This window comes from Channa argus, chromosome 1 (assembly GCF_033026475.1).
Source record: "Channa argus isolate prfri chromosome 1, Channa argus male v1.0, whole genome shotgun sequence".
NCBI lineage: Eukaryota > Metazoa > Chordata > Actinopteri > Anabantiformes > Channidae > Channa > Channa argus.
The window spans coordinates 36,316,050-36,460,228 of NC_090197.1; the positions used below are offsets into that span (position 1 = coordinate 36,316,050).

The 144,179-nt window shown below is 38.6% G+C and overlaps 4 protein-coding genes across 11 annotated transcripts in view; 2 read left to right on the forward strand and 2 right to left on the reverse strand.

Annotated features, from left to right (window-relative positions):
* Positions 1-685: 685 nt before the first annotated feature.
* Positions 686-81,253, forward strand: chrm3a (cholinergic receptor, muscarinic 3a). 2 transcript variants are annotated; one of them, XM_067516771.1, is made up of 3 exons: positions 686-1,077; positions 28,643-28,757; positions 77,660-81,253. In XM_067516771.1, exon 3 carries the CDS (start codon positions 77,679-77,681, stop codon positions 79,632-79,634), a length of 1,956 nt encoding a protein of 651 aa, XP_067372872.1. In that variant the 5' UTR covers positions 686-1,077; positions 28,643-28,757; positions 77,660-77,678; the 3' UTR covers positions 79,635-81,253. The 2 variants fall into 2 exon arrangements, with proteins under 2 accessions (XP_067372872.1, XP_067372864.1); XM_067516763.1 differs by lacking the exon at positions 28,643-28,757.
* A 2,990-nt stretch (positions 81,254-84,243) lies between these two features.
* fmn2a (formin 2a) lies at positions 84,244-118,907 on the forward strand. 4 transcript variants are annotated; one of them, XM_067516781.1, is made up of 17 exons: positions 84,244-86,460; positions 88,978-89,129; positions 92,495-92,644; positions 94,178-94,998; positions 95,491-95,632; positions 99,716-99,803; positions 102,739-102,800; positions 106,450-106,541; positions 106,623-106,752; positions 106,863-107,009; positions 107,704-107,763; positions 108,377-108,497; positions 110,549-110,641; positions 114,944-114,995; positions 115,906-116,055; positions 117,647-117,728; positions 117,950-118,907. In XM_067516781.1, exons 1-17 carry the CDS (start codon positions 84,285-84,287, stop codon positions 117,974-117,976), a joined length of 4,545 nt encoding a protein of 1,514 aa, XP_067372882.1. In that variant the 5' UTR covers positions 84,244-84,284; the 3' UTR covers positions 117,977-118,907. The 4 variants fall into 4 exon arrangements, with proteins under 4 accessions (XP_067372882.1, XP_067372892.1, XP_067372909.1 ...); XM_067516791.1 differs by lacking the exons at positions 114,944-114,995; positions 115,906-116,055; positions 117,647-117,728; positions 117,950-118,907 and adding an exon at positions 111,642-111,906; XM_067516808.1 differs by lacking the exons at positions 107,704-107,763; positions 108,377-108,497; positions 117,647-117,728; positions 117,950-118,907 and having other exon boundaries at positions 115,906-116,045.
* A 122-nt stretch (positions 118,908-119,029) lies between these two features.
* Positions 119,030-125,773, reverse strand: grem2a (gremlin 2, DAN family BMP antagonist a). The gene is made up of 2 exons (XM_067516861.1): positions 125,302-125,773; positions 119,030-120,288 (listed from the first exon to the last, which is right to left on the reverse strand). Exon 2 carries the CDS (start codon positions 120,285-120,287, stop codon positions 119,709-119,711), a length of 579 nt encoding a protein of 192 aa, XP_067372962.1. The 5' UTR covers position 120,288; positions 125,302-125,773; the 3' UTR covers positions 119,030-119,708.
* A 781-nt stretch (positions 125,774-126,554) lies between these two features.
* rgs7a (regulator of G protein signaling 7a) overlaps positions 126,555-144,179 on the reverse strand; it is a 49,954-nt gene continuing 32,329 nt past the window's right edge. For 2 of the 4 annotated variants that reach the window (XM_067516820.1, XM_067516829.1), the window contains exons 4-16: positions 140,565-140,615; positions 134,931-135,037; positions 134,109-134,160; positions 133,087-133,151; positions 132,684-132,760; positions 132,382-132,463; positions 131,410-131,484; positions 131,227-131,325; positions 130,971-131,032; positions 130,460-130,570; positions 130,208-130,333; positions 128,662-128,848; positions 127,614-128,422 (exon numbers count right to left, since the gene is read on the reverse strand). In XM_067516820.1, coding sequence (XP_067372921.1) covers positions 128,297-128,422; positions 128,662-128,848; positions 130,208-130,333; positions 130,460-130,570; positions 130,971-131,032; positions 131,227-131,325; positions 131,410-131,484; positions 132,382-132,463; positions 132,684-132,760; positions 133,087-133,151; positions 134,109-134,160; positions 134,931-135,037; positions 140,565-140,615 — 1,220 coding nt within the window. In that variant the 3' untranslated portion in view covers positions 127,614-128,296. The other 2 variants (XM_067516848.1, XM_067516838.1) reach the window with 2 other exon arrangements.

Sequence of the window (144,179 nt, forward strand, 5' to 3'; positions counted from 1 at the left end):
TGAACAGAGGAAATGTAGTCTGAGGGTCTGCAGTGAGTCTAAGCAGGAAGCTCTAATGCTCCATTCCACAAGTCTCTGCAGCCAGCCATAATTGGCTTACACATTCCTCTAAGGATTACCACTCAGTTCTTATTTGTATTTATATAAAAAAAATTAAAACATTTGCTTTGGCTCCCACAATTACTCCCAGACAAGTGTCAAAACATACACAGTTTCCACTGTACCTATTTTTTTCTCAACTGGATGCAATTATGATTTTTCAGTTCTGATTAAACACCTTTGTACATTTTCTGTATTTTATGTCTCTGCAGTTCCCAGACTTTGTTTGCTGCTGTTTCCTTTTTGCATTTTGAGAACTCATAAGCCCCAGCACTAGGGGAAAAAAGCCCAATTTGTAAAAACAGCGTTGGACGTATTTTACCTACTATATTGTGCATAAAATATATTATTTGGAAAAAAATAGATGCAGTCTTTTTTTAATAAAAATTCTGCAGAGTCATTTGTTGAAATAGACCGCAATTACAAAACAAAGACAGGACATTTCTTGTGCCAAATGAAATGGCTCAGTTTGTGCCAAATTAAACAGCTTGAAGCTTTGGTTGATGAGCCTGTCCCATAATTAAAACCAGGGAACAGCATAGAGTCATCTTATGGAGAGACATCATCCTGACAGTTGTGGATCTTGTGTAACACTTGTAGTCACTTTGTCGGTTGTATCTGCCAGCGTGTGTCTGAGCTTCTATAGCTTCTCAAAGCTATTATCTATGAATGAATCTGGACTTTTTTATTCGCCTGGTGTGCCACCTGCCGGTGCGTCACGGCTGCTCTGGCCAATCCTGACGCAGTAACTCTTCGTGCGCCCTTGGAGATCCCGCGGGGCTCTCCGCATCACCGTCCAATATACGGCTCGGTGACGGCGAAAGGTGGCGAGCCTCTTTAGCTGCGCCCCGTTAGCGCTTCAGATGTGACTACACAGGACTGTCGTACTGCTGCGGAGCCAAACATGGACCCGTGACAACTTTGACTGGATTGCCATTTTTTGCCATCTACTTATGCTGCATTGCTGCCTGTTATGAGGTAGGTGCAAAGGGGCAGAAAACAGAAAGTTTTGAGAATATTCAGTTAGAACAAAGTGGCCTATTCGGTGTCCTACTCCTGAGACGGTTACAGCAGCTTTACTGTGCCACATTTACGCTTCACAACACTGCACTTTGAAGTTGCATAGGCAAAGCAGAATAATACAGAAAACCAAAGTGCACGTACCAACACGTTCACGATCGTGTTCGATGCTCGCATTAGATGTGCTTTTGGTTCAATACGTAAGTTGGGCAAACAGTGGCTGCCGCTGTTCCCTTGCTGCCCGGCTCAGCATCCCTGCCCAGCCCTCTGCGCTGTGCACTCTTAAGATGCTTCTTCTCCAAAAGGAAAAAAAAAAAGCCATGGGGCTTCTTACGCGAACATGTTTAAAACATGTTCAATTGTATGTTTAAGATGGGGTCAATGAAACACAAGCGCTTTTTTTATTGTCATTGTTTAAGTTATTATTAAGTTATTTAAAAAGAAGAAAAACATTATCACCGTATGGAGTAGGCTTTCATGCGTATTCTCCCTCTTGTGGCACATTTATTACTCTCTCACGATCCCATATGAAGTACTTAAAACTGAACTCTTGTGGACAAAAGAGATTATTCATTTTGTCCATACATGGCAAGTGAGAGCCTTTCATCATTTGGGGTAACTCTTTATTTATGATGCCCATAGATGGTACTGTGAAGGAATGTTCCCTCTCAGTGGCCTGGGGGTACTTTGACATTGTGCTGGATAATGAGTAAAAGCAGAGGGAATGGCGTCTGTGCCATGGTCCAAATATTTTCCTTTTCATTCCAGGCTGCAGTTATTCATCACAGAACACATAGTGTGAGTTTGAGAATACAGTAGGTGTATACACTGATCCACCACAACATTAAAATGGGTCGGTGAAGTGAATAACATGCATTATTATGTTACAGTGGCATCTTTCAAAGGGTGGGATATTCATCTATAAGGCAGCAATTGAACAGTTCTTGAAGTTGACTTCTTGGATCCAGGAAAAATGGGCAAGCCAAAGATCTGTGACTAAGACATGGGACAAAATGTGATTGCAAGATCTAATCTCCCAAATCACTGGCCTTGTGGGGTCTTCCCAGTAACCAGGGGTCAGTGCCTTTGAAAGGTGATACTGTGAAAGGTCATGGATGCTGAAGTTCAGGAATGGTTTGAGACATATGACAAAGTGTCTGGGGTGTTGCTTTGGACTCCAAATTCCCCTTTTGAGCATCTGTGGGATGAGCTGGAAAAACAAGACTCATCCATGGAGTTCCCACCTGGCAGCTTACAAGACCTAAAGGATATGTTTCTGAGGACTTGGTGCCAGAGGACATCTTAAGAGGTGGATACACCTTGACTGGTCAAAGCTGTTTGAGGAGGTAGTTTTATTGTTGTGGCTGGTTGGTGTGTGTATCACAAACATTAGTAGATCAAGGCTTCGACATGCTGCAAACACAACAAAACCAGACAATTTTTGTATTAACATATCGACAGAACCAATTGTCAGTGAACAGCGAAGTCATTTTCTGTGTCATGGTGAATGCACAGTCTCTAGCAGATTTGGTAAAAGTAGAGGATAAATGTGTTTGGATGATTATGACTTTGTATTGCCTGCTGTGGGGAGACACATTTAAGGACATTTAGAAAGAGACGCATGAAGGAGAAGATGTGAGGAAGGTGAATGGCAATAGAGCTTTCTCAGCTTGATATATTGTTTGAGCCCCGGTCAATAGTGCCTGACTAATATTTTTTTCTGGCTTTCCTCTCTTGATAGATGGTTTTGTTGTGCACAGTGCTACTACCATATTGATCATCATTATGACTTTTGCTCATAGGCTGTGAGTAGAGGATAGTACATTGATAATATTGGCCCTGGTGACAGAAGTGAGAATGGCTTCAAGCGAGATGAAAATGTCTTTGCTTTTACTTTCTGCTGTACCTGTTGTTCTGCGTGGGTGCTGCTATGTGCACAGGTGCTAATGCTTTTGTTTTATTATTCCCAAGGTTGTGAATATGTAGCTTTCAGATGGTGTTAAAAAAACAATACGCACTGTTGAAAAGTGCACGATTATCCTCCCTTATGTAAGTTATTCCTGACTCCTACAGTTGAGCTAAAATATTTGCATCCCTTTAATGCTGAAAAGACAAAAAGAGTAAAACAAATTTATTTCATTAGCAAGATATACTACACATTCAGCTATAACAAGTGTTCCCTCATCATCAGAGGCAGCAAAAATAGTCAAGGAGTGTGTAAAGCAAAAGTTATAGTAAAATAATGAAAATTATATTCATGTAAAAGTTTGCATCCCCATCGATAAACGCTTGAGGTAATTAATTCTAATATGTTAAATCAGGTGTCTGAACCTTAACAAAAACAACTGTCAACATAAATGGTTAATGAGTGACACCAGGTCGCTGTAAATAATATAGGTTTTGCACTCTAAACTTAAAGTCTCCATGGGCAGTCTCAACCAGTTTGTTGAGAGCAACTAAACAATGGGATCAGGTAATCAGCTTTCAGAGTACCTCAAAATAAAACACATTTTAAAGGGTTTAGGGATACTTGTACCAACCGTCAGGACTATAATCCAGAAATAGAAGAAATGTGGACACACTAATACTCTTCCTAAAAGCGGAAGACCAAGAATGATAGGTGAAAGAAGCACTGGGAAATTTGCTCTAGAACTACTTAAGAATCCAAATCATGGACCTGAAGCATGTGAACAAACTAGATGACTTTTGAAGTAATATTAACTTGTCTGATGAGACCAAAGTTGAATTAATTGATTGTAATTCCAACAGATATTTGGAGACAGAAAAACAAACCCATCATTCTAGCTGTGAAACATGGTGGAGGCTCGTTCATGTGCTGGGGGGAGTAAATCTACATCAGACACTGGAGCACTGCAGAAAGTGAAAGGAAGAATCATTGCAGGCCAATATCAGAAGATTTTAAAGTAAAGCCTCCTGCCATCATTGCAAAAAGCTAAAACTAAAGAGGCACTTGATCCTTCAACAAGACAGCAATCCAAAGCATAAAGCAAAGTCAGCTCAGGAAGGGTTTGAGAAGAATAGGGTGAATGTTTTATGATGACCTTCCTTAGATTTAAAGAAGGCTGTAAATGGCAGATGAGCATGTCTGGTTGACTTTGAACACGTAAGAAATTAGCTAAAATTCCATATGAAAGGATATAAATGCTCACAGGGTACCCAAAGAAATTGCAGGAGGATATAAAGGCAAAGAAGGAGAAATTCAAAGTCTTAGAAAACATTTGGTCACTTTTACACTGATATAATTTGCATTATTTTATTCTTTCTTTTTTAAACCGTTGATGACACCGAAACTGATTTGACATAATTAGCTACTCTTCAGTAAATGTTCATCAAAATTGTATCATACGCATAGAAATAGAGGCTCTACAGCTTATCCGAACAAACCTTACTTTTCGTACTTCATTTCAACACTGGAGGAAGTTTAAAGAATGTAATTATTGACTTGAAAAATGTGGGAGAGTGGGATTTCCTTAACTGATATGTTGTTAATGTTGTTGTTATTGTTGTTGTTGTTGTCTTGTGGTTTTACAAAGTCTTTTGTAGCACTGTACAAATGCTGACAGTTTAACCATCAAGTTGTTGGGCAAGTCAAAGGATGCAGTTGAGATGTTTTCATTTTAACCAGTAAGTGCAGTGGTTCAGTACTGGCTAAAAATAAGAAGCCGCTAGTTGAATGTAAAAGTACTCTGCCATTTTCTAATGATAAGCTATATTCAAAGTTTAGCGATTCCATTGTTGGCAAAGTCAAATTTTTTGGTTCCATTTTGCATTGCAATGCTGCACAGTACAGCCTGCTGTGAAGGAGAGCAGCTGCAAAACTAGCTGGTTGAGATGGGCAAAACACATGGAGCAAAGTAAGTGAGGATCAGATTTGGGTCTGCTTTTTTTTTTTCACCCATACAAGTATTGTAAAATTCTGCAGATTGGTGCCAATAGCTGTCCTAAGGAGCAGAGCAGTATATTAACATGGTTGTTTAATTTGTACACAAACTGAGATGTAGGTTCAAAACCCCACAGTCACAATCAGCCAGCCAAGCAAACCCCCATGCAATTATAGCTTACTAATTAATTATTGAGCTTTACGGCTGCATTTAGGCAATTTCTTCTACCAAGTCCCGTGAGCTGTTTCCCAGTTTTCAGTCTCTGGGCTGCAGCTGTGGATTTCTATTTACATACAGAAATAAGAGCAGTGACCACGTTCTCTTCTATGTAACTCATAGCAAAAAACACAATTTGGGCATTTACCCTCATCTTAAACAATCAATATACTACATATCATTCTTCTTTGACTAAATAATTGATTTTATTTTCAATAAGAGAGGGGCATATATCTTATGCAGAGATAGACAGACACTGGTGGCATTTTTTATTTATTTTTTTAGCCTCACCTTAAAAGAGAAAGGAAATGACATGAGTATGGATTAAACATTGGAAAAAACATGCTTTGAGGTGAAATTGAGATTTTCAGCTGTTGTATGATCCACACAAAAGCATCAAACACTGTAAGCCTCAGGCTGCAGTGTACACTAACTGGCACCACCAGGCTACTTATAGAGCAGGCAATAGGAGACAGTGATGGGTATTTTACGGGAGTCAGCTGGCCAAACAGACGGGCTAACTCCCCCTTTGGGTTTCATTAGAGCTCATCTTGATGTTAAAGCCTGTTTAATCCACTTTCATAGCCATGCAGACCACAACAGAGCAAAGCACACTGTCTATCTTTAGAAGGCACAGGGGCAGAATTTGATTTTATTTTATCTCATTTCAATTATTAAAACAGTGAGACAAATTCTATGAAGCTGGAATTTTAATATCTCAGTCTTTGTCTGTGCAAACTTTGTGCAGCTGCAAATGTCCAGAGCTGATGAGTGTTTTCACCATCAGATAGAAAGCTGTCAATCAGTGCCTGTTCAATTAATTTGTCCATAAACAGATTTGTTTATGCAGCCCAAAACCCCTTCTGCTATCAACTCTAGTTTCTCCGTGAGCTACTGTATTTCGAGTGGGTCCTTCGCTTCAGGGATACAGTGCTGGTTAGGAGCTCACAGGCGTCAGTGGCCTTAAAGCAGCTTGAAATCATGGAGGTTTTAAGAAGAAGTAGCCTTTAAACAACCATTCATTTAGATATGCACAGTGCAGTACAAAAGGTGTTTAATCATAATTTATTAAATGTACCCTTCTGATGCAACTGAAGCTTTTATAGCCAACATAACGTGTATTAAAAATGATAATCATCGCTCTCTGACCTTTACTAGTTGTCATAAGCTAAGCTGGATCTGCCTGTTATTGGTGGCAATAAGGGGCTATTAACTGCGCTGCTCCATGTTTACATTAGGATATTGTGTATGTTCAGCACACAGCAATCCACACAGACAAATCAAGATAATGCAGGTGAGTTATAGTTCAAAGGTCAGGTATTGGGCAGGAAAGGAAAGGTGATTTATAGAGGCACCTTGCAGGTCAACGGTATTATTTACATAGGTCATTTGTGTATAGAAACCCCCTAGTGGGTAAAAATGTGAACGTGGCAGCTGTAACTGTAAATGATGCATAAGAAATAGCCTGCAGTGCTGCCATCCATACCAATATATCCATAGTTTAAAAATGTCTTGCAAGCCCAACTGCACTCCATTGCACTACTAGGCTAATCTGTGTATTGTTTTTTTTTTGTTTTCTTGCTTCTGTTTTGCTCTCTATAATTTGGTCCTTTATTTTTTTACTTTTTCACTCTGTCTCTCAAACCTTCTCCTTATTGTACTTCTGCTCCACTTGAGGGAATTCATATTTTTGTCTAATGTATGGTTGTTCTTTCACGTGTGCTCCCTGTCTGTTATTAGCAGATAAATCAATAACAAGATGCCCATCATCATTTTCAGTTCAAAGTGTTGGATTCAAGGTAGAGAGAGCCATGCTGTACACATCAAGAGTGAGACAAAGAGACCGTGAGCAATAAAACAGAGAATGATAGATCACCAGTGAGATGTAATTACAGTGAGTCAAAAAAAACAGACTAACATAGTCCAAATCTGCACCGGGTCCAGCTTGAGTGCAGGAGAGTAATGAGATGAGAAATGATGATGATGATGTTGATGATGATGATGTTGATGGATGTCTGACATACCCTGGAGCTGACCCAAACTCTCAATATTCAGTCATATCATCTTTGATGGCTTATTTGTTATTCTAAGGTAATGTGGTTTCACACAATATTGATTACGTTAAAGATTGCTTTTGTAAATTAAACTCTATAACACACAATATCATATCTCAACGTAGCCCACTGAATTAACAAAGTATCCATCAGTGTTTGTATAAAACTAACAGAATTCTAACAAAAAGTGCTTTTCATAAACACTTTGTGGTGATGTTATCTCAATGTTTAGTCCACTAGATAAACTCTGTGCCTGAGCCGCTGCTTTAATCTTATTTAGGAACTGGTGGCTGCAAGTTTCAAGAGTTAATAAGATAACAGTTAGCCTCTGTTGACACATTTATATTGGCTTCAGTTTCATAGTGCTCTACCAGTAATAATCCTTGAAATAGCTTGTACAAGATTATGTTTAGACATGTCTAAGTATGGGTGAACTGCTACCGTGGGTGAAGGGAGCAAAGAAATAGAAGAACAGAAAACTTGGTGTAGCTACCAGGAGAAAACGGACAAATTGAAACAAAGACATAATAAGTTCCTTTAATAAGATTTGAATCGTAATGACGCCAAGCTATAGTGCATCTTCTCACTTCTAAGTTAACAGTTGATAGTCCTTACATTATCAACAGTGTAACATCTGTTGTTCTTTTTTCATAGGTTTGGTATCTAGAGCATGTTCTGTTAAAGCGAACTAAAATGCTTTAGTGCTCAAGAAGCCTCTTTCTTAACATTAAGGCAGAACTAGGCAATGCAGTTTGCAGCTAGACGTTATCCCTGCGATGCAATGATGTTTGTCAGTGGGAAATTCAACTTTTTTTAAACAGCATGAATCTAAACATTTCACATGTAGTGGCTAGATGCAGCATTTACATGTGAGGAAAATATATAAAATGTAATTCATGATGGTTGTATCAAGTTATATATATTGACCTAGTAGTCTAGCATCTGTTCTTAGTTTTTAAAAAAATGCTTGTTACATCCAAAAAGCTGTACACCCTGAGTCTGTTAATGTGCTCGGGCACATACTGTATATGTCTGGGATCAGTGAGGAAACCTATTCAAAACTAGTATGAAATGATGACTGATGAGTCATATTTCACCAATGTCACAACAAGAACCCCCCCAGTTTAAAGGTAAATTGAAAGTGATTAGATGTTGTTGTGTGATTAGGTTCTTGTCAGAATGTATCAGTCAGTAGGTATTTTTTTAATAAGATTCTTTCATGAAATGTTTGGCACCTTGCAAATGAATAAATGTCTGCTACACTTTTTTTTTAACTTTTGTTTTTTTCCAGTTGTTTGTTTCTGCCTGACTCCCTCTTGCTTTTGTAATACAGCTCATCACGCACATCTCAAGTGAGATAAATTGTGTCAAGCATTTGATTTTAATGCTGAGAGGTTGGAGTGAGTTGAAGAACTTAATAACATAAAAGATTTATCATTTATTTCAGATGGTTTTGTTTGTTGATTTCCACTAAAGGAAATACAGCCATGATGACTTGTTGAACCATATCAGATGGCCCAGAGGTGTAGCAGCTGTGACTGAAATATGTAAAATACTGCCGGGAGGGGGGTGACACAGATTGCATACATTTGGTCTATAGGGCATGTTTAAAAGTTGAAATGACGTCAATTGCCTGTCTTTTGTGGTTGATTTATTCTACAACATCTCTGATAAAACACAGTTGTTTTGTCGTTATCTCTGTAATTGGGTCTCTTTAATTTAGAGCAAAGTATAGACATTTTCGCCTCTCTTTCATTTAACACCTGTCACAAAATTAAAGCAGCACTAGTGATCTTTTTCCAAAACACAACTAATCAAAAAGTACTTGTGGAGCAGCATATGGCACAAGAGAGACTAAATGGGTGGACCATTTTGTTGACTGAGAGGATCACAGCTCTGGATGTAGATAAAGGACACCAGAGGATATTACACAATGGTAGGCTCATGGGATGCAGTTTTAAAAAGGTGAGGGAGTACTTTTTCACGGGGATTTGGAGTTGGTGACTGGCCGCTGTGCCAACCTGTTAAAGCTCCGCTTAGTCACTGCCAACTGTGTTTTTGATAAGATTTGGGCGGAGGTGCTGTGCAAATCAGCAACATTTCTATAAGCTTGCCACATACAGTGTGATTTTCATTTAGTCCTGCACCTGTTTAGTGCTTTTCTACTGCACTTGAGGCCTGAGGAATGTTTAAAATGCAATACATCGACATCCAATTGTTGATTTGTTACAGTAAGCTGCTGATTTAGTATTTAGTGGGAATTGTTGGGGCATGGTTTTAAAGATTGTTCATTTATACTAAATCCAGAACATAAGCTATAACAGTGCATCAAAAGAACTTTGTGTTTGGATGCATGTCTATAGTAGAAAAACATCTTTATTTTGAATAGTACTATTTGAGCAGATGTAGCAGTCTTGCTTTGTGGATCAAATATTAGTCTTTCTTTTAATGTTACAGTTATGAAAGAAGTCCCTGTAAGTTTACGCAGCTGTTTTAGATGTTTTCAACATATTCACTGGATTAATCTGTAATACAAGTGTTTGTTTGCTATATATTACCTGCACTCCTATTGAAGCTTGAAGGATGCCTTTTCTCCAGCCTAAATTCTTGAAGTAGTTCCCCCCAACTGTCAAAGTGAGAAGGGAGAAAGTAAAGTCAAATGAACAACTTCACTTGAAATTTCAATTTCCTCATTTTTTTCCCCCGAAGCAGGTGTAAGACTGACAGTATGCCCCATTCTGTAAAGAAGTTCAAACCAGTACCTGATTCTTCCTCCTTCTTCAGTTTGATTGATATTTCCAAAAGAGACAAGGACTGTAAAACCCGAACCAGACTAGCTACCAGATCAAGCCCTCTGGCTAAATTCTGTAGAGGAAAATTAATCCAAGCCAACAAGACCCACAGCCCCCAGGCCAGTGAATCAAATCCTCAGTTGACATTTACAAGAGTCTAAAGCAACAAAAGGGTATGGAAATTATTTTAGTCCAATTTGCTATCTTGTCAGTGTGTGTCTAAACAAGTGTTTGGTTCAATACTTTATCGTGACTGTTTTACTGCACAGTGGGATGCTCTTATTGGACAGGTTGAAAGCTGACACAGAATTAGACAAGAGGAAAGCAGATGTACAGTTTTCCTACGGGGATTTATAAGGGTCTCATAACAGTAACAGGCAGCCTGATTACAACAGGTAGAGAAGTGAAACCCTGCTACTCCATCAACCAGACTGAAAAATTTCCCTTTAGGCTGTGCTAGCCAATATATATGTTAGTGCTGCTACACTGATAAAATACGCCTTTTTAAAACATAATAAAAAAATCATGTGACATTGCAAGGTCATAACGCAATACGCAGGGGAGGTTGAATGGCTTTGAACCCATATTTAAAGCTACAGTATACAGTATATCTTTTTTCAATTAATTCATAAATGTAATTGTAAAAACATCTTAAGGTGGAGAGATTCTATTTGTGCCCCTTGTAAAGTCAGACTCATTTGAACAGCAGTGCAGCAGTGGAGAGATTTTTTCTTCTAAAAGTTTTTTTATCCTGATTTATTTTTTTGTAACTCGATAATATCCTAAGATTCGGGCAGAGCATGAGCGTAGCAGATGGTAGAGGAGCATAGCAAAGCAGGAATAGGGAGGTCTGGGCAGAGCAGAGTAGGTTTGTTTGTAGCCTTACAGTATGTACAAGTACTCTAGCAATACAACTGTGTAAATATACTCGATTACAAGTCCAGCATTATGTAAAAGTAGTGAAAACCAAGAGCTACATTTAAGTAAAAGTACTGGCCACTGTGCTTCATGTATTATTCAGTATCAGATATCATAATGATGAATCTGTATTAAAATCACATATTACTGTAACAGCTGGTTAGAAGGTGGAAGTATTTTTAACTGCTTTATATACATTTATGTCATTGAGTGTAGTAGATCCTGGGGGTCCACAGCCTGCTCCAGAGTGTCCCATTAAAAATTCCTTGGTTGTGAGATGATTAATGTGGTTCCAATATTTTTAGTCTTTTTTTGGCCCACATTTCTTATGTTATTTTATTTTTGTAAAATAACAATTTACAATGTTTTTATTTACTTCTTTGTTTAAAAAACAATTTATATAAACGGAAGAGTCCCTCAAAATAGTATTTGAGTAAATATACTTCCCCTGTGAATAATTTGATGTAATTTTTCTGGTCTCACATTTATATAATGAAAATAAACTGCCTTGATCACAGTAACATCACCACCCAGCAACATAAAATCAGCAGAATGATATGGTGATTGCCATTCCCCAAAAGTAGAATGAAGGAAATGAGGATTAAAGCATGCCGGTGGATTTTAGGTTACGTGAAGTCAGAGCTTTCCCACATTGGTCACAGCTTTCAGAGTGTACAGTAACATTATAGATTTAGTCTCTGGAGTCAACCTGTCAGGATCAGGCAGTTTTTTCCTTGCTGGTATTTTCACTCCATGTTTTGTAGAAGGAGCAGTGTAAAACTTTGACACCTCTTCAGGGATTACTTCCACTTAGCAAAGTGATAAGAATCTCGAGCTCATCACAGGAATGTGTGTAACTTGGCATAGCATGAAAGCTTTGTGGGAGAAGTGCAGCGACATTAATCACTAAAGCAGGTTCTAGGATTGGTCATCTGTTTGGTGTTCATTCTCATCACCTACGCAAACCTTCAGGCAGTAACTAACGTCGGGCTCAGGACTTATTCAACAACTTTGTGATAGAAGTGTTTTTATAGTCTACAATTCAGTTTCAGATCAATGTAGAACAAGATTCTGGGAACAACAGATTCAGGGTTATTGCAGAAATTTTGAGATTTGGTGGAGGACTAGAAAGACAGAATGCATTTGCTTAACTGGTGTCTTTCAGATGAAGAGCAGGCCAGAAGCAGGAGATGGTGGATGGAATTACCTGGCAGGTCTCCATACAAATGTTTTGGCAGGGTTATGTTGGTAGAAAAAAAAGAAACTGTTTATTGGATTGGTACCCTCTGTGTTTCTTTGAAATGTAATCATAACCCAAGCTGAACATATTTATTGCATATACAGGCAACACACTGGAGGTGCGTGAGCTTATTATTTATCAATATTTGGTCAGCTAAATGTATGGTGTAAATATAAAGTGCAATGGTTAGATCATCGTGATTTATCAAGTCTGAGCACAGAGCTCAGTTTAAATCTCTTCTAATGAAAGTGGAAAACAAGGAACACAGAGGACACCGTGGGCTCTTAATCTCGAGCAGAAGCAAAGCTGAAAGAAATAAAGCATTTTAGTTTGTTTGTTTTATTTTAGTTTGGAAATTGTGCTCCTTCAAACAAACCTGTCTTTATGTATCATCAAGTAGCACAGCTGATATCGTGTTCATATAGATCAGGAGGCACAATGCAGATGTTTTAGTCTTTCTGGCATGAAATTGTGCCTGCGTTTATGTCCACTGAGAATACTTCATATTACAGCTGTATGTGTAGTCGGAGAAAATTATAGGTCATATGTTAAATCCATTGAAATTATCAAGTGATTTAAGCAGATTTGAGGATGTATTTGTTTATTAAGAGGGATTGTTTTATACTAAAGATATAATTCCGATAGCTTTTAGAAAAAAGGAATTGAAAAACTGTAAGGTGTTAGTGCCTTTAAAAAGAGGAACTCGATACCAAGGTGCATCTATTTTACTCCTATTAAAGTTGCTCTGTAGAATTTTTTTTTCTGGATTCCTGTCAAATACCCTAGATCAAAACTTTCATGTTTAAAATGATATTGGACTAAATCATGATTCATCAGTGTCAATTATGGAACTGTTACTCATTTTGCAATATTTCTCTACGGAAAAAGTACTTTTTGGACCCGTGTATGCATCATTTAGTCTCTGACTTCCAAGTGACAAAAGCAGATGAGACGGAGTTCTTCTAGAGAGATAGAGTGAGTACAAGGTCTTCTCTAGAGTGAGAGGATAAGTTAGGAGTGAAGCTACCAAACCCAGCATTTTCCAAAATCAGAGGTAGAATAGGAGCATTTGTACAGACTGCTGAATAGATGCCAGTGAGGAAGGAGCACAGCCAACAGGTGAGAACTTCAGCAGAGTGTGTGAAGACTAATGTCATGGAGCACCAGAGTAGGTCCGATAGGAAAGTAGCAAGCGTTTACGAGAAATAGGGTAAAAGCTTGAATCCAGAGCAAACATGTGGCCGTTAGGTTTGAGAGAAGCAGGGAAAAACTAAGCAAACAGGGTAGAGACAGAATCCAATATCTAATTACGAGCTCAGGTCAAATATCAGGCTGTCAGGTTTTTCCAGGCACACAAAGCAGACAGGACAGAGACTGATTCAATTAAGTAAATCAGGCAGAGGTCATTGTTGGAGAGGCAGTTTAACTGAGCAGACCAGGCAGAGAGGGCAAAGACTGAATCAGAAAAAAAAAAAATCTGACAAACAGAAACTCAGTGAAACCACACAGACAGACTTGGGGCAGGCAGAAATCAGGCCCAAAACAGGCAGGTTCAGGCACAAACAGATGGCTGGAGCAACTCCACAGTGTGTGGCAAGACAATCTGGCACAGAGTGAACTGTGGCTGAGGCTTAAATAGAGGAGAGAGGAACTGTAATTGACAACAGGTGAAACTGATGGGGACAGGCAGGTGGAACAAACCAACTGGTGGAGGGTCATCTGCTACTCAGAGGATAGAAGTGAGTGAGTGGAAAAAAACAGGAACTGGACCGTGACAAAAACTTATCTTGACCACTATGCCAGCACAGCTTCACAGTGTAGCTCTGTTTCTGGAGGCTTGAGTTTGTACTGTATCCAGTATCTTTGTTTCGTATGGTCATATTTGCTATTTAGCACAGCTGACACTGATGGCTAAAACCATTCATTTAGTAGTCAATTGGCCATAAACACTAAATACTTTTTTAACATGATGAGCAAAATCACAGGATCATCAAAGTGATTACAAATCATCCTGATGTTGTCCAACCAATATTTTAACCTCATATGGAGACTGGAGCCTATCCCAGCTGTCATTAGGTGGGAGGAAGGGTTAACAGGGATTACAACGTAAATTCAAAACTTATGCTGCCATCCTAATGTCACATTTATAGGCAGTGAAGTAGTTCATATACATACATCAGTCTCTCAAGGAATTTGTAAAGTTGAGATCACAACAATTAATTCAACCAGTCGCCCATTTAAGTATTATAAAAACACTGCAACTTGCAGCACAATTGTTTAAGAAAAGCTGTTGTGAAATCAGGCATTTTAGGCTGTAACTATCACAAAAAGATCCACAAAATTAACTTTTAGTGTATAACAGCACCTCTATCATGAATTAAGTTTTTAAGCCACTCTATTTAAATTGAATAAGAGGATCATCTACAATAAAGCTAACTGCAGAACTGCGGTTTTGGATCCCATTAGATTGAACAGGTCAATACACCACAGGCCGACCTCATGGTAACTTCAGAAAAGTACCACAATAGTCAATATTCTCTGAGGACCATGATTGTCTTTCCTTGCAACAATCAGTCCAGAGGCTGTTGCGATATTAGGTTGGATGCCAATGTGGTGGCAGACTGACTAACTATCATCCAGCAGAACAAAGCAACAGATACTATGATACACTTGTACGTAGTAGCTTTAACTTCCTACACTGGGGTCTAGCAAATCTAATAAATACAGAGATTACAGAAGACTTTGAGCTGCTGGGATAAATTGCTGCAGAGCTTCTCTGCTCACACACTCATGCTCCCAGTGATATTTCATTAGAAAGGCTACATGTTGTCGATGACCCTGAGTATCCTGAAGTTTTCTCCCAGGCTGTGCCACCTCTTTGTTCAGTCCTCTTTGCCGTCCATGTTTATTTAACCGCTCTCTTTTATCCAGATTAGTCTCACTAAAGCTCTTTAAATTAATCTCATTAAATCTCTTTTTCAACACAGCCATGGAGGGGCAGTTAGAGAGCGTAGTCATCTGCCTCATTTTCTTTAAGCTCCTATCATTACATCAGTCACATCGCGCTTAATCCTTAGCCGCTGAGAACCACCAGGGGAGCGGGATAACCCTGTCACCTCTTTGCCGCCTCTCTGTTTTTTATTTGTACATTAGATATCAGGATCCGAGGTGACGGGATCTTTGGAAAGCAAGTGAAACAGAGTCTGAGTCATTTCCCTGGTTTGGCAATGACCTCTTTTATTGTATCTCAGCTTTGGCAGCATGTTTGAGTACAGCACTTTGCTCTCCATATATCATAATCAGGATGTAGCAGAGGTTATTTACATTGTTAACAATCCAGTGTTGGGGCTCCTTCTTAATTCCATGTTTTTTTTCCAAAGCACTTCTGCTAATGTGAAGAAAGTTAATCACATTCCTGCCAAATATCTGTGTTTTAATTGCTAGTGGCTTGGTGGAGTTGGGGTTGAGAGAGTTTGGCTCCTGTTTGAAATGCTTTGTCACTGAACAGTAACATTAACAAGGCAAGAATACTGATGAGAGCTAGAGACTCCAGACAGCTGAAATTCCACAACGCACATGTTTTGACTCTTTTCGGTCTTTGCAAGCGCCAGGTGTCTAAACCAAAATGTATTAGTCTGCCTGCTGAATATGTCTAAGAGCCGCTCAAGGGTAAAATGAGAAATCTGTCAAAATCCGTAAAACATAGTTGTGTTTTAATCAGGTTATTTAATTGAAACAAATTGTCTGGACAGATGTTTCATATACACCTGTTTACCGGATAATTCTTAAAGCACAGCATGACATGCATCCTTGCGGCTTTGACAGCATACACTGATTTAAGCACTATTATACCTTAACGCTTTCTGTATAAGCCTGTCAGAGAGGCTATGCAGCATACTTGTTTGACAGTTTACAGCATCTGATCATCCTCAAATTTTCTTGTAAAATTGGATTGGGCTCTGGAAACACTTACAGGTATAGCACAAGTGGTGCTAAATCTCTTTCCTGTATTTGTGCTGACAACAATACAAGTACCGCAGCTCTCTAAAATGCCCCAAACCAAACAAATGCAGTGAATTTTACTTTAACTTGGCATGAAACAGATTGGGAGCTTGAATAAGAATGAGTTTGTCTCTTTGTGAAATGGTTCAAAGAGCCATGAAAAAACAAAAAGAATGTTGCAAACGGTTGCATCCAAGGCAAGCATTTTTCCACATGGAGCTACAGTCCCTTTTTAAGCTTTACAGATCAAATTCAAAACATCACAATTGCCAAAGCATAAACATTTTCAGTTGAAGTTATGTAAGTTTGTTATCATTACCTCCCCACCATTTGAGCAGCAATAACACAATAATTACTGTCTCCGTCACTGTATGGATGTTATTTTACTTTTCATCCTTGTAATATCAATATGCCATGAATAATAGAATATAAAATGTTTTAATTCTGCCACATTGTTTCTAAATCAGTCCTGAAAGTGTGTCCCTATTAGGAGATTTTTTTGCGGTGTTTTTAATAAATCCCTCGCATCCTTATTTGATTAACTGTTGTTGTGACTTCTGCAGACTTTGGAGCTCTGGAAGTCGGAGAGAAAATCAATTCCTTCATAGTAACATAATTCTGCGGTGGAATGAAATGAGAAATCCCTCATATCTTAATATGCACTGTATTTATTTACTCTCAGAGTGCTGCTGGGGGATCATTGTTACACGGTTTTTAAATTCAGCCTGGTGCACAAACTGACAGCGTTTTTCCTTTCTACTATTCAACCCACAAACACTATAGATATACTAAAAAAATCCATGTACACTACTCATTGATTAGCCACCCCTCCCCCTCACTGCCATTACCAGAGCATTGTCTTTGTAATTGTGTGGCCCTGTTTGGGTTTAATGCAACCATCAGTCAGTGAAAGTGACAGGATGGAACCCAATCTAACACAAGTCTTGTCTAAACAGCGATGGGCATTTGATCTTTGCTCCTGCCTCATCCATCAGAATGACATGCAGATGGTTCTCTGTACATAAGACCTCTAAACATTAGTGGCTCCATGTTTAACTTGTTCATCAGTCCTGTCTGAATAAGGCCAGTCATTTTCAACTTCATGTATCTGGAGAGGAGGACGAATAAGAAAAGGGTGGGAGGAAGGGATGATATAACATCTGTGAACTTGAACAACACTCTCCCTAAAATAGGAAGTATGGAGAAGCTAGACTCTAATTTGTGATGCCTGGCTGAATTTGCAGCATTGAGGTGGTCCATGGACACAGGAGATTAAGAGTGTCGCAGACTTGCATGTGTGAATTTTACAAATGCATTCGCATTGTAGCTATACCACAAGTCGTAAAGAAAAAATTTAACAAGATGTGTGTGAGCTCTCCCCGAGCACATCTTTGATAATACCCGTATTATGTTTCTTAATTGAATATGCATGTACAATAACTTCTCTGCTTTAATATTACCAAACTGGAGAAAAATTTGACATGATCAGATTTTTAAAATGTTTTCTCCGACATCATGTATCTATCAGATTCAACAGTATTCCAACATTTTGCAGTTATACTTCATCTTGTACCTCTGAACATGTGGTGAGGCTACAGTGGACTCAAGTGACTGGCCTGAATGACAAGAAAATGGAAAATTCATTTAGAACAAAGCTCTAGGCTGAACAAGTAATACATCACATTTATAATGAATGATTATGAACACAGAAGTTTTTGGGTTTCAGATTCCTTAACAACTAACTTTCAAAAAACGTCAGTGTAGATCTGAAGCACACTTTTTAAACCCTGTGCTTTCACAAACCAGCACTGTTTTGTAATGCTTCTACAGGGCTATCTGAATATTTTTAATAGCTGGAAAGATGCCATGGTTGGCTCTGGGTGTGTGTAAATCCATTTTCCTCCATCACCAGCTCACTATTTGCTTACACTGGGCATAATGAATCATTAATTCACTGCTGTCACTTGCAGCCCGCAGTCACTCTGAGCAGAATTAACTCTTGATCCAGCAGAGCAGAGAAGGAACAGGCAAGTAGAGCCTATCTGTGTTTGTTTTCACAACAATCACTAAACTAGGAATTCATTTATGTGTTGAGAGGATGGGTGTTACTTTTTTAATAAGACCGTTACAATGCACTCTCTGATGCGTGTTGTTTTGATTGTGTTTTGCATTTTTATAATTTTACCCTCTCGTTATTCCCCGACCCCTCATCTTTCCTGCAGGTATCTACAGACTTTGAACAACAGATGATTTTCTATTCTACAGTGGGCAATAGAATAATGCTGTAGGTGCTTGCTTATTTATTTATTTATTTATTTCCTCTCGATCCCTAAATAGGCAATATATTATACAACAGTGGTTACACCCAAGGGAATATGTGGAAAGATTATGGGGCTGCTTAGCTTTTTAAAAAAAATACATGTTCATATTTGAAATGCATGAAAACTAGTTAGCATGCAGGCAGAAATTCAAAACACTTAGCTAAGAGTAATTACTAGATGCAACAGTAGTGCATACAGTGATGAAGTGGTTAGCAGTAAGGAACAGTTTAAATAGTGGCACATAATTGGTAACAATTCATGTCTAAAAGTAAAGCAACAGTCAGTTTAAAGTGACGGATAATTGTTAAAAATAGCTACTGCCACGATAAGTACTCAGGGTAGACATGCAAAGTTGACCTAAACACTGACAGTTTAATCGTCTGAAAAAGAACTAGGAACATCATGCGTAACACTTAGGTTAAAATCTGTTCAATTAAGGGTGCCGACAGGATGGCGGGGTGTATGTCTGACAAAAAGCAGGCCACTATTTCAGAAGGTGGATTTTAGTCAAAAGAAAAATTTAGGTAAAAGTGTTTCTAATGATGATGTAGACTGTTGTTAATTAGCTTGGATTGCTATCCCAAAATCTCTCATTAATTCCGAGACATTAGCAGTGTACCTCTGCATCATTATCTCTTCATAAAGACTCCACAGATAAGGTCATTGGTGTCCCACTGGACAATTAGACAGCTGCAAAATGAAATAAATCTAGCACTGACATATACACTTTGTAATTTGTTTAAGCACTAAAAGTTTCCCACTGTACCATTGGACTCCGCTGAGTGAATCCTCAATGTTAATGTCGCTTTTGTTGTGGTGACATGTTTCAGAAACAGAGAAAATTAACCCCGAAAGATGACTTCTCTATTTAACACAAGTCAGCTGGTTGCCTGTTATCCTAGAAATCATAGTGTTTTTCTTATTTGCAATAGCTGAAAAGCTCCATTTCCACATTTTCTACTCTTCTATTTTGAGTTCTACCTTCTGTGGATTATTTTTTCCCAATAAAATTCTGCTTATTGTCTGTAGCAGAGCCTCAGCTGTTCTGTCACCCCAACCCCGAGTCACAGACATAGAGACGCAGCTAATAACATTTCAGCTGTCATAACTGCGGTGCTCCGCTGCTTTTCGAAGAAAAGGGAATCATACCTGTTTGCTGTTTTATCACTTGTCGCGAGTTAGCATACAGCCCCAGCATGCAGCTAGATTGGCATTACCGTGCTATAATATGTTATAGTTTTTTTAGGATTAAGGCAAAGTCATGTCTTTACAGTTCAGTATTTCTCATGTTGTCTCTCTACACAATTATCTTAAATTGTGTGCTTTCCCTTTAGAAATACTGCAAAGACACAGTTCAGATCTTTTGTTTGTTACTGCTCGTCTTTCTAAATATTTTCTCAGCGACGATCCCCGGTCTGTCCCTCACTGTTTTGGAAAAACTGTTTGTGCAATATTAAAAGATCACAGTGCACAAATAAATTTACGGAAATGCAAACAAATGGCCCAAATATGTTGTTCCCATGAATTTGAAAGGCACAATTTCACAACACTGGTAAACTTCGCTAATTTTCTCTGAAGTAATTCCTTGAAAACACAAACACTTCTTAGCAATAAGCATGTCGAATTATGTTCACAACATATAAAAAAATGCCCCAGTGAGTCTCAGTGATGTGTGAGAAAAGACTTTGTTTGTTTGAATGAAACCTACCGCTTTTATTTTAAGAAAGACAGGAGCTATATTTTATCATAAGCTTGTCCGCCTAGTGTTCTTACTGTCGCCCTTTAGCCTAGATTTTTCACTTCTTTTTTGCACTTCCACAGTCTACAGGAAGTATTTCATGGTTTTTAGGGGTCTTACAAGATGAAGGATAGAAATAGCTTTCACCTGATTGAAGGCCATCTTTGTTTGAAAAACAAGAATATTCTTCTGTTGGTGCTGGCACTGGGGCAATGTAGTTAAATTCTTCTGTGCATGAATAATTCTTTTTGCTCCTTTTGGGACATTGTAATTTAGCCTTCTTTATTTTCTCATTCTTTCATGTCTCAATCACTCCTGAGCTAAATGGAATTGGAACGGAGTGCAGTGGTTGAAAGTTGGTGTTCTCCCATTTCCAATGACCGATGGCAGGAGAAAGATGAAAGGCCTAATGTAAAAAGCCATGCCTCTGCTCCTTTTCCTCGCCTCCTCCTCTCCTCCTTTCCCCCTCCTTACCTAAGCTATGGTGCATGTTTTCACAGTCATGAAATAATGCGGGGGGGGGGGGGGGGGGGGGTCTGCCAGTCTTGTTTATTTACACGGCACAAAGATGCTCTACCACCATATTCCACCTCTTCTTCCTGTCATCTCTTCCATCCTCCTACTACTTCCCATTCCTCTTTTTCTCTCCTTGTTTCTAGGGTGCAAAACACTTCATGGGGGAAGCAAACAACCCACACAGTTATGGCTGAAGGAACACACTAAGAGCTTTGAGCTTTTGGGATTCTGAATTCTTTTATGCTACTTTGTGGTATTTGTAGTGATGAGGCCCTGGATGCTGGCTGGCTTAATGGGCTGAGGTATTTCACTCCGAGCAGCAAGGATACTAATCATTTCTGGAGCTGCTTTCAATTATCCATCCAATACAATACTCACCATTAACATGAACTTCAATGAGAAGCTTATTTGTACACCAGCTGGATATCACACATTCAGAGCAACTCATAAAGGGGAGTTTGGGTGTCCTTTGGTCATCTTGCTACTAGAGCAGGGGCTGCTGCAGCACATTCCATGTTTAAGAATTCATCTTTTTGTTTTTGTTACTCAGTTTGTGGTCTCATTTGTCCTAATAGTTGCCTTTATTTTTTCCCTGTCTCGTTCACACCTCCGTTCCTCACGCCTCCTCTTATGCTGTCGGCTCACTTTCACTATAGCTCTAATTGAGTTTTTGGACAGCCGGCCCGGACTCAAACGCTCCACAAGAGATAAAAGAAATTTTGCATTACAACATCAAAGAGCCCCCCCCTCCCCCCCTCACCCTATTCCACTTCTACACTCACCAAAACATGATGAGATCAAATGAACATCTAAGGTCAGTGTAGCTCCGAAGGTTTAATGATGTGACGACCACACTCAGATTTTTTAATTCACACTCCTCCACCTGTTCAAGTCCTTCCACTGATGACACATGCACTTTCTACTTTTGCAAACAACCTCTTTATTTAAAGCACTTTATATGAATATATTTGCGTGAAATTTCATGTGGCTCAGCTTAGATCTGACATTATCTGACACTGTCTACTTCACCAGGATCAATGGGCTGTTAATGGCAGCAGACAAGATGGCACATCTACATTCAGCAATGGCATGAAGTATCCTATCGTACTGACACTTTTATGAAGTTAGAGGTAATTCACAGTGAAGTGGCACACTCCTGAGATATAATTTTAACAAGGTTCCAATTCTGTTATATTCTTTTCATGAGTTCTCATACTGCTCTCTCAATGCAATACAATAACAGCAAATAATCCAACTATACTACACCCTGACTCCTCAGGCTCCATATTTGTGCTTCTCCTCTTGTGGAAGTGAGCTGGGGGTATTTTGAGTTGAGCTGCTGAACACGCAGGCAGTATATAGAGATTTATATGATGCTCTCATATCTGGCCCAACAAGATAGTTTGTAATCCATTGACCTCAACTGAGTTAAGTCAGCTAGATAAACACAGGAAGGTGCGTGGCTGTGTGTGTGTTTGCCCACCCCATTCAGCACAGGACATTCATTAATATGACCATGAGTCATTTGTACAAACGACAAAAGGGTTTTGGTTTTTTATCTAAGGGGCCATTCAGTGTAGATGTATCAACCCAGAACAGGTATTACAGACCATTTCAAGAGCCGTTGACTGTGCACACAATCTATTAGCTATTATTTTGTAATTGGTATTACCTGCACCACAGGCTCATTGTTGCCAAAACCATAATCATGATATGGTTCCCTCCAAAAGTATTAGAATGAATACTCTTCCGTCACATCTCTAGTAAGAGACGACCAGGCAGAAATAACAGAAAGACCCAAGGGCAGAAAAACCCAATAGACTGGCAGGTGGAGTTAACAGTTTATTAATGAACTACAAGCGTACTATGCAATGGAGCAGTTGCTGATGGGCAGGCACAATCAGAGACCATGCAGGGAAAAATAAACTAGTAATCAGTCCAAGCAGCAGATTTTCCAGGGCCATAGTGTAGAAACAGAGCCTATAAACCAGGCAAGCAGTCCATCACAGGGGAACTACACAAGAAAATGGCTAGACTGTTATATATATGTTATTATACTGGGAGGACTAATTACAAAGAGAAATCAGGTGTGTAAGGTTTGGAAGAAAGTAGAAGTAATTATGGTGAGGGGGCGAAGCTGGGACAGAGTATTTGTGGCCTAGAGCAAGTAACTGTGTGTGTGAGAGGCAGATGAATAGTTACAGAAAATCCAAAATCAAGAGAAAAAGGGTCCAACATAAATAAAAACTAAATATAAAACTAAATCAAGATCCCGTCATCCTAAGCAGGTGAAATGTATGATAATGAGGCTCCCTCCAGTTAGTTTAGATGCATTTCTCTGTAAGTTGCAAAGTGTTTGTGTACACCTCTGAATTATAATCGTGACTAAAATCATCAATGAAGAATGAGTCTGTTTCCGAAGCAGCCATGCAAGCATAAGACATATTGAGGTGTAAATACCATCAAAATGTAGTCTGAACTTCTGAACTGTAGTCTGGGATCCATCTTTTGATCCTAAATCCAAATAGCCTTGCTGCTCCAATACTTTTGGAGATGCAAAGTTAGGTTTCCTTGTAAACAAACAAATGTATTACATTTTTCCAGCCTTAAAAAAGAAAGAAAGCATTGTTTATGTTCATGTTTGCTAGTTTGGAATCTAACTTGGAATCTGGGAATTTTCATCTGTGAGGTCACGAAGACCCACTGCCATTAGTACTGATATGTCTGAAAACAAAGATTAAATTAATCTTGAATCTGTCTTGAAATTGGCGGTGACACCGGAACTGTGCAGAACTCTTTAGATGTGAAACGCCAAGAATTCTTTGCTTTTTGGCAAATTTTCAAGGCCTCGCTGTTTTTCTCCTGTGTCTCCCTTCTTTTTAACCATGAGAATACACAGCCAATAGCAGTGAGACATATCTGACTGTTTTATCTTCCTGAGACAGAGGCAATAAAATCGGCCTGTGTTTAAATAAGTTCCTGACAGACATCTGAGTTTCACAGTTGTACTTTGTTTTTAAAGTTTCCACTTTCACTGCAGGGAAATGTAAATCTCGATTCATTGATTTAGTTTTTTTTTTTTAAGAGAAAATTGATTGATGCTCTCGAGGCTTTTAAAAGTCATGTCCCATGGTTCATTTTATGAGGTCGTTATTTCATGCTATCTCGTCTCTCATTTTCATCTTCACCATTCCTTTGTTTACAGCCTCATGGGGTTTATAATAGCGGCTTTTGATCCATCCGTTTCCCAACAAATTCACTCTCTTCCTGCCAATTGGTCCACCTCCTTGGGCTAATGCTCATTTAACAGGACACCTCACATGTTGAGATCATCAGCTGTAGTTATGGTGAACAGTCCATGAACCTCCCATCTTCGCAGTGGCTCGCCTAGAGATTGGCCATTTGTTTAACATTTTGGATTTATCCTTTTTGTAAAACCACTGAGCGTGTAGAAAAGGTAGTTTTAGCAGACATCACAAAAGCTGACTTGGTTTAGTAGTGTTAATAGTTTAAAAATGAAAGCAGTGCCTGTGGTCACTTTGATGTCAACGTCTGTGATTTTACAATGTAATTAATTGTTTTGATATAGTAACTAAAGGCCGTGTTCTGTCACACATTTTGTAGTGTATATTTAATTGGAGCAGGACTCAAAAAGAGGAGATGGCAGAGGAAGGTGTTATGGTTAATTAAGGTTTATTTTAAAAAAAGGCAAACAAAAATCAATCCATAAGGAGGGCGGGAAAAACACATGTAGTGCAAACAACACAAACTGGGTTAAACAGACTGAAAACTTAAACACGCTGGAGAAGGGGAGTAAACTTAATTATAACCATACCGGGAAAGCAAGGGAACTAACTAAGAAACTAGGGAGAGGAAAACAGGGACAACCAGACAAACACAAAACCTGGACCTAACAAGCGGACAGAACAAAAACCTACACTGAAACTGAGTGAAACAAATAGAAAACCAAACTGAGCACTGGGGAAACGCACAACGGGGAGACCGGGTCAAAACGTATTGACAGTCCATGGAAGGATTTAGGGACGAGGAGAGACAATCTGGCAGCACCAGCGGTGGGGAGAGCTGGGTATAAGTACAAGAGGGCACAGGTGAAGAAACAGAAGCTAAAGAAACTAACAGGGAAGTGGTGCTGAGGGATAACAAAATAAAAGCCAGGAGCAGGAAGTAAAAGTAAAGAAAACCGTGACATGTGCAGTAGACACACGTGACTCTAATCTGCAGAGCGCTGCTAGAACATTATAATTGTTTGCAAAAACAAACCATCCTCCCTGTACAGCAAATATGAGTCCTCATTACTTTATTGCCACTTTGTTAAACAATGCGTAATATTATCATCACGCATTTGTCTAAGACTGGCACCAACTTGCTGCCTATCTTATCTCTTTTAATGTGTCACCCAAGCAGTTTTTTTTATTTAGAATGGACTTCCTTAACCACGCCTTTATTTCAAATTCCCGTGGCTCTCTTACACAACAGTAGCTTTAAAGACAAATCCTGACTGTAACATCACTGACCAGCCAGAAATTTCTATTATTTTCTCTCTATAATAATAGTTTTGAAACAATTAGTTAGTTTCCCAGCAATCACTGCCCCCCTATTACAATGCACTACAGCTGGAAATGACATAAATATGCATTAGAGAAGTCTTAACTTTAGACATGAACAGTGGTAGATATCTCTGAACTAAAAATTGAAGCCCTTCTTTAGATTCTTTTTAATGACATACAGTATATTGTACTGTCTGGTGCGTTGCAATCCAAGAGAATCTGAATGTGTTTTAATCACACTATATCCACACAATACAGAGCTGCTCTGTCTGTCTGCTGCACACAAAGTAGCCAGTCTTATCAGTGGGAGCAGATGGAGAGCGTCCAAGTGAGAGGCTCGGTCTGGCTCCATGTGTGTCATAAGTAAGAGGATGACCTTGGCTGAATCTCAACTGTGGTTCAACCATAAGAAAAACACACTGTCTGTCCTTTTCTGTCTGTCTTTTTTGTCTGTATGTCCATCTCTTTATTTTGCTTCTATCTATCTATCGCACACATACACACAAACTGAGTTCCTCCTACACATTCCTGTATGCTCCGTTGAAGCTGGAGACAATATACACTCTTCCACACAATCACCTCATCAAAAAAAGCCACTGTAAGACACTCGATCAAACAAAAAGACAGGTGATGTCCATTTGTTATTTGTAACATTCGCATCAACTTTAGACACAATCTTAAACTTGCTGCAAGTTTAACATGTTGACATCAGAAATACTACAGTTTTACTACACATATCTTGCCTTTTGCTGAAGCTTTTAAAAAGTTGTTACCTTGTTTTTTATCCTGCCCCATAAGTAACCACATCTCCTAAATCAACCTGAGAATAGACAGTTGACTTGTGTAACATCAATCCCTTTACACATAAATCAACGACTGATTTTAGGGCCTGTGTGGTTGCTCTTGCCGTGTTGGACTCAATGTAAAGGATATACAGTCAGTGAGACGAGATATCAATGTACTTTTGGCCAATCCATGTGGAACTTTGATAGTAGATCTCTACTGTAATGGACCATACAGTAGTTAGGCGATATAAGGAGAAACATTTAGGAGGGAAAAATTTGCCCACGTATTGCAATTGTCACTCCCCTCTGTTGTTCTGAGGCAACTGCCCTGTTTATATATGTACAAAGTCATCCGCCGGTTTTACACTTGATTAATGTGTGCAGAGGTTCAAATCTCCTCCAAGAGCCAGTTGTGCTTTATAAGTTTACATTTTGCAGAGTTTACAATAGTTATTTTGCATGTCATGATAAAACTTGTTGCACTAAAACTAACTATTACAATGGTTAGTTAACTGCTTTGTATTAGTTACTACTTTGTAATATTTACTTGCTAATAATAATCAAAATGGTCTCTAACAGGTGATACAATTAAGGAGCAACAACTGGTGCAACCTAAATTTATTAAATACAATTTTGAAACAAGGTACTAGTTTACAAATAGCTTGTGCAAAATAGCTGAAATTTCCACATTATCACAAATCTGAAAATATACCTTAATACCTTAATACCTTACCTTAATGCTATTAGCTTGCTAATTTGCTGCTTTGAAACAAAATTATGATTTAGGAAAATTGTAGTTTAATTGTAGTTTCTTCTCTAAAATAAAAAAAAGGCAACACAAAATTAAACATTATATTGCTCATGAATTAAAGGATTAATTGCAGGTCTGCCATATTATACTATACTACGTTATCTAAATATTGTTAATATGTTGGGACTAAATTCTCCACTATTACTTATTTTTTTTCTCCAAAAGAGAAAAAAAAACATCTCCCTTTTCTCTTCTTTAAGTCTGAAAAATTAGACACAATAGAAACTAGAGTGAGGCTAAAATGAGAATCAACTGTCTTAGAGTGGTAGAGTTTTTTGAAATAATAATCTTTTCACTTTTCTCACTCACAGTTGCCTTTTATAAAAGAGTCTTTTAAGATTTTCTCCTCCTGACTAAATTGCAGTGAGACTGAAAACCCAAGCTTATATAATTAGTTGACCATTTATCTGTTGGAGTGGCCCTCACATGTACAGTATGATACAATTCTGTTTTGGATTGGTAATAAGCTATTGTGCATTCACATTGTCTCTCAGGATAATTACCAATTCATAACACTGTGCCCCCTCCCATTTAGATTTAAAGTGGAAACTTGACAATGGTATTTGTCTTGTTCAGTCTTCTCAATGGCTCACTTCAGAATGCCCCTGCAGACTGAGCTAAATCAGAGCAGATAGGCCAAATGAAGTTGTCAGTATTAGGCTGAAGTACTCCACCTTGTTACAATGCAAATTAAAAATAAATAATTGTGGACTTTTGTTTAAATGTATGTGCTCTTCTTCATGCAGCCAGTGAAAATGTCAGTGTTACTAAGATGAGATGCCAACAGAATATTCCTCCTCTATAAATGACATGCAACTTCCCATTAGAGGAGACATGTTGCTTCGATTGACCTTTGATGTGTAATTTGTAAATGTAACAGGAAAAGCAGAGCAGCGCCATCATTTATGCTAGAATTGGAAAGGTGTTTATGAATTGTTTAAATATTACACTGCTGTGACCATCCTCCACTGGCCTTTTCATTTACCTATCCAGGCCAGTTATGACTTCTGTTGTTAATGTTTTTTTCAGTCTGGGAATTGCTCCATTACTTCAGATTATTTTTAATGGCAAGCTCTTTTTTTTTTTTTTTGGATTGCATTCACATTTGTCTCTTAAGACATGAAGACTGTTTTAATGAGCTCTCATAAGGTCTGCTTCCTTAGCCCCTGGCTAGATCCAGCTATGTGCAACAGGCAACTCTACTACACCAGGACTATATAAGGCATGAACACTTCCCTAGACATGAAGACATGCCATTCTTCCGTTTGACAGATATTATCCAGTGGGGAATAGTAGCTTCACTTCTCGAGTAGTTCCTTGATTAAAACATATAAAACATACGATTTTACCACTGTTGCACATTACTGACAAAAATATAGTCTATTTGTAAGTGACACTCATGAAATTAAATTAAATTAATTTGTTAAATAAAGATGTTTGATTTGCTTAGAGTGGAAAGACATTCTGGAGAGAGAGAGAGCAGTCATTTTGGCTGATTTTGTATTAATAGTCTTTGCCAGCTGAAGCTCACCCTCCAATTAAAATACTGCCTGAAAAAGTCAATGTGTTAATACGCATTCCACTTCCTAATTCAGACAGGTCCTCTTTAATTCACTCTCTTTTGCTCTCCTTCTACTCTTGCTCCATGTCTGCCTCTCAGACGTCATGATCCGGCCGGAGGAGGATAATCTTGCGCCCCAAGTCGACAGAATGAACACCAAAAGGCACTCTGCCAAAAGGTGACCTTGAGAAGCTCCACCTCCCCAAAACATTTGGTGAGTTAAGAGTCAGACAATCTCTCTTATTTACAAATGAGACCATAACCCATCCTCTCATTTTCTGTCTGCGGTTGGCAGGATGTACACCCCTAAGCCACTTCACGTTAGACATTTTAAATTAAGTACTATAAGACAGAACACATTATCTAATGTACTACTTTTCCCTGCTATTGTTTCTGCTGCATTTGTGATTATTTTTTTATGTCTTTCTGAAGGATTAATTGACTTAAGAATTGCCATTTCTCCTTTGGACTTGAAGGAGATAACCTTTCAAGTGAAAAAATCTTTCTTTTTTAATTAGAGATATAGGTTTCTCTTTAATGACCAAAGTATAAATTGGTATTTTGTTTAAAATATCCTTCAATAGGATCAATAAGCCTCAGCACAAAATACTCCAAGTTGTGCTGCATGTGTGTGTGTGTGTTTGTGTGAATGAACATGTGTATGAAATAGATATGGTGATGGGTATTGATTAGTAATCAAACACTTTAATTGTCTATTTGCCTTTTACATTGACACATCCTACCCACTGCTTTTCTGATGGTGTGTACACAAGGGACTGATAACATGCTCTTGCTGTTAAGCCTGATACTGTATATGACCTCATTCAGATATGAGGCTGAAGCTGTTAATAAAAAGCAAAGAGTAAATGGTAACTTAAAGTCTTATAGATCTACATAGTTGTAATAGTTCTAGTAATGAAATCACTTGCAGCAGGATGGGTTACGTGAGATTGACTTAACACAGACTCCTTCCTGATGAAAATCATAGTGAGGGAACATGGTAGCCAGGGCTAGTTGTAGCGGATGGATTTATTTTAAATTGTTTATAGTTTTTGGGCAACATTGGATGTCAACATCAAAGTACAGAAGCATAAGATATGTCAGGCAGTATACGTACTTTTTCAAATTTAATTCATTAAGTAACCAAAAGTAACACAGCGAGCCCTCCTCTCTTTTTTCTTTTGTCTTTTTATGGTGTTTTTTGACAATAAGACAAATATAGGGAAAAAAATGTCTCACATCCAGGGCAGTTAGTTATTAACATAAGTCCGATATAGGGCAGCAGTCCTCAGCAGTGCATGCAAACCATATCTAAGTTATTTCCTGTGCAAACTAAATATCAGCGCATACAAGAACAGAAAAATAAACAAACATAGTAATTATCCCTGACAACAACAGCCACAATACCATAACGCCAACAATAATACCACTGCTCTGCTTCTAATAATATGTCTGATGTGTAATAACGTGTAATATGATTAGGGGCCTAGAGAAATAAAGTGCTTGAGAAAATGTCAGCTGTGCTGCACGAACACAGCATATGTGTGGTCTGATTGAAACAAGTGGTTCGATTTTAAAATAAGAAATGTCATTGAAGGCAAAGTATTAGCACCACAGGAGGGGGACAGGCAGTTCCTAGGCAACTGAAATGGTAACGCACAAAAACTGTAGCATCCTAGTAGCTGGGATTTTGGTTGAACGTCCTGGGTTTGCACCTGTGACCTACCGGCAGATGTTACTTTCTGGTGTGTGAAAAATGCTACACTTAATGCCTTTGCTGTAAAGTAACTACCTACATTTACTTTGTTTAATTACTGTGCCACCTTATTTAAGTATTTACATTTTCTGCTACATACAACTACATTTCAGAGGCACCACTACATTTATTTGACAGCAGTACTTACTAGTTAATTCTCAGATTCAGATAATTACAGAACAATTGGCAAACTCACAACCTACTTGGTCATGTGTAAAGTGAAACATGTAATCATCAAAACAGCATTAGAACACAATATTCAAAGTGACGTTTTAATCTAATAATATAATATTCATTGATTTGAAATGAACCAATCTGCACAAAGAGTACTTTTAACATATGAAGTATTTTGTTACTTAAATAACATTTGGAAAGCAAGAATTTTACTTGCAACTGAGTATTTCCACACTGTGGTATGATACTTTTGATACTTTTACTTGAAATCATCTAAGTAGCACAGTGGTCGAGTTGTTAGCGCTGCCGCCTCACAGCCAGAAAGTCTCCGGTTTGAATTCCTTGCTGGCTGTGGCCTTTCTGTGTGGAGTTTGCATGTCCTCCCGGTGCTTGTGTGGGTTTCCTCCGGGTCCTCTGGTTTCCTCTCACAGTCCAAAGACATGCATGCTATTTTAACTGGTAACTCTAAATTGCGTGTACGTGTGAATGGTTGTCTGTCTGTGTGGGTGGACCCCACCTCTCACCCAAAGACAGGTTGTATAGGCTCCAGCCCCCCCACGACCCTGTTTAGGATAAGCAGTCACAGATAAGTAGAGGTATGCTCTGAATACTTATCTTCCTGCTTACTGCACATGCAAAGGGCTGACCAAACACTTGCTGTGAAATATTGAGATTTATTAGTCATCTGGACAATGCATAAACAGCTTTTGAAATCCTATTATTTTTTGTTTTCTGAATAAAAACAAATGGAAGGATTTATGGAACTATAAACTTGTTTGAAAGTAATAAAATCCAACTCCTGAGTGTAACTGACATCTGGCTAATAATATAAAATGGAATTATTTTCTGTGATAAAATATTACCCTCAACTCTCCTGAAAAATTAGTAGTAAGTGAAATAGCCTTTGGCATTAGTGCCTCTTTATGGAAATCAGTTCTTGCATTGAGGTGATGATTGATAGCATACTTGCTTTCATTTGAAAGTAGAGGACCTCAGGCTATAATCAGTGCAATTTCTGTAAGTGAAACTGACACAAAAAAACATTACAAACAAGCAAACATGAATGAAAAAAAAATGATCTGGCCAACAGCCGGTGTCATTTGTCATGGAGGAAACACTGCATATGCACAGTACAAATGCTGCTATTCTGCTCAGAGTTCATTGAGTTTAAGTCTGTCGCCTGGTGTATCAGTGAGTGAGGGCACAACGGCAGAAGAGGTTAAGAGCACCAGAGCATTGGATAGAATTCAGTCAGCATGCATTTAATTTGGGTTCGTGGTAACAGGAGGCACCAACAGTGTTATACAAGCGATATGGATGAGCACATTTGGGCGAGAGTGTAGGAAGCCACAAATAAACAATTTTTGTCAGCTCATTTCTTAGAATATGATTACCTGTCTAAAGTAATCTGTTTCCCTATGTTTGCTCTGTCTTATCTGTTTCAGATATTTGTTTCATTGCTAGATTTCTATTGGACATTCATAGTTTTTACTTGCAGATTGTAATCATTGATTTTGACTTTGATATTCTCTTTTTAGAACTTAGTTTATCCAGAATTCACAAAGAGGTCTCAGGAAAATTTCTGTCTGTACAGGAGTGTAGTGACATTCTGGAAACTACAGAATGTTCATTGTATAATGTATAAATAACTGAAGAAAGTTTAGTAATGTGTTAGCAAATAAAGTAATAACATGAAATCCCTGCATCAACATTTTTTTTTCCTTTCTGGTTTTACTGTAAAATCACACTGCACAGAGTATCTAGCTCAAACTGTAAATTCCTGCATAGGTGCATAGTTTATCATCAGTCCAAAAAGGCTTATCCCGTGCAGAATTAAATCAAGTGGCTCTTATATGTGCTGAGACCTGAACTTCAGCAGTAGCAATTTCTCCTGGACTCTGCTGGCACACTATAAAAAATCCTCAAGTTGTGCAAGAGGGAAAAACTGTGTTTTTTGCTCATTGCTGTAGTATAGATTTACTGCACAGATTATATTTAAGTTACTTAACTACTTAGGCCTACAGTATATTTGGCATTTGATCTACTTACGAGTAATGTAGCAAGCTGTAGTATTCTGACAATCTGTGCCGTAATCTGTCTTTGTGTCTCTCGCTGGATATCCCAACCATGTAAAAGTTGAACTGATGGAGTATTTGTGAGAACAAAGGGTGAGTTACAGTGAGGAAAACCAGTCCAGTGGGACTTCATTATGCAGCAGGATTATAATACTTCAAACATTATGAAAAAAAAAACTAGTTGGTATTCAGCTGCAGTTCTCAGGGGCTCATACTTGCAATTACAGAATAATCTTTGACTCAGTCAGGAAATCTCTAATCTAACAAGTGTATTAACATGCACATGGATACAAACACACATTTAACTGTAAAAGGATTACGAATTTTATAGAACATGTAATGTCTATTTTGAATGCCCTTGAAAACTCTTCAACTGTGCCAAGATGACACGGTCACTTTCTTAATAGTTTTTCGGGTTCAAGTGTTACCAGCAAAGTGTGTTTTCTAGGAATGTACTTGTTGTCTTTTTTGGCCCAATCCTGTAATTTAATATTTACCACATGCTGATTCCTGAGTTCCACGTGTAAGCTATAATTAGTAGAACACTTTACACTTGTTTGACAGAACAATTTGTTCTAAAGGGAATTTCTACATTCTAGGCTTCCACCAACAACTACTAAACTAATCATTAGCAATTCCAGCAGTCGTAAAATTAAAAACAATTACAAAGAGAATAACTTTAAATACATGTCAGTGTACCACGAATATCAAGTCTAACCCCAACACACTGTAAAAAAAGCATTTGACTTGTTATCTATGAGTGTCATCTGTAGCCAGAAAATTCCCACATTCATCGAGTTTGCTGTCTTTCCCAGTATATTCTGTTTCGTGCTGTTTATGTATGTGTCATATGTCACGGTTGCTTCAGGGGACAGTGATGAACTTTGTAATCGTAGGGGTACCGATACGAATCGACCGTGGGGTATGAGCTCGAGCCTCTGGGGACACACTGAAGGAGTCGTGGGTGTTAAGGGAAGGAAAAGTACCATCTTGCAGCTCTGCAGACCCAAAGCTGTGACATTGTTTCTGACGACTCTTTATTCTGAGTCAGAGCCCAGATCAAGACTGAATACTATCATTCCTACCAAAGTACACAAGACAAATACTCAGACATTTATACTTTGTCATTTTATAATAGTAAAGTTGGTGACATAAAGTGAGTAAAAGATGATTTATATTTATCCACTGTTGTTTTTATTTTGGGATAAAACATATAAAGTATTTTATACTAAAACATCTAATAAGTTCCCTGTTACTTTTTAAACTTACTTTTGGGGGTTTTGTTTCTTCTATCGACAATGTAGACAGACATGATATCAGGTTGGAGAGAGGCAGAATTACGACATGCAATAAAGGTCCTCCAGGCCGGGACTCAAACCAGGGGCACTGAGTTTATTTGGTACCTTTCTTCACTAGCAGACATCGATAGTGGCAACTTTTTCCACAATTATTATTATTCTTTTTTAGTATTTAGCAATAACAGTTGATTTTTTTTTTTTTATTGCATTTCCATTCTCCAGAGATCTCTAGTGTTTTCCTTCACTCATTGGGCTTTGGTGTGATGATGGCACATAATATGTTGCATGTAATGAGTCTAATTTGGTTTCTCGCCACATTGCTCATCTCTTAAGCCAAGTCTCTTTCCTGTACTTTAGCAGCTCATACATGGAGGGCCTTATCCAGAGACGGCTTTGGCTCAAATTGCTCCTTCTTTCTGTCAATATGTTTGCTCCTCAGCTCCCATCTGTCTTTTCTCTGATTGAGTTTTCCTCCTGCAAAAAAGCTTACCCTATGCTCAGCACTAATCTATACCATCTTTACCCTGGTGTACCTGTCCTATAATGTCTAGGAACTCATTATACCATGCAGGTTCTTCTTTTAAATTTCATTCTCACCCAGTTCGCACATAAGCTCTCTACTTTTCTCTCTGTGCACTCTCTAATCATGATATAGGCAATTTCAAAATGTTTTCCTACAGTAAATAAAGCTATGCTCATAAGAGCTATTGGGACTATTTCCCAAATTCTGATATTCAGACAAGAAAACATAAAAAGTCCTGTCACCACATCTTATTGGCATCTGTGAGCTGTACAAAAACTGTGTACCCACAGAACCTTTTAAAAGTCTTCTGCCGTAACCCCTGAATATGATCTTTGTAATTTATAGCTGCATCATAACACCTTTCTAAGCAACCTTCTTAAGCTCTAATGAAGCTGGAGTGCCTTTTTTAAACCCCTTTCAGTTTCAGCTTGCCATCTCTAAAGGCAAATATCTTTAAAACTTAACCATCTGCAGGTTAAGTGTTGTTCAATTTGTGTGTGGGTATATTTTAGCTCCTAAAAGTGAGACACTGCTGTCCTAACATCCTGTTTTACTGCCTCCCTCCATTTTTATGTTCTGATAATGGCATCTGTTTTCTTAGATTGTGCTTGTAAAAGCTTAACTAGAAATTATGCACTTTACTAAACTGAGAAAACCTTGTGGTGATTGCGCCTAAACAGGGGCGACAAAACTCAGATGTTTCTTTATATTTTTTCACATTTTTATCTTTCTTTCCCTCCCTCCACCTAATTCCCTTGTTTTATTTCCTGTCCTGCTCCGGCTGCCAGAACACACAGTCGCATACCTGCTGGCAACAGTGTCCAGATGTGTTTTTCCAACTTTTTTCCCCTGTGGCATAAATTATATATTTATGTGGTGATTTTTAATTCATGCAGTACTTCAGTCAACAAGTATAGTTGGTATTCTGTAGATGTGGAATGCATTGGTTAAAACCTCTGTACATCAACATTTAATACATCCTATACATTATTTTCTCTCACTAGATGCTCCAGGGATTTGAATGTATGCACTAGCCTTTTGTTTATCTATAGGAGCTTTAGCTGAAATTTGGAAAAAAAAAATTTCAGGCTCTCTGAAATATTTCTGAACTGAACTCAAAGCATTCAAAATAAACTACCAAGAACAACCCAGTCAAATAATTTAAAACACAACAAAGTGTTTTTAAGCAGGCCATTTAAAGGCACGAGCACAGTCCAATCAAGGGACTTAATTACATTTTATTAGCTCAGAATGACTCCATCACACTAAGACTGTTGTTTTAGCACTAAACGTTATTGACCAGAACAAGTTTACACACTGCTAGGTTACAACGTATTTGAGAAAGGAAATTATTGAGTTGTCTTTTAGTCAATGATCTTCCGGCTTTGATTTAGTTTCTTTCCTAATTCAATGTTGAAATTTGTGAAGGCCAATCCAGAATTTTATTTTCACAAAGAAATTTTACTTTAGCCATGACAGGGTCTCTGCCCCTTTAGTCCAGAGATAGTCATGTCATTAAGTCATGTCATCAAGCTATTGTCCCTGATAATCTCTCTTGTGGCACCAGTTTCCATTTTGAGTGAACATGTCTGACAAATGTTGCCTGGATGTCAAAAATTGATTCTTGCAATATCATGACATTGAAATGTGAATAATCAGTCGTTATCAGCCCATAGCTATGATTTGCCAAGTCACCTGGTACCAACTGGCATATTTATTATGAGCGAGACATGTGGAGCAGTGGCCATAGTAAATATAACAGGCTACCAGAGTTCCATTAGGTGAAGTAAGTCATAGTTCACAAAGTGTTGGGAGGTGGTCAGGACTGGTGAGGGATTCAGTGTTTATTCTGTATTTTACGCAACTCCCCAGTCTTACTCTAACCTGAACATCTCATTTTGTGTCCAAATCTAACCAGTTTGTATGATGATCTGATGTGACCCACAATATTGTATCTCATAAAAAAAAACTCAATCTAAGCCCACTAGAAAGTGGAGCAGGTACCTACTGGACCGAGGATATGGTTCGGATAAGAATGGATAATGGCTGTTCCCTTAAGAATTTTTAGTGATAAACTTTGTTGATCCTTCATGTTACCATCCAGCAACATTATTTGTTTCAAAAGTTATGACCAAATACCTGTAAAACTAAAACGTCTCCTCTGTACATCAGCATGTTTGTCTTGTCATTTTGAGCATGTTACCATGCCAATGTCAGTGTTTCACTTAGAGCTACTATTGAAAATAAAAATGTCCTCATATCCCCCTGAAGCCTTACATGTAGGATAAAATGACAACAGTATGCAGGGATTCTTATTTGTTGGTCCTTGAGTTTAAGCCAAACCTTATAAAGCCCAGATGCACAAGAGAAGACGACTTGTACCTTACATTTTTAAAGTTAAGAGTTTGTATTTTAATTACAGTGCACATATTCATTAGTTGACTAGCAAAATATCAAATAAAACCATCAAAAGGAAAATAAACACTTTTCAGACACGCATGTTTCTCATGTTGTCAAATATGAATGTCTCCCAAGGTCTATCAAATTACAAAACAAATCCACCAGCAACTCAGTAAAAGGGAATAAACACACGTTTGTCGTTTGACCTTCTGCCATACCATTTGTTTGGTTTACACAGCCCCTTAGGAATTTTTCCTTTGTAACATCAGTGATAGAAATCTAGGAATGCATCATGATGCCGTGGTGATGAATCTGTAGCTGTATTTGCTGAAGACCGTGTCTCAGGTCTGTATCATTAAAATGATTCATCTTTACAGCTTCTAAATTCGCCAAGCGACAGCTAGACGGTAAGGGATTGAGGCTTCGGGCCGAAACGTCTTGAAAACCAATTTTTCATTAGACAAATGACAAACGGGCATACTTGCCTGTGTTTTTAATTCTAAAAAGTTTCAAATAAGAAACCAAACCAAAGAGAGAAAATGTCATCCCTTTGACATACTGTAGAGGTCTGAGAGTCAAAACCAGTAAAGCCTTTTCCTAATTCCCCATCTTTTCTAGTTATTGCTGTATCCCTCTCTGGAAATTTCTGCAGTATTTTTTGCTTACTCTACAATGGGCAATTCTTATTGGGTCGAGATCTAAAATAGAATGCACTGTACTGTATATTTTCTTTATCTTAAAACACTGTTATCACTTTTTTACTAAATTGCACCTCTCCTACTTTTTCCTCAGCTGTTTATTCTTTTTCTCAGAAACAGGATCCCCCCCACTCTTTTGCTTTTCGTTCTTATGCGGCCTTCATTTTTCTTCCACCAGGCCATTCATTACAGGCAGAATGTCATTGAGAAGCCGGTCCTGGATGTGATGCATTGTGTGCTGTTGTATTTACTGATATGGCCTCTTTGTGATAGAGATAATTATAGAATGAGGGGACATGTGTCCCGTGGACCCTGCTCGTGTATCTCTCTAAACTTAAGCGAACTGTGTATGGATCACCCACAGTGGGAAAATGGATTTGTAACATAGTGATGTGAAACCAAAAATTTCCTTGGCTGTTTCTCTTAAGAAGATGGAAACTGGGAATGCTTTTGCAGCAAGCTATGCATGGACAGTATTTTACCACATTTGAAGTTTTGCTATTCTTCACATTTTTATATCAAGGAAGCATCTACTTCTCATGTGCTCTTCTTTGATCCTCCATTCATTTGCTCACCTTCTGATGTTAACCCTTGATTCGTTTCCAACTTTAACTTTGCTTGGAACCAAACCTCTCCTCCATTTTTTAGGAGTCAAGGTGTCTGAAGATCTGAATTGATGATTCTGGCTTTAATTAGTATAGCCTGTTTTAGTGATATCAGCAATTCTTTACAGGCTATGCTAATCTGTGCCAGAATCAGCAATGCAATTGGGACGGATGCATTTCTCCATGACGTACATTAAGGCAGTTTGTTGCACTGTTGTCATTCCCTGAATTTGTCTTTTTATTTATAACTAGTTTTAATTCAATGCTTTGAAATAAAACAGAGTAACAAAAAATAGTTCCTCAAGATGGATGGAAGTTGATAAAAGTCCTCTAATGAAGTGCAGGTCTCCAGACGGGATATAATGAATGAAAAATACACTGGGTCTATGTTGCGTGTGCTGTGACCTAATGGCCTTTTCTGGGTAACAACTCAATGAGTTTAAATGTCAAAGATGATGTCATTATGTCATCTAGTCTGCTTTTCTGTTTCACCTTTGGTGTGGGATAAGGCAGGTCATTGGTGTGAAAAAGGTTCCAGTAGCTGCTGCCATACTCTGGTGGTGTGTTTTCCATTACCCTAGTGTGTTAGAGGTGTGTAACCTGTAGATGCTTAATTTAACAGCATGCCAGTCCTTTTAAAAAAGCCATTATTTCTCCAAGAGTACATTTGACCCTCACAATGATAAATGTATAATGTTTTATGGTGTTTCTAATGCATATGTGTAGAACATATTCTGTATGGAGAAACTTTTTTTAAAATTTTATTTTGTTGAAAGTTAGGATCCTTAAGATTTTCATCAAATCAAACAAATGTTTTTAAAGCTGTTTTTGGTGTCATTTATTTTGCTGTAGAAATCAAATATATTTACAACCATCCCTACTCTGTGTAGTAGGTGCATTACTCCATTATAATAAATGTTGTTAAGAATTTGCATTGTTCTGATGGCAGTGCAAGAGGACACACTCAGCACAACACATCAATAACCAAACCATAAACATAAAAGCCTTGTAAAAACTGCCATGTTAAGGATTCAGTTTTAAAGTTTTTACTCCCAGAAGTTATTTGAGCGTATAACTATAATGTTGGAGCATGGTGTGTATGTGAGTAATACTGACATACAGGTAAGCTGCCTGTAAACCAGGGCTCTGAGGGGCTGGCAATCTGCTGTGGCTTTTGATTGGCAGGAGAGCAAATGGCACCAACATCTGGAGGCACTTGGCTCGGACCCTGATAAAAAGGAAGGATAAACACAGAGGAATGGATAAACACATGTTAACACACACAAATACACACAAACTTATGCACTAACACACATGCTGAGTGCAACTGGCATCCCCTTGCCCCTGCTGCCATCCTTGCTTTGTCTGGCTCCGAGTAGAAATATAACTCCATGCCACTGGTAAAGAAAATATGCTTTCATTAACATAATCACCACTTTTCTCATGTAAGACCTTGAAAGCCTAATGTAATGTAAGTAATTTGCCATTAGTCATTATTTAGCTTTCATGAGAGACATGATTAAGTTGTACAGTCTCTTCATCTTGCTGCTGCACACACACAATTCACTTTTAAATTTGCAACATGCTTAAGACTCAGCTTGATTGATTTTGGTGTTAGCTTTATTAGCCTGCTACCCACTGTGCCATGTTATCTACGTCTTTGTTGATGAATCATCTGTCTTTATGGGTAACTGCAATTAAGTCACATCTTTAAGATTTAATACATCATGTGCAACTGTGTTTAAAACTCTAATGTGGGTGTCCCACAGAGCATTCGACTTTAAAGAAAGCCAATGATTGCTTTGCTCTCCACCCTAACATTGGTCACTACAGTATGAAGATAATGCTCTCCCTTATCTACTTCACTCGTCAAGCTTTTATCTCTGTCTGTCTTTTGTCTGCTCAATTATATCTTCAATGGAATTATTGCCCCTATATTTCTGGGTAAATGTATATTGGTGTAACCTTGGGAAGGTGGAAGTTCTCACAACAATATTAAGTAAAGATTTTTTTGTGCGCATGTAAAAATAAATATACCTGTATCTTGCATATTTCTGACATTACTGACATTTTAGTCTAGTTTTTCTGTCCTTAGTGTGTTACCTGTAATCCATCAGTCAGTGACAGACCCAGTTTAACCTTGCTGATAAAATCCCAGCTGAATGGCCTTCAGCATAGAGACAGAGTAAAGTGCAGGGCCTCCTGAGGTCACCTCTGCACAGTGTTACACTCCAGAACACCAGGCTCATCCATTTAGCAAAGTAATTCGGCTCATTACCTTCCTCCTCTCCAAACCGTATGCATGGAAACTGTTATGGCTTAGCATCTACACGTAAGCTCTTTAGTTGCCTGCTTTATGAGGTACCCACAGAATGTTTGGGTGCATGAGTGATCACACATGCTGATTATTTCTCCCTCTGTCTCCAAACATTGATAAGGCACTGAGAGGGAGAATTTCTCAATTTTGCATCGTAGCCTGGAGTTAAAAAATAAACAAACTCTAACATGAGTTCAATTTTCACTTTTCATTTGCAGTAAATCAAGATGGGAACACATGATAAGTAATTGGAATCCAAGTCATTTGCCAGTGAATTGAGGGAAAATAAACTTAAGTTATTGGAGATGGACGGGCTTGGTTCTGCAATATAGTTTACCTTTTACTGTTTTTGACAACTAGATGTTTATCTACATGTATTTATATTACACTTAAAATTATAATGCCATAGAATCTGGTATGCTGATCCTGGCAATCACAGACTTTTAATCACGTCTTGGAAACTAGGATTCAGTGATAAACTAATAACTTGTAATATTTGTCTACTATAAAAGATGGCAATTTTTTTTTGAAAGATAGGAAAAATCCATAGCACTGCCCTCAACAGCTGAATGGATGTGAAAAGTTATTGCCTTCTCTACTGACACTCAAATGGCAGAGGCAGCAATTCTTCGGAGTTACAGTCATGTATCAGTCATGTAATCAAAAATGGTGCTATCGAACACATTCAGGGACAGCGCAGTGTGTAGTAGGTCATCCAGCCCTTATGGTCACCCAATTTACAGATACTATTTTTAAGTGTTACTCTTTTGGTATTATTGCAGATCCAGTCCTAGTGTCTTTCTCTCACCACCTTTTTGTTAGTCAATATTTTACAGTTGGCCCTATTTACTGGGACTTAGGCCTAACTTTATTTTTTAAAACAAATCATGTTTTGTCTGGAGGCAGCATAGTGCTGAAGTGTTTAGTGCTGCCGCCTAACAGCTAGAAGGTTGCTGGTTCAAATCCTTTAAACCAGTGTGGAGTTTGCATGTTTTAATCGTGCATGTGAGGGGTTTTTTCGCGTCTTCCGGTTTTCCTCCCACAGTCCAAAGACATGCAAGTTAGGTTAATTGGTGACTCTGAATTGCCCGTAGGTGTGAATGGTTGTCTGTCTGTGTATGTCCTTCTATGTTGACCCTCATGACCCTGAATAGGACACGCTTATACAGATAAAGTAATCGATAATGGAGGGATGGACAGTTTGTATGGAGTTCAAAATCAGTTGAAATTGTGAGTCATTTAGCATACCGAAAGAAATCTATTAAGAAATAAAAAAAGATTTACTACTTCGGGCATATCGTCCAGCCTCAATACTGTGGTATTAATGTATCTCCTTAATATTTTAAAGAACTAATGGATAGTGTTTCAATCAATGAGTGCTGTATGGCAATGTTGGATTTTTAATTTCTCATGTAAATGTGAATATGTGCCCTTTTTTAATTCATGGGATTAGCTAAAAACAGACATCTGATGTCTTATTCATTAACCATTATTCACTAGTGGAGCCAAAATGATTTGTCCACTAATGAATCAGTTGATGGACATAAATTTAATCTCCAATTAGTTTGACAATTAAAAACTCTTGAATTTCAGTTTGTCAGATGTGAGGACCCGCTGCTTTGCTTTGTCTTATTTAATGTGAGTTGTGAGTTAACTTCTGGTTGTGTCGATTAGTCAACTCACGGCCATTCCAACATTACAAAAACATTACATCACAATTAATCACTTAATCAAGAAAGTAATCAGCAGATTAACTGATAATAAAAATAATATTTAGCTGCAGCCCTAATCGACATTCTCCTGAAACTGTACACATCATGATAGATGAAGACAAATGTGTATATGCCTAGAGACAGAGTGACATTTTAGATTTTTGGACAGATTCAGAAATATGTTCATTTGTCTGAAACGTTCAAGCCTGGCTGCCCCATCCTCAACTGAGCTAACTGCCAGGGTGATTTGTGTAGTGCAATAATGCTCATGGTCATTTTCTCTGTGAATAATGGAGTCAGAAACACCACCTTCTCCTGCTATTAAAGACACTCCATTGATTGGGCCTGTTCCCTTTTGGCAGCAAAAAAAAGGAAGTTTTTTTAATCTGCAGAGCTTTGACAAAATATTAACCTAAACAATCCCTATATCAAGAGTCCACTCAACTTTTTGCTGAATTGCAGGAGAGTGCTGTCTGGTTTATTTGCAAAAACTAATGTTGTGTTAAAGTGGATTTTTATGCCCGGTCAAACAGGTGTGCTCTCACCATTTCACTTCACTCAGTGAGCCTAAGGTCAGTTCAAGCTGGCTGAGGTCTGAATATTCATGATCAATTCAAAATACTGGTATCTGATAAAAAATCCTTTTTACCAATGGAATTCAGCTCATTTTGAGAGACCCATATGAATTGATTTGAAAGGCAAGATTTAAATAGTAGTGTAGATTATTTTTCATCCCAGTGGATTTCAGCAGTAAGGCTTAAACCAGTCCATGACATCTCGGGATATTTTTTCCCTATTGTTCCTTTAAAGAATGGCAGTGGATTAAAAAAAAACTTTAACTTTCCCCATTCCTCTCTCTCTCTCTCTCGATATCTTTCCCCGTTCATTACTGTTCCTCCTCTGTTTTCTTTCTGCTCCCTGCCTTTACAGCAGCATGATCTATGCCCTATTTAGTTTCAAATAACCTTACAGATCCAGACTCACAATATCACATGGCTGGCAGATTTCACGAAAGCTTTCCATCAGCATTACAGGGAGAGGGACTGTGCTATTGGTCAGCATCCAACACTGAGGGATACAGAATCCTGCAGTATGAGGCAGGAGTGAAGGCTATTCAAAGGAAAGTAAGAGCTCTCAAACGTATTGAGGGGGATAAAGGAGAGTGGTTGGAGTTGTATGTAGTTGAGTTATAAAGCTGCTAACTTTACAGTGTTATGGCATAGAGCATAAAATATTTACCTTGATTGAACCCCAAATGGATTTTCCTCACCTGTGTAACCCTAATGGTTGTGTGTGCGCTGTGAGTGGTCTTGAATGCATTGGTCTCCAGCAGCTAAGGCGTAAAGAAAAAGCAGATGCACGCACTGTACTGTCTGCATAAGAGTGGCATATATTACAACCCTGGTAATTTTACTGTGATCTTCAAACCAAATTTTAAATCGTTTTGTCAAGAACTGCATCAAAAAAGCTACTACAATATCCCCAACCAGCCCAGTCACAGTAAACTTTTTACAATACCATCAGGGAAACTATACAGAAGCATCAGAGCCAGAAGCAGCAGGCTCAGCCTCAACCCACATATCCTCACACTGCTGAACTTAGGAACACGAGGAACTCATACATAATGCATATTCACATACACACGCACACACACTCTTTATAAGCAGTGTAAACCTGCTTATAAACACAAAAAATATCAAAGCATTGGCCTTAGCACTTCATCCATATCACAACGTCTGTCCACTCTCATAAGACAGAAAAGAGTCTGCTAGAATGAGGAGTCCATCCTTGCATCTTGATCCATCCTTGATGCAGACCCTGAAAAAGTTAGGTGGCCGGCTTCCTCTATGGCTTACAAAGGTCTGGGGATTGTAGATTTTCCGTGGTTATTACATGGTAAATATATGACCAAAGCTGTCATAATTTCTAATTTCAATTCTAGATTTGAACCATAAATATTAATCCAAAGCAGTCATCTACAGTTTCCCATTGCTGGGCATTTGGTTTTATTTTTTCATCTTTGATCTCTGAATAAAAATCAGTCCATGGAGAATTCATTTCATTATCATATGTATCACTGTATTGTAAATAACTGGGATTTTGTAAACCTTAATAGCCTATAAGCTGGACTTATAAAAGATAAGGCATTTTAAAACTTTCTGCATGAGATCTTTTGAGAGCTCTTACTATTTCATTTATTTGCATGCAGAAAAATTACACTAGTGCATAGTAAAATGTATAGATTTTTGTTTTCATGATTTTAATATTGCATGGATGTTGTACAATTAGCACTGTTTTGGAACTTCTCATATAAATATCTTAAGCCTCTAATAGACTTTTCATTTTTACAGTCACAGGCAATAAGATTTTATTAGCTGAAGGTTGCTGGTGTAGTTGTGATGACAATGACAATTTGTATTGTAAGGTAGCACATGTAGATGTAGCAATGTAGATACGCAGACCAGCATTTGTAGGAATGCAGCTCTATTAAATCAAACATATAATATATAATATATAATAAACATTATATAACAAATATATAATGTCATTGTGACTTAACTTAGGCATTTGTAATGTGATTGTTCAAATGGTGTTGCCACATGTAGTTATCCATGACGGTGAAGCATTTTATACCTTTAGCATTGTGGCAAAATATTTGTAGTTACTAATAAACCAAATATCATGAAAAGGCTGTGAAAATAAAGTGCAAGTTTCACACTAGAAATTATTTAAAATTGCATTTTGATGCAAAAACTATGTTAAAACATGGTATTTGCCAAATCAGCATTTAAAGCAAACACCACAGCAACTGAAAGGCCATGTTGCATCCCTACGATCGTCTGGGAAATAGCTTGTAGTAATTAAAAAACTGAACATCTTATACATTCCCTAAAACAAGAATATAAAAATAAAAACATTCTTGCGAGAAATGTTATCAGCATTAGTTTTAATGCAGAAACTATATTCATGGGATTTTTGAATGAAAATGTAAGGAATGTCAGCCATTTTTTGTTTTAGCTGCTGGAGACTACAGTCATGTGATGTGGGTGCAGGCCAAAAGAAAAGAATAGGTGACAAAAAACACATACACATACACAAGTTTGCAGCCCATGTTGTGGGACTGTTTGTTTTACACTGTGGTCCAATGTGGACCAATTTTGATGTGAGACAGGGTTGTGTTAGGATTTGTCAAGCAAGAATTAGCATGCTTTGATTGGTTAGGATTATTTGCACAGTCCTGGAAATTTTTGACACCTTTTAACATTAAGATAAGTTAAGGAGCATATCACTAATAGACACAAAGCTATACTGTAGCTTCATTTTATACTTATTTTAAATTAAGAATCATGTATAGTGATATTACTACTTTGGTTTGAGTACAAAACCTTTCAAATAAACATTTTAAAGAAGTCAGAAGGATTGAAACTTGGCTATATATCATGGACGGTAAGAAGGATGAAAATCTGATGTGCAGCTGAGATGGCCGATGACTCACTTTTCACAGCTGACAAACTGCCTGGGCATCCGCTCATCTGCTGGGTTTCCCTGGTTTATCAGTTCTCTGGGAAATGAATGCCTCGTTGATTATGTTGTGCTCTGTGTCAACAGAAGATCAGAATTTGCCTCAACTTCCTTAGGCCTAATTTGCTGACCTCTTGCACAGTTAATCTGCAATCAGTGATAAAACATGTGTTGCTTCTTTTCTCATATAAACGAATGTAAAATGTTCTACTGGAATTGGTTATTTGTCAGGAGCAGAAAAAATTTGCCGTGTAAAAAATTTGTTCACCTTTATAAAGCACACAACAGCAACAGACATTCACTGGAACATCGCAATCAATCTAACATACTATCAATGAAACAACCCCCACGACTAACTGAATAATAGATTTCTCTCTTGATTTCCTGTCTCGTCCATTTTCCAGGTTGTATTGGTTGTGTGTGCATTCACCTCGCTTTCAATGTGATGTGCCTCTCCACGCAAGAGGACCCAATAAGATGGAAAATCTCTTTAATCTCCTTTTCAACAGAGCAGCAGCAATGAAAAGTATCTAGCTGATTCTGGTGCTGCACCTGTTGCTGATGGAGACAGAAGCAGAAACAATGAGCTTTGATCTGATGTGAATTCTGATAGCCACCTCAGTGTGTATCCACTGACAGGGAAACGCCCTGGTGACTTGGTGTTAATGACTTCACTAAGACAACATAATGCAAAAGCCAGTGCCTCATGGTGCCTCATGGAGCCATGCTATGAATGTGACCTTGAGAAGATGCAGCAGAGAGCCACGTTAATGACAAACCTTTCTCAGTATTTAATGCTCAGCTGATGATGATGTACAGCAATGCCAATTTGCACCCAGCTGCTCCTAATCAAACCTTTGGCATGACGTTGCAGAGATGAGTCTAATTCCTAAAACATTCCCTCACACCCCACCTGTATTTTTAATTTATTATTTCAGCATATTTGTGTTGTCCTTTCGGCAAGATGAACCAGTATGATTCAGTATGATTTAGTATGATGAACCATACTGTTCATGCTGTCATGGACATCTATGGACCAATACAACAAAAGAAGCTAAAAGCTGCAACATTTCACTAGTTTCTGCAAAGAAGGGAAAATCAGACAACAGGCAGAATGGGGATGTGGACAGGCAGAAGCAGATCAAGTCGATAGAGATGGATGAGGGTAAAAGAAAACAGAGACCTTTGAATTGAAGAAAGGAGGAGGGTAGTTGAAAGAAGACACTGAGTTTATCGGGTACTTACTCTGTAAAAAGCCAGTGAGCAAACATACATTGCTGTTAAAGGAAAATAACCTGTCCTCTGTCCAAGTGGCTGTTGCGGAGTAAAATTCGCTTATAATTATGCATAATTAGTAAGATGCATAGCTGTCTGCCAGTATCAGTGTAAGCGGAAAAAGTAATAATACAGAAAATGCGGTCCTATTAAATGGCTGCACTGGAGTTAATTGGACTTGACTGCAAAGATGATAGTTGCTGGGCAAGATGCAAATAACAAACAGTCGCGTTAGTTGCAGCTCAACATTACTGCAATACAACATGCTTGACATAGTAATGAATATCCGTTTGTTTATAAGACTCCCCTCTTCCCTGCACTAGGAGGTCATATCCTCCACATCATACATAATATGTAATAGCATGTATCACTCAAGACTCAGAGCATGAAAATTTACATAATGCTCCCAGATTTCAAAAGTGATTCAACTGACCACAAACTTGATCTATTACTTTGTAATTGTACGCTGTTGCTTTAACTTGTCTGATTATTCAAATATTGTACGCAGGCATGTAAATTTAAATATGATGTAAAGTACATAATTTTAAATAGGAATTGTCCTCAATAATAATAGACATAAATTGGTTTGTTTTGTTTTCTGGTCTTTTTTATCTAATGAGATTCCAACACAGTTTGGGTGGCCAATACTCAGCATTACTCAAACATGACTAAGCCAAGACATATTTCATAACAAACTGGGCTTTTCTTTGATCAGTAAAAGCCTCTGTAGTTTACGCATTGCCATCAGTTACATAGCAAAGGGAGTCCTTGTCCTAACAGCACAGCTATCACAGCACAAGGACGGTGGTATAACCAACACCCGACCTAGTAGCCAATAATAGCATGTCATTTGTTTGTTTGGAAACTTAATACAGGTCCCATGTGCTGTACAATATCAACAAATTCAATTCCCAAGTGAGGAAGTGGGGCAGAAGACTATAAAATATGACCTTACTCATACAGGCCGGAAAACTGACTTCCAAATGGTTCCATGGATAATTTAAGGTTGACAGCAATAAATGTCTCACAGGCTAGTATTTCATTATGTGAGGCACTTGGGTTTTACTTGATTCTGTTGTCTCACCTCCCACAGTTAGACCATTATTTCATCCCTCACATGAAATGTTATCTCAGTCTTTCCTTCATGCCTTATATGCATGTTCACCTCAAACTGACATTATCATGAATCAGCTAAAATCAAAAAATAGAAGTGCTGCACCACAACTGCCAGCTGAAAAGCTGACTGGCTGTAATTACGATTGACTGCATTGTAAGCAAAGTATAAAACAGACATAATGCAATAAAAAACGTATAGTGGTAGTAAGTGGTATTTCTTTTTTTAACAGTGCACAGTGATTCGATTCAATGCAGCTCTGTCTAGGATGAACGATGTGTCTTCAGAGAAAGAGCCTAGCATCATTAATAGATTTCCACTTTTATAAAACTAGCTTTCAAGCTACTGCCTCAGAATGGTCTCCCTCTGAATTTAAAGTGACACCATGTGCTGAAGACTGGCTGATTTTTGGGGAGTCCCTCTCTTGTTCTTCTTGAGTGGCTGGGATTGCTGAAACATGGCACAGAGTGTTATGGTTTTCGGCACTGAGCCATCCCTCTCAGCAAGATAACCTGTTTGTCCAAATCTTGAAGACAGCTTTTCCTGTGATGGAAATGTCTGCAGGTAGATGAGAGTTTCTCTGAGCTGCTAGTAATTCTGCCTCCTTATTGAAAAGTGGCCTGTGCCTTGAAGAGGATGTTGTTAAAATTATCGGCATGTGCCTCCTGTGATAGATAACCCTGGTAGCTACAGTTGGACGGCTTCATGCTTGTCACTTTCCATTTATATCCTCTCTTTTTTCTGTGGCATCAGAGCACAACAAAACATAGTGTGCTATGCATGTATTTTATGCAGCAAATTATAACTGACAAAGCACATTAGACAGATTATCAAGTATACCTTATACATGTCATACTTGTCCTTTTTTTTTGCCTAATTTTAAAAGACAGTCTGCTGTCACTGGTTTAATCTGGACACTCAGTCACAATTGTCAGGATTTGTAATACGGTTATAATGATTTTAAAGGGTGATTACAGAAGCCTCTGTAATGTCAAACAAAGGCTCATCGTGCATTTTGATGCGGACCACTTGTCATTTAACTGGGGTGGCAGGCGGTTCACAGCTACCAAAACTGAATACCTTTTTGTACTAATGAGCCCACAACAGACAGGGTAATTCTGCCTAATCATCCCCTGTTGCACAATTAGGCCTAAAGTCTGAAAATAATAAGCCACTGTAATGACTAATTGGTTTGCACAGTGTTTGTAGGTGAAAATGTGTGCCAGTATTTCTCACTCACTGTCTGGATGACTGTCTAAGTCCTGCATTTTCTCACTTCAGCCTCTCTGAATGTGTTACCATTCTGAACACAGACACCTGAAGATAGCACAGCTGATTTTTTTGGTTTTTGTTTGTTCTGTCATTTCAAAGACATTACTATAAGCTAATGTTCATTTTTTTCCATTTTTTCTTTTTGTTTTGTTTGTTTTATTCTTAAGTCATTTTAAAAAACTCTGAATGTCAGTTTAAAAATTAGTTTTTGGGGGTAGTGGTAAGAAAAAGTTGAAGACAAGAATGTGTTGCTTGATGAAGTGAGTCTCACAGTTCTATTATTCAGATTTGATCATTATTTTGATAGAAGAAGAGAAGAACATTCCTTTCATCAGGCAGTGAAGGCAAGGACTTCTCACTGTCACACAATCCTGTTAGATCTCAAGAAGGTTTTAAGGAGAACAGCTGGTCTTCAAGTGAGGGTCTGCATTTAGATACTTCTGCTGCAAACAAGCTTTGAGATGATGATCCTCCGAAAAAAAAAAAGGGCAGGTCAACATGCAGCTTTTGAAAGCTTAGAGATTGTTTCTAAGTAAAGCTTTGTGCTCTCACTGATTATACAGCTTGAAATAATAATGACAGCAGGTCCTCCAACCTAAATTTCCATATCTATTGTCAACATCGTTTGTCCCTGCTCTCTCATACTACCCACAAACACATGCCCATATGTCAGCTGGCATCTGCTGGAAATGCACCTCTTGGGTGCCAGGCACCAAAATGGCACCTGCCATGTCTTACAGTGGCACCAAAGCACATTTTTTGAAAAGTTGCTGGATTACAACTATGAAAAACCTTTGGTTGGGTTTAGCTACAAAGACGTCAGAGTTACTTTAGTTAGATTCAGGAAACTGTCAAGTAAAAGGCATAAAATCACTGCTTCTTTTATATTACACAATAAACGTCACATGCATAGCTGAGGACTTTTCGTGCTCACATAAGTTCACATTTGATCAAATATGGAACATCATAAGGGGCACAATAACAACAGCAGTTGTTTCAACATGAATTCAATGTCAAGTCCCCTATGGGAAAGTCAAATGACCTTTAGAGCCATATTCTATAGGACAGGCTTGATTTACTGCATGAAATTAGCAAACAGCTGTAGCCAGCTGTTTAAAATAATGTTAGTTCCAAGAGCTGTTTGGAAACACATGTTTTGGGGTTTGTTTGGTGAAATCAAAAGCTTGAGAGACCTACTGGGCCAATTGCTAAGCTTTGATTTGTCTTATTTATTCAGTCCAATTGATTCAGGAAATTGAAGTTTTAAAAAAAAGCAACGTCCTGGGAGATTTTGCCCTAAACGAGCGGCAAAGTTGCTGAACCACATCACATATGTTGTTGGATGCAGCTTAGTGTGAGTCTAACATATAAAGAGAAATAAACTAAAGATTGCCCCGTACCAAGCAGCAATTATTTCCAGCTTTACCCTCTCATTTCTGAGGCTCGGAGAAGTTTTACGTTACCATCATTCTGAACTGAGGAGGACAGAGCGGTGTAGCCAGGTGGAACCGACTGTAATTAGACCATGGAGAGCAATGATGGACACGCAAAGCAGTCACACACAATTTACCCCTGAAGAGAAGATACATTCCCTGCCTTTTCCACCCCAACACATCTTCCTCCCCCAACTCCACCGGCTCAGTCGAATGTTACAAATACATAATCACTCTATTACAGGTTGCAACTAGTTCTTTACTGCTTGTACTTTTTCTCTTACCTTGACCTCCCTTTTATCGACTCACATCTCCATGAAATTACCATCTTGTTTTCTTGAGTCCTCTTTTGTAATATTTCAAACTTCAGCTACTGCAGCCTGTTTGTATGTTTCAACTTTTTCCATCTCTCTTTCCTCTTGGCATTGAGTTGAATAGATTGTGTTTACCCATAGTTTGACTGCTATGTGTTTATGTCACACATTGTGTACTGCTGTGTTTTTTCACTTGTAGTACTATCATCATTATCATCACCCTGAGCAACATCGTTTTAAATCACCTTTTTCTCTAAAGATAATTTTTCACGATAATGGGCATTTCCATATTGGCAAAATGCCTCTTGGCATAGACTGTGTTTCTGTATTGTCTCCTTCTACACTGTGAATTTTCACATTTTAACAGCTTGGCTATCCATCACACATGCCATGTTTATCTGTCTCCAGGGTAGAGTTGATTTGTCATCCCACTGAAAATTGCTGTGCTGATGCTGCCATTTGGTTAAAAGAAAACATCATAATTCTGAAATTCTCGGAAGAGAAATGGATATAAATGGATGGATTATATATTTTTTCTTTTTGAAAGGCAGTTATTTAATAAGGTGTACTGAACTGAGATATGTTTTTAATATATGAAAGAGAATCTCAACAAGACAATTTAGTTAATTTCCTCTCTGTATTAGTCTTGTTCTCCATTTACCCCCATGTATTCTGAATTACATACAAATTGCATCATCTCGAAGGCATCGTGAAATGAACTTTTTTTCTTTCTTTCTTTCTTTTTTTTTTTTTTACCAAAGCATGCTTTTATTTAACATCTTCAGATTCTGCTCCACATTTACTATTAGCTTTTTTTGCAGATGAATGTTGAAAAAGACAGGCTTTCTCATTAAATAATGTGCACTTCAATTAAAGCATACCTAAAGTTTCCTAGAGTTTAAAAGTGTAAATGGTCTTCATTAGTTCCTGTTATCCTGCAAAAAGAAACCAAACTGTGAATCTCACCACCGCAAGCACACAACCATCACATTATTGTGTTTTGAAGAGGAAAAAGGGGGAAGGAGAAAGTCTGTATAATTAGCTGTAATGCCTTCTAATGAGTATTGATGGGCTTGTCCCCAAAGATAAAAGTTAATGATAAATGCACACATGTGGTGACAAACCTATTACAGTTATACTGTAAATGTCTGATGTGCAACCCTGTCTCCTAAATATTACATTTCTGTACAATTAATGGCAAACCTAGTTAAGTTTTGTCTGATCATAACTGGTCCCGGTTTATATAATCTTTTTATATTATCATAATTAATAATAAAGAAAAAATTGAAAATATGTCGATACATATATCGACAGAAATATGAACATATGAATAACAAAGAATTTTGTTCACAAAACTCTTGCATTACAACATCTTGATTTACTCGAAATATCTTATCTTGCAAACATCTAGCACTTGGTAAGATTGTGAGCTGTCTTTAATAAGTAATCTAAAGTGTAATTCACACGTGTCACATGTCTCTAAACCTTTAAACAAAATCTAACAGCTTTTCTTGCTTAAATATCACCACCGTTACTCGATCTTGAGTCTGTGGTGTTATGCTATAATTTGAACATTCATTTGAAAAACTTATTAAAAGTAATTGAAACTGTAAAGACCTGTTTAGTGTCGCACGGTGGAGTAGTGGTTAGCGCTGCTGCCTCACAGCTAGAGGGTTGCGGGGTCGCAATTTCTGTGTGGAGTTTGCATGTTCTCCCCCAGTTACTCCAGTTGTCTCACAAAGTTCAAGGATGTGCATCTTAGGTTAATTTCCCCTAGGTTTGAATGTGAGTGTCTGTCTGCGTTGTCTGTCTGCGTATGTCTCTCTGTGTTGTGGTATGGACTGGTGACCTGTCCAGGGTGTACCCCTCATCTTGCGCTATGACAGCTGGGATAGGCTCCAGGCCTGACCTGACCCCAGACCTGTTCTACCTGTAACTACAATAGATAAAGGCCACACAATTAAACTAATGAAAGAAAAAGTTACACATTTGTTTGCTAAAGAAAATGATCTTAAATATTTGTGTGCACCTCTACAGTAAGATTATATTTTCATCTGTAGTAAAAATTAAGGTGAGGTGTTTCAATCCATGGGATGACAATCAGGTGTCAGTCTAGGAGGCCTTGCGTTATTATATTAAAGACAACACAGGTTTGTAGAAATGTGTCATGGCCCGAACTGTTTCTGAAGACCTTGGGAAAAAAGTTTGTTGCTGATAAGACTCACAATAGTCATGTCATGACAGCATGGATCAGAGGTGTTTCCATAAGAATACCGGTTTGTTCTGTGCATTTTCTTAGAACTTGACCGGGGATGTTGTCAGGTCCCACAAATACGCATATGGGGTAAAGCTTGGATTTTTCTAACGAAGCTAGGGAACAGAGGTAGAGCCTGATCACTGGTATTTTACTTGCTGGCGTGTTGTTTAATGCATTAAACCATTCATCCAGTTCATCAGGGAGGAAGATGTTATCATCACAGACCTGTGGTGTTGGGCTTTTATATTCAGTGATTGCCTAAGTGCCTTTCAAAAAATGTCCCTGCTGTTAGAGAGGTGCCCTTGGATTTTCTCCGCATTCTGGTGCTTAGCCTTTCGGATGCCGTGAGACAGGTTTACCCTTGGTGCCACCAGAAGTTCTTTGTCCCCTGATTTCAATCCTGTGTTATAGGCTCTCAGCAGTGCACAAACCCCTCCTGTCAGTCATGGCTTCTGGTTGACCAGTGTGATGACAGGTTTGGTTACGGTCACATATTTAATGCATATGCGGATGTCGGAAATCACTGCCTATGTGTATTCTCAGGAACCTTAAAGTGCCAAAAACCCAGCAACATACAGTATACAGTACAAAACAAATACTAAATAATCCATTGACAGATAATGTATGTGTTTGCACATTTAAATAGTAAAATTGGTTTCACAATTTACTCTTTGAAGTACAGTCTTTCAGTTTTTCAGTGCATAACACACCTCAAAGACACCATTACACTACATTATATTATTTGTATAATAAGCTATTTAATAAATAATATATTTTTAAATGTTTGATTATATTTGTTTTCCAGTTTAAATTGGATGGCCAGAACCACCTCTTCTTATAAAGTACTCCAGTACAACACTACCACCCACTTTGACCTCAACGATAAACAAATTGTAGAATTATCATCTGTCTGACAGTTTCAACCTAGAGAAATTATAACCTTGTAAGTACAATTCATGGCAGAGCCACCAAAAAAAAGCTTCCTTTCTGCTCTTTTTTGCACTTGCATCACATGAAATGTAAACACTTTTCTGATAAGACTTTGCTTTGATGATTTCTCCATGACTTTTACTTGCTTTGTTTAATGCTCTTGTACGTCACTTTGGATAAAAGAGTCTGCCAAATGATCCTAAATGTAAATGTCCTGGATTGTAATAAATTGCACAGGTAGTCATAATCTTATGCCTGATCGGTTAATTGATTATTGTACATTGTTGGTACAGTACATGTGAATGGTTGTCTTTCTGTGTATGTGTTTACTGAGACAGACTGGTGACCTGTCTAGGGTGTACCCACGGATTCTTTCCCAGAGTCATCTAGGATAGACCCCCCGGGACCCTGAACTTGATGAGTGGTTACATATAAAAGATACATGGATGGGGTTTTGTCTGGGGTTCATGTAGAAATAAAAAAAAATATTGGATGGGCGGATAGAATCCTTGACCTTGTAAACACATTGCAAAATTGAAATGTGAGTAATGCAGGCCATGATGGTTAGGATGACAATAGTGATATATATGAAATAATCTAAATATAACTGGACCAAAAAACCTAACATTTTATTTTAATTGTATTATTACCCTTTGTTGCTTTTTTGATTAGGCTATGTGCAGTTACAACATTATATGTAGTTGCATTGTGAGTTTATACAAATCTTAACATCAGCATGCTAACATGCTTTCATTAGTGTTCGGCCCTTAACCTCTGTGAAAATGTACAAACCCAGGATACAAGTACTTTGCAAAACTTTATGTGGTCATTGGGATTTTTTATTTTTTAAAATTTATTTGAAAACTATTTTTTGAAATAAATGGTGTTACTAACATTATATGCACCTATCACTGTAATGAATTCAGTCAACCCTAACTCTATTCAAAAGTGCCAAATGTCATTTACAGGAATCTTTTCACGATCTGAATTAGGTTGGTAATGTAAAATAGAAAATAGATAAATACTTAATAAGCTAAATGATGATATATATGTTTTCTATTTTAAGCGAACAAATGCATTATTTAATACCTCTAACCCAATAGGAAACTGACATTCACCTTCCTTTCTTTGGAAGAATTGAGGGGCCGACATATAAGAGATGTCATTCCACTTTTCTCACCATAGATAAAAGTGGACAAAAGATGTCTGAGATTGAATTCAGAGATAAAATCTTTTGCAGTGGGTTCCAAGGGAGAGCTGCTGGGGTCCATTGACTTCTCCCTGACCCATTTGTGGGGGATGAGGAGGGGTGAGGTTAGTTGGAAGAGCTTCTGTCATCTTTGACAAAATCCTGCACAAGAAAACCCAGCAACATGGATTGACTGGCCAGATTTGTGACTGAACACTGAGCAAACATTGAAACCATGGTCCACTGAGCATTTGTCTTACTTTGCTATCCTCATTAAATTTACTATTTGGGTCAGTGGAAGTTAATTAATTTCCCTTCACATGATTTTATCACTGCCACACAGACACCTTTTTTGCAGATAGTATGTTTTTTTAATATGAAATTGCTTCCAGTGTCATTTATCTAAACAGCAATGCACTATATACTAAAGTAGCATTTAAAGTAGAAATATTCAACATTTAGGAGGTGAAAACACACTAGTCTTAAACTGAACCCCCTACTGCAGGACTAAGATTTGTCTTTCCTCTACTGGGCTGTATATGGACCTGTTTTAGGCAAAGGCCACGACCTTAAAAGTGCTGTGTGCTTCATGTTTGCTATGATAACGTTGGGTCACTCATCTCTAAAACTAGACTTTATTATTTATATCAATAGAAACAGACTGAAACACTGACACTTGTCCTTAGGATTGCAGAAAGCACCAAATAAATATTCTGTAGCATACCCTGAAAATGTTCAACAAACAACAATTAGGTTCCTTCCTTGTCAGATGTTTCCCAGCTTGTAACCAATAACAAACACTGTGCATGCAGCCTGTGATGATGGAGGAGGTGAGTGTGAGCTGTGCAGGAAATGCTTTTAAACTGTAATTGGGAATGTGGTTCACTCAATCAAAAGCAATCTGCTATAGTCTACTATCGTATCTGATCAATGAAATTTCATCCAACTTTGTCCTTCCTCCATCTAACTCCTGTGAGAACACATATATCAGTGCACAAATCTTTCAAATTCAGGCAATGAAGAGCCAGGTAAAGGGTGACTGAGGGCAGGCAGAAGAAGAATAAAATAAACACGTTTGCATTTGCAAGACGTTTGCATTTTATGAACTGCACTGTTACCATCTGTTATTAAAAAGGCATAGTAATATTTTAAAGACAATGTGTATTAGAGGACGAATAAAAATGAATGAAGATTGGATTTTGAGAAGCATAAAGGTTTGACAGTTCCTGTAGATTCCAGGTGATAATTTTTTGAAAACTAATATCTATCTAAGACAGATTTTTTGGAACAAAGTTGAGTGTAACTTCAGCTTAGAAATTGAAATGTCTAATTTCTAATAGTTACTTATTTAGGTACTGTTTCATGCTTGTACGTAAACAAGCATGAAGTCACCTTTCACACTCCAGCTGATCCTTACTAAGTCAATATGAAAGTTTTAATTGGAATGTTTGATTTGACTAAAAACAATCATTTCAAGTGCCCAGAATGCATTTACAAGTTCAGCAGTCTCCAAGAGAGTATCATGTAATGCACTGAAATATAATGAACACGATGACTGACAAACCTTTACAAACCTGTTAAAGTACTCCGAGCACTGTTCTAGTCTGTGTCATCTGTTGGGGTTTGTGCTTGTTCATTAATGAAGCACTTGTACATATTGTACATATAAACAAAGATCATTATACAAAGATAAAGCAGTAATAACCCACATTCCTGATATTTTTACACTCTGTTCTCACTGATTAGTCCTTCAACTAGATAGTTGGCTGATAATATATGCATTGTTGCTTTATTCTCTGGTTTAACAGGAAATTATAGCTGAAATTTCCAACTCGCGATCATAGACTTTCATGATGGATTAGGAAATGGTTTGCCCCTGGGCACTGATACTTAAGAGACCTCCTACTTGCAGCTCCCCTCCAGGGAGTCAGAGAGGCCATATTGCTTGATGTCAGTGCAGAGCTTTAAAGTCCAACAGAAAACCTGCGGGGACAAACACTACCAGTGGAGCTGTAGTGATGGTTTCTTACTTGTGATATCTTTAAAGTGAATATAAAGGCTGTTGTCTTTTTTTTTCTTTTTTTTTTAGGAAAAAGAGCTATTTGAATCCTCAACAAAAGATGTCTAGTCCCTTCTCAAAGAGGCCCGGAAATCCATCCATAACTTTTTTGATATCATGTATGCTTTCATTAAATTTGCCTAAATGTAAATACTAACATTATAATTTAAGCTACAATAAGCAATTTCCGTAAAGCACTCTATGAGCCTCAAAAGCCCTTCAGCTTGTAATGTGTCTGCAGCTGATGCAGGAAACGTAAGTTTGCCATCCTCTGAGTCAGCATAGCCAATGTATTCTAGAAGCTAATGTCCGTTTTAAGATCTAGTGAGAGAGTAGTGGTAGACCAGAGGCATGCTAATGTATTGACTTGACTGCCCTGAGCAGGGTTGCCAGATACCCCTTTTAAACCATTTTCAACCAACATGAACTTTGTGCTAATGCTGGGCTGGTGCTAGAACAGGTTCAGAGCTGGTTCAACTTAATATCCTGTTAAGAACCGCTTCGCTATTCCACCAGCAAGAAGGCCACTGTGGAGTCATTATGTCTATATATATTGCGTCTGTCGGCGCTTCCGGAGCAACGCTAAACTTTGACCTTTAGCCTTTACCTATCTAAGTAGCATTGTGTGCACTGGTATAAATCACACTGCATTGATACAAGTCTCATAAATGATTCATCTTTTTTTACTTTTACAACAAGGTTTTACTTGGCCTTGTTGGTCACAAAACATATACTATAATTGACTATACTACAATTAATAAGTCAAATGTATTTAGTAAATGATTTATTAGTACATTACAAATGTTTAATGTAATGATAATGGCTAATATGCCTCATGTAAAGTAATTTCGATGTAATTCTGAGGTATACCTTTTTATTAACTATAATTACTTGATTTCAGTCCCTGCAAATGTGACAAACATTATACACACAATTTAGTGCCGAGAGCTCTGAAAAAATTACCAAGGAAAGATTAATAACATAAATTGGTCGAGTTTTTTCTAATATGCTCCCTCTCAGAGAGAAAACAACTAACCAGATGAAAACACCTCATCAGATTTCACTGGCAGGAAAACATAATCATCAGATAGAATCCCTAAAGCAGCTAAGCTTAATTGAAGTTATCATGGCAGCCGTTTAGTTATGTGACACTGCAAAACACAAAAATTTACATTACATTTACATTTACATTTAGTCATTTAGCAGATGCTTTTATCCAAAGCGACTTACAAGTGAGGTACAAGGCAAGCAAAAATCTAAGTCAAGGAAAAACATCAAAGCAAAGTCCTATCAGAAAAGTGTTCACAGTTTGCAAGATGTAAACACAAAAATTTGAGTTAAACTAGGAGTTCCTTTGGTTTTATCTGTTCACTGAGCTTGGGAGACATGGAGTATAGATGGCTGACATGGCACGAGACCACCAAAAGACCACAGTAGTTTGGTTGGTTGACCTCTAATTTCATAACATCCTATGAGGCTACAGTGCATAAGTCCATAACCCCCCTTGGGTGCACTCATATTTCATCGGTAATTTCCACATCAGCTGTAATATATGTCGCCCGTGGGCCAATATAATGTCTGCGTGATGGATGATTCGTCATCATCTGGGGACCAAACCGTCTTTCATAGTGTTCCAAATAATTCTGGTAACAGTCCAAGAAAAACTAACATACAGTATGTCTGAATACTGCATCAATTGTCTCACACTTTGCACTGGAGTCTGTATGCTGAAAAATGTAGGCCACAAATTGAAGAGCAGTATTATAAATGGATATTACAAAGTTTGTTGTAATGATTTTATGTTAGACGCATCAAAAGTGCAACATTTCATCTTGTCTGAAGAGAAACTGTCAAATGTCAAAAAAATGGCATCAATGTACCTTCAAAGTTTGTTGCATTTAAGCCTAACTTTCTACATTAATCACATCTCCACTGATACATAGATACTGTGCATACATTTATAATTCATACAGAAATAGACATGCAAATACGACAGTTCTCGTTATTCTGTTGACTGCAGTCAGTAACATGAAAAGCAGTCAACATCCACAATTTTTTACAAAGTCTGAGGCAAATAAAAAGTTAAACTAAAAAGTCTGTTAATGTTAATAGCCTGTGAGTCACGTCCTTGATAATCAGCGGAGGCTGTGTGCAGAAGTGACAGCTTCCAAATGAAACAATGAAACAGAGAAACACCACCTGCAGTTTATCAAGGTGCTTAATTCTAATCTCTGGGTTACTTACAGTATATGTAGTAAGTGCTCGCCTCTCTGAGGGCAGCTTGGAAGCATTTATTATTATGCTTTCATATTTAAAACCATACAGAAATACAGAGAGTTCAGCCAGGAAAATCTCTTGTGGCTGTTTCTATGCTATGTTACACTAAGTTGGTTTGTGTTTCTCTGTCAGCCTGCTTAGCACCATCTGCATAATGCTAAAAGTAAGGTCAGTTCGTTTTTGTCACAAGAAACTGCCTACTGTGATAATAATTACATATTTCAAATGTTGCATGTCAAACATCCTGACAAATAGAATGAACGGAAGGCACTTATATTTAGTCTAATAATAATAATATGCATGTTCAAGAGACAATGAGAAGTGAGAAAGTGTAAATAACAGCTTTATTGTCATTTCACACCAGCCCACGTTTGTCTTGTTGTCCACCATGGCAACCTGTCACTGTCCCCCTCTTTATTCTAGAAAGTCAACACAACCTGCTCAGAGCCTTAATGTCAGACAACTGAAAACGATAGTAGAGCTATGTAACTTCTAAATTGTCTCTTTTACCTACACAAGTAGAAAAAATAACCCTTAGATTTGATTCTTTTTCACTCAGATTGTATTCTGCTGTCAGGATTTCTGGATTATTTATCTAACTAGGCATGTAAGGCTGAGCCGTAAAACCTAAAACCACTCATCACAGTTGGTTGATGCTGATTTTCATCTTAGTGGAAACAAAAATCCAGTGTTTGCCAGCATCTGGTAACAGTTTATACACAAGGAATAATGGTAACTTTACTGTTCAGGAAGCAGCTATATCTCTCGTGATCATTACACACTTTACAGTATCTACACAATTGGAAAATCAGAACATTATTGTGAATGTGGATCTGTAGTGTGTTAGCAACACCATCTACAATTGTCCTCATCCTGTCCACCCCCAGGGAAAGTGCTTCTTATAAAGTATTCATTAAATGTCTACAGCACTGACAGTCATAGGGAGTCCAATATAGTAATATAGTATTTTTAAAAAGTCTACATTAACAGGCTCGAAATGTACTACCCACATGACAATGGCACATGTTTATTCCAAGGAATCTGCGGCATAAGTCAATCTAAGTTTGGTTCAAGTCAAATCTATATCAAATGTTTGAACTAGAAACCATGTATTACAGATCCTTCCCACCATTCTGTCCTTCTGTGTTGTAATGTTCCAATACAAAGACAATACAACCCAGAAGTAGACACTAAATATATCTACTGTAGGTGAAACACGATTCTAAAAGAGGACTTTGACTCATCAATTTTTGTTTCCAAAAATAGTCTCTGAGAGTGGAAAGTCACTTTTAGGTTAAAGAATGGATCTAGCAACAGTTTTGCTGGTCATTCATAGAAGGTCATGAGCCCAGTGATTTAAGTTGAGGTTAGGCCTCATTGAACTTTACAGAACTAGCTGAGATCCTAAAATCAATTCTAAATGAAGGGAAAGCCGTTGCTGGGGAGCTCATATTATATTGTGTGATTCTGCCTTTGGGAATGATGAAGCTTCAGCCCAGACAGGAGAAGAGATGGCTGCAATAATCCATGCATAATGACTCATTTCTTCTGACCACAGGAGAAGAAGAGGAGATGAGTTTAAGCAATAATTGCAGGAAATTGTGAAACTTCCATGCACATTTTTGTAGTTAGTGTTACAGTGAATGTAACACAATATTTAACTAAAGTCAGGAATGGCAGATCCACATTGTGCCACACAAAGGAAACACCAGGCCAATATGCATCCATTAATATGTCAGGTCCCAGATACAGATTTACTGGGTAATTCTTGGTTCACCCCTGTGTTAGCTAACAGCTAAAACTTTTGTTTATCTCACTGTAGTAATGTAGTCCTTCAGCAACAGAGTTAAGCAATTTATTGCATTGTAGAGCCTTGTTTCCTACTCTGAACTGCATTTTTCTGATCGCGGGGCGGGGTGGGGTGGGGGGGGTGGGGTACTTACACATGAGAGTTTAGCACTTTAATGTGTGGGTTATAAAGGGAACATTGTTGGCCATTTTAGGACTTGGAAGAGAATAGATAATAGAGTTAATGAAGCATATTGTTGGTTCAGAGAGGGCATGTACTGCACTGTAAGTCATGTGTGCCCAGCAGCTGATCGTCAGCTGATACAACATCAACAACATCACTCACTTTCAAACAAGGAGATTGTGTGCTCAAATTGTCAGCTCCTCATTCATCCATCTGGAGCACATCTTTAACATCTTGTGGACAAAACAAAACACATTTTACTTTATGATTAGTTATTAAAATAACTACACCAGAATCTTGGATGAAGATTAACTTTTCTTCTGCGACAATTTGCAAATAGTCAGCCATATTGTGTTCATTTTTGCAGAATTGCCGTAGAGTGTGGACATTTAAACACTAAAATAACCTTCTGACATCACTTTCTGAGAAATGATTAAAAAATATTGTGACTCAAGACCAACCTGTTTGAATTTGACATCAGATTAATGAGTCCGCTGTGTAAAGTGGACTCATTTAGCTTTCTGTGCGTCATCAATTTGATCTTTATCGAGATGTTTGTTCAATGTTTACAGAGCTTAATGACCTTCGTTTTTCAGTAGGATAACTCTTTCCCTACACAGTTGAGCCTTTTCATATTGGATATAATATCCAGAATAGAAGTTATAGCCAACCAATAGGTCAACATTTACTAAATGATTCAGAGTTGCTCTTGGGACATTAAAATACTGTGCATAAGCGTTACTTTTATACACTAATTAACTTTATACTGTATATATTTCTTCATCAGGTACCTTGTTAATGAATGACAACACAGTGAAACATTTATTCCAGTTAGGTTAGGATCACCCACAAGGAACCAGAAAGAAAGATTATGGAATATATCAGTCATATCCAGGTCATCGGGGGATTTTCCTTCCTGCTGTATCTTTCTTAGCTTCCTTTTTCATCTGTCCAACTGCTTTTCCTGTCTGTCTCTCTCCCTCTTAACACTTATGAATTCATTAAAATGTAGGAGATAAAGCCATTCGCCCATAGGAAGGAATTCTGTACATGGGAACGATAAAAACAGGAATCATATTTCAGCAGTTGTTTATTAAAGTTTTTGGTCTGCAAAATGGCTGCAACCTTTGGATCATAGTCCTCAGGAATGACTGAGACACTTCAGTGTTTATAGTGTTTATCTTCCCTCACTAACCTCACATTGAGTAATAAGTCTAACTCTCAGCACTGTTTAAATAAGTTTAAGGGCCTCAGTGTCTCCTCGTTTGGTTTCGACATTTTCAAAACAGGGACACGCAAAGCCCATAGGGTAAAGAAATTGTCCAATTGATTGAGAGAGAGGAATTTCAAAGCAGAACTACCCAGAAAATCTCTCTCTTTGTATTACAGTAGGCAAGACTGGGTAATGTGAAGTACTTGGACAGGAGAAAAGTATTTATTTCTTTATTTATTGCAGGACAAATTTAATGGAAATGTAAAACCTTCACTGCTCTGTGCTTTCTGTAGAAAACCAACACAATTGCAGCTGTTTTGATGCATTTAGGACATACAGTGTTATAATGGAAATCCAGCAGTGAAGTATCAATAAAGGTTGGGATTTAAGCAGCAAGCACTCAGACACGACTCATTTGGAATTACACAACACTGCAGGTGTAATTTGGTTATGACAAATGAAAGGGTTTTGAAAAAAAAATGTAAAAAGCAAGGTATTACTGATAGACAATAGAATGATTTGTCATATGTCTGTGGTACCCTTTATGCAGTAGTGTTATTATACACAGCCTATTTTGCAGGCCCAAAGAGGAGGAGCATTTGAAAACAGTTCTAAAACAACCTGATGACACCTGAGAAGAAGAAATCAATTACCGGTGAATATCAATAAAGTTATTGCAGCCAAAAATTAAACTTGGTTGTATGATTCCTTTATAGCCTGAGAATAGTTTTTATGGCTAAACCACCCACATAATGTTCTGGTCTGCATTGTCTCCCACAGTGAGTGCTCCCACTCATATTAGCTGTGCTGTAAGTGCAATAGGAGTCAAAGAGTGTCTTTTTCCACTCAGCATGTCTCCATACAGTAACAGCGGCTTTTGAGGATCTCATCACTCTCCATCCTCATAATGTTCCTGTCAGTGTGCCGGATGGGAACTATTACATGCCACAGATCATCCTTCACTACATGCAGGGGCCCCCATAAATGCTGGCAGTTTTATTACGCAAGATATTAGTCCATTTGTGTATTAGCTCAGTGGTTTGCCTCATCATACTAATTTGAAGATGTGTCTGATGCTTTGTTAGTTAGTTCTGGGGAAGCCAGAAGACAATAAGCTCTTGCCAAAGGGATTACACTTCCAATTTATTTTACAATATGTCAGTTTTTGATCTATGGCCTCTTTTCAGACTAGCTCAATGATAATCCCACCAATGTAAAGCAGTGAGCTATGAATGGAGTCTTTCCCATGTCTCTCTCCTGTGGTCGATGTTTTTTGACAAACCAGTAACAACAAGCCTCAGCAGCAAAAACCAGCTGTCAGAGTGGCTGATCTATCATCCGTGTGTTGCAGTTGGCATTCAAGGTTCATTAGCCACCAAGCACCCAGTATAAAATGTAATTGTAGGCTATAAACTTTGTTGTGTGACTAGACCACTGGTACTCTCTTTATACGTATTTCAGAAATAGAGCTCCCAACGTGCTGCAGTTTTGTTAATTTTATACGATAGTTTTGTTTCTTCTTACATGAAACATTGGCTTGGACAGAGATTCCAAATGGCAGTGAGCCTTTTGGCAAAATTTGGCTTTGGTTTTCATCTCACTGGCATCTCTTACATCAATACAGTAACTTATCTGTCTGCATTTTTTTACTGCATTCATACAATACTCGTTTCATTTGCTTTCTTATGGTGCATTCAGATTGAATGTGAAATGAATTTTAGCCCTGGTGGACCGTTTGCCCAAGCAGCCAATGTGTCATCTGTACTTGTGCGTGTGTGCTTGTGTGACAACTACACTGCTGTTAAAACCTGCCAAGAAGCTCAGTTCTTTCTGTTTTTGTCCTCCAGACTGTTAATGTTTCTTTTCTCTCCTGCATTTTTATGAATTGATGTTTTAAAGCCTTGGGATAAAGGCAAGTTTTATTATATATTATTATTTTTGAAAGGTTTTCAACTACTGTAACTTGCATATGTCTGTAAGTTATTGCCCACCACCAAAAGCAATTTTTCTTCTCTTAGTTTCTCCACACATTGATTTGATATTGAATCCCACCAAGTCTAAAATTTGCTTTGTGTTTCTAATGCACACTTATATTTTCTTAGTTTATCTTCCTTAACTTATTATGATTTTTGTAACCAACCATATCCTCTCTATGTAGCATGTCAATATCCACTATATTTTTGCTATGACCTTGATAAATTAAATAAAACAGTTAAAGAAGATAGCAGAGAGGTAAACACTAATAAAGTAACAGCAAGAAAATAGTTCATTTTAAGATGCTGTATTGGCAAGGCCATCAAAGATTGATAAAAAGAAAATGAGATGCAATCGATTCAGGTAAGCCAATGCCAGGTTATCAAGTATACAACAACGTTCCCTGATGAAATCTGGGTGATTTTGATACATTGCTGCCCAGAGTTTAGTACTGAAAGTTGTGGGATTCTTTGTTTATCTGGTTTTGTGCATTTGTTTGTGAGCAGGTGGTTTTATTTTATTTTTTATTCAGACCTGGGTTTTCACATCTACACATCAGGGCCGGGTTCATCTGCAGCTGGTTAACAGATAATAAGCTTCTGATACTGAGAAAGACAGATGAGACCAGTGTGACTTCCCCAGAGAATTTAGGGAATCGAATTTAAAAGCTATTTTAGGATCCAATGCCAGGTACAGTCACGTCACCTGGGTTGATATTAGTGGATGAAATAGGATACACCCTCTGCCAGGTCAGTTTGTATGTGCATGTGAGGAATGAGGCAGCTAGAGAGCATGTGATGGGTGGGGTGGCTGTGGCAGCAATGTTTGCATGAATGAGTCAGGGGGTAGTTTGAGATGTACGATTGTGTGTGCGTGTGTGTGTGTGTGTGTGTGTGTGTGTGTGCTTCCAGCTACCTGCAAGTGCTCATGTTTGTAATACAGTTTCTGCTTTGTTAACTGTCTATGTAAGCTTACAATAGTACATCCGCCAGCAGAAGTGTTTGGACTATGTTATAACCAGTCCTCCCGCCGCCACCTTTTCTTGTGACGATACAGTACATGGATCATTTTCAAGTCTTCCTGTAATCACCTTGTTGACTCACTGCCCTCTCAAGTGTTTAAGCTTTGTCAGCTGATGATGTATGTGTTTGCGTGCTTTTAAGTGGGTTATTGAAAGAGGGAAGAGCATGTGATAAAGTGAACGTTTGCATGAGTCTGTTTTACTCTATGGGTAACAGCCTTACGCAATGCATGTGTATTGTGTGGCACTGGGGGGACCCAGTAGAGCACAGTGGCAGACATGGTCTCCATCACTCGACAGCCCAGAGACCAAACGTCTGTTTTGTTTCTGCTCTCTCACATAAACACATAGTATCCCTCTGCTGGAAAACTTACACTCCCCAAGCTGGAGGTGTGACTACTAACTTCTCCTTGCACACTCCAAGCCCCCCCTGCAGTATATTTTCATCTCCCTTCCTCACTCTTCTGTACCCCCTGCACAACCCTGCATCCTTGCCTCCAGCATTTAAAGACCCTTTCCTCCTGCTGAAGCATGTTTACACAGGGGTGAGTGTGTGCTTTCTCTCCCTCTCTGTCTTTTTCGAGTGCCTGTTCAATAGGCAGATGGTTGCACTTCCTTTTAAGGATTAATCACAAATAGCCTATCACTTACATCTGTATAGCATCTGTATTGAAGTGCAGGAATGAGGAGCGAGGCAAAGGGTCAGGCTAGGAATTTGTCTCACACAAAGCCACTTTGTTTCTCAAAGCATGGTATTTCATAGTTTGGATTGTAGGAATTGTTAGGAACTAGCTGTCACTGGGGCAAATTTAATGGACAAGTTCCCCCCCAGTGGTCCACTTCAACAAAAAACTCAGCTTAATTTTAGTGACAGTAACTTCACTTTTGTTTTAAAACTCACACAAGGTATGCACTGGACTTCATCCAGGTTTAGATTTACTGTGAAAATGAAAGAAAGGTTAACTTGTGTTCTCTGTGCAGTCATCCACAAGTGGCTGCAGCCTTTTGGTCTGACATATTCCTGAGCCATTCTTCCACTGTCTCTATTTTGCCTCTGTATTTTTCCTCCTGTCTCTTGCTTTCACATACACACATACTACACAGGCATGTGTAAGTGTCTTAGAATGCCATGTCTAAAGAGTTCCAGCAGCTTGTTACCAAGACTGTCAAAAAGCACGGAGACCCACCACAGAGGTGAGGATGTGTGTGAAATCCTATGAGCCTCTAGCACTGGTCAGAAGCATAACATCCAACTTTTGTTTCCATGTTTTTCTCCTCACACGTAGCTTCTCTATTACAACAGTCAGGAAGAAGTACAGCAATGTCTTTGTATATTTTTATTTTATTTTAGATCTCAGTAAAATTATCTGATGCCATCGCTGGTGCAAAAATAAAGGCTTTTACATATCTATTGGTGCAATGATTGGGGTTTAGGCACAATATTGAAAGACTGAGGGTTAGGAAAGAATTGTGGTTTCTTTATGGGTAGGGGGTGATAGTGGTCATGGTCAAAGGAAACCAATGTTAACATTAAGAAAGATATTAAAAATAGTACAAATAATACACAGGGGGTGGAAAATATACTGCCATATGTTCAGATTTGGAGGAACCATATGATAAAGTTTTAAAATATTAAGAGGCACACCTTTTGAGGTTACCCTGTCTCCTAGAAATTACATTTTGTTTTGCTGTACAACAAAAATGCTAATGTAAATATGCTTTTGAAGAGAACCTAGCTAAATCATGTTTTTGTGAGCATATTAAAGATATGTTGACAAGCAACAAGCAAGTTTTTTGGCCACCAAAATATCCTTTCTTGTTTGTCCGACTGTTGTGTTATCAATTTTTTATGGCAGGGTTTAGACACTCACAGTAGTTGGTTGATGTCAGAAAAAGGTAAGAAAAAATTGAGAAAATGTAACAAACAGTTAACAGTGCTTTATGTGCCCACCACCCTTCCTATTCACACACACACACATATATATATATATATATATATATATAGGAATGGAATATTTAGGAGACAGGGTTGTTTGAAGAAAGGTGTACCATAAAGCTTTCATACTGTACCTTGTAAAGTGTTGTACTGACGCTCTACCATGTAGCACTTTTTTATACTGCGCTTTAATCCAAAGTACCAGATTTTGGCACGATCTCACGGACAACCTTGGTACCCTGCGTAACCTCTCACACTGATTATTATTTTACTTCTGTGCATTGTTATTTTATCAGACTGAGCTCCCGTCAAACTGCCATCTGTTTATGGCTCCTGGTGCCAGTGTAAGCAGTACTCAGACACTCTGCTGCAGTAATCTGGATGGCAGCAAAAAAGACACCTCAATAAAAGCAGATCTCCTGGCTGCTCATGGTCATAAAGGAGAATAAACAAGGTTAGGGCAGAATAATTATGCTAAGCTGCTTCCTGGTATTAAGGAACTGACAGGACTTCTCCCATAGTATAGAATCAAGTCCTGTTTTTCTTGCTCTCCAAGCAGGAGTATGGTAGACCCGGGGCAACTAAAATGCTTTTTGTAGAAAAAAGAAGAAAAAAAAAATCAGAAACTAATTTAAAAATAGCTTGGGAAAAACATATTCAATGATTTTCCCATATTGTCTTGTTTAAAGACAATGATAAACTTTTATATCTGTTGGCTATGTTTATGATTCCTTATGTTTTTATATCTAAACACAGCACTGTGATTCTGTTCTGTGAAAGTCATCATTACCTCCTGAAGCAATATTATTAAGAAACAGCAGAGCTGAGACAAGCTGTCCTGATGGGTTTGTAGCTTGAACCCCTAACTCCCTCAACGCTCTTTGTTGTTTCTGCTGATGTCACTCATTAGCATTAGCCACACTATTTAATTTGAGGCATAGTTTTAAACCTTCAAGACACTGAACCCCCAAAAGTCCATCCCCATCCCTAGCCCCCCAGCCTAAACTCACAAGGATAAGAGGAAAGGACAAAAAATAATAAAAATAATAAATAGTTAATTCTTCAGGTTACTTTTCCAGTCTTTTGTTACTCCTCTTCCAATTTTTTGAGACATGTTAATAACATCAAATTAAAAATGAGCATATGCTCTATATATAAAAAGACCGACATTTTGAAACATGAAATTGTTCATGCAGCCTTTTTTTTTTTTGTTGTTGTTGTTGTTTTGGCAGTTTCTGTCTTTATTTTTCTAAATGACAAAGCCATAGCTGTACCCAAGGCCTACCATACAAACTTCATTGCTGAAAGATACTTTCTTTCTTTTACTCTCAGTACTGTAAATGTGAACATGAATCTATTTTTACTACAATAAGCAGAAGTGTGAAAGTGAGGATCTCTCACATAACATTTATGCAAACATTTCTTTTCTTTCACTTAGCTGGTATGGAAGCTAAAGTGTGAATGAATATATAACAAATGAATAAATAACTAGACTCAGTGCTTTGTTCGAGTAGATCTCAAGCTATAATGGCACCTTGCCTCAGATGTTCTTATTTGTTACAGTCTTTTTATAGCTGCACTAACAGCAGGCTTGGGATGGCAGTGCTGCTGTCTTTGCTCGACCAATTTGGTCCACGCTTAAGTCAAACCATGTGCTAGTAATAATAACAAGCCAATTTCTTGTTGTTGCCATTTCATGTCATATGAGTGCTTGAAGATGAGAAGTGACAAAAGCAACATTGCAGCCACTTTCTGATAGAAGAATTTGTGTTCAGTTTTATGCAAATTAAGAGTACCAGCTGAAGGATACTGTTTGTAATGTTAAGAACATTGGTCTCTCATACATGGTCGTTGGTCTTTCCTGCACAAATTCTCCATTAAAAGAATAACAAAACCAGCAAATGGAATTATTTCATGTATTTAAAAAAATTCTATAACTTCACATTTCTAAAATTATAAACTAATTATATTGTATTAACATGTTGATATCAACAATTTAATGCTATTTATTCTTTTTAAAATATACCTAATATAAAATACAGCCACATGTGAGACTGTGATGTGGTTATCTCCATTACTTTATTTCATATAGATATGTTGTGATATCTCTCCAAAACAAATCTCATGCATTTATTCTAAATGTTGTCCATCATGAGGGTCTAGTCAGGCAGTCCAATAAATTCACCATTATATTTCTGCCTTTTTAATTTACCTTATCTCCTTAGAACATCCTCTAGTGTTTGCTACTCTTGAGCAGAGAACCCTTCACACACTGATAAATGGTTGGCTGTTTTTAAGAGGGATTTTTTGTCAGTTGGACTTACAATATAAAAGCTGGGTCCTTTCTGATGCCCCCCTAAATTACAAATGCGTGGATGAACACTTAATTATCTTGGCCTGTAGAGAAAGGCACAGAGTAATTGCAAAGTGCCTCACACTCCTCGGTAAAGTAAAGGCAATACTTATATGTAACAACCACATGGTTTGCATTTATACAAAAACCCAAGTTTGAAGGAGTTTGCCTGATAGACATCTGTGGGGATCAACATGTCTGAAATACAAGCACGATGTTAGCAGATGGAGATAAATAAAATGAAATGCCATGTTAGTTTTGGTATCAAAGTTAACGTGTCAAAACAAATATGTTTGCTCCACAATATTTGCAGAATTATTGAACATATGATATATTTAATCAAGAAGACAGGGTGGTGCTTCATGGGCTTCTGTCATTTATTGAATTAAAGGAATTTGGTTTACTTTTTTGTTCCCTAGATAACCTGTCATACATGATAATAAACAAATCAACCAAAAACACCTGAGTTGGCTGTTCATACATTTTTTCACCTGGAAACATTTTGAATAATTTTTTGTTGACAAGTTAATTAAATAGTCCATTGCTTGTGCCATGCATTATATAAAAACATTATTGTGAACAGACACAATTCTTTTTTGAATAACTAGAGGGTCCATACTGATCGCTTATATGCAATCATGTAAACAAAACATTGTAAATGCAATCTTTATATTTTTTATACGTTTGAAAATAGAAAATGGTTACATCAATTGGTTACACTTGATCATTTTGATTCATTGTTTGGCTACAAACATTAGAAAATTCATGAATCAGAAGGGTGAATCAGAAATTTTCTGATTCAATCTGCTGACCTGAAAATCAAAAATGCTTCTGGTCACTACATAGTTAAAAGGTTTGAATTTAATTAAGACACTGAACCCCAACTTAGTTGCTCCCTGTCAGAGTTGACCAGCTGCAAAGCAGCTCCCCGTTGGTAAGTGTGTGTATGATTGTGATTGCAAATAGGTGAATGAGAAGCAGTGTAAAGTGCTTTGAGTACGAATAGGTAAAAAAGCGCTATATAAGAACAGACCATTTACATTATATCATTTATTTACCAAGAGGTTTCTAGCCAAGTTCAAAAGTGGCCAGTCTACATCTGTAGCAAAAGTTTAATGAATTTGCTTTAAAATGTACACACATTTCAATAAATTTCTTCCATAGTTTGAAACTTTGCTCTGCCTGTTTGTCTTTATTACTACTGGATTGTTAATATCAGAAAGCTGCTATCTTTGGTCCACACTCTAAATGTTTGTGCTATTTAAAATCTCTGTCTTGCTTTCTTCATCTCCTCTGGCATGGCTGTGCACTGCTTTTCCAACATGTCTTTTTAAAAAAAAAAAAAAAAAATACAATTCTACAGAATAGGCAGTGTGATTTTGCTTTTGAAATGTGGAAAATTACAGTAAAGGTGTACCATTGGAAATTCTAATTCATCTTGAGCTAGTTCATTTTGCCTCTACAGGTCAGCCCAGTCCTGCTCTTATGTCACATATTTTCCTTGAACTGCTTGGGGTGAAGTTTTGGGGTTGTGGTCAACTTCCACCATCCGACTTGCTCTTATTTTGATGGCATCACTGTTATTACTATTTTATCTTGATGTCTGGCTCCATCTGCAATTGCATGTCCAGCTCCTTATTTCTTATTCTGTCATAATCCCTCTAGAGACAGGCTATGTTAATGAATGTCGTTTGTGTCCTTTGTCCTTTGTGAATGTTTGTTAGGAGGAGGTGCTAGAAATGCTTCACATTATCAAACACTCACTTAGGATTTGCCTGACTGAAAGTCTTTGAATTTTAGGAGTTGACTTAGAGCATCACTCATGAACTCCAGCAAACCATCTCCTGCCAAGTAGGCACTAAATGCTTGTTCTTGTCAGCAGTGAGTACCTGACAGATGGCCTTTTTGCTTTTTCACAACATTTGCCACCATTTTCTGGCAGCGGCTCGATCATCACCAGCTTGTAATAGATTTAGATCATCCTGTGCAAGTACAGAGTCCCTTTCTTTTAGGAAGGACAGGGCCAGAACTACATACTACAACTCTTTACACCCTCTCTCTGATGTAATTTTTAGAAAGAATAATGATGCATAATTAAATGGATAAATACTCATCCATCCGTTATATCTACCGCTTATTCTGTTAAGGATTGGGGGGGGGGGCAGTCCCAGCCATCACTGTGTGAGAGGCGGGGTACACCTTGTCTCTCCAGTCTATCACAGAGCTGACATAAAGAGACACATAACCATTCATGCTGACATTCACACCTACTGGCAATTTAGAGTCAGCAATTAACCTAAGCTGCATGGCTTTGGACTGTGGGAGAAAAGTAGAGTCAACCCACGCAGGCACAACGCAGGGAGAACATGTGAACTCCACAAAAAAACCCATCAACTTCTGTAAAGACAGACTGCTAACAGTCCATCACGTCTTTCCTGGATAACTAGAGCGTAATTGAAAATTTCGATTTGAAATAGTTGTTCATTTATATTATTGCCATCTACATTACACATAGCCATATCATTATATATTGCCACATTAATAGACATAAAGAGAAAAAGGTAACTCATCATTTTAACAAATTTTTCAGCATTGCTGTAGTTTTTTCAGTGTACATTATTACTGCCTTTATGAAATTAATGTTTGGAAAGCCTGTCGAGCCCTTGGGAAAAAGGATGTTTAGACATATTTATGAGTCTGCAAAATACACATCCAAAAAAGTGGTGGGGAAAGAGAGACAAACTCTGGGATGTAAAATGTGTGGGGGGGGGAAGAGCAAACTGTGAAGTCCTGCTACTTAACCGTACAAAATAGCAGCAATTCTGTACAGAGATGAACTGGTTCCAGGGTTATCTCTTTATTCTTTTGGCTACCAAAGGTCACGTCTCCAGTCTACGTGCTATGCATATTATTAATATTATTATTATTACATGTATCGTTAAGCAAACCTGGTATACACATGATATGTTCTACTTATTGAGTGAATTATTTACAATATTCACATAACTTGTCATCTTTTTTTCTATACATCCATGTTCACTTGTCTATTTAGTCTGTAGTGTACGATGTGTAAAGATATTGATTTTTCTCTAATGTTAGCAGCTGTTGTGGGATCCCCTCTTTTAGTGATTTAATGAAGCTTATTATCAAGCAGATCACAGATGCTGCTATCTATATAGAGTGGACTTTTTTATTTATCAGGACAGACCATACAGTGTTTGCATCGATCTACATATGACTGAACCTTCCTTTAGGTGTATTTGTATCAAAGGCCACAGCAGTTGTAAGTTACATCATCTGTTGGTGTAGTATTTGCAAACGTAAGATAAAACTTCTGCATCAGAGTTGGTCTACACCAGGTTTTGCTCATCAGCAAGGCTGCATCGCTCAATAGATGGAAATCGATAACTCCTCCAGCGGTTGGTCTTGTGGCATTACTTTCCCAATCACATTTCACCCTGAAACAAGCACCTTCAACACTTTTTATCAGTATGACCTGGATTAGACATGGGTGTTTCTTACAGTGTGTGTGAGTGTTATTCCTTGCTGTGTAACACCACATCATCAAGCTTTGAGGAACAGCAGAGGCTTAACTGACAGGGTCTAGTGGATTGTTTTCTAAATAACACATCTTTATGAGATAAAACAGAAGGCTCTTAATTCATGGTCGCTGTTTGAAGTCATGTATTCCCTCTAAACTTGCTGCCTGTGCTTTTGCCATAAGGCAGAAATCTTCTGACTGTATGACAATTCTTGCATCTGCTGGATTAATAACTAAAAAAGTTAACTTTCTGTTTCTCGGGACTGCTAAAAACTGTGAACTTTAGTTTTGTTGGTCTAGTACCCCAATTCTTAGGGGATGCCTATACTGATTTTGGTGACTTACTTCTTGTGGTTTTAGTTTGGGTAGTACATGTACATAAATGCCATTAAACTATTGACTTCCCTATCAAAATATCTCTCTACTTCGAGCTGAAAAAATCACTTGGAGGAACCTTTAGTTTAAATTATGTTTTCTTGTTTCTCTTCCTATGGATTTTGTAATCAAGGTCAACCTGATTTTCCAGAGCTCCCGCACGTGACATCATTTGAACTCCTTAGGATCAAAAACTCCTCCGGGTGATGTCCTCTTGGGGAGTTTTTCAGCTAGAAGCAGAGAAATTATTTTAGTGAAGTCAGAGGGAAGTTTAAAAGCATTGATGTACATTTCCAACCTAAACTGAAGCCACAGAGAGCAGGTTAGAAAATTTATGAGGTCACCCTTTGATTAGTTTTTTTCAGCCTCTTTTTGTTTTGAGGTTGTGGTTAGATCTAGCTGTACATTGTTTTGCAGAATTGTGGTAAATCTCCTTATGCCTGAGATGTTTTTGCAGTAATTAAAATTCCTGCCTGTCTCCAGATGTCTCTCTGCACTTTGATGCAACACAGACAAGAAGCGCTATGTGAACAACGGGACATCAAGTTAGACTAAACAGCAGTTGACTAACTATGGAAGTAATTCTAAAAATCTAACTTCTCTAACAGCATCTGTGTGACTGAAGGTATGTTGTGGTGCCCAACTGGTTGCCGACCAAGATTCAAATTACAGCAGCTTCAACCTTTATTAAAACCTACCTGTCATCATAACTCATCCTTGTGCAACATCATCAGCTTCCATCATGGCTCTGCTAGATTAGGATCTGGAAATAAAAGCCTGTGTAGTAGTCACCTGATCATTTAGATGGATCCTTGAACCCAACTTCAATTGCACTGTCCAATCCTGCTGGGACAAAAGCTTCGAAATGTCAGGGAGCGCATTGTGTTGCAACACAGAAAACAAGTATTGATCTCTCTCTTTCTCTGTATACCTGAAACGATCACAGCTACGTGCCTGGGAGTCAAACCTAAGATAGGCTTTACTCAGGCTTAGACAGAGAAATAGACACTGTAATGGCTTCACTGTAATAGCAGATGGCAGCTGGCTGTCAAAGCTCTACGTTTCCCGCCCACATGCAACAAGGATGTTGTCATCTGGTACATACAGTTTTCATCTAAAAAAGCCTGATCATTTCAATTTTAAGGAAAACAACAATAAAAATACATCTCTAGTTCTGCGTGTAGCCAGTTTCTTCTCCCCTGGGATTACATGTAAATATATGTTTGTTCTTAGTTTAAATCTGTGGCAACAGATACTGTAGGCCTAAATGTTTCTCTGGTCAGGTGAATGCTGTGCATAATTATTTAATGCAAAGAAAACGTAAATATATTATTTTCTGTAAATAGCATATATTTTGTCAGTGCATTGTATCCTGTAAGTCTATGCATCTGAGGGTATCCTGATCCACGAGTCTGTACATGTACTTTTCTGAAATAAGCAAAAGCAGGTAGATGGATTCCAGTCTTCTCCATTAGAATCCAATCTTCACTTCACTGTACTGTAATTAACCTCTTACTATGTTCCCCAGACCCTAAGCACTGTGGTTTTATTTGTCTGATTTTCCTTTTTTTGTTACAACTTCCTTGTTTTTTTGTTTTTTATTGCTAATTTTATTTTTCCATCCAGCTTGTTCACAGCAAGTCAAGGTAGCAGATTAAAGGCTGATTTTCTTTCCTTTCCCTTATCTTCATACAGACACATTTTGCCGTCATCAGCCAATTAAAAGATGTTAAACACTCATTAGTAACACATTACTGTACCCCATGCACTGTAGAATTTGCTTTGTGAAAAGTAGACTTTGTTTTCTAAAGAGGCATTATTGTTTTCTATCTATCCGTTTGTTCTTGCAGCCATTATTGTTTTCATACTCAGTTTTGCATTGCCTACTTTTTCTGTTTCTGTTTTTGTCCCTGGATACAATTCTAGTTTTAATATTTTTTTTGTGTACGTGTGCATGCATGCAATGTATTTCTATGCAGATATGATGTACACAGTTCATGTATGTGCCTGCACATGCTCATGTAACATAAACAGCATATGTCTTAAATATGAAAATATACTTGTACTTGCTTGGTTGCAGCGCTGTGCATCTGGAGTGGGGATAGCAGAGAGCCCCCTGATAATAGTAGTAGCAGAGAGCACTCATGTTACAAATGGCTATCAGTCACTGTAGGCAACTGGGGTTCTTTACCAGCTCCGTGGGAGGTCTGAGATTATGTGAAGGCACAGGTGCAGCATTCAGCTTCAAATACCTTTTACCAGTGGGGTGAATTACAAAGTGTGCGATTGTGGTTTACACGGTTTGGTACTGCTATGGTTGTGCTTACATGTATTTGCAAGGATATTTGTGTAAACGGAGCGTGAATGCAAAACACCGTTACATTTATAGGTGATCACAAATCAGACATCGACTCAAACAGAACATATTACTTTGCAAAATAAAAGCTTATCTTTTTATCCAATTGCTCAGGGACTGATTAGACACAAACAGCAGGATCTTCTGTTTAATGTTTGCATTTGCAGCGTGAAGTGTTCCCTACTTAAACAGATAGCGATTCATTCTCTCTATGATCATGGTGATATTAGCTCCTATAGTGCTGTTTCTCTGTTTTACAGTACCATTAGGTTTTGTCTCTGCACAGTGCTTGTAGAACACTAGATCAAATTTGGTGACTAATCAACCAGCAACTCAAACTAACACCAAAAACCTCTATATTCAGAGAGGAGCAAGGGCTGGAATTCCTTTTAAGGTTTTAGTCTTAGAGTTTATTTCATTCTTTGCCTTTTGACCCCCATTGTTTCTCCCTCCTGTATGCTCATATCCGATGATATGTCGTAGCATCAATAATGTCATCAGTACTTTCTTTCACTTTTTGACTGGATTTACTGTTTTCTGGCTGATGTCTGTCATGTTCACTTTTTTGAAAAATCTGTCAACTGAGTTTGAGCTGTATTACTACAAAGCACGTCATAAGAAAACACTTTCAGTCTGTATGTGTTTTAGTGACAGACTGACACTAGAGCTGACACCACAGCTGACACCAGACACTAGAGCTAAATCTTCTATAAACTCCACACCTGAACTGACAAGAAAAAAAAATTCTCTGTCCAATGCTGATTGTTACGCAAGGTGAAATCCTCACACTGTCATCTTCACAAATGAGGCAACCATGTGTGAAAGCACATGTGTGAAGGAGAAAAGTCTTTGCAATTTGCTGGGTATCATAAGAAACAAGTGTTGATTGCAATCATTCTATCTCGCTGTGTTGGTTGCCTAGCTATGTTGAGTCACATGTCAAGTTGTAATTTAATATATGGCCTGTCATGCATTTGCAATGTAAATCATCTACATATGAAATTATGAGTGATTTTAAGTGGAAAGGCCAATTAAACCCAAATATTTTGCCTTATCAGACAACTAGCTTCTTAGAATAGACATCTAACCCCACCTACTGGATATGGATAGCAATGACTACTCATGTGTCCCTACTCCATTTCATTCCTTTTCTGCCCTTCTGTCTCTCTCTTTAGAATATGCCAGGACATAAAAATGAGCTTCAACAACACAGACCCTGGTCTCTTCCTGACTACCAACACATCACCAATGGTGGCTGGAGATTACCCACAATCCAATGCTCTCCACCAAGGAGCAAATGGAGGATCCTCCTGGTTGGATTCTCGTGCAGATACCCTAGACAATAATTCCTCTTCCACCAGCAAACTTTTTAACCTCACCTCAGAATCCAAAGATGGGAATCTGACCACGCTCCTGGATCCCTTGGGTGGGCACCATGTGTGGCAGGTTGTCCTTATTGTCTTGCTGACAGGCATGCTGTCACTGGTCACTATCATCGGCAACATCCTGGTAGTGGTATCCTTTAAGGTTAATCGCCAGCTAAAGACGGTCAGTAACTACTTCCTGCTGAGCTTGGCTGTGGCTGACCTCATCATAGGGGTCATCTCAATGAACCTCTACACAGCTTATCTTGTGATGGGCTACTGGGCTATGGGCAACTGGGCCTGTGATCTGTGGCTGGTTATAGACTATGTGGCCAGCAATGCATCGGTTATGAACCTATTGGTCATCAGCTTTGACCGCTACTTTTCAATCACAAGGCCTTTGACCTACCGGGCCAAACGGACCACAAAGCGAGCTGGGATCATGATTGGCCTTGCCTGGATTGTTTCTCTTGTTCTGTGGGCCCCGGCCATCCTGCTGTGGCAGTATTTTGAGGGTAAAAGGACAGTACCCTCAAATCAGTGCTATATTCAGTTCCTCTCAGAGCCCACTATAACCTTCTGCACAGCCATGGCGGCTTTCTACTTGCCTGTAACAATAATGAGTGTTCTCTACTGGCGCATTTACAAGGAGACCCAAAACCGTTCAAAAGAGTTAGCTGGGTTGCAGGGTTCAGAGTGTCGTGGTGGGACTGGAGGAAAAAGTGGGAAAGCCAAGCGCGAGAGATCCTGTTTTGTTCATCAGACAGGAAGTTCAAGAAGTTGCGGCAGCTATGAGTTGACCAGGTTGTCTAAAAGAAAGAGCACATGTCAGGAGTTAGTTGGCCGCTTGCATTGCTTGACTGGGGTTCGTTCTTGGAGACCTGGAAGTATCCGGCAGCGGGATAGAGATCCAGACCAGAGCAGCAGTGACAGCTGGAACAACAATGATGCTGCAGTATCGCTGGATCAGTCCGGGTCTTCAGAAGATGAAGACTGTGGGGGCCCAGAGATGATCTCTCAGAGTCATGCTATTTTCTCCATTGTCCTCAGCCTGCCTGGCATAAAGGCTGCAGTAAACTCCCAGCTCACTTCATGTGAGGATCTGGACGCAGCCTCAGAGGAGGATCCTCTCAGGGGAGCAGAGTATAATCGAAATAGTGTCTCGACAGTCACCACCAACACAACTGCAGCCACTACCCCTGATGGAGAGCACAGTTCAGAAAACAGCTCCAACCAGCGCTTCTGCTCACGCAAGATTCAATCAATGCCTGCCATCCAGGCTACCTCAAATCAAGGCTCTCTAGATGGTCCGCCAACAACCACTACCATTGCCACCAACAGTACCACCAGCATGTCCACCAAATCTCCCGCTGTCCCAATATCCTTCAAAGAGGCAGCTCTGGCAAAACGTTTTGCATCCAGAGCTCGGAGTCAGATAACCAACAGAAAGCGCATGTCATTAGTGAAGGAGAAGAAGGCAGCTCAAACTCTTAGTGCCATCCTTTTTGCTTTTATCATCACATGGACACCCTACAACATCATGGTGCTCATCAATGCCTTCTGTAAAGATTGTATTCCAGAGACCCTGTGGGAAGTTGGGTATTGGCTGTGCTATGTCAACAGCACAGTCAACCCCATGTGCTACGCCCTGTGCAACAAAACATTTCGCACAACTTTTAAGATGATACTGCTGTGCCGCTGGGACCAGAAAAAAAGGAGGAAGGAGCAGTTCGAGCAGAAGCAGTCAGTGGTCTTCCACAGGAGGGTTCCAAGAGATTCCACGTAAAGGACAAGAATTTTGGATGATGAATAACAGAGACTGGGAAAATTTAATTTAACAGGACAAGGAAAGAAAGAAGCACCAACGTAGTTGTTTCTGTGGTTTCTTTGCCTAGATCCTTAATGTGTTCCAGTGCTGGTATGTCTAGCACAGCAATCCTATGTGGTGGTGTTGAGCTGTGTGTCTGTATCGGTGCAACCATTTAGGAAAGCTGTTTGTATGCATGAAGGGTTGTATAAGGTGAGATCTAGAGATGAAAGGTTTCTTTCTGTCCTTGAAGAACTCCTTACCATGTCACTCTCACTCAAACATTTCGCTGAGAGAAAATGAGTGGAAAACAATAGAAAAGGGCTTTACAATGCATTGCAAGAGAATTATTGAAGTGCAATTGACTCAAGTGGTAAAGGTATCCTTGTCACAGGGTGGGGATTTACATTTCTTATGATTTCTCTCTGTGGGTAGCTATATCTGTAATGTGCAGAGTGGTTTTGCATTTCAAACAAAACTATGTATCTGTAATATGTCACTGAAAGCCTCTTTACTCTTTTTTTTTTTATTCACAACTTCTGTACATCGCCTTTCTACGTGGATATTGCTTTCCTGTGTCTGATTGAATATAAAAACATTAAAGGACACAACATTAAATTGTGCCCTTACTTTCAGTCAACAGAGATCTGTTAATTTTGTGATATTCATCCTTGGTTTTCTAAATATTCCTGAGATTTTGAGCCAATCTAAAAATGCTTGTTTTGATGAAATGAGTTGTGAATATTTTGTGTGGCACCACAGTTGGTGAACTGCTGTTGTGTTCAATGTGGTTGTTGTGGTTTTAATGGTGGAGACAATAAGTACATTGGTTGTGATTTCTGTACTTGCAGTTTTTATGTCCAGAGTAATGATTATACAATGAAGATTTTGTTTGTGTACATTTGGATATTTCTGACTTGATACACAGTGATTTATTGCACACAGAAATGCTCATTTATAAAAGGTGTGTTTTAATTTTACACTATCTTTTACATTTTTGCAAAACAATACAACTAAGGAATTTTTTTGTAAGAAGCCGCCCATCATTGATATAGTAGAGCAATGGCAGCATCTAGTGGCGTGAGATAGACCTATTGTCCTGGGTGTATCACTGTCAGTCTAACTTTTATAATCAGCAAAGAAAAAGAAATCCAATTCTCTAATATGAAGACCAAAAAAATATGTTTTTAAAGTATTCATATTAATTATATATTGTACATTAAGCCTGTTTCATGAATTGGTAATACTTTTCCCATTTAATTTAGATGTAAAATGTCAATTTGACATGTAATGATCAAACACTGAAAATACAATATTTTAGCATTTTGTCACAATATCATATGATTTATGAGTGAAGTATATCTTAGTAGAGTACATTTGTTTTTAACAGTTTTTTTAGATATACAGAACACACAGTAGGTGACCGACCACATACCAACAATAAACCGACTAAGACTTGATTTAAATTTTTATTTGTACTGCACAATTTGCTATTTTTATTTTAAGTAGCTGTATTTTACATTATTGTAACACCAGTGTCTTTAAATATGAATATTGTGTAAAAGGCATTGAAATCCAAGGATAAAGTTAAAAATATGTCCGAATTGTTATGTTTATTTTGGATTCAATGGTCATAAATAACGGTATGAGGTACAGTATTTTAACAAATTATCTGCTTTCAACACAATGTGCTCCAGTGTCATATTACTTAAAAACTTAAGTAATTACTTACATAAAATATTTTGTACTTAAATATTGACAATGTAAACTACAGACATTTTGTTACATTTGAAGTATGCCAATCATACTCGTATTTTAAGTCAATAAACAAAAAACAAACAAATTTGGCAGAAATCATCAGTCGTTTATGTGAGAAGTCTACTGTGTTTTGTATGTATGTATATATTTTTTATGGTATATTATTTGCCTTTTTTGCCAACAATGCTACTGTGAATCAGTTATTTGTTGATGCCACAAAGCTTTACAATATATTAGAATTTATTTGTCCACATTCACTGCTAACAGTTATTATGACCATTGTTTCTAAGAGACTTGTTTTGAAATAATATGCTGCAATATTGCCAAGTGGTGCTTGTTGATACCTTCACATTCTGATTATTGAACCTTTCAATCAGAATACTTTTAAACATTTGAACCTTACTAAAGTCTATGAGCCATCACTCTTTGATAAGTATGAGCTATTAATTTACCAGGATGTGGGGTTCTTATACAGCCGTGAAATTAATTTTCTGTCACTTAAATGTGAAGGCTATTGCATACTGTTAGAAGTTCTATTTATTTATCAGCATTTATGATGCCTCCACTCAAAACCAAATCACTCCAAACTCCAAATTACTATCCTATACAATGTTGTTTGATACTTCACCCAACATACATATACTCACTGGCCATTTTATTAGGTACACCTGTAAAATCTAATGCAGTCCAATCCAGCATCTCTGCCAAGAATTCGACTTTTACAAGTTTTTAAGTTGAAATTTCTTATTGTAAAATTGTAAAAGTCAAATTCATGGCAGAGCTGCTGGATTGGACTGCATTAGATTGTACAGGTGTAACTAATAATGTGACCAGTGAGTGTATATCACTGATAGTCGTAAAGACGTTTAAAAAACTTATCTAAACATAATTAAACTTATATGTAATTCAGGTTACACATAACTCTAGAGAATAAAAAGTAGGAAAACCTTTTTTCCTTTTTTCCTCTTTTATTTTACTTCACTTTGCAGATAAATTAAGCTCCCACAGGAAATACCTTCTACTTTGGATGTAAAGTAACTGGATTTAACTATCAATAGCACTCAGAGAAACGATTTGACAGAAACACCTGTGGACAAAGGTCTAAAGCAAGAGTGGAACTTTATCTCTCTTTTATTTAATTTAGTTCCACTTTTTGTTTTTATTAAAATGTTTTTATTAACAGTTTTGAAAAAAAGAAAATAAAATTTTTGACTTTACCACGGCTGTTTGACCAAGACATTATGCTCAGTGACGTGTCGGGTAACAGCTTTTTTTTCCAGGACACAGCTGAATCCTGTTTGTCGATTGGTGGGGTGGACCTTAAAGTGGCAACAGGATGAACCAAACCAAAAGTTGAAAATACTGTGAAAATACTGATCGCTTTCAAGCTGTGTGTGATATTTGACTAAATTAATTTTTTTCAGATAACTATGATCCTGTATTGTTGTCCATCACTATAAAATTAGCACCGACTCTCCACGTTTTAAACAGAAACTGAATAAACAAGAATGGTCTTGACTATTGTACAGATTTGCATGCTCCCATACTGAGAGCTGGTGAAGTTAGATAGGGGAGTCACAGTCAGTGCTAATGGGAGATGGCCAAGGAGAGGAGACATGTGATGAAGAAAATACCAACTTCATGTGACTCATGGCTAAGGAGCAGCTCATAGATGAAGACAAACACCCATTTGTGTTGTTTTCTTCGGTCAGTGCTGAAACACTGAGGGGAACGCACCAGTCAGGCAAGTAAATATTTCTATTATTATTCAAAAGGATTTTCTGCTTTTTTTTTTCCATTTCATTATTTAATTTAAAAACAAAATTTTACAATTGTAACTCTGTAAAGTGATTACATAATGTGTTTTTTTTTGCCAAGAACAGACCACAACATGTTTAAGTGCTCAACAGGAAGACGCTTTTGTCAGTTATAAAAGTTCAACTTGTGGTTGTTTTTAAAAGGCAGTTTTTCTTTCTTTCTTATACTTTATTTAAAAAAAACTTGATTTATTAATATAGTCCTATAATTTTCATTTATTTATTTGCAAATTGGTTTCAACCACTAGTATGTATCTAGTCTCAAGGGACTAAACTGACTGTACCACACCCACATGCATTAGTGAGTCAACATGTATGCCTTCGAGCAGGCTCCCCACACATACAAATCTACTATTAGCTCTTTATGTCATATGTTGATGTATTTCTTTTCTGCAAATATTTTAAATTTGTGTAGTTCATTAGCCATACAAAACTCAAATGATATTCTCTTTGCTTGTTTGCTTCTATGTAGTAAATATTTCAATTTAAAAAAATTAGCACCACTTCACGTTTGGTGTTTTTGATTTGAAAAATTGCAAATTGTTAATCAATTCTAAAATTAGTATCTGATATATAAAGTCACTGCTTTTTTAATTGACTGCAGATTCACTAACTGGTTCTAGATCTACAGTCTTACATTTTTTCAGTTAATATTTTAAATTTGCCTCTCTTACTTTCACTAGCAGTGTCATTCAGTAAATCTCAGTCTTTTCACAAATCATTCCAGATATTTGTCTAGAAAATAAAATCATCTATTACAGTTATGGGCACATTTGTTTTAATAAAATCCAAAAACATACACTGAATTTTTAAGGTGAAAGAAACAGTTGAAGTAAGAGACACTATATGTGTCGTAGCTCAACAAGAAATAACTTCTGATATCAGGTCACTGATCTTTGACTATTACCTAACGACTCCTCTGAGAAAAGATTATCTCTTTCCTGATATTGTGAAGCATAAATATAAAATAATGAATTCATGAGATTTTAAGTTGTTGTTTTCTTTCTAGCCTGCCTAAATTGTTTCCCTTCTGGATGAAGCTGCTGCGGTCAGGATGCAGACTATTAAGACAGTGGAGACCCAAGTGCCATTTTTGAAAGAGAGTTTCTTTACTACTACTTTCAAAGGCAGGAGGAAGAGCAGCATTTCCAACCTCCTCCATAATCAGCAGCACACATGCCTTAATCACCAGCAACAACCGTGCATTTTAGAACATCAGCATCCTTTAGCTGAAAATGGACAAGGGCCGCGCACTCTGGAGCATCGGCGCGTTGCTCGCTCGACCAGCAGCCCGTTATGCAAGACAGCAGAGTGTGCGGGAGCAGATGGGGATAGAAAGGAGGGGCAAAAAGAGAGGAAGGATCAGAGCATGAGAGAGGCTTTGCAGGGGAGGGGCAGTGAGCGAGGAGTGAGTGGTGGTGAGCCCGTGGCTGTCAGTGCCAGTCTCCTCCTCCTTTCATCATCAGCATCAGTGCTACTGGGGCAGTCAGCATCATCCTCACAGCTGCTTTCAACTGTGGTGGATAGACAGCAGGGATTAGACTGCTCTGAAAGGGCTCTGACCAACAGAGGAACAGCATTCGTAGCGGCCCAGGAGAAAAGCCAGCATGACCAGCTTCGACCCCAGCAGCACAGCTTATTAGCCAAGGGTGTCCGCCTGCTCAAGAGTATGGGGAACCAGGAGACCAAGCAGAAGAAAGGAGGAGGAAGTGGTGGAGGAACAGGAGGTGTCTCCTGTGTTGGTGATTCTGTTGAGAGGGAAGTGGACAAAAAATCCAAAAAATCCCACAATAAGAAGAAATCAAAGTCCGACTCAAAAGGTTCTGTGTTTTCAGGAATCAAGATCAAGAAGAGTTTATCCAAGGCCAAAGGGTTGTCTAAGGATGACCTGTTGGAAGATGGGAGATCAGCACACTATGGCAAATCAGGGCTCAATACCAGTGCAGAGACAAACCTATCAGCTGATGAGATGGGTATGGTATCAGATGTCGAGGGGGACCTAAGCCGCTTGACCGCAGACAGTCACCAATCCATGGCGGATGAGTCTGGCCGGAAGACGAGCTCTGGATCGGATGCTGATCTCTACAGTTTTCACTCAGCAACAGGAGACACTGAAGACCTACTCTCTAATATTCAGCAGGCAATGAGAGACCAGTGTGTGGCCAGAGACAGGGCGCTGGAAATAGTAACAGACAACGTATCGGGGGTAGCAACCTCTGTGGGGAAAAAAGATTTCGAGAAGGTAATAGCTCACCAATTATCCGATATGGATAAGGATGTTTTCTCTCCCCCTGTTGGCAGTGAAAGTGTACCTGATGAACCAACAGCAAGCTATAAGAAATTGGTCAATGAAGGTTGTGATATACCCATATCAAGAACTTCATCTGCTTCAGGATCCGTGAGTGAGAATGGCCCACAGTCTTCAGCCCCAGACACAGAGAGAAGCAGTGGCAGCCTGTTACCAAAGACAAACAGCACGTATAGCTTCCCTGACACTACAGCCACCACCCCCTCATATGAAAGTGCTGAGGAGCCCCAAGATGACCTAGAGAGCCCTGTTCTGCTACCCCAGCAGAATCAAGGTAATCTCACTGCACAGAGCAGAGACACGTGTGTGCCATGTGTTTGCTTAGATCCAGCGGTGGCGGGGACAGGTCCAGTAGGGGTTCCCAAAAGTGCTAGCAGCATGGACCTTTCTATGGAGAGGGAGGAGGGAAAGGAAGCTGTGAGACCGGACTTCCTGTCCCTAAAAAGGAGGAAGAGTAGTATGTCTAATAGCCAACTAACAGAAAGCCCCCGGGTTTCTCAGCCTAGACGGACGTCGTCCAGCTCCTCCTCCACTGTCAAACTCTACCCTCCAGTCCACCCGTCCTATGTTAAGACCACCACCCGGCAGCTTAGCTCTCCAATTAGCTCACCCATTACCAGTCCCCATGTGCCCAGGAAAACTGATTCTTTGGTTGCTTCATTGGAATCCAGTGGAGCCCAGGGATTTAGGATGCGCAAACAGAGGTCCTGCTCCATTGCTGGGCCCCTAAGTGCATCTGCAGACTGGTCCCCAGACCTGGACGAACTAAGAGGAAGTAAGGGTGACGGAGCCAAATTCCTAGAGCAAGAGGCAGCACAGAAAAGTAACGCAGGTGGGACCTACTGGACATTGGGGTCCAGGAGAGCACAGTATGGACGGCAGACCTCTAATACTACAGTACCCTACCTGGATGTCTTCTCTGGTGAGTCACAGATGAAAAGTAATCAAACTATTGGCATACAAAGTTCAACTGAGATGTACAAAGAAATAGTTAAATAAGATATCATACTTTGGTGTAGATTCCGTCTCTCACTAATGTTTAATGTAAAATAACCCGCCTGTCCATTTGCTAACAACCTCACATCTTGGCTGCACAAACTTAAGCTTTGTGGCCAGATGTTAACAATCAGCTTTAAGGTCTACAGAAGTGGATTACTTTTAACGCCCCTGATTAGATTTCTGTATGTATGTTACTTGACTGGCTGGTGTGAATCAGTGGGGAGTAGCCTTCAAATTGAATTTTGAATCTATTGGAACACGTACAGGAATCTGGGAAATATGAATGAATAGGAAAAAGGTGGTCTGTCACTGGAAATCATGAATGAAGAGGCAGAGAAGAAAGGATTGGGAATGGAATGATCCTCATAGCTTATTACATCCAACCCTTACGATGTAGATCAAAACTTCAAAATGTTTATAATGTAAGATAAAGCCAATAATGTCCATCTATTATTGGTCACTGCTTATCCTATTTGGGTCGTGGGGTAGCCGGAGCCTATCCCAGCTGTCACCGGGTGAGAGGCGGGGTACACACTGGACAGATCTAAAGCCCATAATGTGTAAGAAGACCAAATAAATATTCTAATATGGTAAACACTCTTCCATTAGAGAGATAAATCTTTTATAGTCTAATAAAAAATAAATAAAAATCAAATCAGTCCCCTAAAACAGCTGATCTTGCTCAATCAAGAGTTTAGTGTTTTTATTGATCTGTTTTCACCTGCAGAATGTGTATGTGGAAAAATTAACTACAGTGCCTGTGTTGTAATGAAGGAACAGGCAGTTGTGTGATTCGTTATTGTGTTCTTTCATAGGTTTTAGAAAACGATGGATGTTACTGGCACAGGTGAATCAGCTAAGTCAAACGTTGGCTAGTACAAGTAGGAATGAATACAATGTGGGGCTTTTCCTTTCAGAGTTACCCTTTAATGTACTGTAGTAGACCACCATAACTCACATTATTGAGTTGTCTCCTCTTAAAGAAGCCATTTTATTTTAGACTAAGCTACATTTCAGGGTCAAACAAATAATCCTTTTATTAAAATGTTTTATTGTATTCTTTATTCTTGTTGTTGGTGGGAATCCCAGTAGGGTTGCATGCGACTTCAGTCTATTTGGCTTCAAGCCCATCCACACTTGAGATCAAAATGAACAATAATTGTGGAATGAAAATGATTGTGGTATTGGTCTAGTATTTTAAATTGTAATGACTTACAAATTATCACAGCAGGCATACTAAAGTTATCTTAAAAAACCATGATGAAACAGTGGGGGTTCTTCTTCTGAGAAGTGTTTTCAGAACAAATGCCTCCTGTTCATAAAACAATACCACACTGTCGTCCTTTGTGTTACGGTGCCTTTCATGAGCTCAGCTGCTCTCCACTGTCTGCGCTTGTGCTCATAAATCAGAGAACCGAATGACAACGCTGCCACCCACCCATGGTGATGCCATCCTCTGATTCCACTGACCTAGGAAGGAAAATACACACACACACAGACACACAGACACACACACACACACACAAACGTAGCACACTTGTGGATGCTAAACCAAAGTGACAGTTTATCTGCACGACAAAAATAAGTCACGATATCAAATCCTTTTACATTTCGTCAGATGAATTTACTGCAGCCGTAAAATCGAGGTGCACTGCTTTTAGAGTCATCAACATTCTGCCTTACTGATCTGATTTTAAGTTTATAATTGTAGGACATGTGCTGTTCTGTTTTACTGAAAAAACACTTTCAGTCACTCCCTTATGGGGGACTACATGGGATACAGATCAGTTCATGCAGGTCATTTCTATCTTTTAGGAAGAAGTCCACCGTAATTAATTTAGCGCTATTCCCTGAATCACAAGATGTTTAAAAAATATCAAATGACGCTAACAACTGATTGCACAGTGGCTTTCAGGCTCTACATCCTCTGTTGATGGGATTTTGAGATTATGGCTGTTTTTGTTTGTTTGTTTGTTTTTATAGATCTCACAGCTCAAATGTTTTTCTTTCTTTAGTGACAATGAGTAGTTTTTGCCAGACACAGAAAGACATACGGTTTCATATTTAAACTTGTATTTAAATATAGAATAATTGCACACTATTTAGTCAAAAAGTAACAGATAATAGAAGTTGTGTTAGTGCATAATAACTTGTGTTTTGAGTGTATTTAACTCTTTGCGTTGCACAATTAACACCATCTCTTGTCACCCATATGTAAATAGTGTGAGCAGAGTTTACATGTGTAGGTGTTTAATTATCACATCCGAAACTGAGAAATCTCTCCAACTCTTTTAATTATCTAAAAATAAGTCATAAAAAATAACACAGTCTATAATCAAGATTCTTGTTCTTCTGAAGGCCTTTTTGTAGCATAGAATTTGGAGCCTCACGCTCTCCGGGCCGGTTTTATTCTTGCACTGCTTCTCTCACCTGTTCTCAGGCCGCACACTGTTGGACAGGGTGAGTATGCATCATGGAGACGGGCCCACAGAAGAGGCGTCGAAGGAACTGTGTCACCGAATGCTGGTCCAGGGTCTGCTGCAACCCTTCAGTGAACTCCACACTGACAGTGCTGCCTCACCAGCCTTTAATGTAAGCGCTTTCTCTTTCCTGTCTGTCATCACACTTGCTTTACTAAAAAGACATGAGCTACCCTACATCCGTTTGCCTAAAGCTGAATTAAACTTGCTGATGTTTTTGTTCATGATACAGACATGTTTTTAGAATGGTGAGTTGACATTATCAGACAGCAACACTCTTTCAACATCTACTATGTAGGGGATACTGTATCTTTTAGTTTTTAAAAGTTAAAGGTCAATATTTCACATGCAGAGAGGCAACAACTGCAGCACCACAGTTTCAGTTGTGATTAAGCATTAGTCTGCTGCGTTCCATCTTGTTAGGGACCATCCCAAGTCATTTGCATTTCTCACACGGCTTTTTTTTATAATCATTCAGTGCCTGAAGATAGTGTTGTTGCTGTTATGCAAACAAGAGCATGTGCTTATCAAATGACATGTACTTCAAAGAATTTTGCAGACACTAATTTGTATAAAGCTTATCCGAATCTGTTTCTCTATTTATTGCTGTGTTACTGTGATTCATCCCAGAGACATTTCCTGATGTGTTTTTAAATCCTTCATTCTCCAGTTTATCTAGTGATGCTTTGCTCAGACCGACTGTGCCTAACCTCCCATTCTTTTGCTGTTATTGCAAACATTTACCCACACTGGCTGTAGGGTGGCTGTACAGGTACTAATGTCTGTTGCTCCACTACTCTGGTCTACAGTAGAGTAGTTCATGGCCCCCAAAGAAGGAATCACACAGATTTTAATGACCAATTTTTCATCTATTGACATTACTATTGGACTGAGCTGTACAGGGCTTTGAGGGGTTTTTTTTTTTGTTAATCGAATCCCTGAAAATGTGAAAATATTAGCAAACACACTGAAGTAGGATTGTGATAATGGTAAACATAACTTTCCCTACTTTACATTATCAGGTTAAGATTTTTATAGCATGCAGATATTCATATGCCACAGTAGTTTAATGCATTGCTGCTCGTGTGGCCTGTTATTTTTGGTGAATACTAAAGAAGGTGAACGGATTAGTGTTGGTCTCTAACTGCACAATGCACCTCCCCCCCTCACACATGTACATGCATAGACATACACTGTGCATGGTTGTGAGCATAATGTTTCATTTAATAACAATCAAGTGCAGTAAAGCCCATGCATGCTCTAAAACTGTTATATACTTCTATATATTTCTCAACTACTTATATCATCTTCTGCGTATACCGTTTAGTCATTAGAGGCCACAAATGCAGTGTACTGTACTTTGATGTTCTCTGCCAATACATAATTGCATGAGCTGGACACGTGCACTCATGTAAATACAGAAGAACAGCCATAAATGTTCAGGCATTTCCTTGCCTGGCTGGATTCATAGCAGTCGCCCTGACACTCGCTCAGTCACTCCACCACACACAAATGCACGCACACAAATCTGTGCTTGCGCAGACCATCTGCTGACAATGTTATGTAAGGCTCCTCCTCCACAGCAAAAAGCTCACCACCAATCGACAAAACCCCCTGGCTGTTTTTATTATTTTTGTCCCCTCTCTCTCGGTTTCACCAAGAGTCCTGCATTATTCAGCTTAACCAAGAACAACCTTTGCTATTGCCACAGAGCGTACAGAGTGTTTGTGATCTTACAGCTAATCTTTTTTGAATAAAGGTCACTGCAGTCGATTTGCTGCTCTGAAAGTTTTTCACTCGAACCCCTTCAATATATGTTGACGCTCTTTTCCTTTTATAGTTAAATTCTACCTTGAAATGAGTCACTTACTACATCACTACTGTTTCTTTTCTCCATCACCCTTTTATTTCCACCTGTATCTAGCATCGCCTGTTTTGTTTCCTAAATATGGCATTGTATCCATTTTCATAATCCAATTTCATTTGTGTTCAGTTCATGAATAGGGTTTTGGGACGAGTATATATTGAACTCTATAAGTCGATAAATCGAGTATCATCCTTGTTAGACTTGGCAAACATTGCTGAGTGGATAAATACTATTGACTAGCAATGGCATGCATCAGGTTAGCACACTTTGTGTGTGTGTCCAGTTAATGGGTTTTGTACTGAGAGAAACATCAATGTAAGTTAATTCTGATTGGGGAAATGTAGGGCCCAGCTCTCTGCAAATGAGTATTAATTTATGCTCACCCATGCATTAAGTAGAATTATGAGATCCAACAGTTCAATGTCTTGCTGTAAACTGCTGCATATTAGCAAGTGGTTTGTTAAGCTCAGCATGCTGGTGTTCTATGATTTAATAATTTGCACTGGAGAATGGAAAGCACCAAATGTTTTTAGGAAAACCAAGGGAAGTTCAACACATTTTGAAATGACAAAAAGAGGTTTTAGTTTCACTTTTGCACACTGCTAACTCGGTCCTTTGGGTAAGCCTCAGTGTCTGTAGTGTTTGTGTGGTCTTTAGTGAGCACTGTAATATAAAATAAATACTATTGCTTTAATTCTCAGAAAATAACTACTTGCTTGAGGAGATTAGGAAGGTGCTGTCTGAGCAACATGGCTTACTGTACATTAAAGGATTCAGCAACGCCACAGATGCCAAGAGACACAAATATCTAATACAAACTTGCAGCAGTGATTGTGAGATGGTAGCTTGTTTTAACATTATAAAACTTCATGTCAAATAAGGTCTGGGGTTGTATACTGGCATCTTACAGGGAGTATTTTGTAAAAATGTCCAAGTGGTTATGAAATGGAACAGTGGAAGAAGCAGAGAGGGGGAGAAGGAGCACAAGGATAATTCTTCCAATGTGTTCTTAGGCTCTTAGGTTTTATCTCTTCCCAGTGACTTTCAGTGCGGTCCAACAAGACGCCCAAATTATTTGGTAATGTCAAGTGGTGATAACATGTTTCACAATAGAACAGGGGAGTTTTTGTTGGAAACAAATACATGCAGGAAAGACAAATGTTAAATCCAGCTCGGCCCACAAAGCAGTATTCTAAATGTTTTTTAAACTTTATTTATTCAGGTAGGGTCTTGTTTTCTAGATTGTCCTGTCATAAACATTTCCACAAAAAAACAAACAAACATACATGTAAATAGTGGAAACAATCACAATAATGGTACCTTTTAACTTGGAAATGACATAATGCATTAAGATAATAAGCTGGAGGTGGACAATTAGCTGTTACGGTTTTGTTTTTTTCTTTTTTCTTTGGAAATCCACAGGCAAAAAGTTTGATTCTACAACTGCTTAGCCTCAAACGTTGCCAAACTTCTTACACAAATTGCAGACACTTGCCTTCTATTCCAGACAGCATCCGACAGGTGTTCACATGTGGTTTAAAACATCCTGTATAACTATATAGGTTTAATGTAAAGTAAATGCTTTTGCTTGTTTTCTAAACTGTGTGTAGGAGGAGCAGCTGTATACATGGGCATCTATAGGCTTGCCAGTGTCTTCTTACCTCTGGGAAATCTATGGTGGGCGAACCACAGCCAGAGTACAGAACTTAAGATCCCCTTTGAATCAGTCATCAACGAAAACACCAGCTCTACACTCTCAGGTTGGCTGCATCTTCTCTTCATCTGTCAGTATTTCCCTGTAATGTTTGCCCTGTCTGCACTCCGGGCATAACGCTGGTTTTGATTTATTGTGAAGCCTTTTGTTTTACTAACATCATTTAATTTGAATAGAATACATACATATAAATAATCTAAAAACAAAAACAGACATTTAGAAATGCATATTTTGAAATACAGTTAAGGAAAAGTAATGAAACTGTTCCTGGTTTTCTGCATAAATTGGTCAGAAATGTCTCTCCTCTAAAAACAACTTTACAACACACCTGAAGCTTAACAAAGACCACCTACCTTGATACTCCTTGATACAAAACTACTGTAAAAATATCTTGTGGAGAGATGAAGCAAAGGTGGAATCATTTGAACACAGTATGTATGATACCCATAGAACAGTGTACCAGCATGATGCTCTCTGCAAGTTCCAGCTGAACCTTAACACTGAAGTGAATGAAGGTACAAAGTCCCACCCTTTGGAGTGACCCAGCCAAAGCCCCAGACCAGAGGTGCTGTGGAATGACCTCAAGAGAGCTGTTCACACAGGTCGTCCTCCGAATATGGCTGAGCTGATGCAGTTATGTAAGAAAGAATTGTCCAAACATCCTCCTAAATGTTGTGCTGGTCTAATCAACAGCTAGTGGAAGCACTTGCTTAAAGTTTGTATTTTTTATGGGTGTGTTCAATAAAGACATGAAAGATAATGACACTTAGAAATATTTTGTTTATTTGTGACTTTGGTAAAAATCAGGTCACCTTTCTTGACCAATGCATGCAGAACACTAAGACATTGCAAGCGGTGCCATTATATTTTTCTTTTTTTGGTATGTGATTAAGGTTATTCCTTCAATATTTTACAATCTGAAGCAGCATGACTTGAATCGACTTTAAAATTGTTGAAGAAAAGAGTAAACCTCCGTCTCATCAGTTAGATTCTGCCTCGGGCAAGCTGCATCAGCTTTAACTGCTTAAAATGTTTTTGTCCACCAGAGGTCAGCCTTGTCTACAGTCTTGTAACTGTAGCTTGTCAAAGCGAACCTCCCTGCTTCCTAAAGGAGTTGATAAATAAGAAAAGCCACACTCACTGAACATTCTCCTTAAGATTCAGCAATGTGACCACAACTGAGGAATGTGTACTAGCAGACACAAACCCTCCCCATGTGAGGCCCAGCGAGACTCGCTGTCTCTGGGGTCAAATCTCTCGGTATCCCCTCATCCCTTTTCTAACCAGTCTGGAGCCACAGGTCTGATGGAGTCTAGACATAATGGACTTTCTTGACCCTTATTTGGCTCATAGCTCTGTCACTAAGCTTCCTCAGTTGTGGGTGTTTTGAGATTTATAAAGAGTAATTTTTTTTAAATGGTAATGTGTCTGTGAATGAACATCTTAGTGCAAAAGGTTGGACTACCTGCTTCTAAAGAGGGTTTCATGTAGGAAAAATACAAAGAATTCAGCATCCATTTGTAAAACCTAATGTGGTTGCATGTTGCAAGTCAAGTTTTTCTTTCTGATTTGCGGACAGACAGAATCCAGCAAGTTGAAGTCAGGTCAGTCATCCCCAGAGGATGAAAGCTGTCTCATCCCTCAGCTGGAGAGGACCATTGATGACCTGCGGATTAAGGTCGCTGTGTTACAAGGCCAGCAGGCCTCTCTGCCAAAGGGCATCGGGGATCACATTGAAGCTTTGGGTGAGGGGATGCGAGGAGAAAGACTGGGAAAGAAGAGCCAGGATGTGTCTGTCCAGACCTCGCCCGTGGAGGAGACGTTCAAATTGAATGTGCCTTTCAACAGAGGATCAAGCAGTGCATTGTCCTCAGTTTCATCCTCCACCCCTAGATCTACAGAGAACGTTGTCTGCACGTGCCAGCAGAAGCAACAGAACAGCAGCCCTCCAGGTCCTCCGCCACCACCTCCTCCTTTATTTTCTGGAGGTATGCCCCCATCGCCACCTTCTGTACCAACAGCTCCTCCACCTCCACCCCCACCAGGGTGCGCACCACCTCCCCCTCCTCCACTGCCTGGTTTTGGTCCACCCCCCCCACCTCCTCCACCACCACCACCACCACCACCACCAGGTTGTGCACCTCCTCCCCCTCCTCCAATGCCTGGTTTCGGACCACCACCCCCACCTCATCTGCCACCACCAGGTACGGGCCCTCCTCCACCACCCCCTCTGCCTGGAATGGGCCCTCCACCCCCACCTCCAGGGTTTGGGCCTCCACCTCCACCAGGCCCCATGCCCTCATTGATGGTCCAGGAAGCTGCCCCTGCCAAGGCTGTGATAGAACCCCCCAAGCCAATGAAGCCCCTCTACTGGACACGCATACAGCTGCATGACAAAAAGTAAGGATATGCTGTAAACAGTAAAGATAGACATGGATCATTTGCACAAAGGTATTCTCTGAACAGTAGAGAATTGAGAGGAAGCCTGTCTACTTAAGATAAAGATCGGCCACATGCTGTGACGGCAGTAGAGATGCTAACCTTGTGGAAAATGAAAGTGATGCAGTCCAGGCATTGTGGTCAGCACTGAATTGACTTGAACCAGGTTTTATTTCCTTAATAAGAACAGGAAAATAGTTAAACTTCAATTTATTTACAAGCGAGGAACTTGATACCGAATTTTAAATGTAATCTGTTGGCTGATGGAGTGGAAAACTTTTTCAAAAATGATAAATTAGTCCTCATAAAAGAGCAGACAATCTAGTTGTGTCAAAAATGCTTGTTGTGGTATATTGACACAAATTATATTTTAAATGTGGACCTATGCTATTATTTTTGTTAAAAAATTACCTACTTGCACTATAAATAAATCCTCTTTCCTCCTATGTTTAGACACATTGACTCACTGGTGTGGGAGAAAATTGAGGAACCAACTGTGGACTTTGAAGAATTTGTGGAACTATTCTCGAAAAGTGCTGTTAAAGAGAAGAAAAAGCCAATTTCTGACACAATCAGCAAGTCAAAGGCCAAGCAGGTACAATATGTTTTATGGTTGTGTGTTTTAGTTCTGGCCTTTTGTCTCCCTATACAGATGCAGAACATTTCTCTGGCTCATTTGTTTGCTATAAACAGACGTTTGCACATCCCCTCTGGTTTACCAGATAAGGCGCTCGTCAGGGCTTTTCTTATCTTCACTTTCACTTCTCAGATGCCCTGTTCCTTTCCATTTCTACTCAGTGACTCTCTCAGAATTGCTTTGAGTGACAGGAGGAACTGCTGCAGCCAGACAGTTATTATGTGGTGTGAGCTCTGGCTCCCACCCGACTCTCCCGTGACCAACCACTGGCACTCGGCCAATGTCTCGCGTGCGGTGGGGAAACCTCACGACGCAGATGACTGTTAGGAGAAGGAAAAAAGGGGAAAGAGGGAGAAGCCTGGGAGCCATATTTCATGATGTGGTCCTCCCATTGTGCATTCTATATGACTTGGTTTAATAGTCAGACTCTCTAACCCTCTCCAATGGCCTTTATGCCACTCCATCAATTTTCAAGTCAAACATTTGATCTACATTTTAAAGCTGTTCTAGTGAAGGTTTTAATGTTAAGATATATTTGAACAAAAAAACGCATGTAAATCACAAATAATATTGCCCCAGCGATGAAGTTTTCACCCTGTAATTGAGACCCAGTAGATTCCTCCAGCAGTCTTGCCTGAGATAAAATAGTCCTAGCTGTGCACATTGATGAGAAATCTTCTTATCTAATTGAAAGTGTTTAAAGGAACTTAAAGACAAAATATAAAATTTACTACTTACATATAATGATACAGTGTGAATTAAATTTTGACTCAATAGAAATGACTGAATTAAACCATTTACACATTGATAATAATGTATGTAGGTATGATTCTAGGCACACATACTGTATGTGGCATAATGGGCATAAAATCTGATCATCCACTCTCAAAATTAAAATGGCAAACTTTTTTAAAGTAGTGGCTGTGTATTGTTTTTTTTAATATAAAATTGTTATTCTTTGTAATGTGTAACAGAAATGTGACCGTCAATTTAATAGTAGTGAATGTTACTCTAGCATATGTAGACTGAAGCTCATTACAAAGTATGGAATAGGGGAAAAACTCACCATGCAGCTTTTATCCAATACAACTCAAAAGTCAACAGTTGTGGGAAACGGTAGATAAGTTAAGAGTGTGTCCTTGTGCACTTTCATACAGAAATTGCTTTTCAAACACACTTCAAAAACAGCTATCAGCACGCATGTTGACACTGCAGGAGCTGTCAAATGAATTTTGTTTTGACACCTGAGAGACAATAGGAGGGAATACACTTTAAAGTGCAGAACACTTCATCTCTGAGCTTAGCTGCAGCTCAAAGAAGTACTTGAATTCCCTTGTTCATCACTGCGTGATAGAGTTGTGGATGCTCTCCAACATAGTGATGGTGCTGAAGATACTGAAGTCAATAACAGCAAAACAAAAACATAAGTAGAACTCTGCTCACCCCAGTTTGAAGCCAACCTTCAACATTTCCAGCTCATGAGGACTGGCCCAAGACCTCACGACTATCGATCACATCTCCTACTACAGCAATTGCAGCTCTTCCTATTTCCCTCGTGTGTTGTGAGTTCAACTGTTTTGCTTATGAGAGAGTACAAGTATCCTCTCCAGAGCTACCACTAGAGAGCAGCTTAGACGTCACCACTCAGTCGGTTTAAAGGCCTCTGCTGACATCAGCATCAGATCTGAAGAAATACTACCATCATCCAGTGTCAAGTGTTGGCCCCACTGTCTGCAAAGAGGTGGAAAAATAGAGCTGTTTTATAGTATATATTACTGTTAATTTTATTTGGAGGCGCAATGTTACTAAGCTGGGTTATTGTCTTTCTGAAAGAGCCATGTTTGGGCTTTTGTTTTATCACAATTTGGGAGCAATCCATCTAGTGTTGAGGTCTTAGTGTTTAGTTCTTTGTTAAGGGATATAGGTATCCTTCCAACTACAGTGGAGATTTTTTATATGCAAATAAAAGCGAATATAAAAATGACAGCTAATGAGTAGCTTTAATATTTATTAATCATTAATCATCATTAATCATTTTCTTATTTAATTGTTTAACAGTTTGGTTTGTAACATGATTACAAAGAGCAAAAAATGCTCTCATTTTTACACTCAACTGTCCTAGTTAATCATAGATGGCTAAATCTTCAGTTTACAATAGGAAGAAAATTGAGAAACTGCTGGGCTATTTGTCAAACTTTCATGTTAATTTTCTGACAGTATGTACTCAACCAAATGTCACTCCTGTTTGTTTTGGTCACTCCTGTTGTTATTCTTTGTCTTGCTTCTCTTTGTGCCACATTAAGGCTCTTAAGGTTTGGAACTACTATTCCCACGATGCTTTGGGGGATGTAAATAGGAAATTTAATGTTATCATGGATTACTGTCTGTCTTGTCTGTACATCAAAATAGGTATAGGGATATTTTTATTTTTGTTTCAATAGAAACCTAAAAACTTCATCTGTTCTCTTGCAAGTTCTTAAGGACAAACATTTTCTAAAAGTTTTTCGGTGATTTAAATTAAACTTATTTGTCAGGCACAATGCATAGTGATTTTCTTCTCATGTGTAGAACTTTGTAGACCTGTAGTTTAGGTCAACCAAGTACTGACTATTGAGTTAAACCCACTGCTTGTTCGCAAAATTCAACCACAATAGAGATTAAGTGATTCTAAATAAATACTTCATTTACTTTAGGTTTTCTATTATTTTTAGGCCTCTTTCAGCTGCTTTTGAGAGAACAAGTGGTACCTCAGGGATGTGTTTCTCACATGTGGTTCTGTATTGGATTTAGTTTCGCTAACCCTGAAATGATAAATAGATCAAAAGATCAACCAAATAACGGATGCGACTTAAAGTGTGTTTTTAAACCAAAAGTTTAGACACATGGATCTAATAAGGTTTTTAAAAAGCATTGCACTTTTTAGGCTTTTGTCTTGTTGTCCTGAGAAGCTACTGTTGTAAATATTTGTCGTGAAAATTATTTTGATAACTATAACTGGTCATTGATCCAGCTGTGTTTCATTTTAAGTAATACAGACATCCTCAGTAATATCAGGGAGCTGGACTAGTTTGAATTTACAGAAGTCTGTCTAATGTAACGTAAACATGGCTGTTTATTTGCCAGAATCCCATCAACTGATAAAACATGACTGACGACTTATTTTGTGATTGCTTATTGCGCAGCTTCCCTACACCGGCTACCACACGCTCACTGTGGAAGCCATTTAGAATCATATCATATCCAACGCCCAGTCCCCTTAAGCTGTGGTTAAGCCAGGAAAACTGAGACAGTTGGGGCATGGTGATATAACTTCCTGTGTGTTTGAGAGGTCTGTGGTCTGTGTGTTCTGGTTTAGATGGAAGCATTTTGTCTGGATCACAGCAGGCTATTGGTTTCCTGCGCTGTCCCTTCACCACTTTGCTACCCAGCGCACACTTCTGCCTACTTTGGCAAGCTGTGGTTCATAATGGTTGCAGTAGATGCAGATTTTCATGCATATTATTAATAACGGACATGTAATCAACTCTTGCCTGTCGAAACTATTATTCAGCTCACATAGGTTGATCTTGGTAGTGTTTAAAACTGTTTTTACAAGTTATTATTTCCTCCATACCGTATCTGCATTGTGCAACTTGCGATGCATTATTACAGAATGCAAACACATTTCCAGATTCTCTGTATGTTTAATCAGTTGCAGGACCTAAATCTACATGATCAAGCCTCTTTTTGTCTAAATGATCTGTAAGTGTTTAATCATCTGACTGGGTGCAGAGAACTAGAGGGAAAGGAAAAAAAAAAGATTAATTACCATAATTCAGCTATACAGCGTTATAATTTTCCTAATTGTGGGGGAATAATCTCAAGTTTTCCTCCCACAGAAGAAAACAAAAAGGAAGGAATTCCTTGTCTTTTGCTTCTAGGCAGTTATTAACCGTGTGTGTGTGTGTGTGTGTGTGTGTGTGTGTCTAGAGTGTTTAACATAATTTCTTCGGCCTGGCATAATCCTGCTACTCACATCTCTTTTCATTGTCACCTCTATAGGTGGTGAAGCTTTTAAGCAACAAGCGTTCGCAGGCTGTGGGTATTCTGATGTCTAGCATTCATCTGGATATGAAGGACATCCAAAATGGTAAGTGTTATCAAGTGCCTCTTGTCTTATATTATATAGGTATTTGGGAAAATCTTTAGGACTCTGGCTACAGTGAAACAGGATTTTGGAAACTAAAAAGTTTTGTTGTTTTGTGCCTGTATGCTGCTGTACAGGTGATTTCGAAAGCTGGATGGTTTGTTCAGTAGATTAGCAGTTAATTCTTCCCACAGTAAACAGACACTGGCATGACAATTATTTAGCCTCTATTTTATACTAGAGACGGCATGTCTCTGTTGTAAAGTGTGTAAATTTATTTAAAGTATTGCACTAAGTAAACTGTATTTAAAGTCTCTCTATTGTAGTTAACTTGATCACAAGTCGTATTGTTGCATGCAATCAGAATTATTTTCCCTCTGTTGCCCTCCTGTTTTTCTTTTCTTTCTCTCATTGTGCACAATCTCTCCCCTTCTAACATCCACGTCATGTTTCTCAGCGCCTGTCTTGCTTTCTCTGATGAGGTGTCACCGTCTTGTCTAAACGGCTTTGTTAAAGTGAAATCATTCGGAAGATGTTGATTGGAACAGACTGTCTTCCTGTTTTAGTTGCACTCTGATTGCTCTCCAATCTTGGCTCATCCATGTGTCTAAACACTCTTCCTCATTTCCACAGCCCTTTCAGGCCTAGAACTTTTATTACAGCTTAAATGTTTATCTCAACACATACTTAGGTAGGTTGCGTCACAATAAATGTGTACCAAAGGAACAATGGATGCTGCATTTTGTACACTTGTCGAAATAACAGCTACTCTGTGGCGCTGTCTTGTCTACATTGTCTTCAAACCCTCTTGCTCACTGAGTTGGAACTCTTTTCTGTATCTGGCCTGAATGGCAGTCGCTGGTGCATCCATCTCAGCTCGGAATGAGAGGGTAAGAGAGGGCCACTCTCATCAGAACTGTCGTTCATCTCATATGTTAGGACAGTTTTGGCCATAGTAAGTAATGAAGGTTGATGGAAACTTCAGTACATCATGGAGAGAAAGATAAACGGGAAGACCACAGTAGTTTGGCGAGGTATTTCTCAATATTCCGTGTCTGTTATTGAACAAAATTGTGAGATGCCTATTGCCTTGCACAAACAAAATAACCCTAGAACATGTTTTTAATTTACTTTGTGATGCATTTTAATTGGATAATTATTAGGCATAAACAATTATAGCTCTGTGTATTATGTATTATTTCACATAAAAGACTGTTTTCCTATTCCTGAAATGACCTCATGTTCCCTTGTGCCATTAGAGGTTCAAGATTATTAAAGAATCAAAGGAGCATTTGTTTACAAAAGTGAAAAAATTGGTAATTGTCCCTTTCAGTGTAATGAATCATTGTTTTATTTTCTGTTGATTTCGTGATGAAGACAATGAATAGCAAAGCTCTTAATACTTCATGATATCTCAGACTTAGAAGGAAAAACAACTACTGAATCATTGATTTTGATTGTGTCTGTTTTATGAAGACCGGGTTGCTCAGTGAGAATGAGAAGTCAACACATTTTTCCGTTTCCTCGCAGCTGTTGTTGTTTGTTCTTAGACTTGGCCGACACTCTGCATGTTTCATGGGACATTTCCATGCAGTGTCTGCTTCCTGTAAGGGTTCTGGCTCGCCAGTCTAAGTATTAGATAGTGGTTGCCGTCCAAATGCTGGGGTTGAATGTGGTAGTCGGGGTAGACCCAGGCAGATGGGTCTGGCTTGGTCATAAGAGGTCTGTGTCAGAGAGACGATACGGCTTTCTTCCACGTCTTTTTAAAACCTGTCTCCAATCAAACCAGGGAGCCAGACTCTGGTTCAGATTGTAATGAAAACCAAATGGCTAAAAGAAGAGAGTGCTAGAAACAACAAAAAAAAAAAAAAAAAAAAAAAAAAAGGAGAGTCAGAGTGAAAGGAGTTATTTCTGTGGTGGCTTTGGAAGAGGAGATGGTGTGAAGAGTTTAGAGAATGACAACAAGGAACTAGAAAAGGAGGAGTGTATCTGCCCTTGTGGTACCAAAGTGGAGTGTTAAGAAAAGCTACAGGATTATGTAAAGAGAGATGGGGCATTAACAAAGCTAAGAACAGGATGAACCACTGAGCAGAATCAGTGCAAGAGTCACTTCAGGGTTTTTTTCCCCCACTTGTCTAATTATTTATTCTTCTTAAGTTTGTCTGTGGAAACCCTCTAGGAATTCTGGTCAAAGTTGATGGCCAAGCATAAGATGTGATACAAAGTGAATATTGTGCACGCAGTCTATTATTCCAAACTCTTTTATCCCCTCTGACATCAACCCCCCCCACACCCCCACCCCCGTACCTCAGCAGCAAAATCAGCAGATCAAAACATTGTGAATAATTTGGACACCTACAGCACAGTGAAATGCATATATAGGTGCTGAATACTTCACTGGGTGATTGTGCATATAGCAACACCTCAGCCTCAACACCACAGACCCCCGGGCTCTGTTTGTCTTTAAACATTTACTTTCAAAGGATTAATGCTCGCGGGCGCCAGGTCCCTGCGTCGAGACAAAAAGGCGACACCAGGAATTCAAACAGTTCAAACACAGATCTTTGCACCTTTGACAGATTTCTAAGACCTCTGTATTTCTATTTTAGTTTGTGGCCTCTTTGCATGCTATCATGATGAGAGCTGATAACTATGTAACTTGAAGCATACGGCACATGACATTTTATGTGGGGCATGCAGGGACAATTTTGCCTTTGGTTCACACCAGAAAAATTATAATAAAAAAAGAATAAACAACTCAGATTTGAAAAGGTTTCAGCCACAAGAAAAATGTTATAATCTGGAGGTTTACAAGTAAGTGCCTGTTTAAATTAGATTGATTTCTGACTTGTTAATGGTTCTTCAAAGGTGGCAGAAAAATGTCATGGCATGCTTTAGTGTTAACATTAACCACGTCATCCTCTTCTCTCATCCACAGCTGTCCTAAATGTGGACAACACTGTTGTTGATCTGGAGACTCTGCAAGCCCTTTATGAAAATGTGAGTGTAACAACATGCTGTAGTGCTACGCTGAATTGGAGCTATGTCTTTATGGTTACAAGAGTAATAAACATTTTTTTATCTTTGCAAATTTTAGACTGTGATAGAAGGGTGATCAAGGCTCTACGTAGACTATGTGATTAGTGGTTTCAGTAAAGTCAATAGACTCGTGAAAAGACAATATCCCAAACTGAAATGCACTTCTGCATTTTCATGCCAATGCTGAATCATATAAATACACAGTGTTGAGTAACAAACCCAGTGCAATTATACAAAGTAACGCCACTAACAGCTCAGGCTGATCCTGACAGGCAGATCCTGCAGTGTCGGGTCTGGGAAAACCTTTTTCTTTTTTTCTTCTCCTCAGTGGTTTGCAGCAAAAGTATTATTTTGGAACAGTTTGCTTGTGACAAATAGAATGATTTATGGTTAGACATCTCATACCATATGAATAACAGGCAATCATTTTATTATGGAGGCTGTGATATCAACAAAATTGAAAAAAAATCCTTCATCAGTTGTTAGTGTTGTTTTATTTGGCACTCGGCTGAGGGTAAACCACAGTACATCAGTTGCTATCCATCAAAAGATACCTTTCCAAGATTATCGCATGCAGAACTTTTTGTATACAGTGTAAGTGGGGTAGAATCCACTATTTAATTAAATTAGTGTGTATAAAAAAAAAAAAAGCACACTGAGCCAGAGATGCCACTTTACTGTGAACATGTTTCACTCTATGTTGTTCTTATTTCATGTTCCATTTGAAAGAGTGAACTAAAGGAAGTGTGCATTAGATACTAAAACAAACAGGCGAGCCACAAACCATACTGGTATGTGCGCTGTTTGGTGACAGAGTCAATCTTGTGTAGGTCTGTCTGCTGGCCTGGACGAGGACCAATGCTTTTCCATAGTAAACAAGTTTTCTTCATGCTGGATGTGATTGACTTCACTTTTATAATGCCCTTGTGAAAAGGAAATGGTGGTTGAGAAACTCCAGCTGAATTTTGCCAAGTGAAATGACCACACTGTATTGTATAATATTAGGCTAAAAACAATTAAGGAGCTGTCATCATTGCTTTCTAATATGACTCCATTTTGGCTATGAAAGGCTCCTTGTATACAGTAAATACATATTCATCCGCCTTGACTGATAGGAAATCTCCCCCGCCCAGTGGAAATGGTTCAGGACCCGTTCGAAATCAGGTCCGTAAATAATGGAACATTAAAACAGACATGTTTTCCACATTTCAACAGTGATAGTTTTAAGATGCTGTGAAATTCTTGTGAATTGCTTTTTGGCACAACTACACAGGAGAGGCCTGGACCTTTGGCTGCCAGAGGCATATTAATAATGTTGATCATGGGAATGAGACGGAGGCTTGAGACAAGCTGCAGTTATGAACCAATGTGTCATAACTGAGGATCAAAAGTCTTCTAACCTCTCCACTCACCCCAAGACTTCAAGCCCCTCTCACTCTCCCTCTCTCTCCCTCTCCCCCTTATGGCCTTAGGCTATGTTATTGAGTGGAGGAGCCAAATTGTTTCTCTTTTGTATTGCAAGACTCCATCCTGTCTGTGGGTCTCCAGCCCCCTAAACCACAGTTGGCAGCACAGTCAGCCTGTCTTGAGGAATGCGAGGGGCTTCTAATGGTTACACCCTTACTCACTGTGCTAGGAGCTCGATCATACACTATACTCACTCGCTTTTTTTTTCTTCACACAAACATGCTCACAAACAAACATGTTGACTGACACAAATGTGAACATGGAGTGCTGTATGTACGTACGCACAAGCACTGACAGATCGGCTCAGACTATGGCCCGTGCATAATAACCACTCCTGCCCCTTGGATGGTAAGCCACAGCCATTAATGGGGTCACAGTGATAATGGGACACCACTCCCTCACTAATATCACAAAACCACAAGCCTTGTGAAGTCTAAATATATAGTACATCTTTATTACATGATACAATTTGCCATTTGGGGACCGGTTTTTGGCAGCTCAGTGTACAAATAATCTCACAAATGTTGTTTCGTTGAAAATTGAGTGACATAAATGGTGATTAAGCCTTTGCTGGCTCCATTTATCTCTGTGCTAGAAACCTGGCCTAATGAATACCACTTGGCTACTACTAGAGTTCTGGCATCACAGATATCATCCTACTTTCCTTTGCATTCAATATTCCACATGGGACTGTATTTCTCATGCTAACAACCACTGCAACATGCCCTAGCAATTCAAAGATCACACGCTAATGCCTACTTGTCCCCAATTACACCAAACACTGCTGGGCTCCGCTGATGCCCTTTGAAAAGAATCTGCTTTGTGTTAAATATATTTACACTTGAAAACATCTCGAGAGAAGGCAAAAGAGAGCTTGCCCTCGTCGACAGAAGGCAGCGGTGTGTAGAATACTAATCGGGCCCTCAGTGCGTTTGATGCTGGTGTTTGATGTTTTCCAAGGATCCATGCCGAGGCCAAACCCCAGAGAGAAAGATGGAGAGAAACAGAAGGCGAGACCAGACTGCTGAGGCTCAGAGTTGAGGGGTCTATGGGCTCTGGACAGACTGCGAGAGAGTTTACATTCTCTTCCTGGGGATGGTTTTATTGTTTTGCCCATCTGCGTCAGTCACATTAACATCTATTGTCTTGCTCTCTTGTGAAATGAAGGGGGCATTTCTAGCCTGCTTTTTTAAAACCACCTTGTATAAAACTGTGGTGCAGTGGCTGACAGCAGGATAATAGTCAGGAATGTAATCTAGCTGAAAGCAACAATTAGGCTTTTATGAAACATATACTGTATAGGCTGGCATATGGTTAAGTTTAAGTACAAAACGGCACAATTTGAGAATTTGTTTACACTTGAGGTAAAGTTTGTCGAAACGACGAAAAAGAAAGCTAGACTGATAAAACAAATCCACCGCAGGTTCCATTTTGTAGCTGCTCTGGAGCTTTTGATCACGTCATATGATGTTCATCAAGAGACATTTTTCCAGTCATCGTGGAATTTGTAGATTTATAAAATTTCTATATTTTTACTTTAAGGTTTATAAGGAATTCTTGTCCCTAATGCCCTGTAGTGAGAGTTTCAAAGTTCATTTTTGACCGTGGGAAATACAATGGAATAAACATCACAAGTGCATTCATTAAGTCTTTTGATGCTGTCAATCATAATTATGAAGACCATTAATTGCTTTAAATTCCATTATTAATATTGCAGTTTAAAATCTGTGATTCTGTAGATATTACAGTCAGAGAGGCATAGACACATGTCCCAGATCATGTATCATGTCAAACCTGAAAAGCACATGAGTCAGAGTTGATTTAAAAAAAAAATAAAAGAAAGAAATTCAAGACACAAAGAAGCTGCCAAGTAAGACGTGTTATGGGAGATCATTGCAGAGGCTCCCAGAGGAGCTGAAGCACAATTCCTGTTCAATACCAAATGTTTGGCACAGTGTGTTTTGTGGTTTTACAGTTCCTGATGTTTTGCCTGATCAAACAATGCTGTGCTTTATTCAGCTTGTTTTCCAGTTAGTTAAGATTTCCAAAAAAATAAAAATAAATAAATAAAGCCCTTTGGACCCTTTGGATTCACCTGTCTATAGATTTCCAATGTCACTCACTTTGTGCTTAAATTTGACAGAGAGCTCAAAGTGACGAGATGGATGGCATCAAAAAGCACATGAAATCCTCCAAAGACAAAGAAGACGCCAAGCCGCTAGACAAGCCTGAACAGTAAGAGCCCAACCTATGTTTACATGAGCACTGGACTATTAAACTGATATGATATGGTGATTTATTTGGTCCCTTTACCAGGTTTCTGCTCCAGTTATCCCGAATCCCCAACTTCTCTGAACGGGCATTCTGCATCCTGTTTCAGTCAACTTTTCATGAATGTATCAACACAGTGCACCGCAAAATAGAAATCCTTCAAAAAGTATGCAAGGTGAGCTGCTGGCCTTTCCATTTCATTTTCGTTTCTGTCAGACGATTTACCTTCACATCTTCCTCTGATTTGTGTGTGTGTGTGTGTGTGTGTGTGTGTGTGTGTACCAGGCTCTCCAGAGTAGTACAAGTGTATTGCAGGTGCTGGGCCTTGTGCTGGCTTTTGGCAACTTCATGAATGGAGGTAATCGGTCTCGAGGGCAGGCTGACGGTTTCACCTTGGACATTCTGCCAAAACTGAAGGACGTTAAGAGCAGTGTGAGTTTTGCATGTTACACAACCATAAAAGCAAACATCAAGAGCAGACAATTGAGTGTTATTCACAAGCAAGCAACCAGGAGCCAGAATATGTACATATACATTAATGTCAAGTAAAGCAAACAATCTCATATGTTGTACGTACACCCACAGTGTTATTTCTCAAACTCGTATTATTTAAGAAAACGAGTGTGAACAAAATGGTTACTTTACGTGATGATGTGGACTGGATCTGGTTATGATTGGTCCCATCTATGGTCAAGTCTAAAACTGCGAGTCCAGGACTTGAAAGGGACCTTCATTGCTTCCAAACATGAGGACCATAGCTGTGCATATTTGGAGGAGAGGCAATTCTGTTTACTTTTCTTATTTAATATCACAACGGTCTCCGTGTGCCCTTGGCACTGCCATATATGGACACAGTGGTTTGTGTTTTTGTGGTGGTGGACTGAGTAAGGTATCTATAAAGAACATCAAACTTTCCACCAACCCTGAGTTATGACAGCCAGCCCAGCGCAGTTGTGTTTTGTTGTATTGCTACTCCAATGCTGTGATTTATCCAGATTTAACTTCTAAGGCTGCTGTCTCTATTCTTGTTTGCCCCGCACAAATTAAAACGTCCTGCCCAAAAATGATTAAATTAATAAATAAAGGGATTTTGGTTTATTTATTTGGATCTCGTTCTTTCTTTCAGGATAACTCCCAGAGTCTTTTGTCCTACATTGTTGCTTACTATCTAAGGCACTTTGATGAGGTATGTTTTGGTTCCTGTTTATTTGAATCACTTTTCTGTTTTAGTCTGATTTGCTTAGAAATCCTTCCAGAGCTTTCTTTTCATCTCCCCTTTTGCCAGAGGATACCATGGCTTATCCTTTATCAAATTATTTATTTTCCCTCTCCTCATTTACGGCAGAAACAACTCTCTTGTAATTCTTTTTCTGTCTTTAACTCTTCATCTCGCGCTCTTGCTCTGCTTTGGTCTGGCTTCATTCAAGCCTGCAGTCTGTTCACTGGCACAGCTTCCAAAGGAGCGCTAGTGTAAATAATTAGGTTCTCCAGATGAGATGAACTCAGTAGAGTGCTGCTTGCCAAAATCAACCTGCATGACTTGGTTCTAGCACTCATAATGGTCTTGTAGTAACTTCGATGGAGAGGATTGCAGCACACTTTCTGCACCAACCTTAATGGTCATTATCTGCTGTACTTTCAGCCATATCTACTAAGGTGTTTGTATTGTTGATAAGTGCATGTAGTTCTCTACAGAAATTTCTTTCCATCTCTTCTAGTGTGTGCAATGTATACTACAGAAGCTTTGACTTTGACATTTGTGTGTGTATCGTGCATGAATGCGTGCTGTGCTTCACCAGGATGCTGGCAGAGAGTCGTGTGTCTACCCGTTGCCCGAGCCTCAGGACCTTTTCCAGGCCTCCCAGGTGAAGTTTGAGGACTTCCAAAAAGAGTTGCGCAAGTTAAGGAAAGACCTCAATGGTATGGTCATCAACCCACATCCCCAAATTTTCCTTTTGTTGAAGCACATCCGAAATGTTCCAAACCACGTATTTATCAGGTAGTAAACTTGGCCATGCCATATCTACGACATGTGCAATGTCATGTTTAAAATATCATCACATAGATGTTTATGGAGCAATAAATTATGTAATAATCCACTGACACATCTTCTAGCACAGTGGAAAATAATTTCCTAAACCTGACCAGCTATGGTCATGTGTGGTTCAGGTCAACAGAGTGATAGCATCTGTTTGTCATAAAGACAAGCTAACCAGAAGCAGATGTGACTCGTCAGACGTAGACTCCTGTTGGAGCTGGTGTGCCTCGACTGTCCTCATTAAACAGAGATCAAAAAATAGACGGGGCCAGGTCAATGAACTTCCACTACCTGTGTACACTATTAAAGGTTCATCAGCTATTTATTGAAGTGGAAGAGGGTTTCCTTGAGCTTTGAATAACCTCAGGCACCCTCAAACCCTCAAAGATTTCAGAATATTCTTGCATGTTTCTGTGTATGTTGTATGTCAACACTTGGCCCAGAGGGGTCCAAAATATGATTCATGGATAGATGGATTTGGATAATGGCTGACTCTTGACTCTTAATTCATTCATTCATTCATCAGTCAGTTCAATGTATTCCTGCACCAATACATATGCTTAAATGATTACATACCTTTTCCTGACTATACACTTCTTACTTGTCAGCTTTTATGCCAGTTACTAATCATTATTTAACCATGAAAATGTTGTCATCACCAACCATGAACTGTCTGGTGGGTGTGTGGGCAGTGAAGTCAAACGCAATAAAGTGAGTAGAATGATGAGCGTATAACTTTATGTGGGAAATGTGTATATATTACATTTTGGTATTGACATATGGGACAAGCATAAATCACATCACATTACACTTGTAAACCTATAAAAGAGACTTATACAAAATGTTAAGCAAGAGTCAATGTAGTATGTTATCGCTTATCAACGCCTCAGGATAAACATGTGGCAGTTAGTTTGTGCTTGACGAGCCAAGCTCATTGGTTGAGTGAAAAGAGTACCGATCAATGAACCATTTGGCAAATGCACCCTTACATTGTTCTGTCTCAAGTCACTCAGCACTCACAACACTTTCCAAGGACTCAAGTGCCTACAGGTGGTTAAAAAAAACGACTGTGCTTTTGTGCAAACATATGTGTGCATACTTGTATTGTATGTGTGCCTGCAGCTCGATCAACAATTCCCCAAACCTGGTCTGTCCTCTATCATGTTTTATGTACCTTTGCTGCTAAACCAATCAGTTCCTCATCAGTGTTGCCAAATATTGTTTTTCCTCTGCCATAATGATTCTTTAGGCTGTTCATTATTTGAAATTCATAAAGGTGGAGTGTCTCGCAGGACTTGCGTCTGCTTCGACCTCATTGGCAGTGGCACATGCTGACCGTACATAAATATATCATCACATGCTATACCTGCAGACCTCTTCATTACCTTGCCAGCTGAGTGCTGTAACAGACATGGGCTTCGATGACAGTTCCCAGAGGGGGGTTATGATCGGTAGGCGGTGCAGAAATGGCCTTGGCTGGCCTGAAGGACATCAAGCAAGAAGCACAGTGGAGAGAGTTAGCTGTGTACCTTTTTAGTTGAGGCCCCATATGGTTTATGAATTACCACTTGCCCAGTCCTGACCTTCCCGTTCCCTTAAGCAACTCATGGCCTCTCCACCTCTAAGGCCTTGAGCTGAGTTTGTGTATCCGTTATGGTTGCAGATAGAGCATGACGATAAGTTTCTCTAGGGATCTGAGCACAGGCCTTCCTGGTTCCTGGTAGTGCCTTATTAGTCATTATGGGTCATTATGTCTTTGGAGACACTTATTCAGCAGAAATTCAACAGAGATTTATCAAGTAAGCTTTACTAGGGTGGAATGCACTGTAGAGATTGTAATGATGCACAAAGTCTGGACAAGATATTATAGCTCTGAAAGACTCTCCCACCCACCCCCTCACCCTCTCATCACGATCATCTCTTGTTGTTTCAGCCTGCTCAGCTGAGACAGAGAAAGTTTGCAAATTGTCCTCTGAAGAGAACCTGCAACCCTTTAAGGACAAGATGGATGAATTTCTTAGCCAAGGTGAGCTTGTTTTCCAAATCATTTGAAAGTGATGATTGATGAGGCGTTCACTCATTAATTTGTTAGTCTGGCAATTTTCAGAATTTTTCTTTGTATCAAAAAACCCTGTGGAAAAAACATAAACCAACAAAGTACTGATTCTACTAACAAATGTTATCTGTGCAGCCAAAAACCTGACCTAGCTGTTCCCATGTGCTGCAGAGTCATTGTTATCCAAAAAATATTAAACAGCTCAGTGAGCTGAACCATGACATTCATTCCTTCATTACCCTGAACATGGGAACTGTGGTGATTATAGTCCCTTATACACTGTTCTGCTGCTTAAAATGCTCAGAAATTCACTAAATGCTTTTATTGATGATATGCTCCCATCCCATAAAGTTTCACTAGGTAACACCACCGACAGATGGGGATACATACATTTTGTTATTTGCATCAGGTTTGATTTAAAAAAAAAATCATAAAAATGTTAATTTGTTAATGATGTTAATGATCTTTGTTAAAATGTTAATGATCTTAATTTGATGAAACGGGTAATTTCCTGTTAAATGTATGGTTGAACTGCAAATGCAATTATGTTTTTGTAACTTTTAGACAGAATTGCATTTGCCTGTTTGTGATACCATGACAGAAGAGGATAAAATTGGAAAATTATTTATTTTTTTATTTATTTATTTAAGTATTCTGGTCTGGCATACTCTTAGCACATGTGAGCTGAAAATTCCTTTTTGGTGTGAGAGCATGTGAAGCAGCTCATCAGTCAGATCGATGTGAGTCTTCTTTGTCTCCAGACACATTTCCAAGTCAGTTTCATGCTGTTTTCTGGTTGATATACACACACAAGGGTTCACTCAGTGTCGTTTCCATAGGGACGTCTGTTTATTCCACCATTTACTGAATAACTCTCAGCCTTTGTTTCAAGTTTGCGTATATGCTCTGACGGATTATGACTGCACTTGGTAGCTGGGTCTTTTATCTTCATCTCTACCATATAAAACAGAATATATCTTGCTCCGTGCTCAAAGACAGATTCAGAATGGCCGAAGGTGAACCCGTCATGGAGCCTGTTAAATCGACTGTGGGGAACTAAACTTGGGGCTTGAAAGACTGAAAAAAAAAATTCACTTGTTTGTTCACCACCTGAACCCTTGGTAACTTTGGATAGGATTCTTCTTCTTCTTTTTTTTTTATTATCTCATGTTTTGCCTTTAGTTCTACCAAAAAAATAAAAATGAAAAATCTACTCCTGTCTTTGTTTTTTCAATCTTGGTCTGCTTTTCCACTCTAATGGTGATGTTTTATTTTTGTACTATTTTGTTCTATTAGAGGACTGGAAGAGATTAGCAGCACCCTGTTGCATGTTGAGACTCTTTCTTTTTTTTTTTTTTTATTCCTATCACTCTTATTAGGAAATCAAATAACCCCTTGCAGTGAGGTATATTTACTCAGATGGCTAATAAAATGATGATCAGCAATTTTAAATAAGCGCTTCATCCTCCATTGCCCTTTTTAATCCTAAGAGGCTGCAGCCATGTTACTAGCTAGTGAGCTGATTAGAGAATGGGACATCGTCTGCTGTGTTGAATTTTAGTTTTGGGTAGTTGGAGGCTATGTTTTGACTTTTATCATGATTATGAAATCAATGCTGCTGCCATTGTGGGTTAATAGAAGAGGGATGACTTATCTTTGTTCCATCCTATTTAAATTTTCTTGACATTTTGGTGTGCAGGTAACTAATGTAACCACCAAAGCAGGCTAAGCCCATAACACCAAAGATTAACAACAGTTAACACAACGTGACATAACTTCCCATTCTCTATATTGTGTATATTGTGCCATGTCAACTGACATACAAACAACAGAATGTACTGCTGAATAGAACAGAAATGTTAGTAGTTTTGCATGTATTTGGTCATACACCATAATATTGGACAAAAAGTATTTTGCTTTTATGTTGGTGGTAGATGAAGCTGTCAAAGTTACAATAAGTAATTTGTTAATATTATAGTGGTGCTTGAGAAATTTTGCCCGAGTCCTCAAGTAAATGTTCACTGGGTAAATAGAAACAAAATTAAATCAAGTTGATGTACTGCATTTACTTGATGTAAAATCAGGAGCTCACCAAAATCAGTAAGATTCATCTTCTGGTCAGCATGGAGATCTGTACCAAATTTCACAGCAATCGATTTCACACATGCTGAAATATTTCAGTCAAAATATCAAAGTGTTAGATTTACAGACACTGCCATCCCTAACACAACTCGCATGTTCTAAAGGAGGCTAACAGCTACTACTACTTTCTGTAGTACATATTTTTATTGCAAAATATACTGAAAATATAGCTGTGTGTCCACCAGATGTCATGCAGTCTTTAGGCCTTTATCTCCATAATCTGACATTTACAACAATATTGGGAAACTGTGGTCCAATTCAAAGGTTTAAGACTGAGTTTGTTATGCTTGTTTTAACATAACAAGCCAAATGTCATTCTTTATGTATTGTTGCCTTTGACCCTGACTACATTCAGTTGACTGTGACCAATCTTTCTGAAGGTCCCGGCTCACAGGCCTCATCCGATTGCTTTTGTATTCAAATGAGGGTATAATACATAGCATATGTTTCTCCATCGTAATGCTCACTGTCCATTTTAAAGTAAGTCTGCAGATGAAAGCATCTTTCCCAATTCCTCCTCTCCCCCTCTCTTTTCCTCTCTCTTCCTTTCTCTGGGTGTTTGGGAGTAGTATGGGAGCTCTCTTAGATGCCTCTGAGTGCACAATGTAAGCACCGTAACATGGACATGTGACTCAGAAGGCTCCAGACAGGATTCTTGGGGTTCCTCCACTGCGGCGATGAAAAAAAATAAAAATAAAAAAGAACAACAGCCAAATGTCTTATTTTTGTTATTTCTTTAATTTCTAAAAAGCCTGGGGTTAAACTGTTTTTGGCTCCACAGTATAAACCGCTTTTGTTTATTTTCTGACCATGAAACTAACCACGGAATAACAGTGGGAGCGGACTTGTTGGAGCTCGGCTGTTTGGTCTAGCTCGATTTTCCCCGCTCGCTTCACAAATTCTCATGCATACAGACCTTTGATGGAGTCACTGTGACTTGCAGGAGAGCACTGGCCATGTGATAATGTGTTTCTGATGGATGTAAAGATTTGTAAGCTTGATGTCAAAGTCTATATTTCTTACAACAACTTTGCTGCTCAGGATGTAGATAGGAACACAATCATATTTGATTAATAATTGATTCCACATCAAGGAAAGGATTTTCTATTGACATAGATTTTACATTACTGTGTTACAAGGTTAAGTATCAATATGAAAACACCTTTGCTCAGCAGACAAAACAGTCTGATTTTTAGGAGCTTTTATCAAACTAATTTGTATCATTTGTTATGTTTGGTTTTATCATTTATTCATGTTCAACAGAGATCTTCAGATGTGACTCTGGATTTAATTAACACGTAGCAGCAAGATATTCCTGGAATAACAACAGAACACACATTTGTGCTAGGAAAGATTCTGCCCCAAATATTGTCATGTCTTCCTTGGAAAGGAGATATGAGGAGGCCATAGGTAATTTGTGATTATTTGACAGTTTAAGGCGGCAGCTGTTTGGAGTGAGTTGACCTTGAGAAGCCTGAGAGGCTGCATGAGAAGGCAGCTTTTCACAAGTCGCCCAGTAAGGATATTGGCTAGTCAGAAATACACCTGGATGGACTCTATTATTAGTCTATAATATTTCAACATGGGTAGAAAATCTGCCTTTTGAATCTGAAATTTGATAAGCGCTATCTGGTGGTTTTTGACTGACTGAGGCTGTTACATTTCAGGGCTGTTGCCTTATATCCTTTCTAACACAGTGAAAATGAATCTGATGACCCACTGAGCGAAGTGCTGTGCCCTGCTGGAAATGTCTCTGAATGTGTACCATGATGTCCAACACCTAGTTACCGTTTTACTTTCTAAGTTTTACTCTTGCACACTTTACTCACACACACTGTCATCTGTCTCCATTCAAAGTAACTCAGCACAAAGAAGCACTTGTCCTGCGATCTCCCGTACTCATTTGTCAGTTTTTGCAGCAGGGAACAGTCCGACACTTAATAACCTGGTGGCATAGCACTGACCTTGAAGATGAAAGTTGTTTTAAGTAATTGTGGCATGTGGAATCCTCCTGCATTTACATAATGCTCTTTTGGTGAAAGACTATATTTTAGCGGGAAATCTACTATTTACCAATGCATTGTTTTTTTTTACCCCCTCCTTCTTTTTAATTTTGTCTCCTTTTTACAGCCAAAACCGAACTGGAAACCCAGGAGAAGAAGCTGACAGACACTCAAAAGATGTAAGGTCTTTTCTTTTCTTTTATATGTAAAACTTTTGCTTTAGCTCCTTCACCTGAAAAATAAATGCAGTCACTTCTGTTCCATCTCAAGTGTTTATATTTGGTCTTCTCAGTAAGTGTCAAAGCAAATGATCATAGAATTTGAATGTAGAGACAACACAGGATAACCCACTGCAATGGTTTGAAGTGATGTATTCTCACTGCAGTGAAGAAATATAATCATAGTGCTTTGTCAATATTTAGGACTCCTGGTTCCTTCGGTTACATGGAAGGTGCAGGCCGTCATGCCAGGCCTTCAGTAGATGGGAGGCCCCCTGTGCGGTGTCTGTGTTGTTTATCTAAGCCAAGCGAGAGTAGACAGCCTTGGCTCCAGGCTTCTGTTACTGCTGGCTAGGAATGTGTTCCTATAGCACACTCCAAACAAAGAGACCCCAACCTGTCCACCGTATTGATCCACTGCAAAAGGCCACCACATTAAACACTTTTACATATCCTCCCTTTGACACGTGCACCCTTTTGTTTCGCTGGATCTATTATTGTCTCCTATTCTTGCATCCTTTTTCACTTAGTCATGTATGCCCATCCATATGTACACAAACGTACATGGAGGCTTATACGCACCAGAGGGAGGAATGACACAAAGCAAAGCACTGCATATAAGATTGGTAGAACTTTTAATTCAGTCACAGAAGGTAACCAGCCAAAAAAAAAAAAATGTTTTGTGACTGTTTCTGCTCTCGCTTACTCAGTCATCATTGGTTTATGTTTTCTGTCTCTAAAAAGTGATGGCAAGATTAAGTTCTATATTTTTCATAGCACTGGCAGGTTTCACAACAATCATTGTAGGTCTCTGTAATTTCATGTTGTAATAGTTTGGTCTTCAGTTAATGTTTTTGTTTTCTGTCCTCAGTTTCTTGGAGTTGAGCATGTCCTTCTCAGTTAAACCCAAGGCAGGAGAGAAAGAGGTCTCTCCCAACACTTTCTTCTCCATTTGGCATGAGTTTTCAACTGATTTCAAAGACCAGTGGAAAAAGCGAAATAAGCTGATTTTACAGGAACGGTGAGAATGTGATGTAAAGATTTCCTTGTTTGGAATGTGGCGTTATACATAGGCTACATTCACATTACGGTGCTCAATTTCTATAATTTTGGATCCAGTTTTTCTGAGTTAATGATTCACATTTATACATTCAGCTCTGATGTGAACGCTGTTGACGTCCTAAACTACCACACGTGCAAATTTAACTGAAATATGAACCACATGCTTACAATAATAATGTCAGTTGTGCAACAGGCAGATCGCTCAGTTGCATCAAGATGTTAACTTCTAGTTTGGCCTGAACAGAAGCTTTTCCATAAATGCCCAACAAATCTGAAACGTCCTGACCCCTCCGCTCATCATGTCTCTGTTGTTGATCATCTCTGTATATTTTTACTAGACTGTGAGACAGTGATTAATGACAAGACGGTATTCACAGAGGTTGCATTGTCAGAAATTGGATATGAATTTGACTTATTTAACCACATACCAAAGTTTGCTAAGTCTGATTTGAAGAAAATCTGATTTAGTTTGTTCACACTTGTGTGGAACAAAACTGGTCTGATACACATGGAGGCAAAACAGATTGCATTCACTTCAACATCAACATGTGACTGTAGCTTTTTGACAGAATCCTGACAGGACTCTTAAATCTTTTGTCTTTAGCAATTGAGATATTAAGGTTTGTGCATTCATTAGGTTTGGGAAGTATACAGCATTCTCTGACCTTTTTTACAATGTCATCACAAATACACCAGTGTTCCTACATTTGGAATTTTCCCCAACCGTATGTTTCCGAACCATTAATAACTTCCGGGACATCTCGTGTTCACCAGAGATCCTATCAGATTCATTCACATTCATGAAGGGAAAAGAGGTTAAATGACCCAAATCTATGTCCTCACCCCAGTAATGAAAAGAACACAGTTAGCTTCCAGTGGTTTGATGAATATAAAGATACTGTTGCATAGGTCAACAAAAAGCAAATTGGTCCATTATGCCAAATGAAGATTGAATTGTGATATGTATTTGTAAGAGAAGCAAAATGTCACACGCTTTGCTTGTTCAGTAGGAAAGAATAAAAACAAATTTGAAAGCATTAACTTTATGGCCTTTGCCATAGGCATTCATCCCAGTTCTCTCTCTGCTGGTTTTCCTGCTCGACTCCAGTGTAACTGCAGATATTAATCCTCACCTGTTCTACATGAACATGCAAAGATGCCTTGTAAAAATGAATAAAGGCAGCTAGAGGCAAGATGCGAGCCTGTTGGTAGAAATTGTTGTACTCACTCAATGCCAACATGCGGATCATTTGTCTTTTTAAATCACAAATGAGTAGTGACACTGCCGGCTCTTTCCATGCAGCGGTAAATTACTGTGAGTCATTTCACAGTAGGAGGACTGGCCCTTTGACAAACCGAGATTACTGTGTTCAAATACCACATGACTATAGTGTGGACCCATCCAAGCTGGAATGTTTTTTTTTTTTTTTTTATGGTGAAACAGTGAATTTCAGCAATGTCAATATGTGTGTGTCCATCCAACAATTCTCCATCGAATGACTAATGGCAATTACTGGTCGTTTTTTTTTTTTTTTTTTTTTTTTTTTCAGGGTCAAAATGGCTGAGGAGTGCTTTAAGCAGGCCAGGGAGAAGGCTTCCTACAATGTGAAACCAAAACATGCAACTGGAATAGTATGTCTTTACACTACAAAATTGTCTATTCCGTTTAATTTGTGAATTCAGTCTAGTTTCATCCTCAGATGCAAATTAAGACCTCACCTGGCAAACTGTTCATAACAAACACTTGTTGGAGTGTTGAAGGAACAACACTCCTGGCTCCTACAGTAACATAGTGAGATGAGTGCCAGTGCTGCAAGCTGCAAATAACTCAGACATGTTATTTTATTCCACAGAAAGCAAAGCTGGGTCAGAAGATCTGAAGAGAATGGAGAATGGAAAATTATAATCACCAAGCCTATTGCACAAGCACTGTTTGTACAATCTGACATGACTCATCAGTCATTTTTAACATTTAACATTTATTCGCCTCCAGTATTTGTTTTCTATTGATTTACAGCTGTTGCTTATTTTGAGTTAGTTCAAAGTGGATGTTATGTGGATATTGTTTAAAAGTGGAATGAAAATTTACATTCTCAGCCAGTCTTTCATAGCACCAACATAATTACATGAAATATTGCTACTCAAAGACATACTTAAGCTCAGATTAAGTGTAGTTAAGTGCCAGAAATTTGACCTATAGTCGGAAATTTGTAGCAAAATTATATCAAAGCTTTCTTAGTCTTTTAAAAGCCATATGTAGCCTATTTTCTTTTTTTAGTGCAGTTCCCAAGACTGGTTTACTACGAAGGCATAAAAACCCTTCCTCTTACTGCAGCATATCCCTCAATGGCGAGTAGCACAACATTTAAATGATCTTTCTAAATGGTAGGTATGGGTCACCTGCCAAACAAAAAGTGCCTTTATCACACAGTGAAGTAGTCGAATAAGTGCTGTAGAGCAGATTTTTATTTCAGACATCTGTAAATAAATGTTAAATGTAAAGAAGAAACACTTGTTTGCATAGGCTAGAACACGATAAATGTGTTTAATATTTCAGTGTGTTTCATAACTTAGTGACGATTATACTGTACTAGTTTTAGATTCGGAACTTCATTCTTATTTCTTATTTTTTTCACCCTTTAAGGTCATGTATGAGTTTTATTTGAACAATATTGTCCTGGTCCTGACTTGGTTTTAAGCAAATTCCATTGTAGTTGTTGTTTCATTGTGTGTGTGTGTGAACTCCCTTATAAATGAAGCAATAAGATCATGTGATGTTCATGTGCAATACCAACAGTATGATTTGACTGAATACCCTTGACAATGAAAAAATATATTTATTTAATAAAAAGAATTTACAAATTTTTAAAAAGAATTTTTTTTCTTGTCCAAATCTACTATCAAGTGGAAGAGAAGTACAAGCATCACCACAGTTGTTTCATATATGAAAGAGATTTAATACACTTTCACATACATACTTGCACACATACATACAATATATATATACTGTGTATATTCTGCATTGCACTTCCAATACACATGCTGCAGTATGTTTTCCTACTCAGTATGTTTGTGGCAATTTGTACAGAATACAGCCAAGCTTTTGTCCAAGTAGGTAGATGCCACTAGTCATGGCCGTGTTGTCCCATGTTTCTCATTTTTGAAATCATAAGTTAGGGAAATCTTAACTAATAAAATGCTTCTAAAATGTCACGTAATCACTTTACCCCGACTGCTGAGTTTAAGGCACTGCATTGTCAGCATTGTCTCTCCCATTGTCCATCATTTTTATAGTTATAAACGGGCACTTTTTGGTGACAAACATTCACACATCCAGGTAGATTTAGATTTGTTTGAAATGATGGGAACTTGGCTGCTTCATCATCAGTGTCTCTTGTACAGCCATTTGAATCAGTCTTTCAACACCATCAGCTGATCAAGTCTAAATTAACATAATTGTCTTTTTCCTAAACACCACCAGTTCCATGTTTCATGTTATTTTATTTCAGGACAGGCCATTGTTTGTACAATGCAATGCTGCATAGTTCTTTGGCAAGGTTTGTCTTTTTCTGTCGTTGACATTACTCATATAATGTTAAATCAAGTCAATCTTCACAGTTTCCCATGGCCGCTCACGTCCACAGACATGCAACGACACTGTTTGACCCTCTGCACCTTACGATGTTTAAAAGGAGGCTGCAGGTCTGGGCAGTCTAGCTGCACTGTAAGTTGTGTGATGCGATGAGGCCTGCAGAAGGAGCACGACTGGAAAGGCTCCTGGGCCTTGTTGTGGTTTTTCCTTCCAGAGCCTGAGGCTTGGCCTCGATTCTGCCCCTGCCCTGAGCTAGGGCCCATATGACGGGGGATGTAGAAGGAGTTGCACTGGCCATAGCAAAAACGATTGACCACAGTGCGACTGCGGCAGCCCTCCTCACTAATCGTCTGACGGAGAGGTTGGGTCTTGCACCAGTCCCTGCGGAGGTAGCGGCGCTCCGTCACCACCAAGGCCTCTCGGCTAGAGGATAGCACCTCTGGTTTCTGCTGCAATAGCCGATGATGGCGCTCTGAGGATAGATTTCCTTTGGTCTTGAATGGGGACGGGATGGACCCTTGAGGCCGAGGCTTTTTGGCCTCTGCAGTGATGCAGAGCACCCAAGCCAGGATGACTGGGATAGTTATTCTCCACAGCATTCTGCAAAAAGAGACATAATTCTATGCATTAGAGTTCCAGAAATAAAACATGGTGTCTGAACAACTTGTTACAAAAGGATCACATCTTAGTTATCAGTAGTAGAAAATGATTCACAACATTTTGTTAACATTGCCAGTTATTTTGGAAAATGTGTGAAGGTGCATTCTTGTTGAAACACCTTCACGTTTGAGCCTTCCAGGCATCACTGAGGAAATGAATCCATCACAGGGTCCCCATTTGTCAGCATCCCTGTGTCATTACTTGTATTTGCTTTCCTCTCAGCTACGCAACTCTTCCAAAAATAAACAAAGCCCTGCCATCAAAGGATACACTTAAACACCCATAACGAGTAGGGGAAGTTGATTTTATTGGTCCCGTCGGCGGGTAAAATAATTAGGGCTTTGCTTACTTTAGTCATGAACTATGCTGCAGATATGTAAACAGGCATTAGAGAGGCCCATCTGCATGTTATTAGGGGAAGAGTTGGGGAACTCTACAGTACCCTTTGGTAGTCTAATCTTCTACTCTTTAGTGATATACTCTGGACAAACCGAGGCGAGCATGACACATATAATCCATAATCATCATAGTGTCTTCCGGATCATGCAAGCACCAGGAAAATGGTACGATCCAGAGAAATGGTTTCTCCACCACTCAGGATAGAGTATCAGCCCATGTGTATGCTGTCAGTATTTGCGCCAGTACATTTTTGACTATCACTCAAGCATCTTTTCAGCAGATGTTGCTCTTGACAAGCATTGCATGACATCAAGTCAAAAATTCTGACAGAGAACCAAAGTGCCTCAAGGCCATTGGCTGCTCCTATTCACAGACTCTTCATTGCTGTGCAAATTTGTATGTTCCTTTTCTTCTGTCTCTGGACCTGTAACTCACTCTGACATGGAACAAATTACTTTATCATAATCCACTTTGCCTTTTGCCTCCTTTTTTCTGCCCCTGACCCTGAGGTCATGGCAGCTCGGTCCAAGCTACGTGAGTCTGTATATCACTGTCCCAGCAGCACTTGCCATAAGCTAGACAGCCGTGTATTGTATTTGTCCATGTAGCGGAGAGATGTAGTTTAAACTTGCACGCAGACATTTTCTTAAAGATGCACTATCTAACTTTTAAAAATATATTTTCAATGAAGCTCCCCTTTCTAACCAGTGAAGAATGTCTATTTAGCTTTAAAGATATTAAGAGACATTTCATGTTGGACTAACATACTGTAGACACAGAAGACCTACTTTTCTTTTTGCTTCTTGTGCAGTTCTGACCTATCGTGTTGGTCAAACCTGTGTGGAAAGTATTTTGGACTTTGTGCCAATAAGTCAAGTTGAATTACTCTATATTTGCAATCAAGTCTATTGTTGGTATTTTGATATTTGGAGGATGTGCACTGCACCAAAGTTTTCTGGAATCAGTTTTCAATGAAATAAACACATTTTACAAATTTATTTGCCAGTCAAAACTACTCTGATCCATGCTTTTTCCCTAGCTAAAAATCTTTGCATACACACACGCCCGCACAAACCCATCATAAGGTTAGAATAACTAAACCAAACTCCCGCTGGGTCCTTCCACCACCTACTGCATCAGGGAGTCATGTTCCCCAATTTATCTTCCAATGATCCACCTTCTATGTAAAACACACTCGTTTGTCTTGAGCTGCACTGTCTTATTCCTTCTGACTGTGTGTGTACATACATGAACCCCTGGCCTGGTGAGCAGGCTCTGCTTTTGTGTGCAGGCTCTTGTTCTCTGTTTCTCTGTTCTCCTGCTATCTGTCGTTTTAAGAGGCACCCTGTGACTCTGGTGAGCTATAGTCTCCATAGCCGCAGGGACTTTGGAGGGATGACCTGACCAACTGTGTACACAGGGCATGACGGATGGCCTGTACAGTCAGCAGCTCTGCTTGCTTTCCACTCCTAAACTCAGTCTAAGTATGATAGCGCCGGCCCTGCCAAGCTTTTCTCATCAATCTCAGCAACAAGACAAATTGTGGTTTTGGGGCAGGGATTCGGGGGCTTAGGGGGGAGCTCTGAGGTGAATGGGTGGGTGATTAGTGGTTGGGGTTAGGAGACAGGAGAAAAAAGAGATGAAGAGACAGTGGGGCTTGGGGCAAATGACCTACTGGGAAACAAAATCGGCTCCACTTCAGCTCCATGCATAGCACATGGCCTCCTCCTGCAACTGTATATCTCTTCATAAGCTGTTTGTCTTTTTAATTCTTTCCCTCCCCATCTGTCTCCCTCTGTCACTTTGTCTCCCCTTTACACACGGCACTAATAATCACGAAGACCCAGAGGCAGAAGGAGACTGGGGTTTTGTGTGTTTATGGTGAAACGGAACTGAACTGGACCTTTCTGTCTACTAAACACTAATATTGTCCAAAAACACAGCTTTATGTTTTACCAGAACCACAAATACTTGGGGGACATGCTTCAGTGAACTGTGGCAGGCCCTGTTTCCAAAATTCAGACCTCTAATGAAATTACAAATACCAGAAACAAATACCAAAGAGGCTGCTGAGCTAGACACAAGCCTCTTTGAAAACAACCATTATCATCAGTGGGAACTTGTTATGTTTTGTTTCTAAGAATGACATTATAATACCATGGTTATGTTTTCTGTCCGCATAACAATGGGTCTTTTTTTCAATTGTGAAAGAGCAAAACGAAAAACAAAATTAGTCATGGAAATCTTCAGCCTAGCTGCTATATATTTTAATATTTCAGATATTCAGTCGCCCAACAATTGAAAAAAGAAACAAGAATCCTTTCAAGACTTTCAATTTTGTACACACAGATGTATTTCCACTAAACCATGAGAAACATCTTCCCAGCATGTCTTCAAAGGCAGGTTAAAACAAACAAAACCTGATGCCTCAATTATTGGTGCGTCAGAAAGTCTCATACACAGACTGGTAAGTGCAGTTAATTACAGTAGAACTGCATTTAATTCACCGTGTAGCTGAAACCTCAATCACAAGAGAGTAACCGCGTATACACACACACACACATGCATGCATGCAGGCACGCACACACCCATTCGTACACACAAGCACACAAACATACCCAGAATATAAAGAGAAGGGAAGAAAGGTAAATGAAATGTTTTCACTTGGAGCCAATTACACAAAGAGGAACCATGTCATTATCTGCATTTGTGGATTGTATTTTCCCAAACTACACTCGGCTGTTGGCTCATTAACAGTTGAGGGATTGGTGGGGGCTTCTTTTGGGGGCTTTGCTGTGTAAATGTGTCTAATGCCAACAGTGCCAGGAGGCTGCTTTAGGCAGTTTGGGCAGCCATTTGTCACCACAATCCATCTTGGTAATGACTAGCAGCCCAGATATAATGCTTTCCAAGTACTGGCAAGAATGTAAGGCAACTCCTTCACCTCATCAACATTACATGCTTTAGTGGAGGATGAGGGGCAATTAGAGGTACTGTGATAGTACAAGGTTTCTCACTGCAGACCAGGATGACACTACTTAGCCATAGTGATTAACACCACCTTCCACTTGAGTTAAAGTGGAATTTGTTTAGTTGACCTCTTAGCATACTTGTACTGCTAAAATGCCCTTATTTCACCTTGCGTGACAGTGATACATTTATACTGGTCCAAGTTACTGTGTGAAATGGGTTTACCATTTATTAAAAAGGAAACATTCAAGATGTGTTAGGTATGCACTTCAAATGTGTGGGATCTCCATTAAAATTTAAAATAAATGTCTCAATAGTTAGCTGCACAACATGAGCGATGACCACAGCATGACCGCGTTTTGCCTGCAAGAAAAGCGAATGTTCTGTTGGTGAGAGTGTTATTGTAACAGAACAGGTCAGAATCGGCCAAAATTCAACATTTCATTTTGCTCTGCTCACCTCAGTGCAAACATAAACTGCACTAGTTATGAACATTATTAAGGATTCTATTTCATTCCAGTTTTACTATGTTTAATGATTTGCACCTTTGTGTTTTATGTTGCTAAAAAAAACTGCAATGTGTCTTTGTGCTAAATCCTCTTTGACATCAGAGCGAACTGTACAAGGAGGTGCAGTCACCAGAGCTGTAAGAAGGATCAGAAGGCAAACTCCCTACAATTCACCACATGCTTAACTGTAGGAACACACACACACACACAAGACTAACTTGGATACACATCATTATACACATGAATGCATTAAAGATACAAGAGTGAACACAGACAAACACAAAGAGAAAGATAAACCTGTACACAGGAACAGAGATAAAAGAAGAATCAGTTTTGGAGAACACAGGTTTACTATGTACATTAACATATTTGCCTCTTCTTTCCTCTGTTTTTTTTTTCATAATCACTGGAAATATTAAACTGACTTTTATTCTCACAGTACAACATACTGTCATCAGTCAATATGTCTGTCATTACAAAGCTAATTCCCTGGAATCTCCAGCCACTAATTATAGTAATTTAGTAGACACTATTATCCAGAACACCTTACAGTACCTTGAAGGCGTAAATTTTTACTATGGGTGGCCCCAGTGCGAATCAAACCATCGTTGCTGGCAGAAATACTAAATAGTTGTACAACCACTGGCGTTCGAATTACATGGCTCTGTGCTTAGTCATTTAGAGACTCACTGAGTCACTCAGTCTCACGCTCACGTGGAGTAGTTTGTTGAGCTAGCACTCATATAACTGATATACAGTTTTCTCAGTAAATCCAGTGACACTTGGTTCAACATTTATAATTGCTATTTCCTCACATATGTTCTGGAAATGTTCATTTTCATTTTCATTTTTATCAATGTACTTGGTCCTGATATTGAAAATTCAAATTTAGGAAATGAAGTTGGCTCGTTATCCTCCTCCATTGCTAACTTTATTTAATGAAATAACATTTGGATTTATAGTAATCAATTGTTAGATATATTTCTTGTGAAAATGTTAACTTAAAGAGAATCTTTGAGGCATTAAGTGTTGAAGAAGTGTCGTCACAGCAAAGAACAAAGTTTGGCTCATGTACCTCTCACCACAGTGTCGAGCGGTCCAGTAGTGTTTCAGTGCAGTCAAGGAAAGCTGTCCACCTTCAGCAGTCCTTGCGTCCACTTCCAGGTTTTGGTTTCCATGGCAACATAATCTGTAGTATCCTCAGGCTTTGTGTTGCTTGTCTTCCGTCCACTAAACATTAAGGATTGTGTGCACAATAAGCTGTCCAAGTTACATCTCTTTTTGATTCCTATCTCAGTCTAACTTTCTTTTTTTTTTATAATTGTTGTTTTTAGGTTTGAAAGTGAAGTTCCAGGTTTCAGTCTTCAGTGCTGTGGAGACTGTCTGTAGTCTGTCTGTGAGAGGGCTTGACTCACTGTAAAGCCTGCCTTAGTTTGAGTCTCCACCACCCCCTTCCCTCCTCAAGACTGGGAGGGTTTTTCCTATTGGCCCTTCAACAAACCAAGCTTCACTATTTTTACTTAAGTCTGTCTCTTGCTGCCCATTGATGTACAAATAGATATCTTACTATGTTTCTCTGTAATTCCCACCCACAGATTATATCTAACCGATCAAAAAGGCACCTTTTTGTTTGCTTTCCTTCCATTGTAAGATTTCTATCCCATGTTTGACATTTATAATTTTAGGAAGTGAATGCAATTTTAGCAACATGGACAATAAAGTATGAGCTTGTAAAGAAACAACTTGCTCCTACAAATCCCCTTATTACAGTATACTCAGTCACTGGCACTGTAACCACATCACATTACAGCCCATAATCCCCCAATCCATAAATCACTGTATGCATGTACCCTGACGAATGCTTTGAAAAATGCCACAATTGACATTCCTTGATGCAACTGAGACAATAATGTTTGTCTGTTTTGTGGCTCTCGCTAGGGTGACCACTGGGCACAGAGACAGAAAACACTGACTGTCACTTCTGCCATGAAAGAAATGAAACATCAACAGACCCCACAAAACCTCAGATGGGTACAGCCTGAACAATAACCCCTTCAGCAGATGAGAGGATGATGACATTTTTGCATGACAAAACTTCATTTGTCTGCGGAGTTACTGTGGTGCATTTTGCTGATCTGTGTTGGCTGTTGAAAGAAAGCAGTTCCCTGCGGTAGGAAACAATGTATCACCCTCTAGTGGTAAAGAGCAGAAGTGCATTGTTCTGGCACAGTTGAATTATTTTTATCCTGCAGAATTAGAGCTGCACTCTCATCAACACTGTAGTGGTATTTTGTATAGCCAGGAAGTAAAAGAAGAAAACATCCAGGACATAGTAACAGATAGAGGGCCAACTTTAATAATACTAGTAAGTAAAAGTGTCTTTAAATATGGTATAAAAATAAATGCAGGAGAGAATAACAAAGAATTATGTTCTACATAGGACAGGAGACGGCATTTTTGTCATTTTAAATGTGACTTTACAAGTGCAATGAAAACCATATGTGCTAATTATTGTAGTGCAATAAATTAATGCAAAGCAAAATAAATGCACAATAAATAATGGTAATAATAATCATAATATATATGTATATATATTGTATATTCATTCTGCACAACACTTCCCATAGCGTGACCTCAGATCATGTAAAGTGATGACATTTGTTAGATTTATCCGTTTAAGAAGTCATTTTATATTTTTTCAATGTGTTTTTTTTTTCTCTCTGACATCATTGGTTTAAGCTGGAAACTGGAGAGGGGGGCCCCCATCCAGCAGTTCTGGTGGAAAGAACTGGAACACTGGATTTGACTTTCTTCTGTGACATCTTTCATTTTGCCACATTGTCAGTGTCCTAGCAAGTCCAGCAGGGCTTCCTTGCTGAGAATACTGGAAATAGATCAGGTACTGTAAGAGGAGAGAGAAGGACAAACGTCCTCTCTATGGACATGCAACATCTGGTGAACAACAGGAGAACAGACGGCCCAGCTCATTGCCCAGCTGAGCCAAGAGCAGATGGAAAGACAATGTTGATGAAGACATGAGATGGTCCCCCTCCATGTCCCAGAGAGAGAGAGATGGTGTTGATTTTAGCATAATGGCACACAACTCGTCAGCCTCTTGGATGCTAGTGGTTTCCCCTGTGCTGGGAGAAGAGCAGAAGAGAATGAGGTGAGTATGCAATAATAAACTACAGCTATCTAAGATTTGAGCCGAATGTAAAGTATAGTTAAAGGGCACATATTCAAAACCATTAAACAAAGGGAAAAAGAATTATTATAGAATACGTGAGAGTATAAGCACCAAATGACAATGAAAAGTACACATTAATTTGTATTGGACATTACCTGGAAGCAAGAGCCTTCAGAACAGGTTCTTACTTTTCTGTGGGCACATATAAGGACAGAATTAGTAATTCAAGTAATAGTACAGTAGAATCAGGGACCCGTGCATAATATATAAATTGCAATATGTAGTTTGCATTTTCGTAACACCATTATAACTCATTCAAAAATGTATTTCAAAATAGATGTGTGTGAATAGTGACGATTAATTTCCAATGTATAGCATTCATATACTTGATCAGAAAGAAAAACCAGCATAACAAACCTGGTGCAGATTAGGCTGTTCCTTTTAAAAACCTAGTCATAATGCAGCCTTCTTTGCCAGAATGACAAGCAGGGAAAGTGTAGGAGGTGTGAGACAGAGCAGGTTTTAAGCAGATAAATACACCTGTGTAATTCTGAATTATTCATCTTGTTATGACAGACTCCGTGTCTCTGTTATTCACAATGGTTTTACAAGCCTGACAGAAGTCTTGATCAGCTACTCCATCATCCACACATGAAGTAGACTCTATTAATACCTTGTGATTTCTAGCCTCTCATTTGGTTTTGCTACAGTACCGTGCAGGTGCCATTTTGTGTGACGTTCGTTGGTTTGACCTGATGCTCCCTTTTATGCAAGTCTACTGCATACATTGCTTTATTCAGGAATTTTATAGCCTTTTCAAAAATATTTAATTTTTTATATGAACACAAACAACATGCATTTAGGCATGGAGTTCCGATTTCCATCAAATGTTTTTTCTTTTACTTTTTTTTATTCTTACCTTTTTCTTGGCCTGTAATAACTCCTGATAGGCACTGGAACGGATGAAACGGCTGTAAGAGTCACTCTTCATCAACTTATAGATATGTTCCTGTTGTTGAAATTACAGCATAATGTATAAAATCATTAGACACCGGTAACACATTGTGCTGAATAGAATAAAAACAGTGATTCATGAATTGAAAATGTTGTTGCATCATGCTGGGTTTAGATTAATTTTCAGTCAGATCGAATCTTTCTTTGTATAATTTCAATTGGAAGTTCTAAATAAACCTGTTCAGAAATTTTCTACGGTGTATTTTTACAATTTGCCATGAAATAATCACACACCTGTGCATCCTCAAAGGCATAGCGTCCGGGATCTTTGACATTCTGGGTGGTTTTATCGTAGCTCTTGGAGTCCACATTGATGGCACTAGGTGCTCCAGGAGCCAGAAACTCCTGCCAGATCTCTTGAACCCGAGTTGGAACTTCTCTGATGGGGCGCTTCTTTAGTTCCTGGACTGCTAGCCAAAACCTTAAGGCCAATAATAAAAGTATAATACCCTTAGACTCAGACAAACAACATACAGAGTATTAAAGTAGTGGTTAGAATTTTTCATGGGTACAAACAACTACAGGCTTCTTTTTAGTCATATGTTCAGTTCAAAGTGAGCTAGAGCAATACTCAACTGAGATATTCATTTATAATTTAAATAAACTTAACCCATAATCAGTTTTTTAACAGAAACAATACAGGCACGTACCATGAGAGGGAGCAGAGGAACCATCCTGCACAGCAGTTACTCTATGTATACATTTAGCTGTTGGCATGCATCTTTGATACTCAGTATTCATGTTACCATGAAAAAACAGATTATTGTAATATTCCTCCCCACCTGTGTTTTTCTAACCACGGTTGTGTGTATTTTTTGAAGATGCATACACTAGCGCTCTCTGATTTGATTAGACCAGTTTACTGTAGCTTATTTATTATAAATGGAAAGAGGTTATGATCACTGTAATAACAATGATGGTTCTCAGCCTCTGTGTTGTTGTGCAGACAATTCATTCAACTAAGACATATTTGGGATACTGAATAATAATTTCATCTCTTATATTATCAGACAATTACAGAAAACTTGTTCAGTTATCACAGTTTAACCATAGAGTGTTTTGTAAAGTGTATATGAACATTTTATTTTTGTGTCTATGTGTGTGCATGCAAAGTGAGAATTAAATCCTCCACAGTCACATGTGTGTTAATGTATGTGTTTGTATTAATCACATTGAGGTGAACCATATCTGTTCACATTGCAGGGGCCCACATGGAATAAAAACGCTGGGCCCAAGGACATTAACAATTTAGTTTAGGTTTAAGAATTCCCTTAAGAATTTAAAGGTTCAGGCAGCTATATGGGTTTAAGGATTAGAACCATAGTAGCTTTAGGTAAAGACCCAGTTTATAATCCAAATCAGACCTCAAGTCCTTTACTTTATTTCATTTTCAGGCAGTTTTTGAAAAGTATATCTTTCTTTCTTCTTGCTTTTGCATTTTTGTTTACATGTAAGTTTGTTTACATTGTTCAGATGAATTATATATCAAGCATGAGAATGTATTTTAAAAATGAGATGAATGTGTAAAATGATGTGATGATGGATTAAACTTCCCACAGTAGCTTGTTGCTTGTTGCACAGTTGCTTTCCTGTAGATGGATATATACTAATTAAATTATGCAATATATAAATAAATACATCATACAGATAATACTTTCACTTTGATACATTGACTTAAAAGTAATGCAATGTTTTCATAAGTAAGAAAAACGTGTGTGTGTGTGTGTGTGTGTGCATGTGTGTGTGCGTCTGTGTGTGTGTAGTGTATTTCATTTGGTACCTGAGATTCTCTGAGCTGAACTCAGACTCCAAGAACTTGAGGAACTGCTCTCTGCCCACAGGATCTTTCAGGACCTCATCAATGCCAAAGGCCCACCTCTTTACCCTCTGCTGGCCTGGCTCCTTACTGGAGAGGGGCACATAAAATGCAACATGTGGGCAGAGATAAAGTGCACGGTACACAGTAACACACTCTATATGCTCTGTCAAGTAGCTTTTGCATACTGTTGCTTTTCTAGAGACATGTACCCACCTGGCTTCAAGCTCCCAGACTGTGGTGTCATCTGAGATCCAGGGGTTGGATGGATCTGGAAGCGTGAGGAAGGGGTCATATTCAACGTACTGCTCTGTGTAAGCCAGCAAACTGTTTTTATGGACAAACAAGAAAAAACACATAAAGGTTTTACTGGAAGATATTTGACTCAGTGTGCACTATAATTGAGCTGTTATGCCTGTTGAAAAAAATCCTCCACACCTTCCTCTGATTGATTGTGAATTAGTTTATTTATAAGCTTTAATTGACAAAGGGAGACTTGAAATCCTCCGAAGACGAATTTACCCTGTATTGCACCTTTCTCTCAGTGAAAATGACAAAATGACAGTATCGGCATCATCAGCACTAACACCCAGTGAAGCCAATGTGCGGACACAGTCGCTCCTCAAGGTCGTCGGAGCTTCTAATTCTATGCCACGTTAGCCCATTTAAATGGTCGACAAACCGATCGATGGCTAAACTCAATAAAGACACACAGAACATTGCTCACCTCTCTGCCACTTTGGACATCTTCAGTCGATGTTTATCTAGTTGCAATTGCCAAAAGGTGATCTGAAACCATAGCAAGGAACTGTTAGCTGATTTGAATTCATTTACACATCAACTGTGTGATACCTGAAGGGTCTTGATTTTGTACTTTCGTACTGTATATACACACATATTACTACATATTATTTATTATAAGATAATAACATTAGTAATAGCTTCAATCTGTTAAAGATCAAGGTGCCACCTTCAGCTCTAACCTGTTCCTGTAGTTCTTCTTCTGTAGGCTGCTTGGTTTCTGGGGCTGGGGTGTGAGTTGGGCTGTGGGTACGGATGTCATTCTGCAGCCCATACACAGACTGAAACAACAACAGTATTTTAAAAAAAAGCAAACCTGTAGTAAAAGTCTCACAGCTGCTGACACTGTTAGTGACGTACTGTACCTTTCTAGTTTTGTGAGGGTTTTTCATTCTGGAGGACTTCTTTATGTCGACTTCCGTTGTATTCACACATCCAGGCTGCAAGATATGTCGAAAGAAAAATCCCAAAATTATAAGGTAATTTAGGCCTAAATGCAAGTTTTACAACGTTAGCTGTTTCTGGTTTGCCCTCTAGGATGACACCACAAATGTTGAAGGTGTAAATTTGCAGCCATTATGAGTTTCTGTTAATCAAATTCAATGTGCCTTGCTTGGCTGTGAATTGATTCTGAGAATTCTCCAGAATACTGTGTCAGATGCTGGTTAATTAAACATGGAATGGGCCAATTCCAGCAAAACAAGTAAACCAGCGGGAAATCAGACTTACTGTGCAAATTCTGGCTGATTGAACAAGTGGTCTAATATAGGTCTCTTCCAGAAGAACAGAGCTAAGTAGCTCGACGGCATCACTGTGAAATTTGAATTAATATTGATTATGTTGCTCCAAGGACGCAGAAATTGAACTTGTTATTTTCCAATTAAACATGGAGCAGTGGCTTTCTCAGAAATACAGTGGAGGAGAGCCTTTAACCTCGGAGGGAAACTAAATGCTAATGCTAAGCAACAGTTTTGAACACACTAAAGAGCAGCACAGAAGTTGATGAGTTGTGACAGTTATTGATGTGGCATTTCATGTGTGTGGCAGATTTATACACACAACACACAACAGAGGATTTGAGGTGTGCTCGTCTATTTAGAATACACAACCCATATGTCATATGAATATATGTATATATATATATATATATATATATATATATATATATATATATATATATATATATATATATATATATATATATATATATATACACATATATATACATATATATATATACATATATATATGGGGAGGGTAAAATAGGATTGTGGTGTAAAATATCGGTAACATATCGGTTACAGCAAACGTGACAATGCATCAGTAATGTTACTCACCACTGGTCTGTGCACGTCCCAGAATGCTCTTTCCTGACTGTCGAGAATCTTTCTCTCAATTTTGTCTCTCTTCTTGTCCACTCTGAGAAAAAAAAAATAATTTAGAACCAAATATTTAACTTATTTCCAGACACCTATGTCCATTAGAGTACATGTTCAATGTGCAGTGCATCTGTGATGTTGTGTGCTCAAAATTACAGGAAAGTTGTAGTACACCACTACGTTTAATGATGTCATAATGAAGGTGTAGGAGGACTCACTCATAATGGCTCAATGCGTGTGTGGTGCTTATAGAAACCTACTTCGCTTGTGCTTCTGCTTGCATAAAAATGAACTCCCATTTCCTGGCGAAAGCTCTCTGTAGCCTTGCTAAGCTCTCCTGCAGGTGAAACAAAGAAGAAACAGGAAAAGGAAGGCTTTTGAAGGATCGGGGCTGAATATGTTTACTGCACATGTCATGAACAGTGCACGACTAAATACCGCCTTTAATGATCTCTGTTCACATACAAAAGACGAACCTTGAGCATAATTAACCCAGTGATTCATATAATAGCGTTGGTGAAAGGAAAGTTACAAATTACAGTGACACACAGAAAAAAAAACAAATGTTTTCAGTGTCAGTATGAACAAAAGACAAGCAGTGTGAGCACAGGAATAGAAGAGATAAGTGGAAAAGGCTGACACTAAAAGACCTCTTTCACTTACCGCTTCATAGTCTGCAAGCTCCAGACGTGCTTTATTTTGCATTGTTCTTTTGCAGAGGTAAACAGCTGAGAGAGAGAGAGAGAGAGAAAGAACAGTTGAGACAGAGAGATTTGTAACAGAGACAAAACAGGATCTCACTTTGGTTTTAACAGCCTTAAGTGGCCATGCATTTACTCATTTAATCCTCTCAACTGCATATTTAAACTGGCCTGCAAATCACAAAGGTCATTGACTGTACGTGGCATGAGCTTCTGTTGCTTGTGTGTGGGTGCGTCTGTGTGAGCCCTTGCATGCCTGACTTTTGATGTCGTCCTGTGTTATCATCAACCCTTCATCCCTTTGTTAACTGACCATAATGTGGAAGCTTCATTATGCCATTAGACTGTTTTCATTAAGGGCTACATTCTCCTGAATCAGTTGCTACATCTGAGGCAGTCTAACTCCCCCTAACACTCATAGGATTACTCCCGCAGTGAGCATTAGTCCCTTTCCTCCCCTACAACTCAAACAACAAATGAAAGACCTGCAAGACTGCGGCTATTCACCTAAACCATTTTTGGCATTATGAAATGTTTATCTCCGCTGTGCTCCAATTAAAAGCTCATCCCTGTGTCACCATTAAAACATTCAGCCAAATGTGCACAACAGATGCCCACATACAAACACTCTTCCAGTGTCTCAGGGAGTATGACTGAACCAATTGGCTGAGGCTGAAATACATGGAAAATATAAATATATTTAAAGAAAAAAATGAAAGCACTCATAGTTATTACAAGCCCACTGCACTATGACTTATTCAGAGCTGTGGGCCAAGAATTTGAGTAGAACCAAATGTGATTTTCTGAACCGTGCAGATAGTGAGGTTGCATATTTCATCTTTTGAACCTTTTGTAACATCTTCAGTAATAACACATCTACTGTACAAATATATTTTATACCCTACACAAACAGTCTAGCCTCTTTAGCACTCACCGCCCAATGCACGGAGCACAAATTAGAATATAAAAGAACAGCTCTCTCACCATAGTCTGTGTTTTCTGGTTCCCAGCAGTTTGATGGCCAAAAGTATGGAGTCTGAAGAGAAAAACAGGTCATTAAGAAACAAAACTAAAAGAATCCCTACATCTCTGACAGCGAACAACTAACCACATGATGTTTTGAATCAAAGTATGCCCTGTCATAAGAGGTCTGGTACAATGAAAGATTTTTTGTATAATGAGCTCGGCTAACGTCTAAAGCACATAAGCTCTTTTCAGTAAGAGCAGAAACCAACATGAATCTTGACCCTCCCCAGGCAGCAGTGTATGGACTGCTTTTAGATTTGAACGATTACATGTGAAGAGCAAAGGCAAGCAACACAAACGGCCTAAAGTACTTATTGCATTGGTAGCTCTGTGCAGTGCTTGGGGGAACTTACTGGGTGAAAAAAACACTAAAACTACCAGTCCCACTATTAACATAAATTTTGTTATTTCTTTGCTGTAAGAATCATAGACCAGAACAACTGCTAATCAACATTTTGACTCCGGCATATCACATAGAGACACTTGAGGCAACTGATTTTTCAGCATTTCTCTGATCTGTCACCCCACTTAGAGATCCCAAGATTCTCATGAAAACAGCTATTAGAGCTTCAGGTGCTTTAAACAGACATGACACAAAATTATTTTAAAACAAATCCCAGTTTAGCAGTATTTAAAATCTTCCGAGCTTCAGCATTACAAGCTCACAGACCTTTTTGTTTTCTCGGGTCATTTCAAAATATTATCTCAGATGGAGCAATAGAGATATCATAAGGTAATTCAACACAATTAAGAATCAGGACAGGTTTTTATAATGCTTACCTGAAACCTATAGAAAGTGCCGTCATCTTTGAGAGTGAGGACGTGATCTGAGATGGGGAAGAAGTAACCATGCGCAGCCATCAGAGTTCCTAAGTGAAGAGCCTCCACTGAGAGAAAACACAGAAAACATCAGTTCACCTCATCCAGGTTTCTCCAAACATCAGCCCATACATGCATATTAAATATTAAAATGAAATGGCCGTGGGTAGGAAGATTTTGTTCAATAACAGGGAGCACCTCAGAGAGTTGTCTTTGATCAAGTGGTTTTTAAAATTTTACTCCTTTTAAATTTGGGCTGTAAGACACAGACGTCGTTAATCACAACTCATGTTTGGTATGTCACACTGTTCACTACAATTTCCAAAAATATTTAGATTATTACCAAAATTAATAATATATGTACAGCCACTAGATTCTTATGATTGATATGTTTTTATATTCTTTAAAAAAAGATTTCTCAGAACAGGTTTAAAGGAATGGTTTAGGCTAGCAGTCCGATAGCTTACCTGAGCATAAAGACTGCAAATAGGGGGAAAGGTAACAAAATCTACCTACAAGCGCATCTGAAGACAACTCCTGATTATCATACTGTGTCCTCTTCATGTAATCTCAACAAAAGCAGAACTGTGAAAACAACATTTAATTATTTTACAGGGGTTGTGTATCAAACGATTTCTTGGCTGCGACTAGTAAATTCCTGGAGACTCGGCTGGTTGCTTGCCAATTCCAAAGAGCCAAGAAAAAGTCTGACACATGACCTCCAAGAAAATGTGGTGTTGTAGTTTTTTTTTTGTTTGTTTGTTTGGTTGTGTTTTTTACTTTTATCCAGAGATCTTGTGGCTGCTGGCTGTACAGCAAAAGATATGAGAGTGCTGTCAATTTTATTATCTAACTCTCCACCAGAAAATGAAAAACGTTAAAAAAATGTCAAACGTGCTTTCGGGATCAGCATGATAATGCTCTTCCCTAATTTTAATAGGCTGTGACACTGCTTTGACAGAGGGAAGGGCAGGTCTCCATCCCAAGCAAACAGCACAGCAGGAGGTCTGGCTGATTAGCCACATTCAGCCGCAGAGGCGGAACTCATCAGTTGGTTCACCTGGTGCTTGGTTGGAGTGAAGACCTGCTTCCCTCTGGCGCTCCGCAGCACACAGCTGTCTGTCCCTGATTTAAAACCATCGGATAATGAAAACACGTAATCATCATCAACTATGTGTCTTGTCTGCCACCAGTTTTTCCTGCTGTTTTCAACCTGTAACCCCTTCACGATGTCAACTTCTATTTACATTTAGCATGTGTTGACAATTCACTGTTGATGCTGCTCCTTTTTGTTCATCATAAAGACTGTGTTAAAACTTTTATTCACATGTTCATAGTGTTCTTGCCTATTTCTACCGTGCAATTTGCGTAATCAGTTTGTATAATGCCCAGAAAGATTAGCTATAAACTGTCTTATAACAGCCCAGTTATAACAACATAACAGATACAAATGCTTGACCTGACATGAGATGTGAATACTATACTGTGTGCACACACACATAGCCACATGCACTGGGTGTATATGTGTGTGAGATAAATATAGATTAGCTTTTCCTTCACCACTGAGATGACTGTCACAGCTTTGAGAGGTCAGGATGCTAATGTGTATGAGTGTGTGTGTGTGTGTGTGTGTGTGTGTGTGTGTGTGTGTGTGTGTGTGTGTGTGTACATATGTGAGACCGGGTTCCTGTTATAAATAAATTATGACTCATAAATGATTTAAACCTGTTTACTTATAAACACGTCACCTCCTCCTTATCCCTGTGTCCCACGTGTATGTATTTATAATTTACTTTACATATTTCGGTGTGTTATTAAGTCAGAAGGAGAAAGGCTCATTTCTGACAGCGAGCTTCAGGAAGAAAAGGCTTATACAAGCTGCGGGCTTCAGTGTGTCATCTGCGTCTGTTCATAACAGACACAAACAATTCAAGAAGACAGATGTCCATAACAAAAAAATAACTTTAATAAATAAATTCTTTTTTCCCTTTTCACTTATCATCCATTAAAAATTGAATTTTCTGGATTGATATTTCAGCTGGGATAAATTTCATGTGAAAGTAAAGTCTACAAATTATGAAAACTGACACCTGGGACAGTGCAGTTAGAGATCAATGTCTTCTATACTTCAACCACAGAGCATTTTGCGTGTGCTGATTTTTTCATTGAGTTTCTGTCACAAGTAGTGGTTTTCTCAGTCAGTCTCTTTAGTTTCACTGAGGTAAATCTGTAGGTTTTTCTGACAGCCTTTTAGGAATGTATGATGAATGTCATCGAGGTAAAACAATTTATCTAATTTCCCGAAACACTTTCATCACTACATGAAAGGCACATGCATGAAATGTGATCAAGCAGAGCTCTAAGTGCTAATTTAGTAGCCACTGTAAAGTTTTATGTTAATGCTGAATCAGACTAATTTGATGGAGGGATTTTTTATGGGGTAGAGAAAAGATTACCTAAGATGGTTTTGTTGTTGTTTTACTAAGTAGAGATCAATTCTTGGCAGCAGGGGACTTTCTGCGTTCAATTTAACATATACCAGGCTTTTCTATAAGCTTTATAGTTGACTAAACGTTGGACTGGAATTAGTCAAGTTGTCAAGAAAGGCCAGCCTCAGAGTCCAGGGGGAAGCACCCTTTGATTCCATCATATTACCAGCTCTGTGCCAAAACTCGGCAGTCTGGAGCTCTGCCAAGTGGAGTGTGGGTGTTTTCTTCCAGTTTAGATTTTTTTTAAAAAACATGGAAAATATTTTGGACATGTAGTTACACTTTGATTTCTTGCACTATACTGTATGTGTGGTTTGATAAAGAATCCACACTGTAATCAGCAGTGGAAAGTGCATTTACTGAAGTAAAGAAATGGGTGTATTAAATATTACATACATCAACTATTACATAAAAATACTATGTATTCATCTGAAGGGGGTATTCATCATATTATATTCCATATTATAACATTATAACTTTAAATAAATAATTTGGCAGTTCCACTAACAATAGGTCCCCTCCCAATATACTTTAGTTGCTTTGGTTTAAATAATTATTTGATTTAAAATGTAAAACTATTTAGTAATAGCCTGTTTTCTTTTCAAGTTAAATGCTCTCATGACCCCTCAGATTTATCCTCTGAACTTACTTTATACTTTCATAGAGACGGCAACTTAAAGTGCCTTAAAAAAAAAGAATGATCATTATGTATGATAGATGCAAAAAATCATAAACCAACAAAGCATTATGCTAAAAACAATAAATGCATACAAAGTAAAAAAGACAAGACAAATCATAAAGTACTTTTTGCTGATGTTAAATTTTGCACTATTATTTTTAATCTTTTGCTATATATATTTTTAATATACTCCTTGACCATTTTTGTTACGTCTAATGATGAGGGCTGATTATGTTGATGAGACGAAAGTCTTTGTTTCCTGTTTTTATTTACTTTTTACACATCTCTGCTTTTTTTGAATTTGGATTGTAAGAGAATGAATCTATGGTCCATTAAATCTTCTCGAACCGGTTAACTGGTTTGGTCAGTTTTAGTTGTCTTAGACATTTGCCATACAGTATGTTTTAAATTTGAACCAAACGCGTTTATTTTAATGTATTTTATCACTTCATCACCATGAAGTCATGGCGAGTAGTTCCTTCCTGTTAGTGCTGGAAGAATTAATAAGATTATTTTTAAAACGGCAGACACTGTCTATATTTAAAGATTGTGATACCCAATTTGAAGCTAAAGACTGTCTTTTTTGGCATGAATTCTAGTGGATTTATTGTTGTTTATCTATAATTAATCAGAGATACACCACAGGGAAGAATGATTCATGCTAGTTCCAATTCAAAATAGTTTAAAGACTTGAAACCCCGTATTTGTCCTTCAGAAGAGCAAATGCTTGGACATTTATGAGATTTCTGATGTATATCTGACTATTTTGAAGGGAGGGGTATATGCAGTGTCCACATAAGATATCACCTTATGACTCATACACATTTATCTTGTTTTCATCCCGTGTGAGCTTTCTAGACTGGGCTGCATAGCAATGCATACTAATGAAACAAATCTTAACATCCGGTATGTTCACATTAATCTTGTTATAACGCTATAATAGTAGGTTCAGAAACATGAAATTTTTATGGTAACGAGTTACATCAGCAATATGAAATGCTTAAAAATAACAAACATATCATCTGTGGTTGTCGTTTAGCAAAAAAATCATGATCCCCAGTCAACTTTGATATAAGCCCATTTGACTTTACAGAATAAGCATGCTGCTATCGTGCTGTGAGCCAAATTAATTGCATTTCACTTTGTTGTGTCTGTCAACCCCGCCAGGAGTTGTTCTATGCTGAAGTCGCTTAGTTTTGCACAACACTGTGTTCACTGCTGCGGGGCAACTGGCAGTATGTTTTGTGCCTGTTTGCAAAAAAGTGCACACATTAAAAAAATGAGTTGAAAACAAAGAACAGGAGAAAAAAAAACACTTTTTCAGACTCTTCACTGTGCAATGTTTGACTATTTTGATTGGTGGTACAGTCTTAGATTAATATTTTCTATACTATAGTGTACGACACTAAAGATGTATATAGCTTAAAGGCTTTATTGCCATTTATGGCCCAGTTTGTAGAGCACCTTTAGCACAACTGATTTAACTGGCTTTGTGTTGGTGTTTTTTTAATTTTTGGTCTTTTTAGACATATTATGATACAGATATATTATTAATCACAGTGCTGACTTGGGTGAGGAGAAAAGCATCACATCTATAACCCCAGCACACACAAACGTGGATGCAAAAAAGCCTTTATGATAGAAATACACGCAGATTACAAAAAGGCAGGAAGATCCTTGCATACAAATGAAACAACACACAAAGCAATTGTGAGCGTGAGCTACGTGAACAATTGGTTTTCTTGATTATGATAAATATAAATATAACATTGAAGCGCGCACATTCAAACACTGGGACAAACACACACCCAGGCATATAAAACCCATTTTGAACCTAAAACTGTTAGACTGTTAAAAATGTTCTGCAAATTGTTATCTATATTTGTTTATCATCGCCTTTAATGCAAGCAACCAACTAGTTTTAACTTTCCGTATTTATCGCAGTTCACAGCCGATCCAAATCTGAATTTTGAGGAGCTCAGCTAACGATCTGCAACTCCCTCGAGACAGTCTCCTTTATCGCATGGGACAAAATGGAATAATAAGAAAGAAAAGCAGGAGAGCAAGAGTTGTGGTGTCTGCTGTAGCTCAAGGACACAAGATCAAAGACAAATGCAAAACTGTGGTCTGGTTCCACAAAGGTTGTTTCTTTTTGTGCAGACTAATGGAAACCTCAAAACTCCAAAGGCTGTAGGCTACAATATCTGTTCAGCACTTCGCCGTTTTGCAAGAGCAAACCATCAGCAAGTTCAAAATATAGTGTATAATATAAACAGCACTAAAAGTAAGCAATATAGTTTCTACACCAACATTAGCTTGAATTAAGATAAGACTCTCTCAGATCAAAGGTTTTCGTTGTGTGAACCTGTGAACCCAATAGAATTAACCTACATACCAACCAACATATTACACGATCAGCTCTTTTACCTGGATCTTCAATATCCAGATTCTTGATCATCCACTGTACAATTTCAGAACCTGAAAAGGGAGAACACATAGATATTAAACTGAACAATTTTATGTAGATTTTCCAAGTTCGTATAAAGCAATATTAAGCCCCACATAAAATCTAAGTACTGTAAATGAGCACATCAGTAATTATTGACTTTGACAGTGGCATTGTACATTTAAAGAAGCATGAGAAAAAAAGAATTATAGTATAGTATATACTAGTATATATAGTATATAACTTATAGTTACTTTGTCGAGGTCATAAGACAAAAACTGGTTGTGCATACACACTCACAACGATTAAACACAACATTGCTGGTCTCACCACCGTCTTAAACACATTTCCTTTCATTCCCACTGATACTCTTTTATCACACAACACATCTGACACTTTTCTCCACCCGTTCCAACCTGCTTGCGCTCACATCTTCACCTCTTTTCCACACTCTCCGTTGCTCTGAACCGTTGACCCCAAGTACTTAAAGTCCTGCACCTTCTTCACCTCTGCTCCCTGTAACCTCACTTTTCCACTTGGGTTCCTCTCATTCACACATATGTAAATGGCCGCTTATATAGCACTTTCCAAAGCGCTTTACAATGTTGCTTCTTTCACCCATTCACACACAATCACACCGATGCGCGGGCTCGAACCGGGAATCGAACCACTAACCCTGTGGTCTTTAGATGACTGCCTTGCTGTGCCTTGCACATGTATTCTAACCTTCATTCCTCCGCTTTCCAGAGCGTCCCTCCACCTCTCTAGATTTTCCTCCGCCTGCTCTCACTACAGATCACAATGTCATCCGTAAACATCATAGTCCACAAAGTCTAGTAGTCCACATAGTCTCATAGTCAGCAAACATCAAGTCGTCAACATTTTATTAGCCTTTAAAAATATCTTTGTCACTGTCTGCATAAGAAAAAGTGTTGTGTTTTGAAAAACTACTATTTTAATTGAACCTTGGTTCAATTAAAATCGCATCGCTGCCATTTATAATAAACCAAACACCTGCAGAGTGGATGTAAATTCAGCCATTTATTCAGCCATTTTGAGGTGGGAGGAAAGTGAAGTACTCAGAGGAAACCCACGCAGACATGGAGATTTTCATCCTGATGTGGTGTCAGGGCTCAAGGGTACCTCCGCTGAGCCATGACAGAGGAGTTGTACAAGTCCTCATCAACAAACAGCATTGCATACATGATACCATCAACTCGGAAGCACTTTTATATGTGCCCCTGATCCAAGTCTGTCCTCTGCAGTCTTCTGTGCCTTTTGGAACTGCGAGGTAGTGTCTTTAAGATCTTTCTCAAGTTGCTTCATCTTTATAGTTTTGTTATTATTTAAGCTGATTAAATAAGAGTTGTTCTTGTCCAGAGACTGAGTTTTTTCCTGTATCATCTTGTAAGCTCTTTCCAGCTCGATGCGGTTGCTCTGACGGATCCTTTCAAAACGACTAACGCTTTTTACAAGACAATGAATCTGATGTTCATAGGATGCCTTTGTTTCTGCATCCATCTGCACTGTCTTTTCATTGTCTAAGTAGCGCTTCCTGAGGGAGACCACTCTTTTAATAAATTCCTTGTTGTCACCCATAACAGATATGCATACCTGTAGATCCTCTTTAAAACGCAGCTGATATTTCTCCAGGGATTTGACCTTGACCTGCAGCTTTTTAAGCTCGGACTCACTGGCATTCACTTTGTATCTAAGCAGTGATGAATTTTCAATCAGGTCACTAATTTTTAGCTTGGCCTTGTTTAGCTGGACTTGTATTTGCTTGTGAGTGGACTGTTCCATTGCTTTTTCTTTTTCCAGACATTCACATTTGTCCCTCATTTCTTGTAACACCACAGTTAACATGGCATTGCTGTCTTTTTCGGTGCACCACTTTTCCTGAAAATCTTCCTTTTCTGATTTTAAAAGGCCAATTTCCCAATTTTTCTGTGCAATAATATCGTCTTTTGCTCTCAACGTATTATTTAATTTGGCCACAGTTCCTTCCAGATTTGGTCGATTCTTCAGATCATGTATTTTCTGTTCTTGTTTTTTTAACTGCTCTTCCAGGATTTTGCACATGGCTTTACTTTTAATGTGAGAATTCTTTATTTCTTCTCTTTGTTTTTCAATTAAGTTTTGTGTGTACTCCAGGTTCTTTGCCATCCTTCTCTTCTCCTCCTCCATCTGGTCGAGTTTCTCCTTAACCTGAAATTCATATTTTTCTGCCTGGTTCCTCATAGCCTTGTCTGCTTCCTCATTTTGCATTGCCAGCCTCCCGTCAAAGTCTTTTTGCTTGGATAATATGACATTTTTCTTCTCCTCTAACACTTTTGCCAAAGATTCGTTTCTTTCATGAAGGGTTTTTAATTTTCCTTCTAGTTTTGTAACAGTGGTCTTGTGCAGTGTTTGATTTTTATCAAAGCTGTCCTGCATGTCATCCATTTTCAAAGTAAGTTGTTTGATCCTGTTTTGGCTTGAGTCTAATTCCTGTTTTAGTTCGTCATGCTCTTGTTTAGTCCTCGCCTTGGTGGCTCTTACCTCTTCCTGGAGATTCTTGATTTTGGCCTTCAGAGAGTCTATTATTCTGCATTTAGAAAGACTTTCCTTTTCCCAGTACTTGTTAGATTTTTTCTGTTTCTCTTTGAGGCATTCAATCTGCCACTGGAGATAATTTTTCTGTTGTGATATGTTGGCCTCTTGAGTCATGGTGAATTAACTAACTTAATCATCTAACCAAACTTGAACAATATAATCAAAATGTCTGAATTAGGACTTTTTATAAGAATAGCACTAAGAATAGAAATGGCAAACTCAAAATACAAACTGAAACACCAGCTTAGCTTATGTCAAATCAAACATAATATTTAGTCCTTTGATCCTCATTGTTTGAATCTCTTCCTTGGATATCTGACGTCATAGATTATGTGTGCGTGCGCGTGCGCAGAGGTGGAACGCAACGACGTTACTGCACCTAAGTACATTTTTCACATATCTGTATTTTACTTTTGGCTACTTTGACTTTTTCTCTATTATATCCGAGAATTTGTCTTGGATTGAAACTGTTCCTTTTACTCCACTGTATCTATCCAATCAAATTTGCGTTAGTTTTAGCGTTAGTTGCATGGGTCTTATTTCAAAATAAGAAACTGCAAATAAGAGCCATATTTTTCGGACACGAAGCCACCGAATTCCTCTTTTTATGGGGATCTTTAAATGCAGTGTCAAATTCGCTCTGCATGTCAATCAAACAATGTAACGACAAGCGGTCCAGACATCCCCTGAACTTTATATTCGGGTTTCCTACCACCGCCTCTCTGTCCAATGGAGAGAATGTAAAACGGAGGTGATTTATACATTAATATGATTGACATCATTTGTTTTTGTTCCTCTCTCCTTCTGAAGGCAGAGAGGCACATGCGCTATTGCAGATAAAAAAATAATGCTACAACATTGCCACATACCGTTGCACTCATTATTATTGGATTTCTATCACTCATTAATTCTCCGCGTTCTGAACTTATTTCCAGCTTTTGTATTTGGCATCAGTGGTTCGTGTTTTATTTTTGAAATTATGGCGCAAATGCCGCTGCAGG

Coding starts and splice junctions, on each gene's coding strand:
- fmn2a (XM_067516781.1), top strand. CDS start 84,285: ATGCAGACTATTAAGACAGTGGAGACCCAAGTGCCATTTTTGAAAGAG. Junction 102,801..106,449: donor TGCAAGCCCTTTATGAAAAT/GTGAGTGTAACA, acceptor TAAATTTGACAG/AGAGCTCAAAGTGACGAGAT. Junction 117,729..117,949: donor CAAAACATGCAACTGGAATA/GTATGTCTTTAC, acceptor TTTATTCCACAG/AAAGCAAAGCTGGGTCAGAA.
- grem2a (XM_067516861.1), bottom strand. CDS start 120,287: ATGCTGTGGAGAATAACTATCCCAGTCATCCTGGCTTGGGTGCTCTGC.